Genomic DNA, 142,026 nt, shown 5'->3' with positions numbered 1-142,026 from the left:
TGCAGGTATGTTATAATCTAAGATTATGGATTTATGAAAGTCATCCTTATAATGTTTACAAATGCTTACTTGAGCTAGTATGAACATTCTATTATAAAGTTTGTACAAAGAATTTCATTTTCCAAACCCATCAGATCTAAAATTAGGTTATAGGTTTAATCTACCTCAGTTAATAATTTTATGAGAAACCACATAATCCCTCACAATAAGGACATTTATTTAGAGGAAAGTAATCCATTAAGCCAGAAGAATTAGAAGGTTTCTAGAATAACCAAGGAGATTTAGTTTACCTCAGGTTTCCTCAGTCAACAGAGATAGCTAGTTTGGAGATTCCTTGAATATCTCCAGGACATTAAATAATTAGTCATGCTTTTCTCTAAGCAGTTAAGTAAAGGTCCAGGAGGTTATCGAAGATATTTCTACTAGAAGAGCAAGTCTTTTGCTCTTCTTCCCAGAGCCTTAATGATGAACAGATTTTTGGTGCTGAGTTTTGAATAAGAAGTTCTCAGTTTCCCGTTTCACTCAGGTATGATAAGGCAGAGAATTTCAGGAATAAAGGAGCATCAGTAGAAATGCATGAGGTCAGGAAATGGAGTGTTATATATAAGTGAAGAAGAGTAAAGAGGCCATGATTACCAAATAAGTGGAGAAGAGTGAATGATACAAATATAGGGCCAACACAGGAATCATACTGTAGGCAGGATATTGTTAATATGGAGAATATCCAGAGGATAGAAAGAAAGAAGAGAAGGGGCTTAAAGTTTATGTTACATGTTCATCATTTGAAGAAATTAGGATGTTTATCTCAGAGAAAACAAGACAGGTGGCAGGCAGGGAGGAATATTCCATAATTTCTTTAAGTATTTGAAGGACCAGGCCTTAAACCCAATCCAATCTGATTCTAATTATCTACCAATGGGTCCTAGGCCAAGTCCCATTTGGTCATTGGGTCCTGATGGATTCAGATTGAATGTAAATAGCAATTATTTCTGCTTTGGCCATAAACCCAAGGGTCCTCCCTTCACAGATTCATTCATTTATTCATTTATTTATTTATATTTTTTGGACTAGATGAAAGAGGAGATTCTTTGCCTCAATTGCGACCTCACCTAAATCACGGAATAGACATGGCCCTAGTCAAACTGAGATCTGTTGAAGACCTTAGCTTAAATAGTCCATGCTCTCCCAATTGCATCCAGGGTCATCTCTAGTGGTCCTGATTTAAATCTAGCTTTGGATTCATATGGCTCTGGAGGGGAAAGTGAGGCAGGTGACTTGCACAGTCTTCCTCACTTAGCTCCAATTCACCTGCATGTCATAGCATCTCCTCCCTGAGGTCATGGTACTCTTCAAGAACAAAAGACCACCACAACATAGAAGACAGTAGATTTATTCTGCTTGGCCTTCCAGGGAAGAGCTTTTGTATTGGATGGAAGTTATAAGCAAGCAAATTTATGTTTGAGGTAAAGAAAAACTTGCTACTATGAGAACTATTCTTTTTTCATTAATTTCTCTGAAATTCTTGACCTTTTGTTCTTCCAGATGAATTTTATTTTTTTTTCTAGCTCTATAAAGTAATTTTTAGAAAAGAGAAATCTTTCAAGGATTCCTGTGTTGTTTTCAATTGCCCTCTATGGTTCAAGAAATTGATAAAAAGCAACATGGGCAGTAGGAGACAAATCTCTTTTTGAGTGTATCTGTTTTTGCCTTGAGCTGTGTTATGCTGTGAGTGAGACTTTGAGCTGATTGGGCACATTATGGCTGATTAGAGGAGATTGACAGCTCTTGACAATTCTCTAGCTTAAGGGTGCTGCTCATCACCAAAAGAGCATAACACCTATTAAATATGTCTATTTAACATAAGCATATTAAATAGAAGTATATTAATAGGTATAATAAATATACTTATAATGCCTATTAAAAGTGGAACTGCTTTATTGACTTGAAAATGGAAAAGGAGTCACTTTGTCCAGCAGAACAGTAAGGAATAGAGAGAAAAAAGCTAGAAAGAAGCAGCATCATGTGTTATATAATGTCTCTAAAGGGATCAAAAACATCTGTACAGAACCAAGAATTATACAGGGCATATGAATTTCCCTACTTACATGCCAATAAGTATGTGTCCACTATTCCCCATATATACTTCATTTATTTAAAAGAGTATGACCCAGATTCCTTGGTGTAGACTTATGTTTTGGTTTGCCTTCTATTGAGTAAATTTTGTATTGATTCTTGCTTTTGCTTCAGCATTTAGCAAATGTTTTGTGTTTAATAGTTAATACTGTCACATCGACTGATTTTATGTGAATGAGAAATCCATCATTTGGATCTATGGTCCTAAGTAATAGGAGTATATATTGCCATATCAAGGTTTTGTCTAGGACCACGAGAAAGAGTAACAATTTGTAGCACTATATTGTACCCTTCCTCTGGAACTCCAGATCTTCTAGAATGAGTGCAAGATGAGTTAATCAATCACACAATGCCTTAGCTACATGTAGAATAAGTCTTTTCTGAGGTCTTGGTGGAAACTCACCCTATAACTTTAGAGCAATAACATTCATTATACACACCTATGAACTTTTCAACTAAATCTGTAGTCTGGTTATATTTTAGTGAAAAAGTACTGCTTTAAGCAGCTAAAATATTTTGTTAAGATAGTCTTACATTTAAGTCTACTTCACCTATCTTTTTCCCCCCGGGGCAATTGGGGTTAAGTGACTTGCCCAGGGTCACACAGCTAGAAGTGTTAAGTATCTGAGACCAGATTTGAAATCAGGTCCTCCTGACTTCAGGGCTGGTATCACCCATCATTATAAATAAACCACAAACCACAAACCACAAAACACATCTAACCAATTTATGTATATGATGTTCTATTAAGGAATGTAGCAAAGGGATAGATTTACTTTTGACTAACATTAAATCGTTAGAGATTAGATATCTTAAACATTTCAAAAATTACAAAAGAAGACTAATATTTCCTGCTACTTACATAGAGTTTACAATATATTACTTTCTCTTAAACTATTTTAACCAAAGTATGTATGTAGTAGGGCAGCAAAAATTCACCCTGGCAGATTTCTAGATGGGTGGAGAAAAGAAATATCATTGGATCCTTGTACTTTATAGAATAATAAATGTATGCAATTTGCTTATGTTTAATTTCTGCATAAATTTGTCTACAGTACTAAATTTTAATGACCTTTTTATTTCGTTATAAATTCTTAATCAACTTATTTCATGTTTGTACAAGATGTTCAGCTTGTACTATTTTTGGAATAGCTGAATGATCAATGATGTTTTTATTACAAATCACAGAATAGGAGATGTGGCAGGGAGCTTAGTAGCCATTTAGTTTAACCCATACAAGGAAGCATCTCTATTATAATATATACAATGAGTGATTCTTTAGAATCTGCTTGAAGATCATTTAAATATGAAGCTTTTAAAAAATTAATGAAGTACTGATAGGGATTAATTAAATCCAAAATTAAAGAAAAAACATTGGATTCTAGTAAAAAGGATAGTATTCTGGTCCATCTTAATTCTGTGATTCAAGACCTGATAGAATATAACTATGTGTGTACATATGTATGTGTATATATGTATAATATGTGTGTATATTTTTGTATATGAATCTTTCTAGTCTTCTTCCATACTAATACTAGATAATGCATATGGGCTATGGAATTCTAAGATAATATCATTGACAAACAGGCTCTTCAGATAATTTCTGGAGTCTTCCATGTCAAAAAATAAGTAGGGTAGCATTTTTCAGATAATGAAACTCTTTGAAACATGAAAGCTGAGCTGGTTGATATTGGGGCAAGGACTGAAGTGGACATTTTAACTTATCTACCATGACTAAGCTATTTATTTTCCTCTGGATGTGTATTATAAAAGCAAAAATGCCATAGAAATGGGAAATATTAGGCCCAGAAGGGATATTAAAGGATAACTAATTGATTCATAGAATTCTAGCAGAAAGAATCACAAATTCAATTCCCTCATATATATTACTATCAAGCCTCAAGATTATAATACCCCGAGAGATAATTTTATAAATTTCCTAGAAGCAAGATCAGAAATTTTCCCTGATCCATTTGATGAACTTATGAGGAAATGAACTTTTATTTGAGACTTCAAATGCATCTTCTTGAAGATAGAATGAACATGCCTCAGCATCTTATGGAAAATAGATCTCAGTAATTAAGTATTATCTGGTTGCCTCATACTGCTGTGGTTTAATACCTTTTGTGCTGGACTTACTTTGAAAAGAAAATTATTTGCAGAGTTGACCTCAGCTGTGGGATTCTAAGAGAATAGAAGAGGTAAAAAGCACACTTGGGGTCTAGAGGTAAGAGGGTATTCCATTGCCACCCCAAATACCCCTAATGGTGGCCTTCTAGCAAGAAGCACAGAATACTTGCATTTTCCCTTATACAGCCAAAGCAAACACTTGCTGCTTGCTGAGTTCTTTGATCCTGAGTATCTTAACCAAGCTCTGGTGAAAGAGTGATAGTGACACACAGAATCTCAACTTTGTAGAAACCACAAAGAAGGTGTCCACATTGTCCAAGTGGTGGGAGTTTTTGTTTGCTTGTTTTAATCTTGATTTCAGGAGAAGTTTCAAGAATCACTGAACTTTAGCTTTCTGTAGTCAACAAGCCTTTATTAAGTATTTACTATGTGCTCACTGTGCTAAATATTAGGAATAAAAGAAAAATAACATATGTTCTCTGCTCTCAAAGAGCTCACATTCTGATGAGAGAAACAGCAAGCAAACTATATATAATTAAGCTATATAAACTTTAACTGGAAGATAATTTCAAAGGGAAGAATCTAGTGCAGGAAGGATTTGAACTGAGATCTGAAGGCAGCTGGAGGGCATAAGGAAAAAAGGAAAGAATTCCAAGAATGATAGAAAGTTAGAGAAAAGACACAAAATTGGAAAATGAGATATCATGTGTGAGAAAGAGCAAGAAGATTCCTAATTCTGGATTATAGAGTACATAAAGACGAGTAAAGTGAAAGAGGATTGGAAAGGTAGGAAGGGACCAGGATGTAAAGAGTTGTAAATGTTAAACAGAAGATTTTATGCAAAGATCACTTTGGCGCTAAGTAAAGGATGGACTGGAGTGGAGAGAGATTTGAGGCAGACTTGTATTCGGCCATTGCAAGAATACAAGATTGAGCTAATGAAAGCTTTCATCAGTGGGGTGGACTGTGTAAGTGGAGAGAAGGGGACATAGACTGAAAATGTCTTTAAGATAGAAATGAAAAGATGGCAACAGAATGATTATGTGGAATGAATGCAAGAAAAGAGTCAAGGATGAAAATGAAATTGAAAGCATGAATGAATAGGAACCTGATAGTACTCTCAAGATTAATATGGAAATTTGAAAGAAGGAAAGGTTTGTATAGAGAGGTAATGAGTTATCTTTCAGGGTTCTGGTTAATACAATGCTGAAAATTAGACTTTTAGCAAAAGAAGAGATTTCTTGAACATCACCAGCCTTAACATGACTTTATTAGAACCAAGTTCAAGAATTTTGGACCTCATGTTGTAGAAGGAAAAAACTATTCCTCTACAATACCACCTTCTTGGAGAAAAGAGTAGAGTATGGATATGGCCCCAAGAACTGAAGCAGTAAAAGAACTGAAATCACTATATGGAAGAGCAAAAAACTTTAATTTACCTGTGGCTATTATTGAGTTATATCACGTAAGTCAAACCCCAGGGGAAACACTCTGACTTTCTAGCAAGCCTAATTTCATTTTCCTTCTATGGAATATCCAAGCTCTTATCATGGTATCAAAGGCCTGAATGCCTGTGTCTTGAGGATGAAAGAATTATCTGGAAAGCTGATGGAATTATCTACTTGAAATCTCGAGTTGGATTTCATTTTGAGAGTGATCCTGTAAACTTTTTTTGTGTGTTTTCAGCATTTTTTTATTTAATGGAATCAACCTGACTCCAATATGCATTTATTACATTGCATTCTTGTATATGATTTGAGAAATTTTTTTATTTGTACTTGTAGAGACCCACACTTAAGCTATATTAAGATTTCACAGAAGGAACTCTGGCTAGGAGCAAAGCAACTTAAAAGTATTTGATTTAGGATGTTTAAATCTGGCCGATGCAACCCTAAAGCTTGGGGGCTACTGGTTATGTAATTTTTCTATGAAAATAAAAAATGATAGAAGAAGCTATAATATGAAATTTAAGAGCATAAGGTAATTTTATTTTTAATTCATATTAATTGAGTGTAAATAAGGTAACTGTGATGAACTGGGTGAATAATAGGAAGAATCACAATTGATCTTCCCCGCCTGCTCTACAAAACCTTCAAAAAGATCTAGAACATTGACCAGAGAGAGTCTTGCACTGGAAATTCAAGATAAAAATTGCTATGGTTTGTTCAGCCCATGTCAGCATAGAGAAACTAAGAGGATGAGATAGTCCTGTTTCACTCCACTGGAGATTAGGCAAGCATAAGAGCATCATCACCTATCCAGAATCTGTGCAAACATACCATCATGCTCAATAGTGATGCACTGCTTTGGGCAACCAAATCTTGCCATGATCAAGTCATCACAACTGACAGTATCAAAGCCCTTGCTCAGATTGACAAATGTTGTGTTCAGACCTACATTCTGCTCCTGACAGTTCTCCTGATTTGTTGTCAGGCAGCAAACACTATATTGAACATTCCTCGTCCCTTTCTGAAACTACACTGGTTCTCAGGTAGATTGCCACCTTCCAGGTGAAGGATCAACCTATTAAAGCTGCATCTTGCTGGCAATGACTGAGAGAGACCACCCGCTGTGATTGAAACCTGATAATCTATTTTCTTTTCTTTTATAGAGATGGATAATGGAGGTATCCTTGAACTTCTGGGGGATGACCTTCTCTTGCCACATAACCTGGTTTTTATATGAATAATGGATCCCCTGTCTTATAAATCTCAGTTAGAATAGAATCAGCACCAGGCAGCTTGCCACATGAGAGGAGTCTAATGTCATTCAAAACCTCTTTTTCATTTGGAGGTTCAGATAGAGAGGGATTGACTTCAACCTGAGGTAAATGGTCAATAGTTTCTAATTGATGGCAGTCTTTATAGAATGCTATGGAAGTGTTCAGCCCATCTCCCCAGTATCCTGTCCTTATCACTAATCAATGTAGTTTTTATCAATGCTGAGTAGTTGAGAGATACCATAGGTCTTTGACCCATAAATAGCCTCCTTGTGTCATTGTTGTTCAGTTGTGTCCAAATTTCTGTGATTCCATTTTGGAGTTTCTTGAAGTATTTGCCATTTCCTTCTCTAGTTCATTTTACAGATGAGAAACTGAGGCAAACAGAGTTAAATGACTTATCCAGTGTCACATGGTTAATTAGTGCCTGAGGACAGATTTGAACTCAGGAAGATGAGTCTTTCTCATTCCAAATCCAGTGAAATAACAATCACTGTGGCAGACATAAAAATGCATCATTTAATCACTTCTTTGTTGTTATTGGGTTATTTGTCTGTCATGTCCAACTCTTCTTGACCCCATTTGGGGTTTACTTGGCAAAGTTACTAGACTGGTTTGCCATTTCCTTCTCCAGCTCACTTTACAGACGAGGAAACTGAGGCTAACAGGGTATCATAATAACCTTCAAGACAGCATAAAAGCACTTTAGATTGTTAGAATTGTTAGAATTCTATTTTAGTTATTGTTATTTATTGTTATTATTAATATAGTTATTATTGTTAGTAATATAGTTAGTTATAGTTAGTATTGTTAGTAATATAGTTAGTTAGTAATATAGTTAGTTATTGTTAGAATAAAACTAAATTTCTTCTGCCTTCTTATTGAGCCAAGAATTCTGAATCTGTCTAAGCTTTACTTGCACTTTACTTTTGAAGGAATTAAATGCTACTTTCTAAGAGGTAGATGAACTAACCTGCTGATAAACTCTGTGAAGTTCTCATTTTTTATTTATTTAGCAGCTTCTGAATTTCTTATTAAATTCTGACTTTTTCATTCAACCAAGCTTAATATTTGTGAGTGTTCTGGTCCAGATGAGTTAAATTCAATGCTGTGCACTAGATTTCTGAGCAGCTTTGCTCATTCCTGCTCTCCTGTTGCCAACTATGTGGTGGCTCAGCTTTCCCTCCACATTCACCATCAACTATTCACATAAAAAGAACTGCTTTAATTTGTTGACATTAAGGCTTCTAGTAGTCATCTTGCCTTGGAGATACTACTTTTGTTGAATGCAAATATTCACCTTGGAGAGGATAAATTTATGCTGAATCCAGCATTCTGCATCAAATTTTCCCTTCCTCATTCTCACATCCTATGTTTCTTACAATGGCATGGTCAATTAAATGCCAAAGTTTGCTGAGAGGGGTACATACATGAAGTTTTATTGTGTTTGGGTAAATAGAAGATAGTGTTGGTGATGATGCAAAGGTCATAATTGAAACTGCTATTGCTTTTCTGACTGTTCTTTCCAAGGACTTCCTGACAAGATGGATAGTTTTGTCTACTCCTGCATTAAAGTTGTTTGGGCTTATAAGTTTTTCTTTTTGGGGCATATTGAAGATGAATGTTAGCAGGTCTTCAGAAAATTTTTCTTTGACCCCGTCAAGGCTCATTAAGGTGGAAGCATGTGTACTGATGGTGATATGGCACTTTTCTGCAAGTGGCAGTTGCATAGTCGTAAGCCTGTTTGCTCCTTTTGGGAAGCATGCAAATTTCCTGATTAGATTAGTTTTGATTGTGATATTCATGGCATGTCCCCATCAATACATCCACTCCAGAAAACCATGAATCTAGCTCTGACTTCTGTAAGCTGGCCTTCATTTGCCAGCCTTGTTCCACTCAGGACTGCTTTTCAGATGTTATATCTGCTATTATATCTGAGTTCTCTCACAACAAGACATGTTTGTCTTTCAGGTCTATTGGATTTTACATATTCCAAAAATGTGCAAACATTTCATGGAATCATCTTTATAAAAGTTCTGGCCACAGGGTAGGATACCTGCCTACTATGATAAGCAGACAGGATTAGGTTGGGTGAGAAAGCAATTTTTAGGGCATCTTTTCTAATCTCTTCTTCTCACTAGGAGGTGAGCTCCTAAAAAAAAGGACATCCAGGGGCTGCTGAATCCCACTGCTGCCTCATTCCAGTGAGAAGGTACCTCAGACCAGGTACCTATAGGCAAGGATGTGACTACAGTTCTCAGTGTATCAAAGTGTTGCAACTTTGTCACCTGCCTGTCACCACAGGACTTTGAGGGTATAATAAATTGGATTTAAATGAAGCAGGATTGTGCAAAGCCTTTATTTTCACTCCCTCTTCCAGAGACATTGAAGTTTAGTGGCAAGATAAAAGTCAAGATAACTGGCAATAGTCCAGTAGGCAGTGGATCACTTTGGCCTCTTTGATGTCCAACCAAGCTCTAAGTGCTGCATAGTGCCTTCTCAAGTCACCTTCTTGGCCATTGGAACAAATTGTTCCAATTCCCTGGGGCAAACTTCACATGCTTGGGGTAGACACTGAAGGTTTGAGACTCCTTGGTTACCTTCAAGCAGATTTAGCTGAAACATTTTACTGGTGTGTGATTGCTATACATTTTACAGTTTCTTAGAGTCACAGGTGAGACTTGGGTGGCAAGTGGACACCAAAAGTAGGAAGTGCCTTTGAAAAGGGGTTGGCAGCCCTCACACTAGAGATACTAATCTTCCCAAAACATCCATGTACCCTAGTAAAAGCAGTAGAAAATTTTGAACTCAAAATTTTAAAATAAAATATTTTTATAATAAATATGAAATTAAAATATTTTAAATGAATGAATGATCATAAGGGACTAACAACAATAAATTGATTACATTCTAATATTGCAAAAGGGGGGGAAAGAACAAGAATTTATTAAGCAGGTATTGTGTACTGTATACGCTATAAATATTATCTCACTTGATCTTCATAACAACCCTTTGAGGTAAGTGCTATTGTGAGTCCCATTTTACAATTGAGGAAACTAAGGCAAAAAGAGATTGTGACTTGCCCAGTCAGATAGTTAGTGTCTGAGGCTAGATTTGAGTGTGGATCTTCCTTACTCCATACTGTGCCACCTTGCTGTCCCTGAGATGAAAGGATACATTGGTGAATGTATGTATGTTGGGGATTGAGTATAGAATCATGAAATTGTAGAATTGTAAGCTTAGAACTAGAAAGGCCTTTAGTGGCCATCAGTTCTAGCCCCTTCATTTCGCTAACGAGGAAATAGGCCCCAAAAGATGAAATGATTTGTTTTCTTGTTTACAACTTCACGAACAGACTGTCCTAAGTCACTAATGATTACTTAACTGGTATCTCCAATGGCTGTTGCTCAACTTCATTCTTCTTGACCTCTTCATTGCTTTTGACTGGTTTTAGTTCTCTTCTAGATATTATCTCTTTTCTAAGTTTTTGTGTCACTATTTTTTTCTGATTTTCTTCCTACTTGTCTTAAGATTCCTGTTTCCTTTGCTTGTCCTTTGTCCAGACTATATCCACTAATGTAAATGTCCTTCAAGGCTTTGCCTGGGAGATCTCTTCTATTTTCCCTTTATGTACTCTCATTTGTTAAACTCATCTCACTTGGATTCAATTGTCTTAAATCTATGCATGGAATCATCTATATAGATGATTCCCAGATCTCTCACTTTTCCTCTCCTTTCCCTCCCTCTGCTTCCCCTTTTCTCTCCTTCTCTCTTTCCCTCCCCTTTTCTTTCCCTCTCCTCCCCTTCCTTCTTCCTTGCCTTCTCTTTTTTCTCTTTTCCTTTCTTTCTCCTTCTCTCTGTCTGCCTTCTTTCCCTCCCTCCTTTTTTCCTCTCTCCTTTTCTCCCTTCTCCCTGTCTTTGTCTTTTTTTAAAGCTTTTTTATTTTCTATATATATATATATATACATATATATATATATATATAGTTAGATAGATAGATAGTTTTCAGTATTCACCCTTGAAAAACCTTGTGTTCCAATTTCCCCCTCCCTTTCCTCTACTTCCTCCCCTAGATGTCAAGTAATGCAATATATGTTAAACGTGAAATTCTTCTATACATATTTCTACAATTATCATGCTGCAAAAGAAAAATCAGATCAAAAAGAAAAAAAATAAGAAGGAAAACAATATGCAAGAAAACAATCACAAAACGTGAAAATTCTATGTTGTGATCCACACTTAGTCCCTACAGTCCTCTTTCTGTGTGTAGATGGCTCTTATCATCACAAGATCATTGGAAATGGCCTCAATCATTTCATTGTTTGAAAGAGCCACATCTATCAGAATTAACCATTGTATAATCTTGTTATTGCTGTGTACAGTGTTCTCCTGGTTCTATTAATTTCACTTATTATCAATTCATAATATCAATTATTATCAATTCTCTCTGAAATCATCCTGCTGATCATTTCTTATAAAACAATAATATTCCATAACCTTCATATATCATAATTTATTCAGCCATTCTCCAACTTATCTATTCCGTTTCCAGTTTCTTGCCACCACAAAAAGGAATGCTACAAACATTTTTGCACATGTGGGTCTTTCCCCCTTTTTATGATCTCTCTCTCTCTCTCTTTCTTTCTCTCTCTCTCTGTCTCTGTCTCTCTGTCTCTTTGTCTGTCTCTGTCTCTCTTTTTCTGTCTGTCTCTCTCTCTCTGTCTATCTCTGTCTCTCTCTCTTTCTGTCTCTCTCTGTCTCTCTCTGTCTGTCTCTCTCTCTCTGACTCTCTCTCTCTGACTCTCTCTCTCTGTCTGTCTGTCTCTGTGTCTCTGACTCTCTCTCTCTCTCTCTCTCTCTCTCTCTCTCTCTCTCTCTTTCTCTCTCTCTGTCTCTGTCTTTCACCCTAATTTTTCTTCTGATCTTTAGTTTCATTACTAACTCCATCCTGGACATCTTAGAATACTTGTCTTATAGACACTTCAAACTTAAGATGTCTAAAATGGAAATTATTATTTTCCCTTCAAGCCCCTCTTCTTCTAGACTTCCCAACTATCAGGCAGCAAATTTCCTAGATAAGAATTTCTAGGGATGAAAGGATTAAATCATTGAACCATAGCTTCTGATATGGATGGCAAGGAGGGTAGTTTTAGGAATGAAAGAAAAAGCTGTCAAAATGTAATTAAAACTGTGCAGATATACAGAATAGTTACCAATTAGCCTAGGTAGGAATACTAACAGAGAGTTTCAGCTCTAAATTGTCTGGCTGGTGCTAAGGAGGAATGGCATCTGAAGTAAATCCTCAAAGATTCTCTCAAGTCAATCTGCTAACAAGAATTTTTTAAGTGTTTAATATTTAATACCTATTGTAGGTATTAGGGAAACAAAGGAAGGGAAATAATTCCTGCCACCAAGAAGATAATATTCCAAACATGAAAGAAAAATTGTACATAGATAGATAGACAGATATCATGGATAGATGGATGGATGGATAGATATAGACACTTACATAGCTAAATAGATAGATGGATAGATGAATGTTAGATCTTTCCAAGAAATGTTGGTAAACAGGCAGCATGCTATACTGACCCTGGCAACAGAATGACCTAGGTTAAAGTTTTGCCTCTGACTCATTGACTGTGTGCAGTAAAATGTATAATTTAACTTCTCAGTGCTCTCTAAGAATATAAGCAGAAAACCACAAATAACAACTTTCTTTTTCCCACTCACCAAAAAAATCAAAAAAATAAATGACAATGGTACAAATGGAACATTTCAATCCTAAAGGCATCATAAAATGTCATTTTTTTTCTATTGGACATTTTCCTTTTTTTTGGCTATCATTTTGTTTCATTGACATCTATGACTACAGTATCTCAAGAAAACTCCTAAGAAAGGAGGGATGGTATCCACAGAGATAACACTGAACCAGAGTGCAGGTATGCTCAGAAACTCATGACAAAAGAATGCTAGATACAGAGGTTAGGGAAGCTGGAGACTTCAAGCCAGAGAGGTTTTGCATGTAAATTAAGCATTAATTAATTAATTAAGCAGTACCTATATTTATTTGTCTAACCACGTGGGGGTGCTCTGGAGTAAGGTCAAGCGCCCTTGTGCTCTAGAGACTGACAGCTTCTGCTAAAACTGGTGTCAGAACAATTGATTCTTACAATTCATTCATTGAGCATTTATTAAGCACCTACCACATGCCATGGATTGTACTAGGCAAACACAAACACAAAGAATGAAGTGATTGCAATTCTCTTGGAGGTAACATTTTATGGGGGAAAATGGTGTGTATGTATGTGTATGTATAAAAGTGAATATGAGGTAGTTGGAGAACGTGAGATAGAAGATTTGGGAGAAGCAGGAAAGGCTTCAGATGGAAGATAATGGTTGAATTGTATCTTGAAGGAAGGAGGGATTCTGTGAGGATGAAAGAAGTGCATCCCTATGTCCCGAGGCTTTTGATTGGTAAGTATTCCTCTTAACTTTCCTAACATTTTCTTTCTGGACATCTCTATGCCATTCAGGTTACATCATCCATATTCTAAACATATCCTCCTCCTTTTCACCTGTTGGCAGAGAAGTGATGAGCTAGAGGGGTAGAATGAGATACATTCTCAGACACAGCCATTGTGTGGATTTGTTTTGAGTAACTATGCTTATTTATTGCAAGGCAGGGTTTTTATGTTTGAATGCAGGTGTGGAGTTTGTGGGTAGGTGAGAACAGAGGGAGTAATGATATTGATACTAAAATTAAAAAGAAATAAAGGTGTCATTGAACCGTTAAAATATATATGGAAGAGAGTAAAAGGAAGTTCAGAAAGCAGTGGTGGAACTTTGATGTTATAAGTCAAACTGTAGAAAACTAGGAATTTTTATAGCAGATTTCTTCGATAAAGGCCTCATTTCTTAAATATATAAATATACATTTAAATGTACATTATATATGCACACATACATAAATACAGACACATATTATCTGTTGCCATTAGTTGTTTTGGCTGTGTCTGATTTTTTGTGACCCCATTTGGGCTAGAGTGGTTTGTAATTTCCTTCTCCAGCTCATTTTACAAATGAAAAACTGAGGCAAATATGGTTAAGTTGACTTGTCTAGGTTTACATAGCTAGTAAGTATCTGAAGCTGGATTTGAACTCAGGAAGATGAATCTTCCTGACTCCAGACTTTATCCATTGTGATATCTAGCTATATCTAACTGCAGATATGTATATATTATATCTTTCATGTATAATATATGATATATACTACACATATATAATATGTAATAATATATGATACAATCTCATGAGAGCCTCACACTTCCCCATTTTATAGATGTGTAAACTGAGATCTGTTCCACAGAAATCTCTTCACCCTAGAAACTCACACTTCGAACATCGAAAGTATCCTCCAATCCCTCAGCCTTTTTCATTGATTGGGTAGTTTCTCCTAGAACCTTCATTTTGAGAAAAGTCACAGACCAATTTTATCTTTATTCCTCTTCAAGCTGCACTGGCTCTCTAGATTTTCTCCATCAAGGCCCTGGTTGAATACCTTTTCCCTTCCTTTCTCCCCCCTTTTCAGCTTCTTTCTAGATATTATTCTCTCCCTTCCTCCCATTAGAATTGTAAGTTTCTTGAAGGAAGGAAGTATCTTTCTTTCTGCTTGTAATTAATTGTATACTAGTGCTTGGCACAATTCCTAACACACATTAGATGCTTAATAAATGGTTATAGACTTGATCTTTAATTAATGATATCTTTGATGTTATATAGACTATTTTCTTCATTTGTGAGGAAAGTGGATGAAAAATACACATTGCTCACATTACAGCATGTAGTTAAAACAATCATTTGAGTAGAACAGTGGATAGAACAGTGAACTTGAAGTCAAGAAAATTTGAGTTTAAAACTGTGTGATCCTGGGTAAGTCACTTACTCTATTTCATTTTCTATATCTATAAAATGGGGATAATAATAGCACCTACAGGGTTGTGAGGACAAAATGATATGATATTTGTAAAGTTCTATATAAATCTTAAAATGATATAAAATGTTTGTACATACATGCATATAATATATAGATAATATAGAAATACCTTCACTCACAGAGTGGGTTTCCCAAATGAAGCTACTCCTGCTTCAAGATACCGTTTCAGTCCATGTCTACTCAAAACCATAGGTCAAACCTCTCACCAATATGTTTACCTTTACTAGTCAGCCAGAGGGCATATTCAATTGAAAATAAAAGCATTTAATGAAACAGCAGAATTTGGAAAGTGACAATAGATTATTTCCCCCATAAAATCCTTCCACAAATACATTTACCATTACTAGAAAGAATAGACGCGTGTGGGGCAGATTAGTGGATAGACAAACACATAGCTAAAGTGCACTTGTGGACATATAGAAAATCCAGGTGGTCAGGGTGCATGATGGGACTCATGCCTCTGGCACTGTGGGACTGTTTATAATTGAGCTAGTCTTTCTAGGCCTGTTCCCCATTGATCTTCACTTGACTCATTATCTTTGGCAGATGCTATTCCACAGAGCACATAGTTACTCTTGGCTCCTGTTACTATACACAACAGTGGCTCATGGAAAGGTATCAAATACATCATCAAGGACCTATATCACTAGAAAAAGGACGTGGGGAAAATTATATCATGGGAGTGGGAAATTAGCAAAAAGATAGTACAAGGATTGTACAAGTACCTATGAACTAGAAGAAAGTCTCATTTGAGTGGATAGTAGAATATTTAAAAGATGAAATGATCATTGAGACAAATCAAGAACTTGTGAGCTGCTCCTGATATTGGAAGAGTAAAAGTTAGCTGTAGTAAATGTCTAAGATGATTGAAAGTTCTCATTTTCTAAACTCTATGTATTTTCTCTTTCTGTCCAGGTGGTTTTAAACTGTGGATCACAACCCCATATGGAGTTGCGTACCTGAATGTGGGGATTGTGACTGATTTGGCAAAAGTAAAAGGTATCAGATATTTCACCAAGATTTAACTCTTTATGTAAAAATAAATAAACCACATCTGTCTCATCATTTATCTTTAATAAATGGTAAAATTGTGTATAACAAAGAATTGCTTTAAAACAAATTTATAATTTGTTATCAGCAATTGTTTAATTTGTATACCTATTATATATATAATTATTTGTATATTTATATTCATATTATATAAATATATAAATGTTTACATATTTGTATATACCCAAGGTCATGTAAAACTTTCTCCAGTGAAAAGGGGTCATGAATGAAAAAAGTTTAAGCCTTTGTTTATAGATTCAACACACAATGACAAAGACTGTGTTATATACACCAACAGAAGTAGGATCCATATTGATGAAATCCCATTGGAGAGCCATGTTGAAGAACTCAGTTTTACCAGTATTTCAAGCCTGGATTAATTCCCAATCCATTGGCCTTCAAGAGAAAGGGTTCCTTTCTTGTTTGGGCCCTGGCTCTATTAGATTCCTTCAAGAATCCACTCCTCTGTATAGATAACCATTTAGATAATGGTTTGTTCTTTGTTCTCACCCTTTTCCCTGTGTTTTTGTTGAGATCAGGAAAACCAAAACAAAAATTCTTCATATCCATTTGTTGAAATATTTTCTTCTTTTTTTATTAAAAGCTTTTATTTACAAAACATATGCATGGGTAAATTTTCAACACTGACCCTTGCAAATTTTCTGTTCCAAATTTTCTCCTCCTTTCCCCTATCCCCCTCCCTAGATGTCAGATAGTCCAATACATGTTAAATATGTTAAAATATATGTTAAATACAATAGAAATATTTTCTTCTTTTAAGGCCCAGTTCAGGAGATTATTCCTCTGTGCATCCTTCTCTGATTCTTATAAATGAAAGTGATCAGAGACTCCGAATTTACAGTTGGAAGACTCTTTGGTTTTACAGACTAGCTCTATCATCATATAGATGTTTTTCCTTGAATTTTCCAGGAGCACTTTGCCAAGATCTTTGTCTTTATCACTGATTTTTGTTGTATTTATCTATGCACCTGCCTTATCATCTTTCCTCCTGTCATTATCCTCACTTAGAATATAAATTCTTAGGGAATACAGTGTTTTGTATCTTAATAGTCTTAGTACAGATTTCACAGATAGTAAGTAGGCTATTTTGCTATTTTGAACTGAGACAAGATTGGATGTCTGGCTGAAGGCATCCAATAACTGTAACCACATATCTCCTTATGGCTTAGGTCAGCAAGTTATAAAGTCCACTTGCCTATCCCACCAGTTCCCCTATGGGGAATGGGTAATTGTGATGCGTTGTGGTCTTGGCTTGGTACATGAACTTTCTCTTGCTATTTTATGGACTGGGAGACTTCCTGGCTTTTTGTCTATTTTCTATTGAGTGACTTTCTATTGATTAGTCAGCTACCACATTCCCCTCAGAGATGCTAAGGCTTTCTCTCCTGGCTAGGGTTCCTAGCCCTAGTAAATGGAGTAAACTCCATCATCCTAATTGTATTTGTTCCTCAATCAATCATTTCCTAAGTGTCTACTCTGTGTCAGGAATCGGGGATACAAACACACACACACACACACACACACACACACATACACATTTCCTTCAGTGTTCTTGTATGTTGAAGCCATAGCTAATAATGGGCTTTTTTCAATGGTTCTCTGGAATTCCAAAACAGAAGTCACTCGGGCAGCTAGAATTCTTGGCATAGATCAGTAAATAAGAGACAAAGTACAGGATCATAGAATATCAAAATCCAAAGGGATTCCAACGACAATCTGGTCCAACCCATTTCTGAAAAAGGATTCTTACTAGAGAACTAATAAGAATATAGTAAGTAAAGAACTTACTAGTAAGAAGTAAAGAACTCTAGTTCTAGAATCTAGTAAGTAAAGATCTTACTAGAGAACATTCAACATGTCATCCAGTCTTTGCTTGAATTCTTTCTGTAAGGAGGAACATGTTAGTTCCCAAAAGAGTCGGACTATTTCACTTCTGGACAGCTCTAATTGTCAGGAAGCTTTTCCTGATGCCCAGCCTGGTTTCAGTTCTTTGCAATAACATTTCATTACTCTTAGTTCTGTTCACTAGTGTCAAATAGTACAGATCTCATTACTCTTCCAAATAATAGCCTTTCAAGTATCTTCCCTTGAGGATTCTCTTGAAATATTCTGAGATCCTTCAATTGATCCTTATGTGGCATGACCTTCCACTTTCCAAATTGGTTGTTCTATTGAAGCTCTCCAGTTATACCAATTGTTACTTAGTTGATTAGTCATATCCAATTCTTCATGACCCTGTTTGAAGTTTTCTTGGCAAAAATACTGGAGTGGCTTGACATTTTCTTCTCCAGGAAACTATGCATGCCTTAGTAAAACTAAAGATGACATTTGATTTTTGGTCATGAGATAATTCTATTGACACATATTGATCTTGCAGTCCACCAAAACATCCAGCTCTTCTCTGTCCCTATCCCTTGCCCACTACCTTCAAATTTCATCCTATTATGACTTTCTTTGCAGTATTCCAAACCATCAAGATCTTATTGGATATTGACTGTCTTCTAATGTGTTAGTTATATATATCTCTCAGCTTTGGGTCATCTACAAAACTTTGGTAAATATTTTGTCTATGACTTTTTCTAAGCCACTCATAAAAATGTGAAGCATCAAAAGGTCAAGTACAGATCTCTGGGGCATTTCATGAAGACCTCTTTCCATGAACTAGTCTGGCTATTTAAGTAGTACTGAATATATCTGACTGTACTATTGTCTAACTGATGTCTTTCCATTACATGAATCCTGTAGCATTATTTAGGGTGGCACCACAATCATGCATTAGTAATCAAACTGCTAATCATAGGTGAAAGAAAACTGGATTTGTACATTTGAATCTGGGTTCAAATACAGATTCTACATACTGGGAATTCTAACTTTCTTCATTTTCATCTAGTCTCCTTAGCTTCCTTCAAGTTCCAGTTTGTATAAGAAATCTTTCCTGATTCCTTTTTATTGGTAGTGAGCCTCATTAACAATATTAGAGGAATAGAGCTTGAATTAAGTGTGTGCTGGTAAATATTTAATAATTAGACTTTACTCCCCCAAAAGGTACACAAGATACACTTTTAAATTTAACCTGCATCATTAATATATTCTCTATCACTTCCTTAAGTACAGACAATTAACAAACTTGATTTATAGCATAATCTTTTAGAATCTGGTGGGAGCTGACTCTAACACACAATTAGACGCAATTCCTAAAGTCCTTCCTAGTTTTAGTTTTATGATTCTGTCATCTGTTTTTCTTTTCTTTAGATGGCTAAGTAGAACAGTGGATTGAGTATTGGACTTGAATTCAGCAAGACGGGGAGACTTTTCAAGTTCCTTCCAGAGACTTTATGGTGACTATAAGGGTCCTATGCAACATATAAGGACCATAGGAATTCAGAGAAGGAAAACATTATTGAGGGCCAAAGTGGTCGGAAATCTCTTCACAAAGGCCTTGAAAGAAATGCATATTTATAATGCCCAGCGCAAGTGCTTTAGTCTCAGATAAACAGCATGCCAATTGGAGTGCGTTTTGAAGGAGGCTGGAAGTTATCTATCACATTCTCCTGCCAAGATGGTCTAACCATTAAGGGATCTGGAACACAGCCAATCAGCATTAAAGTGAGTTACTGAACTGACTGGCTTGCTGGCAAGTGTGAAGGATGGGAAATAGCTGGAGAACCCAATATCTGCCAAATGATGGGAGAATAGCAGCACATGTTCCTAAATTCAGTGGTCCCTAAAGCACTGTCAGTGGGACTACTGTCTGGCTCAGAGCTTTCTCCTCACCCTCCCCAAAAGAACCCAATCACGAAAGATTCTCCTCCTTCCTCCTGCCTAAGGCTACTTTTTCCTGATTTTTTTTTGCCATTTGGATTTCCTTCTATATGAAGTTACTATTGATGTGGTCTCTGGTGTGTCTCTTAGTTGCTTTGCGGCTCTGTCCCTCGGTGGTGTTATGGTCTATGTCTTGGTGCTCCGTTCCCTGGTGGCTTTCTATGGCTCTGTCTCTGGTATGTCTCTCTGAGGGTCTTTGTCCCTGGGTTTCTCCCGGTGGCTCCCCCCTCTGTATTCTAGACTTCCCTGTGTCTGACTCTGTTTCTTGGTGTATCTGTCCCTCAGTGTCTCTGTTCTCGGTGACTCCGTCCCTTGGTGTTTTCTGTAACTGTCCCTTAGTGTCACTGTATTCTCTGTCTTGGCGGGTCTGGCTTTGGGGTCTGCGGCTCTGTTCTCTATGCCTCCTTGATCTGGGTTCTCTGTCTCTCTATCTCTTGGCGGCTCTGAACTCTCCAGTCTCTCCTTGGTGTGTGGCTTTGTCCCTTAATGTCTCTCCAAAGTCTTCCCGAGCCTCTCGCGGAGTTCGGTCCCTAAGGGGTTGGTTTCGGGGCTAGGGCATCCGCCTCCAGCCCCTACAGAGGAAGACTTCTTACTAAGCCAGACCCTCCCAGAATTCACGCCCCGCAGGCGGTGCTCCTCCTTAGAGCCCCTCCTTGGCACACCCAGAGGAAGGCTTAGGCGGCGATTTCCTCATTTGTTGGCTAGAATTGCTGTCAATCTGGAAGAAAGGCAGGCAGCTCGAGCCTCCTGCAGGCCTTCGGCGCAGGTCCCTCTGGGAGGTGTAGTCTCAAAGGCGGCCCCACCCCCCGGGACTCAAATTCCCAGCGTGCCCGGCGAGAACCTAGTGGTCACTTCCGCCCGGCGGTCGCCTCTAGTGAAGCTCTAGGGGGGCGGCAGGGGTGAGGTGAATGCGAGCTGCGGGGGGAGGGGAGGCTCGCGCCCATCCTAGGGTAGAGGGTGGGCCGGAGACGCCCTGCTCGGGAGCCCCTGGGCAGAGGTAGGATTGCCGGAGTGCGGAGAGGACGTGAGGAAAGGGGGAGGGGGGCGTGACATCCTGAGGGAGGACGCGGGAGGGTCCGTGAGAGGGGAGGGAAGCGAAGGGTTGTGACAGCGGGGGAGGTGCAGGGAGCGGAATGGGTGGGGGGAGACCCCGGAGTCGAAAGGAACTGAGGAGCCTGACGTGCCGAAGAGGATGAGGTGGGAGGGGGCAGAGGAAGGACCGAGGGGCCGTGGCTTCCTGGGAGAGGGAGGCTGTGAGATGCTGAGGGAGGACGGTGTCCCGGGGGATCTGACATTCTGGGGCAGCGTAGGAGGGGCGAAGGGTGGGGAGGGGGAGGTCTGTGAAATGGGAAGGACTGGAGGAGAAGAGGTCAGGGAAGGGACGGAGGGGGACCCGACGAATGAGAGTAAAAAAGCAGGGAGTAGAGGGGGGAAGGAGAAGGAGGGAGGAGCAACGAGATAGTGGACAGCTAATAAATAGATGGTCTGGGTCAGAGAGGAACTGAAAGATCGGAAAAGGATGGAAAAATGTGTGTGTGTCTGTGTGTCTGTATGTATTTGTGTCTGTCTGTATGTAAGTAGCATCAGGTGAGGAGCCTCCTTTACTCCTTCTGTGTGTATGTGTCTAGATGTCTGTGTGTGACTGTGATAATGGGGGGGGTAAAGAAGGGAAGAATAATGGGAGCAGGCAGGGGGGACAGGGGCTTGACAAAGGGGCAGGAGAGAGGGTCAGAGGGAACACGAAGAGTAGATTAGAAGAGATGGATCAGAGGTAGGATGGGGGGGCAAGCTGAGACAAAGCTGTATTGAGAGACAGGCAAAAGAAAGAGAAAAGAACAGTAAAGTGGAGAGAGTGAGAGGGCTAAGGAAGAATGGGACTTAGAGGGACACAGAAGAATCAGAAGGGGAAATAGAGGAATGGAGATGAATAGGTGGAGAGAAGGGGCTAATGTGGAGACAAGGGGTAGTGAGAGCCTTAGGATTTCGGATATAAAGAGGTTTTAGACAAGGCTAGAGTCATGGGCCAAAGAAGTCGGGGAAGAGGAATATGATAGGGAGTCAGTCCTAGGGCCTCAATGTCAAGGATCAGATAATAATTGTAAAAGCACAGTGCCCGACACATACTAGGCACCAAATAAATGCTTGCTTTTTCCTCTTATTCTTTGAAGAAGTGCAGGGACTCTTTAGATAATGACATATAGCAAAGTTTCTTAAACTGTGGGTCTTATAATTAATTGTAGGGGGTCATGAAATTATAGTTTATTATCAGTAAATGTTTGATTTATATACTTATTTTAGATTTCTCTATACTTGTGGTCATATGAAAATTTCTCAGGTGAAAAGGGATCACAAGTAGAAAAAGTTTAAGAAGTTTTGATATATAACATATGGACAAGTGTGTTCAGGTTTGTCTCTCCCTTATCCTGTATGTTTGTGTATATATACCTGATTGGATGAGTGCCCATTGAAGAAATCAAAAGGCTTTTTGATTATGCCATATTAAGTTTAAGATTTGTTAGAGTACAGCCAAATCCCATGGGTTGGCTCTGGACAAGAGAAATACATCCTTGTCTTTTATGAACCATTAGTTAAATGAAGAAAAGTGATAGCTCTTATACTAGCACTTGGTCATCTTTAATCCAAAGAATGATTGAGTAGGCAAATTCAATCTAGAGATTCTTGGAGGGAATTTAAGTAACACTTTCAGATCTTGGTAACCAGCCTCCGATACTTTAGTACTATCACTCTCTTCAGGAGATTTAGGGCCAATGAGGAACTTGTGGAAGTGGAGGCTTTTTTAGTTCAGATTTTTATGGCCCATAACATCTGGAATTTGTGGAACTGGACTAGCTTTTGACATGGATTTGAGTTGAGCAGTGGTTTGGCTGATTACATTTGACTGTTTCATTGCTATCAGAATTCTTTTGATAAAGGGGGAGAAAAGGCCATGATTATTTTCTAGTAATGAAAGATTTGTGATTTCTGCTTCATAACTGAATTGGGTGAAGAGCTTTCATGCACCAAATCTGCCATGTAATCTATGATTCCTGCTTCCTAAGACCACAGAAATCTATACTGCCCAGTCCCTTTGCTGCAACATCACTGGTTGGCTATGATTCTGTACTTGCTAAGTATGGTCCATTGGGAAACAGCATGTCAAAATGTCACTGTCAGAATGCTAAAAGTTTTGACATGTTAATCTGAGCTCAGTTTTTGTGGGATTAATTTTATGCTGCAGTAAAATTCCCTCTGTCGCTTTGGAAGGCAGAGTTCACCCTGGACATCTATGCCTCACCTGCTGATAGCTTTTCTTACTGTATGTAGCATGATTGAAAACACTGTACTTCCTCATGAATAAATTCTGTTTTCAGACTCATACAAATCCTTCTGCTCTCTTTTGAAAAGAGGCCTGCCACTGCCCTTTCTGGGTTTGGTGTCAGACTATGATCTAGCTTCCTCGTTTGTGGATGAGGGGGCCTCACATATAAAGCATTCCTGGTGAAAGAAAGATTGGCTCGCAGGCACATGGGAGCGACTTTTGACTGTCATTGAGGAAAGAAAGGTGGACTATATAGAAAACTTTTATTCTTTGAATGCCAGGTTAGATGAGGCAGAGTAAGGCTGCTTGATCTTTTCTGTTCACATCCTTTATGTCTCTGTTCCCAGGGACCAGGGGGAGAAACCCCTCTTACAGGTGTCCACCTGGAAGTGATAAGGCAAACAAGAAGACTGAAAAGTAGGAGATCTACCTAGGTTGGAACTCACCACACTCTACCATGGCCACCACCCTTGAGTCCCCAGTTCAGTCTCCAATAGAGCAGGAGGGACTCCTCATAGTGAAATTAGAAGAAGATTCTTCCTGGAAACAAGAATCTTCTCTTTGGGGAGATGAACTTGATCTTGAGATCTCTCGTCAGCGCTTCCGGCAATTTCAATATCAGGAGGAATCTGGACCCCACCAAGCTTTTAGCCAGCTCTGGGAGCTTTGTTGTCGGTGGTTGAGGCCAGAAGTACGTATGAAAGAGCAGATCTTAGAGCTTCTGGTGCTGGAACAGTTCCTGAATATCTTACCCAGAGAGATCCAAAGTTGGGTTCGAGAACATCACCCAGAGAGTGGTGAGGAGGCTGTTGCTTTGGTGGAGGATTGGCATGAAAATCCTAGGAGATCACGACAGCAGGTAAGGAAAAAGAATGAAGTGATTTTGTTAAATGCAGTAATTGGCTTGGTTAAAAAAAATTTTTTTTTGGTGGGGGTAGGGAGTCCAGGCCTCTGATTTCATTGGTGTAAGTAGCATCAGTTGAGGAACCTCCTTCAATCAATGCAGATTGGCAAATATTTGACAATCTACACATTTAGAGGGCTGTTTGGGGGCATAGAAAGATGAAGAGATTTGCTCAGAGTCACACAATCTGTATTTGTCAAAGAAGAGACTTGAACCCTGGTCATTCTATGAGAACAAGTGTCTAACCTCTATAACAACCACCTTGCTGCTTCTCAGGTAAAAGGACAATGGTTCTGTTATTCTTACTGGTTCATTCTCTGCCAGGTGCACCTCTCTAGTTTCCTTACTCTCCTATTTTCTTAGTCTCTCATTTTTTTGGCCTGCCTCTTTCCAGTTTTTGTTTCTTATATTTCTTCATTTCACTTCGATATCACAATAAAAAAGTATTACAATTCTAATGCCCTTGACTACTTAGCTCATAGTCCACATCAGCTGACCAAAATTTTCGACTTGAGTTTATAATCTTTCAAAATTCTCTTTTAGTAGAGAAACTTCAGGAACAAAATTAAGACCATTGGACACAAATTTCCCAGGAAACTCCATTTTTACAATGAAAGTCAGTGGAGAAAAAAATAGAATTCTAATTGCAGAAATACATTTTATGTCTCCTGGAATGCATTTAATTTAGCGGATGCCAGCACTGTAAATGGTCTGGTCACAAGTCTGATGGAAGTTGCAGTCTATTTTAGGAAGTTTGAAAGATAGAATATTTCTTTTATTCCTGATCATATGATTTACACAGTTACACATGCTAACATATACATATATATTTACACAGTTGCTAAAATTAACAATTGCAATATTGGACTCTAAAGGACAGAGTACCAGATCATGTAATACTCCGTGAGCTGTGGAAGAAAAGGAAGTAGCAATTTCTGATTCTTGGCATATAGGGTTAAGTCCTTAAATGAGTTGTACTAGTACTTGCTTTCTCTATCACCCATTTATTTCCTCCCTCCAGGAGGAATTTCCCTTTCCTACCAATAAGCATGCTGAAAAGCCTTGTCCTGCCACCACGTGCAGAGTTCACTAAGAGCTTTATTTTTCCATAGTTGTTGCCTGGATATTAACAATTATTTCTCTTTTCAAATTCTCTGAAAGAACTTTTCCATTGAAGGACATACTTCTCCCTTCAGATCTGGGGGGTATATGGCCCTTAGGTAAGAACTGAAGTTCTGATTCTAATGATTTTTGCTCCTTCCCTCCTGGCTGATAATTTGTTTCTTCTTTGATACAGTTACAACAGATCATGTATCATAGGAATGTCTATAGCTCTCAGTGTATATTTAGAGATACTTTGTTATTCTAGTTCACCTGTGTATCAGAAGAAAGTGAACCTTGATAGGGGCTCCTGAGCCCCCTCCTCTCATTTTTAAACTTTTATAATCATATAATCCATAATAGCATTAACAACATTCTTCAAAATTCTGTGACACAAACACTTATGATGATCATACTAAATCTTATTTTCTGATTGGTTATACTTAATGATCATTAGCCTTTGTTAATTTCTAATAGGTGTTCATGTTATAATAGCCAGCATTTATTTAGTTTCTTTAAGGTTTGCAAAATACTTTGTGTATTTTCTCATTTTATTCTCACTACAACCCCATTTTTACAGATGCGAAAATTGAGATAGAAATTAAGTGTCCCAGAGTCACACAACTAGAATCTGATGTAGAATCTGAACTCACATATTCTTGATTCTTAAGCCTAGCACTCTGTCCATTATACTATCTGTTTTTCTAATGACCACCAGAATGCCTTTGGCCTTTCTTCTTACCCAGTAGTAAAGCTGAGGATTTCCATGTTTTCTTGCTTATGCTTCCTTGGAATAACCTGGTCTTGGAGTCTCTTGGACCCAATTCACACTTAATTCCTCTTGTATTAACACAGACACAGAATCTCTGAGATGGAAGAAGCTTCTACTTTTGAGACATAGTTTTGGTCAACCTTCACCTGAATAGGAATCATTTCTATAAAAATCAGACAAGTGGTCATCCAGAGCCTCCTTGAGAACTTTTGAGGCAGCCCATTCCACTGTAGGAGTGTTCATTTTCCCTATTAGGACGTTTTCTTTTGCACCGTGTCAAGTCTCTTGAGCTGGGGCATGCACTTGGAAATAGATACTGGGGGGGTGGAGGATAGGGGTAAGAGTGATGTTTTGTTGAGCCAGGCAAGGAAAATATTATTTAACTCTAAGTTAAAACTTATGAAAATTTGAACATCAAGTAGAGTATCAGCTTCTTCAAAGCAGACTTCTTGGAAGGTTGCAGACATTTCAGTGAGGCTGTTGCTCAGAACATTCAGAAGTTGGCCTTCTGAAATGATCCATGACACAGTTTTTTAAGGATAGGGACATAGAATTAAAGTTAGAAGGTCCTTAGGGGTCATCCAGCCCAAGCACCTCATTTTACAGAAAAAGAAACTGAGGCTTAGAGAAGTGCAGTGATTGATCATAGGACTCAGGATACTCAGGACTTGATATATCACACAGGTGTCTTTGAGGCACAAAAACCTGAGCCCAGGTCCTCTGAGGCCAAATGTAGCAAGGTTTTAACATGAGTAGACAACCCTCCTAGTGTCCTCTGTCTTGGGCAGTTTTTGTCCTTTGAAGTTTTGTCCTGAATTGGATGTTTGGTATTTAGACCTCCGATTTAGAGCTAGTTTAGTCTGTAAATAGTCTGTATATCTGTAAATGATGTGGCTTGGGCTCAAAGGCAGCATGAGACAGTAAAGAGAACACAGAAGCTGAGTCAGAAGATCTGTTTATTGGCTGGCTTTAATTCTGGTGACTTGGAGAAGATCAGCATCCACATCTGTAAAACAGGAATGATGTTTCTACTTCCTGCCCCACTAAGAATGCTCTGAGGAAAATATTGTGTAGTATGAAAAGCTGTTTGGGATGGTAAAACCAAGGAGCTGAATTTTTGGTGTCTTGAAGATAACTTCCAAAGATGATTCCAGAAATGTTCTGAACAAAGGCTGCATGGTTGCCGTAAGTGAATTGGGATAGACAGTAATTCAGAGGACTGAGGAGACCATTGAATTTCATGGAATCTCAGAGTTAAATCCTAGAACCTGGGTTCAAATCCTTTACTACTTATTATTAGCTTATCATTTGTTGTGGAATAATCCCCTTAGACTCAGAGTGATCTGGAGTATGCCCCTTAACCTTTCTAGACTGGTGTTACTGAATGTATAAAAAGAGAATGCGGGGCTAGATGGGCTCTAAGCCCCTTTCAGCTTTAGATGACTATAACATATAGTAATATACAAATCCTGCTGAGTTTTGTTTTGTTTTTAAACTTCAGACTTAGGATATTTAGCCATGTTCCATATAAACTGATTTTGGCTTGAATCAGAAATATTAGCACTACTTGCTTGGGGTTATACTCCCAAGCAGAGATTTGTTAAATGATGATAATTAGAAATTTTCCTACAGATTACTACCAATGCACATGGAAAGGAAGTGGCCTCGAAGGAGTCTAAGCCTTTGGGAACAGGGAAGGATTCAGAGATAGCGCCCATGGACTGCCAGTTTAAGGGACAAACCCAGAAAAAGCTGCTGCAGGATTCCTGCCTGGGGCTGCCTGAGCAGTGCCAGCTCAAGGAGGAACCAAGGCCTCTTAAAGAGAATGGTGAGAACTATGGCATTGTGGAAAAGGAGAACTCTACCTAAGGAGTTTGGATATCAGCAAGTGGGTGGTAACATTTTAAATATACATATATAAATATGTATAGATATATACACATATACATATATATGCATTTTTATGTTTTGTATGATTATACATGTATAACCCTTATCAACTTGCTTGCCTTCTCAATGAGGGAGGAAAGAAAAAAGGGGCAGGAGAGAATTTGGAATTCAAAATTGTAAAAAGAAAAAATTAAAGTCAAAAATTGTTTTTGCATGTAATTGGAAAAATAACATTTTAAAATTAAAAAAAATTTCAATTATATGTAAAAGAGTTTAACTTTTTTTTTTAATTTTGAGTTCCATATTCTCTTCTTCCCCCTCTTTCCTGCCCTTTCATTGAGAAGGCAAACAATTTGATATAAGTTATACTTATGCAGTTGTGCAATACATATTTTCATATTAGTCATGTTGTGAAGAAAACAAGGATCAAAAAGAAAGGAAGAAATGAAAGAAAGAAAAAAAAAAACCCAAACCTACACATCCAAGAAAAGTAAAGGAAGTTAAAAAAAAAAGTAAAAAAATTGGTTTGCATTTAAATTTCCATCAGTTCTGTCTCTGATGGTAGATTGCATTTTTAAACATTCATTCTTTGGAATTGTCTTGAAGTACTGTATTGCTGAGAATAGCTAATTCACAGTTGATAATCCTTACAATATTGCTTTTACTGTATGCATGGTCTCCTGGTTCTGCTTACTTCATTTTTTATTAGTTCATGTAGTTTTTTCTGAAAGCATTCTTCTTGTCATTTCTTATAGCACAATAGTATTCCATCATAGTCATATCACAACTTTTTCATTCATTCCCCAATTGATGCATTTTTTCTTAATTTTCTGTTTTTTCCCCACCACAAAAATAATTGCAATAAATATTTTTGTATGAATAGATCCTTTTTCCTTTTCAAAAAATTTCTTTGGGATATAGATCTAAAAGTAATATTTCTGGTTCAAAGAATATGCAGTTTTTTTTTTTCATCTCTTTGGCATATTCCAAATTATTTTCCAGAATGATTGGATCAGTTCACAAACCATGCATCAATGTCCCTATTTTTTTTTTTTTTACATCCCTCCAATATTTGTCATTGTTCTTTTCTTTCATATTAGCCATTCTGATAAATGTGAAGTAGTACCTTAGAGTTGTTTTATTTTACATTTCTCTAATCAGTAGTGATTTGTAGAGATTTTTCAAATGAGTATAAATAGGTTTGATTTCTTCTTCAGAAAACTGCCTGTTAATATCTTTTAACCATTTAATCAATTGGGGAATAACTTGTATTTTTATAAGTTCTCTATATATTGTGAGAAATGAAGCCTTTATCAGAAAAAAATTGTTGTAAAATTATTTTCCCCAGTGTTCTGCTTTTTTTCTAATCTTAATTGTGATGGTTTTCTTTGTGCAAAATCTTTTAAATTAATGTAATCCAAATCATCCATTTTATATCCCATAATAGTGAGTGGTAACATTGTAGAAGTTTTAATAGATATAAACACTTAGTTAAGCCATTGGATACCAGTGTACTCTGGATCTTGAGTATACCTGTCATGTTCGTTGCTTTGTCTCAAATTAATATTGGATTCAGGATTTTTCCTCTCTCTCTATCTATTTTTTTCAGTTCTCAAATTGTATCTGAAGCTATACTACAGTAAGTTCCCATTCATTTGTCTAAGGTTCCTTTGTTAGTCATCAACAAGATGGGTATATGCTCTCACAAAGTTATTTGCCAGCCCTCAAACATAGGAGCAGCAACAGATATTAGGAAAAGTTGGTCATTGTGTTTTGAAGATGTGTAGATTGTGGGCACTTGAGAAAGCAACTGATCCTTATATATTTTTATTCTTCTCTTTAGCTGTCCTTGCTCCCCGGGTTCCTGCTCTGCCTAAGATGGGTAGTGTTGGTGACTGGGAGATGGCAGCTGCGTCCCAGGTAAGTTGTAGTTTGTTCTTTCTTCTCTTGAGATCGGATCTATTCTCATATTGGGTTCCAGTGCTCTTCCTTCCCCCACACCTCTTCTTTTCTTTGTAGGGCAGTTACCTATCTTAGGTTCATGTTGGAGAGTCTTGCCTATGCTACAGAATGAGACTTCTTAAGCTTTTCCACTTGTGACTCCTTTTCATCCAAGAAATTTTTATATGACCCTGGACATATAGGCATATAAATCAAACATTTAGTGATAACGAATCATAATTTCATGACCTTTACATTCAGTTATGAGACTGAATCGTAGTTTAAGTATTTGGGTGGTATAGATCACTTTCCCCATCCTTTGGTCTACTTTCTCTTTCACATTGCCTCTTTTGGCACAGACCCCATCCTTGGGAAACCTTAAGTTCCTTTTGTGATTTTTCTTGATCTGTGGTGATTTGTAGAGATTTTTCAAATGAGTATAAATAGGTTTGATTTCTTCTTCAGAAAACTGCCTGTTAATATCTTTTAACCATTTAATCAATTGGGGAATAACTTGTATTTTTATAAGTTCTCTATATATTGTGAGAAATGAAGCCTTTATCAGAAAAAAATTGTTGTAAAATTATTTTCCCCAGTGTTCTGCTTTTTTTCTAATCTTAATTGTGATGGTTTTCTTTGTGCAAAATCTTTTAAATTAATGTAATCCAAATCATCCATTTTATATCCCATAATAGTGAGTGGTAACATTGTAGAAGTTTTAATAGATATAAACACTTAGTTAAGCCATTGGATACCAGTGTACTCTGGATCTTGAGTATACCTGTCATGTTCGTTGCTTTGTCTCAAATTAATATTGGATTCAGGATTTTTCCTCTCTCTCTATCTATTTTTTCAGTTCTCAAATTGTATCTGAAGCTATACTACAGTAAGTTCCCATTCATTTGTCTAAGGTTCCTTTGTTAGTCATCAACAAGATGGGTATATGCTCTCACAAAGTTATTTGCCAGCCCTCAAACATAGGAGCAGCAACAGATATTAGGAAAAGTTGGTCATTGTGTTTTGAAGATGTGTAGATTGTGGGCACTTGAGAAAGCAACTGATCCTTATATATTTTTATTCTTCTCTTTAGCTGTCCTTGCTCCCCGGGTTCCTGCTCTGCCTAAGATGGGTAGTGTTGGTGACTGGGAGATGGCAGCTGCGTCCCAGGTAAGTTGTAGTTTGTTCTTTCTTCTCTTGAGATCGGATCTACTCTCATATTGGGTTCCAGTGCTCTTCCTTCCCACACCTCTTCTTTTCTTTGTAGGGCAGTTACCTATCTTAGGTTCATGTTGGAGAGTCTTGCCTATGCTACAGAATGAGACTTCTTAAGCTTTTCCACTTGTGACTCCTTTTCATCCAAGAAATTTTTATATGACCCTGGACATATAGGCATATAAATCAAACATTTAGTGATAACGAATCATAATTTCATGACCTTTACATTCAGTTATGAGACTGAATCGTAGTTTAAGTATTTGGGTGGTATAGATCACTTTCCCCATCCTTTGGTCTACTTTCTCTTTCACATTGCCTCTTTTGGCACAGACCCCATCCTTGGGAAACCTTAAGTTCCTTTTGTGATTTTTCTTGATCTGTGGTGTGAAGACTGAGTTAGCACTCTGGATGCCTTAGAATCAGCCAGAGTCAGGATAAACAAAAGTCCTTGGTCTTTATTCTTGGTCTTTAGGGGTAGAAGAGAACAGGCTAGACACAGGATTTCCATGACCTTCCTTCTCTTCGTCCACTGTCAAAGTGACTCTGGCTTGTCTTACTTCACCCCCTAATCCCTTTCCACAGTTCTCTGTATACACCAAAAAATTGAACCAGCACAAAGTAGTAGGAAAGGCCATTTTCCAAGCATATGCTAATAGAGTATTGTCCAATCCATAATTAGCCTTAAGTGCTTGGTTGTCCGAACCTGTCAACTCAGAGTTTCAGCCCTTTACACTGTGGACCTTAGCTCTCTTTGTTATGCCAACTGGGCAGAGCAATTTTCTATGCGTTATAGCTCCTGACTGGGGGCTGTTGGGTTATTCCAGGTAACAGATGAAGATGCATCATTGTACTTCTCTGCAATCAATGGGAACCCTTCTCAGAAGACTGTCTGCAAGAATACCACAAGAGAGAGTTATGGAAATGAGCTTTCACTGGGTAAGGACTGAGTTCTTTTGTAATTGAGAAGCCATATAATTCTAGTGCATTTTGTTCTCTGATAGTTCTTTGGGTGGCCATTGTATGAAATCCAGGGCCTGTGTTGATGAGGATTGTGACCCCACCATATTCCTTCCAAAGGAGAGGTTCATATCTAACATTGTTGCAAAGTGCCCATTTTTGGGATTGCCTTAGATCAATGAATCACTGAGAAGAACCAAATCTGTCATACTTGGTCATCACACATTCTTGCTGTTACTGTGTACAATGTATTCCTGGTTCTGCTTTTTTTGCTCAGCATCAGTTCATATAAAATTTCTAAAATCAGTTTGTTCATCATTCTGTATAGAACAATAATATTCCATTACTTTTATATACCATAACTTATTCAGTCATTCCCCAACTGGTGGGCATGTATCCATTTTCAATTCTTTGCCATCACACAAAGAGCTGCTACAAATTTTTTTTTGCATGTATGGGTCCTTTTTCCTGTTTTATGATTTTTTTGGGATACAGATTCAGTCATCACATTTTGATAGCTCTTTGGGCATAGTTTCAAATTGCTCTTCAGAATGGTTGAATCATTTCACAACTCCACCAATAATATATCAGTGTCCCAGTTTTTCCATATCCCCTCCAACATTTATCATTATCTTTTCCTGTCATCTTAGCCAATCTGAAAGATATGAGGTTGTACTTCAGAGTTGCTCTAATTTGCATTTCTCTAATCCATAGTGATTTAAAGCATTTTTTCATATGGCTATGGATGACTTTAATTTCTTCATCTAAAAATTGTCTGTTCACATCCTTTGACTTTATCAGTTGGGGAATGACTACAAGAAACTCTTGAGAGACATTGTCACTTTCCTTGCAGAAAACCAGGCATTTGCTTAAGTTACCAAGTTAATATATTATCAGTTATCCAAGCTATCTGGTTTGGATTAAATAAAGATCAGTGATATAGAAAAAAGGATCCAGAAATATGACCAGTCATTGCAATCCTTCCAGAAAAAGGAAATGAGTTTATTAGTCTGGCATCATTTGATCTTAAATGAACTCTTGGTATCACCTCTTCTCTTTCCAAGTGCTTCTAAGTCATTCTTTAATAATATTTCATATCATTTTCAGATTAGTATGCTCTCTAAGTCTTTAAGATTCCAGGAGCAGACTTGCTCAATTGAGATATTAACCAGTAAGTTAATGTCTTTCTTTGTTTACATGGTGTCAGTTTATCGAATTGAGGTTTCTTGCTTTTTTCTTTTTCCTAGCCCAGGTGACTATTCTCCAAGAGTTTGTCACAAGAAACTATTTAACCCAACCCTCACTTAAGAATCCTCTCTACTTTCTTTCTTTGCACTTTTTCAAACCTTCACCTAGATGTCCTCTCTTTCTTTTTCAGTTTCTCTGGTTTGGGCCATTCTGAACTCCAGACATGACTCTCCATCTGCTTATTCTGCCAGCACCTCCCACCATCTTATTCTCTTTTGTACCAAGTTCACTTTTTTTCTTCTCTATTTAACTGGGGGTCCATGTGTCATTCAGATTTCTCAGTGCAAAATCTTAATGCATCGTTGACTATATTATATTTAAGTAATGTCTCTCTTTGTCACTGTGCCATATTTCTTCAGATTTCTTGAGAGCAAGGAGGATCTTGGGTTATCTCATCTCCTCTTGTCTCATTTTATCTATATCTTCACTAATCCAGTGCATTATTCTATTTGAGGGCACTAGACTGGGGTTCTTAACTTGAGACATATTTGGCAGCTTTAGCGCAGTGCCAGCAAGATAGTAAAGTATAAAAAATATACTTTAAATATTTATCAATTGACTATGAATTTCTTAAATTTTTTTTTTTTACTACATTCCAATATAATTTGTTTCCTCTTAAAATCCCATGTACTTAATGCATTTAAAAACTTTCTGAGAAAGATTAGTCCACAGGCTTCACCAGACTGCTGAAGGGATTCAGAACACAAAAATGATTAAGAGCCCCTGGACTAGAGGCAAGAATAATCTAAAAATAATTTCCATTTTGCCTTGAGACGTGTTAATTGCCCCTGGACTAGAGGCAAGAATAATCTAAAAATAATTTCCATTTTGCCTTGAGACATGTTAATGTTTGAATAAAGAGGCATCTGGAGGGGCTGCTAAGTGATTTTTAAGGATTTTTCTAGTTAGTTCTAAGCCTTCTGCATCCTAATCTAAATTTTGCTTCCCATTGCCTCATGTTTATTTTTGGTGGTGATAGGAGGCTGCCTGGGTCCTCTGCCTTCCTCCTCCCGCCTGACCTTCTCCATCTCTTTTCCTAAGCAGCTTAATAGTACAGCAAATAGAATGCTGGGCCTGGAATTTGAAAGACTTGAGTTCAAATCTAGCTTTTAATATTAGTTCTGTGACCTTGGATAAATCACTTTATCTTTGCCTTAATTTCTTCAGTTGTAAAATGGGGATAATAATAGTAGTTACATCAGGGTTGTTGAGAATATATAAAATAAGCTATGTATGTATTACAGTTGTTAAAGTACTGCATACATATTATCATCATCATCATCTTTTCTAATGTATGGTTTGTGTTACTTAATAGGCAGATTCAGCTTTCTGACTAATTTACAGTTTAGCTTTACTAAAAGTTTTTGTATTAGGTGTTGGGGTTGCCAGGGATTTTCTCCATGCTTTTCTGTAAGAGGAATGAATTGACTGGGAGCCAAGTTGTAATTAGGAGATGCACCAGGGAGGTGCCTAGAGTGCTCTGGAGAGCCAAACTGTGGTTTGTCCAAAAAACTTAATGAAAAAATCCCTACAGAGCTACCTAAGTTCAGTTACTTCATTAACTATGGGCCACATTGATTGAAGAGGGATCATATCAAGAATTTGTAAAATTCTCATGCAGAAGGAATTATCAGGCTTAATAATATTTTCCTGTTAGAAGTTTCCTGACCAGTCCAAAGGCTTTTTTCTTGATCCTATAAAAGTCTGGTCCTTCCTGGCAGCTTCTTTCCTTCAGTGTTGACTACACCCTTGGCTAAGCATTAAATAAGCCTCTGGGCTACATGGTGTCACCTGGGATTGCTGCTTATTTTATGTTGCCTGCCTGCCTAGATGAGGTCCCCATCCCTGCCAGGCTGGATTCTCTCAGTCTGCCTGGGCTTTGGCTCATGAAAACTGGCCCAGGAACAACACTTTTTTTTTTTTTTTTTTTAAAGAGAGGAGGAGGCTCAAAAGATTGTTGCTGTTCAGGCCTGTGGTTTCATCATTGTAGGGAACTCCTATGATAAGGAAACTCCCTCCACCAGGAAATAAGGGACAACAACAAGCATTAAGCACTTTTTAATGTGCCAGGCACTGTGCTAAGCATTTTGCAATTATCATCTTATTTGATCTGTCCCAAAGCAGGTCAACTTCTTTTGTACAATTTCTGTTTAGAAAAATACCCTGGAGGGATGTGCTCAAGGTTACCAGATGATACAGAGGGGAAACCTGAACACAGACCTTCTTGACTCTGGGACTTCTCACTATTCTTTATGCCATACTGGCTCTCTTTAAAAAAAGTTAGGAGATGAAAACGCAAACAAACAGACAAAAAATCTGAAAATGAGCTATACACATTTTCATTTTAAAAATTGAGTGTTTTTTAAAAAAAAATAAGTAAAACTATTTTAAGGTTTTGTTACATTCCAGTGAGAATTGCCACACTTTGTTCACTTTGTGATATACAGAATATATTACAGTAATTAATTATCTCATTTGAGATTCATAACAACCCAGCGAAAAGTGGGTACTATTATTATCCCCTTTTCACAGTTGAGGAAACAGAAGCAAATAGAAAGTAAGTGATGTACCCGGGGTTCCACAGTTTTTAAGTGGCTGAGAATGTTTGAATTTAGATCTTCCTGACCCCAGGCTCAGCATTCTCTCCAATTTGTCATCAGCTGCCTCAAGAGGGATATGACATATTTATTCATAACTAGAATATAAAACTAAGCATATGTGTATTGTTTTTCGGTTGTTTCAATCATGTCCAATCCTTCATGACCCCATTTGTTTTGTGTGTGTGTGTGTGTGTGTTTTTTGGCAAAGATGCTGGAGAATCATGATTTGCCATTTTCTTCTCCAGCTGATTTTTCACATGAGGAAACTGAGATAAATGGAGTTAAATGCCTTGCCCATGGTCACAAATCTAGTAAGTGTCTGACACCAGAATTGAAATTAGAAAGATGAATTTTCCTGATTGCAGGCCTATGGCTTTATCCCCTGTATTCTCTCACTGCCTGATATGTGTATTAGGTAGAAAAATGTGCTCCACTGTGTCAAAGGGAAGAGGTTTCTGCTGACTGGGGCAGAGGACACTTGGAGAAGATTTTTCTTATTACTGCTGGGTGTGTAATGAAACAAAATTCGTAAATTTTTGCCCATTTCTCCAAGGAGAATCTGATAGCTATCTTTTTTTGTTATGTGCACTTGTCTGTCTTTTTTCCAGTATGTTTTGTTATGGTGAGAACATCAATGAGCCTGTAGTTCAGTTCCTTCAGTGGTGTGCTAAGTTGTTAACTGTTAGTAATTATAGATTAAGGGGACCATAAATTGTGAGTGGTCTGAGAACTGGAAGATTTTAAAGACTCCTTTTCTGTCACCATCCCTGCAAAAAGACACAGGATGCAAAACCCTTATTTAAATTTTTGCCCATTTTATGGGTCGCTATGGCCAAACCACCCTTCACCCTCATCATTTGGTAGCCAATCCTCTTGTTGTGGAGTCTCAAACTCTGCAGTTCATAGGAATGAAGTGGAATATTTAAAAATTTTCATCTTCATGGCTTATTAATAGATAAAACTGTAAGGTATTTTTTTGGTTTTAGGGAGCTTGTGAAAAAATCCCTAAGACATCTAGGACACTATGAATCAAGGAAGTCTGAGATCCTTCTCTATGAGTCTTAGACAAGACAAGCTAATCCTTGACCTGCAGATGTAGAGGCCTTTAATCAGATACCTTCTCTTGGGATCGAACTCATCAGAGCTTTTGCTGGAGCAGGGTTTATGCTGGCAGAAGCATAAAGGAACACTTTTACTCTTGATGTGCATATGATTAAAGAATTCATTCTGGGATCTGGAGCTTATGGAACTACATTTTTGCTTCCCTTCCCCCAAAACTGTTCCTCTTTATTAAGCAGATCTTTTCTTTGCTTAACTCTATTTCTTTTAAAAAAATGTTTTTATTAATGCATTTTTGTTTTTAACTATTGTCACCTTATAGGGATCCCTTCTTTTCCATGATTTCCTTCCTAATAAGAGAAAAAAAAGTTAAGAAAACCATTTGATATAGTAATCATGTTATCCAGAGTGTGTGAAACATCCCATATCCAGAGGTTACCACCTCTGTACCAAGAGAAAGGCAGTGTATTCACATATTAGTTATCTGCAATTGATATTGGTCATCATAGTTCTGAATTGTGTTGCCATCATTTATAGTATCATTGTGTATATTTTTCTTAAAGTTCTACTTTCTTTATTTTGTGTCAATTCATACAAGTCTTTCTACATTTGTCATATTTGTCCCTTGTAACAGAATAAAAATCCTTCCATTTGTCTACCATATCTGGTTTAACAATTTCTCAGTTAATGGGCACTTCTCTTATTTTTACATTTTTATCTTGCTTCAAAAATACTATTATGAGAATTTTTGGTCTTTACAAGAATTTTCTTTTTACCATTGACCTCTTTCCATTTCCCACCTTCTTCTGAAGACTTTATCTTATCATTCATATATATATATATATATATATATATTTAAATTTGGCTGCCTCTTTTAATTAGAAGCATCCAAGAAGCTTTTGTTAAGGCCCACTGGGTGCCAGATATTATTTTGGATGCTGGGGATATCAACTCAAAAACAAAACAGTTCCTGCCTTCAAGGAACTTCTATTCTGTTGAGATAGAATGATCTCTTTTAATTGTCTAGTTAATTTCTCTTGTTCTAACTTCTGTAATCCTAAATGTAGCCTCATTTAGACTCCTGGATCTCCCCTGACAGCATGCTTCTTAAAATTAACAAATCTGTTATTAGGGGTCCCCAAAATATCTGTTCCTTGTATATTGCAAAATGAAATATCATCAAACTTTGGTTAGCCATATATTCAAGAAGTAGAAGTTTCAGATAAATGGAATTTTATTTATCTCCATGACTCTGTCTTTTCAACTCTTGTTGAAAATATTTCAGAAATATGTATCTACTTTTTTCCTAGGAAAGTTGAGGAATGTACTTATAATAGAACCTTTCTTTTCTAACTAAATATCTTGGAGGACTTCAGAGTGATTCTTTGAGACATGAGTCATTACTATTGGGGTGGATAACAACCATGGGGTTAGTTGTGTCAGGCATTGGGCTAAGTGTGATGAAGCAAAGAAAGGCAGAAGGCAATCCCTGCTCTCAGGGAGCTCACAGTGTGTTAGAGGAGAAGATCTGAGAACAATTATGTAAAAACAAGCTATAAACAAGATAAATAGGAAATAATCAATAGAGGGAAGGTACTAGAATTAGGAGGTGCTGGGAAAGGCTTCCTGTAGAAAGTGGGAGTTGAGCTGAGACTTGGAGCAAACCAGGGCATCCAGGAGGTGGAAGATACCTCATTTTTTTTTTTTTTACCAGATTTCCAATAAAACTTTGTCTTTTTTGGTTTAAAAAGAATGCACTTAACATTTCTGCTTTTCTGCATTTTCACAACTCTGGTTGTGAGTTTTTTATGCTCTCACACATGATTAGTTTTTGTGTTGATGTATTAAATAGCTGAGAAAATGATATACTCTTTCCTATTTCCATTTAGTTTTCTCCAAAGTTCTATCATATTTAACTTTTCTAAATTCTATTCATATTCTTAACTTCTTTTTTCTTTATTTTTGTTTAAATTCACCTAGTTTTAGGAGATTTGAGGTCACCCATTGATATAGAATTTGAATTATATCTATCTATCCTTACATAGATAGATATATAATTTATATTACTTCATTGTCTACAGTATGTCTACAGTCTTTTTAAAAAGTGAAATGCTCAGAAAAAGAATGTGTAATTGAAAGTTCCAGCTAAGCAGTTACTAAGTTTAATTAACAAAATTTAAAGAATCATACAATTTTAGAGTTGGAAGGGACTTCAGAGTTGAGGATAGTTAGGCTCAGAGAGGCTCTTGACCTTCCCAAGATCATGCAACTAATTAGTGGCAGAACCAGCTTTGGGCCCTGAGGATTCCAGATTAAGAGCTGGCGGAGATGTCAAAAACCCTCAGCTCTACAGGAAACTGTGAAACTAAGGGAGGTTGCCTTGGTAAGGGTCAGGCCAAGGAGTGCCCAGGCAGGATTCAGACCCAGATTGTCCTGACTTGAGACCCTGTACTGGTCCTGGTTGCCCCTCCTTGTCTTCCAGCTTCTGGCCCAGGGTTCTGTCTCCTGCTTCACATGGAGATTTTGCTACAGTTGTTCTAAGGAACTTTTCTTTTCCTCATTCCCCTGAGGCCAAATGTGCTCTTGCTTGCCTTGGCAGTGTGGTTAACATGGAGATGTGACCTGGGTTTGAATCCTTCCTCTGATCCATTCTGGCTCTGTGACCTTGGGAAGATCACTTAACTTCTCAGCCTCATTTTTCTCTTTGTCACAAAGGATACTGTGAACCAGGAATTGTCTAACATGGTTTTTGTGAGGTTTAAATGAAAACATATATAAACCTTAAAGCACTTTGATACATGTCACCTATTTTCATCAACATCACCATCGTCATTATTCCAATGGGGTCATATTCTAGTTGCTTTTTTCAGGGAAAGGGACTAAACTTTGGGAAAGTTTAGGAACCTACACAAACCATCATTTCTCCTTTTTGCCTCCCTGTGAACTGGATTTCCAGTTTTGAAGTCTAGCAGCATCTCCTGGCCAGAGCAAGGAAGAGAGCCATGTGTACCAAACCTTCTGCACTCTGGGAAAAGAGAGAACCCTGCAGATCATAGTACACGTGAAGAACAAGTGAGACTAGGGCAAACATCCTCTGTGAAGGAAGGAAAATCCTGGGAAGAACAGGAACAGTGGGATATGGAGGACATGAGGGTTACTGGAGTGCACTGGGGCTATGAGGAAACAAAGACTTTCCTTGCAATCCTTGGTGAGTCTCCATTTTCTGAAAAACTTCGGACCTGCCATCAGAACCGCCCTGTGTACCGGGCCATCTCTGAGAGATTGAGAGAACGGGGTTTCCTGCGAACCCTAGAGCAATGCCGGTATAGGATCAAAAATCTTTTAAGAAATTATAGGAAAGCTAAGAGCAGCCATCCCCCTGGCACTTGCCCTTTCTATGAGGAATTGGACACTCTGGTGAAGGCTCGGACTGCTGTCAGAGCCACAGGCATCTCAGAGAAGGCTTCAAGCCTCCCCAGGTTGGGGGATAGTGATGCTGAGACAGAAGAGCAGGAAGAAAGGAACTGGGAACATGAGACAACTACTGAGGCTACCACAGCTGAAGACTGTAAAAGGAATGAGATGGTCATTGGAGAGCCAATCCAGCGACCCAAGATGTCTAGTGGCTCAGCCTTTTTCCAAAGTCGTGTTGGTAAGAATCTGTTAGGGTCCTGGTACCTATCCTTACCCTCAATTTCTTCATCTGCTGTCCTGTCTCCCCCCTTGTGGTCCCTCCCAAATTAACTCATATACATTCAGAACAAAGGGTGTGGGGTGGCAAAGCAAGAGTAATGATGAGTCAGTGAAATCTGAGGTGTTAAAATTGGAGACCTTTAGAGCTGAAAGGGACCCTAAAGATTATCTTTCAGATTGCACACTGAGGTTAAAGACCATGTTTTATCTAAATGGTTTTTTTTCCCCCACCACCTTGTATGGTTCTCTACACACATTATATAGTAATATAAATGTTTCATAAATGTTTTTTGAATTGGATTTAGGATTGACACTTCATTTTATACTTGTGGGAACTGAGGCTTTGAGAAGTTGTCACTGGTTCAACATTGCCTAACTATAATTAATATCTTCTAGAAGTTTAGAATAAAAAAATCAACATGGATTTAAACAACAATAAACATATACAGTGTAGACTAGTATTCTTCAACCTGATGACCCTGGAGTGCCATGAATAAAAGTACTGAAGAGGCTTTTTGGATCAGTAAGCTAAATTCTCCCAACATAGATAGTATGCTGGAGCAATGGGATCAGGTACCATTCAATTCAGTGAACATTTATTAAATGCACATGTATTTGTATATGTATGTATATAATATATGTAAAATACATACATGCATGTATGTAGATATAAATACACACATCTATATATGATGCTGTTTCTGGCTCATATATATATGTGTGCATGTATTTGTCAGGTACTGTACTAGGAATAGAAGTACAAAGAATGAAGCAATTGCTACTTAAAGTATACATTCTGCTAGGGAAATTTACAGCATATGTATATTTGACCTGCTTCTCTGGGGTCCCAAATTCTGATCTTAGAAGGGCTCCTTTAATTGGGGGAAGCAGGTCTGAGGGGGCAACAGTTTTGACCTCATTGCCATTGATGCTCCTTTAGTGGAAGAATCATTGGGCTTGGATCCTGGGCTTGACTGTATTGCTGGCTGTTGGACCTTGGAATGGTTATAGCATCCTTCTTGGCTTCAGTTTCCTCATCTTTAAAATGGAATCTTAGAACTGGAAGGGATCTTGAAGGGAAGCTAGTCTGAAGCACCCCTTCTGAAGCATGAATTCCCTTTGCAACTTTCTTGACAAGTAATCATCTTACCCCTAGTGAAAGACCTTTTATAGAGTAGAATGCATTTATTGGTTAATTTCTCAGGTCCCATCCCAACTCTAAAGTGCTAATTCTTTTGTCTTTCCCTCGTTGTCTCACTTTCTTCAAATTTCTCATATGTTCAACTGGCCTTTATCCCTAGGCCACCAGGAACCAACCAGAATGACCCTTTGTTAATTTAAGAGCTCTAAAACCTTCTCTTCTGGTAGCAGGTGTGCACTGGAGCTATGAAGAAACCAAGATTTTCCTTGCCATTCTTGGTGAATCTCCATTCTCCAAAAAACTTCAGACCTGTCACCAGAATAGCCAAGTATATCGTGCCATTGCTGAGCGTCTGCGCCAACGGGGTTTCCTCCGGACACTAGAACAGTGTCGCTACAGGTTCAAAAACCTCCTACGAAGTTACCGGAAAGCTAAAAGCAGTCAGCCCCCAGGGGTTTGCCCCTTTTATGAAGAACTGGACACTCTCATGCGTGCACGAGCAGTTCTCAGAAATGCCCACCTCTCAGAAAGGCCAGGAAGGATAGATGCTGAAGAACTGGACCAAAGGACTTGGAGACAGGAGGAGGAGGAGGAAGAGGAGGAAGAAGAGGAGGAGGAGGAGGAAGAGGAGGAAGCAATCAAAGAGGATGAGGGCAGTGATGTGCCAGCCCAGCATTTTAAAACCCTTGATACTGCAGCTCCATTTAAAAGCTGCATTGGTAAGCTCCCCATCCATTGGGCAGACATGTGACTTGGCCTAATGGAAATAGCATTAGCTTGAGAATCTAAAGCTTAGAAGCCTCATTCCAGCTATGCTAATCACTATGACTTTGAGCTCTTGTCACTGCCTCCATCTCCCCAAATGTTAAATAAGTGTGCTTTCTGCCTTAGAAAAAGCCCTTCCCTGTAACTGTTGGGAGACGAGACAGCAAGCTGTAGAGGATAGCATCCCAGACATAGAAAGAGTCATGGTCAGATTCCATTTCAGATACTTTCTAGTCATGGAATCCAGACTGAATCACTTTAAGTTTCTGTGTGTCTGTTTTCTTATCTATAAAATGAGGGAATTGAACTTAATGTCCTCTTTTGTCCCTTCTCTCTCTAAATCCATGATCCTGTAATCTCTAGGCCCTCAGACTTTTCCTGTTTTCTCAGTCCATTATTCCTGTAATCATCTTTTCCATACAATCAGTCCTCTCAGCAGTGTAGTCCCCTCTCCCCTTCAGTTATATGTTCCATTGTTCTTCCTCTGTTCCTGCCCTGATGCCTCTCATTGTAGTCTCACCTTCACCATCTGTCTTCTTTCCTTTTCCCAAGCTGCTGACCATTCTCAAAGGAAGTCTTGAAGCTGTGCAAGAAATGATTATAAATTTCTCCCATCTAACCTCAGCCGTCTCACTGTGTGGCACACCTTTTATTCATTTCTAATGAACTTTCCACCATACTCCCAAGGAGAGCAGTTCAAAGCCTTTGTTTTAGCCCCCAACTCCACCCTACTTCCCTTTGTCTTAGCCACTGACATTGTCTTCTATTTTACAGAGAAATTTTAAGGCCATCTGTCATAGGCAACCTGTTCTCCTTTCCACCTTAAAACTTTTGTAGTTATTCATCTTGTACTCTTTTCCTTCACTTATCCATAAATTTCACTCATACTCAATTCCATCCTTTCTCATGTTTCCCCCACATCCATTCACTATCCCTATATTTTGACTTTTTCTCCTGTACTTAAAATGAACCTCAGATCTCTCCTGAGAGAGATGTGTCTGACTATATATATATATATATATGTGTGTGTGTGTGTGTGTGTGTGTGTGTGCGCACGCGCGCATATATTTGTCAGGTACTGTGCTAGGAACAGAAGTACAAAGAATGAAGCAATTGCTACTTAAAGTATACATTCTGCTAGGGAAATTTACAGCATATGTATCTTTGACCTGCTTCTCTGGGGTCTTCCCATTCAGTCAAATACTCTCTAAAGTTGTCCTGTTTTTTTACTGCTAAATGTATAGAAGTCTTAACTCTTCTGTCTGTACTTCCTCTTAAAATTCCACAATCTTGCTTCTATCCCTAATGAAAATACTCTTTTCAAAGTCACCAATGACCTTTAATTGCCAGTCTTGGTGTCCTTTTCTTGGCCGTAATTCTCTTATACCATTCAGCAGCACTTGATCTTATTGACTCCTTGATATTATTTCTTTCTTCCTCAGTTTTTAGAATGCTGTTTGTTTTTCTCCTAGAACTTTTCCCTTTAGGGCTGCATCTTCTTTGTCTCTTCTGACTCATCTTTATTATTCCTTAACTCTCTCCACAAGCTCTTGGGAGCTCATTCACTCTCATGACTTTAATAGGGAAATCATCTCTGCTGATGATTCCCAAGTCCACAAGTCCAGTTCTTATAGTTTTCCTGAGCTTCATTCCGATATTTTCAGCTGCCTGAATCATGCCTCTTTCACCTAGTAAGACACCAGCCAGTCAGAGAACAAGAGCCTTCAGGGTTCTGACGGTCATGACTTTTATTAACCTAAATTAGCAAATGTGATCATAGAATTAAGAGGGCATTTAAGAGTTTTTTTTCAAAAGGAATTGGTTGGATCCTGGAATGGAACTTGTGCTAATACCTTTCCAGAGGGCCCCATGCTTAGCAGTTTTCTAGGCATTTTCCTTCTGATCTGTGTAGACTAATCATTGGCAAAGAGGCTGAGATTTAGCTGAGGAAAGTTCTTCGATTAGATCTCCTTATGAATGATATCTCTTAGTCTCTTAAGCAAAGTTATTTCCTCATTCCCTGGCCTAGTATGATTTTCCAAGTTCAGCCAAGGAGCAAATTCAGGCTGATTTAGAAATTTGAATACACAGAAGAACAGTTTATCAAAAACTATACAAAAGACATAGAAGACATAATCTTTGTCCCTGAAGTGCTTAAAAATTTGTTTTTGAAAATGAACTTTTACATGTTTATCTGAAAATTTTTATTGACCTTTTATTTTTTATAAAATGTATATTTTCTTTTTCTTTTTTTTTTTTACCTCAATAGTATTTTATTTTTCCAAATACACATAAAGATAATTTTCAGTATTCATTTTTGTAAGAATCTTTTTGTGTGTGTGTTCCAAATTTTTTCTCTCTTCCCTCCCTTATTTACTTTCTCCCCAAGACACCAAACAGTCTGATAGGTTAAACATGTATAATCCTTTTAAACATTCCATATTTGTCATGTTACATCACTTACATATCACCATATACCCTTACTCTTTCCTACTCTCATAGAGTTATCTCTTATGACAAAGAAAAAAAGAGAGGAGAAAAATAATTTAGCAAAACTAAAAGGTACATAACCCAAGTTTGGCATTATATAGGCAATGTTGTACACCTGTAGTCCTCAGTGAGTGAGGACTCACAAAGCCTTACTCTTTAAAGAAGGGAGGTTACAATTAAACTAACATCTCTAGTTTAATTTTAATTTTTTCCTTCTTCATGTATTTCCTTATAGCTCCCTATTTCTTTATTCACTATCATAATACATTTCTATTCCTTCTTTTCAGGTCTGGACCTGAAGTGTGAGAATGAAGAACAGAATTTAAAGCAGGATGTTTCTAAGGAGCTGCATAAGACATCATCAAAACATTTTGAAGAAGATGGTCACCAGTCTGTTTGGGGAAAAGACAGTGAAGATGAATATGAATCATCAAGACAGTATGAAAGTTCTTCAGAGGAACAGTGGGAGAAATGTTCTGAAGAGGATTTAGAAAAACTAATAGATCATCAGGGACTGTACCTAGCAGAAAAACCCTACAAATGCAATACATGTGTGAAAAGTTTCAGTCGGAGCTCTCATTTTATTGCACATCAACGAATCCACACTGGTGAAAAACCCTACAAATGTCTCGAATGTGGGAAAAGCTTCAGTGACCGTTCTAACCTCAATACTCATCAGAGAATCCATACTGGAGAGAAACCTTACAAATGTCTTGAATGTGGAAAAAGTTTTAGTGATCATTCAAACCTAGTTACTCATCAGAGAATCCACACAGGAGAAAAACCTTATAAATGTAGTGAGTGTTGGAAAAGCTTCAACCAGAGTTCAAACCTTATTAAACATCAGAGAATCCACATGGGAGGAAATACTGATAGATTTAGTGAACATGGAATAAGCTTTGCTAACAATCCATCTTTGAGGGCACACTTGAAAAACCACATTGGGGAGAAGATCTCTGAGCAGCTTGAAGGAGAAAACAATTTCAGTATGAACTTAACTTGTTCTGGGCCCCAGGGAACTGACTCTGGAGAAAAACCCTTTGAATGTCATGAATGTGGAAGAAGCTTCAGTAAGAGCTCAGCCCTTACTAGTCACCAAAGAATTCATACAGGGGAGAAACCTTATGAATGTGCAGAATGTGGGAAAAGCTTCAGTAAAAGCTCAACCCTTACTAACCATCAAAGAGTCCACACAGGTGAAAAACCATATAAATGTGTTGATTGTGGGAAATGCTTCAGTGAACGTTCAAAGCTTATCACTCATCAGAGAGTTCACACGGGAGAGAAACCCTATAAATGTATGGAGTGTGGCAAAAACTTCCGTGATCGTTCCAACCTCATTACTCACCATAGAATTCACACAGGAGAGAAACCATATAGATGTGGTGAGTGTGGGAAATGTTTCAACCAGAGCTCAAGCCTTATTATACACCAGAGAATCCATACTGGAGAGAAACCCTACAAATGTACTGAGTGTGGAAAAGACTTCAACAATAGTTCGCACTTCAGTGCCCACCGGAGAACACACACTGGGCGTAAAGTTATATAGGAGAGAAAAAACAAGGCTTTTATTTTATTTTTCGAGCATCATATATTTGCTAGAAAAGTGCTTTTTAAAGCTTTAGGCTCAGTTCATCCCAGGGAAACAATACTGGTATAAAGGCAAACAACTTGGAGATGAATAGTTGAATATTAAAACACATTTCACAAAAACAATTTGCTTTTGTGTTGGGGGAAAACACAACAACTCACAAACATATTTCTTAGGCCAATCTTGCCTTGGCTAATGAAAAATGTTGGAGCTAAACAAGTAACTTTGCAATTAGACCAATGAATTATTGGTCTAATACAGACAAGCCATTATTAGTATGGGAACTTTCTCACCCATTTCAGGAATCATGTATAGAATTGAAGCAATAAAAAAAATTACTATATTATCATAGATTTCTGAATTTCAGCAAACCTAAAGCACTTAACTGAAAACATTTCAACCTCATATTACAACCTTACAAGACAAATATAAATTTTTTTCCTTCTATTTATAAATGGGAAAATAAATGATTAAAACAAATGTCTTGAATGTAGCTCAAACACAGTTAACACAACAGTGGAATACATAGAGGAGAAAAGCTTGTTAAATCTGATGAAAACATAGCTTTTAGTCTGAAGGGAAACAGCTCAGTAGGGAGATGAGTCTGGGGGGGACTCCTTTCCATGCTTGGTGCCATACTAGCAGACTCCTAGCTGAGTCATTATGGGGTGACTCAGGGGTTTTTTGTTTGTTTTTTAAACTGGTGGTGGTCGTGTTGTGTGAATTCAAATATTTCTTTAGAGTATGGGGGAAATGCTGATGGTGATATTACCTCATATTCTTCATGCCAACCTGTTTTGGAATTCTGCCCAGGAATGAAAATTATGCCTAATTATTTTACTTATCTTAATAAAGTAGAATTTAGTCGTTGTGATTGTCTTAAGATTATTAAGGCACAGATAAATAGTTGGTGGAGGATCACATTGATGTATTGTATGCAGATGGATTTCTCTATTCTTAATCTTCAACATTGCTGAGAGTCATTTCTTCACTATTAATGGAAATCTGTTGGAATCTTTGTGGTCTTGAACCATGTTGTAAATAAAGAAACTTATGTGATGGAAAATATGGAGTACCATCACCCAGAGTTTAGGGTGACTCAATTGTCTTACAAAATAACTGCTGATGGAACTGATAGGGAAAGGAAGCAGTCATTTATTAGATGACTAGCTTGAAATTCCCAGTGTATATTAAAAGGATTGTGAACCTCAGTCTTTTTTCTTGATTCCTAAGAAATGTCATTCTGAGACAATTTCTTATTCTTCTGGGGTCTCAAGGAAGGTTGGAATGTCCAGGGACTTTCACACAAGTACTGTTCCTAGAACATGGACAATGAGATGTCATTGCATACTTCTAGTGCCAGTGACTCACTTTGTCTTCAGTAGATGTTGGCGAGCTCTGGCAAGTTGAGATGTTTATACTGTGCCTTCAACTGTTCAGTATTTCACACAGGATAGGCTAGGGGTGCCAAGAATTCTGCTGCTAGAAGGCAAATAACTCCTAAAAGTTTAGAGCTTCATTGCCAGGTTTTGGAAAAATAGTTGACATATCTTTCAAATATTTCTTAAACCAACAGATTTTTTAAAAAAGAAGTTCAAACATTTTGCAGTAACAAAAGAAAATGATTATTTTCCACAGTGAATATGGTTGTTATTCCACACATCTTTAGAAGTTGGTAACAAATGAAATTTCAGAGGCTATTATTTGTTTTACTAAAAGAAAAAGCTTCATTTTTGCCTAACAGATTAAAGTAGTCAACTCCTACCCCGTGGCTACACATATTAACTGGGAAACAAAAAGAAAACTCCCATATAATTTTTGGAGAAAGTAAGGAGTTTCTTACTCTTAAAACAATCAGTTAGTTCTGGCCAAAAAGACAAAACATACAGTCATATTTTTCAGTGTCCTCTCAGGTAGATGATGTGGAAGCTGATGGAGGCACCACCCATAGCATGGGAAGAATGTTGAGTAGAGACTAATAGCCAAGAAAACTTCTAGCAACGTCTCTGACTCCTTTCTGTCTCCTTGTGCCTCTGCTTCCATCTTCCTGACAGAAAGACCATCCTAGAATAATTTTATTTCTGGTACCTATAGGAAATGGTATGCGAGTCCAAGATTTGAGATTGCTCTAATAGAATAGTTGTTAATGATTCCTTTCCCCATCAGCATTTCTCAGAGCCTTATTCCTTCCCAAATTTTGATTTGAGTGACTTCTGGTTACAAACATCTGTCAGCTCCTACCTTTGTGCCTTTTACTTCCTCACATAGGCAGGAGAAATGGCTCATTGTGCCCTTGCAGAGGAAGAACAACAATAATCTCGATGAATGCGGGCAATTTGGAAAGTGAATAGGTAAGAAGAATTCTTCTGGAACTGGGATTAGGATTTCTTGGCCATGGCTTACAATTTAAGAAAACCAGGCTCCTGGCCAGAGATGGCATGTACTTACCAAGGGCTATTAACAATGTGTTCATCTGCTTCCTTACAAATCTAATCAAAAAGTATTTTAAATTGAAAGGGGAAGGGGAAGAAGGGAAGATATAAGAATAATTGCAGTTGAGATCTCAGGAAGATAAGAGGAGAAAAAGTTCAGGAAAGGGATAAACAACCATCTCTACCTCATACCAGTCACACTGAACAGCAAAAACATAACCTCCTGGATTTCATCATGAAGCATTTCTCTACCCAAAGACCTTCCATGTGACTCACACCTGGGTTTTATTCTTCACACACATTAAAAAGCCCACCTGTTGTGTAGTTATCTGCAAGAAGCAGAGGAGGCAGCCAGGATTTTATGTAATTTACACAGTTTATGTAGCACCTGGGGTCCACAACTCAGTTATGTCCCCAAGGGTATAATGACCCTAGTTTCAAGGTATATCTTCTACAATTAGCTCACAAATCCCTATCTATGTATTTACCTATAGCAGTCAGCCAGCAGATACTAATTAAAAGCAAAACATTTAATGAAATGGCATTGTAAAATAAATAGCCGTAAAACATTTTCCCTATAAACCTAGAGCACTCTCCTAAAAAAAGTATCAGAAAAATAAATGCTGTGGTTTGAATCATTTCCATTTCTGTTTTTGTAATCCCCAGTACATTTGTTGGATTAAATTGAATCATACAGATTGGAAAAGTAGGAATTGGGATTTACTAGATATGGTAGAGGAGAAGGATATAGGCAGGGAGAAGCTAATGAGTTAAAAAGGTCTCAAGGTTCCAGAAAGAATGTTGATGTCATCAGTCTTTGTTGGAGTGGGGTTCTATCTTATGGAGGCTAGAGGGACTTTTGACTGTGGAAGAAAAAATGAAGAACTTCTAGCTTGATGGTTACTTAGTCCCATCTCCTGATGTTGCAGATGAGGAAAAGGCGGCTTATAAAAGTTTGGTGACTTGTCAAAGTTTTCACAGATTAGGGTCAGAGGGAGTCTTTGAACCTAGGCTCTCTGACTCCAGTGTTCCACATCACATCATTCTGCATGAATGATGTAAAAGCCTGTCAGAAATTTTAAGACACTGTTGCAATTTACAAGTACTGCCAATGTTGCCTTGGAGAGATGTGAGCTTTATTTGAGAAGAAAATTCCAGATAGTATAGCTGTAAAAATACTGTAGAAATCTGGCTATTATGTAAGACTGATTTCCTCTCCTCAAACATACTTGGAATCACCAGATCATAGATTCAGAACTGGAAGAGATCTTAGAAGTCAAGAGATGGAGGCTTGCCAACCAAAGCATCAGCATTTTTACAATTTTCTCACAATCATAGAATGCTATCTAAATTCTTAACCCTATAATTGATATCATTAGAACCACGCAGAGCAATAAATTCAATTTTATTAATATAACAAAAGGAACAGGCAGTACATTCACCATAGTCTAAGGCATTCTTTAAAGTTAATATGAAGAAAGGGAAATAAATTTCACTTTCTACATTTCCCATAGCTAGGCATAAGATGTTTCTTCATACATTCAGACCAAACCCTGAAGTTCCATTTATTAACCTACATTTGTCCTTACAATTCCAGTGTTGAAAACTCCAAGCAAAAGGACTTAGAAGCAATGTGGGGGAAAGAAAGAGAGAGACAGACAGACAGAGACAGAGAGAGAGAGGGAAGGAGAGGGGGAGGGAGAAAGGGAGAGGAAGAGAGAAAGGGGAAGAGGAGGAAAAGGAAGAGAGACCTGCACATAATTCTTACCCAGTTCTTTCACATTTTATATGTGCTCATTCATATGAGTGAAAAATACTCAGAATTATCAAATCATCTCTAATGACTTCCCCCTGAAACTAGATACTCTGAATTCCAAAGTTTAATGGTTCCATCCCAGTGAGAGTGAAATACTTTTCTGAGATGGAGGCAATGAAAAACTCAAGGTAAGAGGAAAGACGATTTCAGATTTAGAGGTATTGAGTGTACAAGGTTCCCTTTCTGGGAGAAAGTACAAAAAACCAAACCATGTTGTTTGGGAAGATCAGGACTACTCTTCCCCCATTTTGTCAATGGTAAAATTGAGGCACATGGGAAGGGTGAACTGCATGCAGTGAAGTAAAGGCACAGCTGGGAAGGGGACTTAGATATTCCCAATTTAAAATCCCAAACTGGTGAATCTAGCTTCTGACACAAGAATCTCTTCCAAAATGAAAAGAAAAACCAAGTTACAATCACTGGGTATTGGGAATGAAAGGACCTTATTATCCAACTCTGACATTTATAGATGTATAGGCCTCAAAGGAGGAAATGATCAGCCTACGATCACATAATTGGTTATGGCAGAACTGGAATTTGAACCCAGTGCTCTTCCCTCTCCATCAGAGCTCAGTACTCTTCCTGAACAAAACCAGGGCAGATCAGAAGCAGTCATCCTGTTGGGAGGTCTCCCCAAACCTAGTACCTTTACAGAACTCTTCCCCCACAGGTTTCCTGATGTAGAGTTGATCCTGGGCTGCAGTGGAAGCTTTTCCCTCATGTGCACTCTCTGGTGTTTGTGGAGGGCGGCACCCTTACTGAAGCTCTTCCCACACTCAGGGCACTCATGAGGCTTCTCACCCGTGTGGGTCCGCCAGTGGGCACTGAAATGTGAGCTGTTGTTGAAGCTTTTTCCACAGTCACTACACCTGTAGGGCTTCTCCCCTGTGTGAATCCGCTGGTGCACAACTAGACTGGGGCTGAGCCTGAAGCTCTTGCCACACACTTCACACTGGTAGGGCTTCTCTCCTGTGTGGATTCTCCGGTGTGCAGTTAGGCCGGCTCCATCACTGAAGCTCTTTCCACATTCTAGACACTTATAGGGCTTCTCTCCTGTATGGATTCTCAGGTGGGTGTTGAGGTGTGACCGCCAACTGAAACTTTTTCCACATTCAAGACACTTATAGGGTTTTTCTCCTGTATGTATTCTCTGGTGTGTGATCAGGTGTGACCGCCAACTGAAACTTTTCTCACATTCAAGGCATTTATATGGCTTTCCTTCTTCAGAGCATCCTTTTTGCCCTCTTGGATTTTTAAAATCCTCTTTGGAAGTCAGTTTTCCTTGTCTTTCTCCTAATTGTCTCTCCCGTGGATTCTCTGGTTTGTACTCATTTTCACAGTTTTTCCCCCAGTTAAGAAGCTGAGTTCCATCTCCTTCTGAATCTTGGGGTTGCCTTTTTTCAGAAATGTCCTCTTTCTGAGTCTTTTCCTTGCTCTCACTCTGGATCCTCAACTCTGAGGAAAACAATAACAAAAATGGATGATTTCAACTAACCCAAAAAGTTATGGAAGACTATAGGAGAAGGGGAAGTTGACATCCAATTACACATTTCAGCTAGATTCATAAAACCCATTTTTTAGGTTTTATGAATATATATGCAAATAAGGATTTGATATTAAAGTAGCCATTTTGCACATGAGGACATAAATTTATGGAAAAAGGTATGCTCAAAACCATGTAGTTTCAGGCTTTTCTCACTAGTCTCTTCCTTCTATGCACTGCTCTTTCTCCAAACCTTACTCATATTTTTCTAGCCCAAAGAGCCGAATTACCCCTTTACAATTCCATCCTTTGAGTTATTGACTGATACAATACTTCCAAGATTGTCAGGTGCATACTTATTTGAGCTTTACAATAATTCTGGGAGGTCGGCACTATAGACATTATTATCCTCATTTTCCAGCTGAAAGTTCAGGGCACTTAAGTGACTTGCTGAGAGTTTAGCATTCTAGCCACCATGCTGCAACTTTTTTGTTCATCAAATCTCCCTGCCGAACATTCGAGGTCTCATTCACTTTCTTCTTCTTTGAATTCTCATAGCATTTTTATTAGATAACATACAAGTTATCACTTTAGCTATAGACATGGAATTAGGGAAGTTTTTTTTTTTTTTTAACCTGGAATGTAAAGGTGAACTTGAGGAACCAGCTGGTCATTTAACTAGATAATGGCAGATCTAGGACCTTGGTCTTATCCTCCCAATTATATTTTCTATTGCTTCATATTTTCTAGTTTTCCTCAACTAGGCTGTTAGTTCCTTGAGAGAAGGGATCATTTTATATATCTTTTCATAGAATCCTACTCAAAATGCTAAAAAAAATAGTAAACCAAAAAAAAAAATATGTACATTGATTAATTTAGTTAATCAATTTTAACATATGGATGGAAGTGAACCCAAATCTCTGACCTTCTTGTCTCATGCACTTGTTACTGAACTAGATAGCTCCCCCCCTGGACAAGGCCCATGGGTTGTAGGGAGAAAATGAGAAGGGGAAGGCCATATTCCAATGTAAAATGAGACATCTTACCAGCTGAGAGTTGGAATAGAGCACGGACCCCAGGACTCTTGGCTTCTCTGTTAGTTGCTTCATCACTGTCACAGTCTTCCAGCATCTCTTCACTGTGCCAACTACCCGGCTCCCGCTCTGCAAGGTCGGCACTGCTGCCTGCCTGCCCGGGCTGCTGTGCCTCTTTCTTTACTACTACGGTGTGGGCGTTCACCAGAGCATCCATGTCCTTGTAGAACGCACAGGTCTCTGGGGCATGCTTGCTCCCTGCCTTCCTGTAGCTTGTCTGGAGGCTATTGAACTTGGTCCGACACTGCTCCAGAGTCCGCAGGAAGCCCCTCTCACGCAAGCGCTCAGCGATGGCCCGGTACACCTGCCGGTTGGGATGGCGAGTCCGGAGCTTTTCATAAAACTGAGATTCACTAAGAATTGCCAGGAAAGCCTTGGTTTCCTCATAGCCCCAGTGCACGCCTGACATAGGAAGAAAGAATTTAAAGGAAAAGTTTCACTAAGGGGAAACATACAGGACTAAAGTTTTTCCTGGAGCTCTGTACCCTGTTTAGGACCTTTTAATTTTCTCCCTGTGTTTTGGTCACCTCTGTGACCTGATCTAATCTCTTAGGTGGGAAGCTACTTAAAGGCATACAGGGTTATTTTACCATCCATACCAGAGGGACACGGCCCAGCAGGTTCGATGAATGAACCATTGATTAAATGACTTCGGTAACAGCAACTACAAAGTGCCCAAACTACCAGGTAAGTAGGGTTTTTGGGACATGACTGGTATCTCATCAAGTTGTTCTATAGATTGAAACAAGAGTCCAAAGGTCACTGCCTGGCACTTAGTAAATGTGCACTGAGAGGCTCACCCAGGCTCTATGTCCATGAGGGGCTTCTCCACCAATGGGAAGCTTCCTTCCCAAGGAAGTTAGCCAGCTGTTTATATTAGGAAGGGACAAAGAAGAAAAATGGAGTGTGTGGCTGTCGAACCCCATCTGGCATGCTCTGGATTCTCTGCGCCCTTTGATATATGTTCCATTTTTTCCTTATCTTGGTTTTCTTTTTTTAACAGCTCACAATGATGTCTCTGAGGTAAAGATCTGTCACACTGCCCAGTGAAGATCCAGTTCTACAAGTCAGGAGTGATAATTAGACTTCCTCTGTCTAAGCAAATCAAAAGAATTAAACTACCTTTTGGAGATAAACCTTTCACAGCTGTATATTATAACCCCACCCAATTATAGATTTAAAAAAAAGCGGTCTAGGCAGAAACTCATTTACACATAAAGCCAAGGTAGGGGGCTCTGCCAGCTCTTCAAGTGGGGGTACAATTTAATGGCAGACAGTTAAGCTATTCCAGCAAAGGCTTAATGAATACCCAGTACTCTCTTACAGCAGCTCCAACAACTGCAAGGGTTCTGGTCCAGGTCAAAAGTGAATACCATTTATTTTCCTGATGATGCTCTCTTTCCACCTTTGTGTCTGGGGTGGATCTGATGGTTTCTATGGTTTGCTCTGAAAATCCCAGCCCTGCAAAGAACTTGAAATTGTGGGGATGTGCATCAAATGAGGAATGGCTTAACAAGTTATATGAACGTAATGTTCTATAAGAAATGATGAACAGGCAGATTTCAGAAAAACCTGGAAAGACTTATATGAACTGATGCTTAGTGAAGTAAGAAGAACCAGGGAAATATTGTACGCAGTAACAACAACATTGGGTGTGATGATGAACTATGACAGACCTTAGCTCTTCTCAGCAATGCAATGATATAAGACAATTCCAAAAGACTTGTGATAGAAAATGCTGTCCATATCTAGAGAAAGAACTATGGAGTCTGAATGTAGATTGAAACACCCTATTTTCACTTTTGTTGTTTTTTTTTTTTCCTTTTGGTTTTCCCTTTTGTTCTGATTCTTTTTTCTTTTTACAACATGACCAATGTGGAACTATTTAACATGATTTCACATATTTACAATCTATGTCAGATTGCTGACTATCTTGAGGGGAGAGAGAAGATAGGGAGAGAGAAAAATCTGGAACTCAAAATCTTATAAAAATGAATGTTGAAAACTATTTTTACATGTAATAGGAAAAAAATACTATTAAGTGCAATTAAAAAAAAGAAAATAAAATTCCAGCCCTGAGTAGAAATTTTACCCTAATACTGAACCACCCTAAACAGTGGTATCATATTGAAAGGGGAACCTGTTATGCTACTAGTTCAGTTCCCCCAAAGTAAGAAAAGATCAGAGGAGTAATAATAATACATAATAATGAATAATTATGCTTATTATTAAAGAGAGGAGCTCTTTGGTCAGTTCTGCCTACTGAACTGAGGTCCCTGATTTCTACAATGTTCCCACACCAGGAGTGCAGAATCTCACAGTAAGAAGAGACAGGACAGGCTATCTAACCCTATCTTTATTTTAACAAAAGTTTCCTCTACCCTGTATCTGATAAGTGATTATTTAATTTTTGCCCGAAAACCTCCAGAGAAGGGAAACACATAAACCCAAGGAGCAGCTCATTCCACTTTTGGAAAGTTCATTGCCAGAAGTTTCTCCTTATATCAAGCCTAAATCTGCCTTTTGGAAACATTATCTACCCCCTTGGGACCAAGCAGAGCAAGTATAATCTCTTTTACATGTAACAGTCCTTTAAGGACTTAAACACAGATGCCATATTTGTCCTGGCTTGTCTTCTCTGTGCTAAATATATCCAGTTTTTCAATCAGTTCTTCTATAGCATGAAATTTTAGACCCTTCACTGTCCTGGTTGCCTTTTTCTATACACGTTTCACCTCATCAGTGTGCTTCCTGAAAGTTGGTGCCCAGAAATGAAAAAAATGCAGTCTTGACAGATGGGACTTTGCTATCCAAGTACTGGACATCATACTTTCTTTAATTTGGTTTAAGAATGCATTTTTCCAGCTACCATAAAATAATCTTTATGCACATTTAACTTGTAACCCAATGGAACCCCTCCGATCCTTGTTAGATAAATGACAATTTAGCCATTCATTCCCCATCTCATACATACTCAAGAGGCTGATTTTTGGAATCTTACATAGAAATTTAAATTTGTTTTCATGTTACTAGATTTGACCTAATTTTCTAACCTATTAAAAAGCTTTCAAAATCCTGTCATCCAGCTTATTTGTTACTTATACAGTCTCTGCTTTCTTTAGTCCTTCCTTATAAACATCTAATAGTTTTCCCTTAACTTTGTAAAATTTCTCCAAATAAAAGGGCAATTCACTGTTTCCAATAGGATTAGAACATGCTAATACTCTATGCCTTAGATCATTTTTCATTTCTTTTTAGAGGCGGTACCAAGGCCTCCTTACCTGTTCGATTCTGGAAAAGGGATGTGGCCCTGAGATCTTTGGGCTCCTGGGCGAACACCTGGAGGCCCATTTCTTTCTTTTCAGAGTCTTTGGCTGTGGCCACCTTTCCAGGGTTTCCTTGTTCCCAGCTCTCTGGCTCCTGTCCCTGGGAGTCAGAGTCTCCATTCATACTCCCTAGGGGACAGACGATCTCCTTCATGGCATAAGTTGGTTCAATGGCAGTTTGGGAATGCGTCAAGGCTGCTATTTCTTTGTAGAAGGGGCAGGTCCCTGGGGGGTGGCTGGTTCTTGCTTTCCGGTAGCTAGTCTGGAGATTTTTGAATCTATATCGACACTGCTCTAGCGTCCGGAGAAAGCCATGTTCCTGCAGCCTCTCGGCAATGGCACGGTAAACTTGGCTGTTTCTGTGACAGGTCCGCAGTTTTTCAGAAAATGAAGCCTCGCTGAGAATTGCCAGAAAAACCTTGGTTTCTTCATAGCTCCAGTGTACACCTGCATATTTCTCATCCTCTGCATTGCCCCGTTCTTGGTTCCCCCAGCCTTTTATTTCTTTCTTTGCCGAAGCCTCACAAGGTTTTCCTTGATCCTTATTGGGGTGGGAATCTTTGCTGCTTTCTCTTTCCTCCGATCTATGGAGATCTGAATTCCAAGAAGCTTTCCCTGACTCCTCTTGATGGGCCACTTTGGATTTAGGATCTGGAGGGGCCAACAGGGAAGGAAATAAATAGCAGACATTATTACTGGTATTGGTAACTGATTCAATAAGAAAAAAAAAATTTCTAAGTGTCTTACTATGTGTAAGATTGCCTGCCCAGAGAATATCTGGGTTTTTTTTTTTTTTTAACTTTGTCCTTGCTGATTTAACAGTTTAGGGAAAATGAAAAGATAACTGTTCATGGATAGATGGAAACTCAGAACAATTTATAGTCTGGACTATGCAAAGACTATGGTTTCCCTGGAGGAGAACCCTATAAATTCTGTTTGTGTTGAGCATGAAAAGGCCCAGGCCATGGGTTGGTGCAGAGGGGGTTTAGGGGTCTCCCTTCTAAGGGCTTGTATTCCTCTCCCCAGCCTAAATTCTACCCATCCTTCAAGACTCTTCAAAAGGCTCCTGAACCTTGGTTATTCAAAGTGACACTTAGCTCTCCCCTTCCCTCCCCTCACTTCTCCCATGTTCCCTTAGCATATACTGTTTTTGTTACATAGAGTGATATAGACTAGATTTAAGGCAATCTTTATGCTCTTTCTTAGAACCTTATCTCACCCTACTCACATTTCTCTCCTTTATGCTAATTTACACTCCAATTTATCCCTCAAACATATCCCAGGATTACCTATCTCCATTCCTTTGTTTATTCTGCTCCCTACTCCACTCTTTTCTGACATATGATTTATTCTTCAAATGACATCTCTGAAATCTTTCCCGATTTTCCCAGTTCAAAGCAATTTATCCTTATATTTTATGCTTCTTTTATATATTTATCATCTCCTACATTTTATTGTTATTTGTAAAAAGTTGGGAAAACATGGATGAAAATCATATAGAATGGCTGGGCAATAGGATGGATTGTGATATGCATCAATGGAGAGCGCACCTACATCGATGCAATTACAGAGCCTCTGGAGTATTAAATTTATTGATCTACCAAAAGATACTTACAGACTCTTCTGGGGTATCATAGTCGCTAGCATACTGGTTAAAAAGATCTGAGTTCAAATCCTACTGCAGATACTTACTGGTTATATGGCTTTGGACAAATCACTTAACCTCTGTCTGGCTCCGTTTCCTTATATATAATGGGCAAAACAATAGAACTTACCTTACAGGTTTGTTATAAGATAAATATAATAAACATATAAATGCTAGCTGTTATTACTTTTATCATCTCCTCATCTCTCAGGTACACTTTGTATAGGACATCTAAATATTCCCATTTCTCCAAACAGGAGACTTTGCTGGGGCTGCAAACTTCCTGATAACAATGACCCTATTGTGCAAAATCATTAGAATTAGAGAATCAGAAAGGACTATTGAGGTCCATCATTCTACAGAAGAAACTAAGATCCAGAGAAACAAAAGGAATTTCCAGAAAGTCAGTTTATAGCAGACCAGGAACTAGACCTGGTTTCTTGATTCCCAAGCCAGTGTTCTATGCATTACATTATTATCCAGAATAATCTCATTTCCTGGTTAACAAAACTAACACACACACACACACACACACACACACACACACACACACACACAGAGTAATCCGAGCTGACTCTGGGTAAGGAGTATGGCTAATTGAAGTAAATATGCAGGATATCTGTACTGTCAGTGGAACCATGTGGAAAGTGGTGGGCAAAGAAGCCTGCCTGGAAACTAGTTTTCATATTCATTGGGGCAAGAACTATCTAGTGACTCTTTTTTTTTCTTTTGTTTTTTCTTTTCAATAATGTTTAATTTTCAAAATATATGTAAAAATCATTTCAACCTTCATTTTTATAAGACTTTGTCTTCTAAATTTTCTTCTTCCCCCTCCCCCACCCAAGAGAGCAAAGAATCTGATATCGATTATATATGTGAAATTCTTTTAAATATAATTCCATATTTGTATTGACTCTTTTTGTATCCCCAGTGATTGGCTTGGCCCATGGTAAGTGTTTTTTTTTTTTTTTTTTCTCCCTGAGGCAATTGGGGTTAAGTGACTTGCCCAGGGTCACACAGCCAGGAAGTGTTGAGTGTCTGAGGCCAGATCTGAACTCAGATCCTCCTGACTAAAGGGCTAGTGCTCTATCTACTGCACTACCTAACTGCCCCAGTAGGTACTTTAAAAATGTTTACTGATTGATAAGTCAGCACCTAAAGACCTCACAATAACATCCATACTTTTTTCTCCCACTGGCACATTGTCTTTTGTCGTAATTCCAAGAATCTGAGAATTCTAGAACTGGAGGATATGTAAAAACTGGGGCCAGGGAAATACAGTGATTTGCCCATTGACCCAGCAAGTTGAGAACTCAGGCTTTTCATAATATTTTCATCTTTTCTTATTTGTGATTTTTCTCCTTTTTGGCTTGATTTTTCTTACATAACATTTGTTTAAAAGCATTGCCCATATTTAACCTATATCAGATTGTTTGCTGTTTTGGGGAATGGGGAAGTAAAGAAGGAAGAGAGAAAATTTTAGTATACAAAGTCTTAGAAAAATTAATGTTGAAAATTATCTCCTTGTATTTGGAAAAATAAAACTACTAAAAGTAAAAAAAAAAAGAACTCAGGCTTCTATTTTAAAAATTATTAATTTTTTTTTTAGAACTCAGGCTTCTTAATACCTCATATGCTCTCCACCCAACCATGCCATCTTAACAAATGCTTCCTTTTTCCTTTCTCCTTTATGACTGTACTCAATGTTCCCTTAATGAAGTTAAATCATAGAGGAGTTATGGTTGGAACGGGGAATAGGAACTATCTCATATTTTATGCTCTGATTCTAAAACTTAAGAGAAGGGTTAGATCCAAGAAGAGAAGACACATACAAAGCTTTATGCATAAACAATCAGCTTGACTCTAAGGTCTTATTTTTTGCAGTGTGAAATCCTAGGGATGGGCTCTACAGGAAGTTTTTGTCAAAGTCTCACCATCTACCAATGGACAAGATGGAAAGTCAGGTTGATTTGTAATTTACTTAACAATTAGAACAAAAGAATGTGGATTAAGGGGCAGCTAAGTGGATAGAGCACCAGCCCTGAAGTCAGGAAGACCTGAGTTCAAATCTGCCCTCAGACACTTCACACTTCCTGACTATGTGACCCTGGGCAAGTCATTTAACCCCAGTTGCCTCAGGGAAAAAAAGAATCAATCAGTGCTAAGCAGGAATAGGATTTCTGGGATCTTGCTTGAGGGTTTTGTCTTTTGGTTAACACCTTTTATCAATGATTTAGATAAAGGTATAAATGGTTGTAGATGACAGGATATAGGAAGACATAACTATACATTGACAAAATCAGATTCCCAAAGGTTCTGAAAAATAATCTGGGAAAATGGTTTAATCTAATAAAATTATATGCATTCCTGTCGTATTTCAAGTCTTTGGATAAAAATGGTCAAATGAACAAATTGAGATTGAAGAGGGGGCTTGACAGTTCAAGTTACAAAAGACTCGAAGGTTTGATAAAAGTTTTCAGGCTTATTGCCATTCAATGACATGTAGTATGTTTTCAGTCTAAGTAGTAGCTAATATAATCAAAAATACATGTGATATTAGGATCCAACCTATAATATTAATGAAAATAGGATGAAGAATATTAATAAGCTTGAACTTGTACATAAGGACCAACATGAAAGTCATCAACCAGGAAATAGAAGATCAGAAAGAGATGTGGGCTGTTCATAAAGTTAGAGAGGGTGATGGGATATCCTGAGAGAGAACTGCACCATCTTCATGGATTATTAAAAGACCCAGAGAAGGGACTCTTGTATATTAGGTACATCTTTGATAGATGAAGAATCACAAAGGATGAGAAGGTATTGATATGTGGTATTATATACCATCAGAGATAAGACTCAAATCAATAAAATTATGAGATTTAGCAACATAAATAGAAAGCTTCTAGGTTGAGGAAGAAGAAAGTCAGGAAGGAATTCATGTTTGAGTAAAGGTAGGATTGATTGAATGATCTTTGAATTTGCTTCCAAGTCCAGTATTCTATGATTCTATACTGATCACACCACATCTGTGACATTTACATGTTATACTGGTGATTAGGTTGAAGGAATCAGAGATGTTTCACTTGGAGAAGACCTGAGATTGAGATGAGGAAATGGGGGAAAAGAGGCAGACTTATTTTGTTTGGTTCCAGAGGGACCACATCAAGTTACAGAGAACCGTAATTTGGCTTAATAGAAGGAAAACAAATTATTAACTGTTAAAACGGTTTAAGAATGGAGCAAATTGTTTAGGGAAGTAGTAAGGTTCTATTCCTAAAAGGCATTCAAGCAGAGGATGAATGATCTTGGTGATATTGTGGAGCAGACTTATGCTTTGGACAGGATCTGGCCTTAAGGATCCCTTCTTGATCTAAGACTTTATGTTTCTACCACAACTTTTAGACAAACCAGTGAACACATGTTGATAAAATATGTACTACAGCCAAGATAATTAGGTGAACAAAAGACTGATTATCTGATTGGATTCAGGAAAGAGGCCATTTTCACAGTATTCCCTTGGTGGATGACCGAGGCAATATCTGACCAAATAGCAGCCATAGATAATCTGGCTCAGGCCAGTATGATAAGCTAAATCATCAGGAAACACTTGTTTATCCAGAATGCTTAGGGAATAGAGGTCTTTTAAAGTACTGAATAATTGAGTTATATGCCACATGTAGGTCAATGCAATTAATGAATTAGAATTTAATAAAACACGCCTAATAACACCAAAAATATAATTGACTTCATAGAAAACTTTGGAGTTTGCAAAGCACATTTATATATACATTCACTCATCTGATCACCACAACAACACCTGGAGTAAGGTGGATACTCCAGGGAATATTATCTCCATTTTTACTAGAAACTAGAGTTAGGAGAAGGTAAATGACCTATCTGTGCTTATTCAATGGATATGCATCAGATGCTGCAAGTGAAACAAAGTTCTCCTGACTGCAAGTCTGGCATTCTGCTCTCTATCTTTATTGCCCCATACAATAATGACTATGGCAAAATCTCTTTGAATGCTCAGGATCTTGAAATACCTCTTGAACATAATTATGCACATTGATTATTACTGGACAGAACCATTAAATAATAAATTCAGTCCTTTGTGTACATCTGATAATTTGAATTTTGGAGGGATGGAGTCAAGATGATGGAAAGCAGACATGACTTTCTGTGACCTCCTCTGACCTCTCAAACCAACAGTAGATTAAGCCTCTGAACTGCTTTTGGAGGGACAGAACTCACAAATATTTGGAGTACAACACATTTCCAGAAGAAGAAACCATGGAAGAACTTCAGAACAGGTCTGTTTCAAATGGGCAAGGGAATAGTCTGATGAGCCCAGACCAAGCATAGGGAGCCTGGGGCAAGGAGCTGGAGCAGAGAGCCAAAGTGTTGCTTGTCTGCGCACTAGGGGATCTTCTGTGAGGCTCTTAGGCTACTCTTTTCTGGTTGCAAGTAAAAAGCAAACTGTAAGCTCCTGAGACCCAGAAGAACATGGGACCTGGCCACGATTATCTAGCACTGGAAGTCAGTCAGCAGAACTGCCCCAAGGGAAACTAAAGCAGCTGCTGCTCAAAGCAGACCTCAACCTTTTTAAAATGAGCAAAAAAGCAAAAAGAACTCTCACCACAGCCAGCTTTTATGGAGAGAGAGAACAGATCTCAAATCCTGAAGTTCCTAAAGGCAAATCAACTCCAGATGAAGCCCCAAAGAGAGATATGAGCTGGTCTCCATTTCACAAAGTTTTCTTGGAAGATTTCAAAAAGGATCTTAAAAGAAAGTTAGAAGAAAATGGGGAAAGGAAATGAAATCTTTGCAAGAGGGGATGGAAAGGGAAAAACAAATTATCTGAAGAAAACTCCTTAAAAAATAATTTGATGAAATGGGAAAAGCATATAACTCCCTACAAAACAGACTTGGTGAAATGGAAAAAACATATAACTTCTTACAAAATTGATATGAAAAAGATACCAATTCAATGAAAAAAAGAATTTGTGAAATGGATAATTTGAATTTTGGGTAGATAGGAATTGACTTTAGCAAAGAAACTTTTTGTTACATTGTCAATGTTTATTTCAGGGATATTACTGTGTTCTTTCCTTTATCTTTTGCTCTCAATAATCTCAAATCAATGATACTTCCATGAAGAATTTGGCTATTGACACTTATTTTCTTTGAGTAATCTGGCCATGAATAAGTAAACAATACATTCCTATAACTCCCTGTGAGGGAGGGAAATGACAAGAACTATTACCAAATAGGGACCACTAAAACACAAAGAAAGTGTCACAACATGACAGGCAAAAAGAAACAAACTCCTCTTTGTGCTGATGCCTGACAGAAGGCATTTTTATGAGATCCTTACTGTAGCAGCTAGAGAATGGATCTTGGGTGCTTGGCACCTTGTCCTGATGGGTCAATTCCTTGTTGATCATTTCATCCCCATCACAGTCCTCTCTCCCCTCCTCATGCTCCCTGTTCTCTGGTTCTTCAGTTTCAACCTTGCTGTTCCTTTGTTGAGATAGATCCCAGGTTTCTCCCAAGTTGTCAGGACAAGAAGTAGAGATATGGGTACTCAGCAGGTGTCCATCTTTCCAAAGAAGGCACAGGACTCAGGGAATCTGCCAATCTTTGCTTTTCGATAACTCATCTGGAGGTTTCTGAAGCGAGAGCAACATTGCTCCAATGTCCGCAGGAAATCTTGGTCCCGCAGTCATTCAGTTACTGCTCTATATACTTGGCGGTTTCGACAATGGGATTGGAGTTTTTTTGAGAACTGAGGTTCACCAAGGATTGAAAGAAATGTCATGGTTTCCTCATAGCTCCAGAGGACTCCAGAAACTTTCATGTCTGTTCCATTACACTGTCTCTGCTCCTCCTCCCAGCTTTTGACTTTTTTCCTGGCAAATGCTGAGCCAGAACTTATTTGTTCTCCACTTGTGTGGAAATCTCTTTGTCTCTCTGTTACTTTAGAGCCCTGGAGATTTGGGTCCCATGGATCCCTTCCTTGCTCTAATGGCAAAGATCCCTTGGTCTCGAGAACTGGAAACTCTGCTGGTAAGAAAGCAAATGAGGCATGACAATATATGATCGTTATAAAGTGGCTCTTGGAGTTCAGTGGGATATGAGAGGGAGATTCCTAGGGAATGACCAAGAGACCATAATGGGATCTTCAAATCACTGGGAGAGGAGAATAAGAAAACTTAGTTAATTTGATCACAGTAAGAGTTTCATAGATTTGTATGAGCTCAGAGCCTCACCCTGGGGAGAAGCTATAATCAGAATACTCAGGCCAGAAAGGATTGTGGGAATGATTAAATGACCACATTTTATAGATGAGGAAACTAGGAACCAGAAAGATTCACTAACTTTGCATAAGGTCACAAAGCTGGCCTTTGGCAGAGACAAAACTAAAAATTAGCTTAAGAAAATATGCTAGGTAGGGAATGATTTATCAGGAGTTAAAAAATTGATTTAAGTTATAAGAATAAGTCCAAAGATATCTTTAAGAAATTCAAGTCTTGTGTCAGTTAGATGGTGTAGTGGATAGAACACCAGCCCTGAAATCAGGAGGACCTGAGTACATTAGACTTCAGTCATTTAACACTTCCTACTATGTGAACCAGTGCAAGCCACTTAATCCCCAAATGCCTCAAAAAATTTAATTCACGTCTTTTGTTCATCAGAGAATTCCTTTCAAGAGCAGGGGAATACACAAACTCTTAACTTACAAAGCACAAAGAAAGCTAATCAATTATAAAAAGCTTTATGGAATAATTACTTGCTTAAACACAGGGGATCACAAGCAATTCAAGGAATTATAGAAAGTCAAAACTGGAAGAGTACTTAAAGCTCATTTGGTCCAAAAGTTTCATTTTATAAATAAGGAAATTAAACTTAGAAAGAACTGACTTATCCTTGGTTACACTGCTAAGAAGCAGCAGATCTGGGGTATAGATCCAAGTTTCTAGCCCTCCCCCTCTGCTATTTTGATCTCCATTACTGGTTCCAGGGGAGGCAAAGTTACATCATTTCACCATTTGAGTTGGACAAGGTTGTCAAGATTCTCTGATAGAAAGAGTCAATCTAGTTAGAAGCAGTTCAGAGCAGGTATTTCTTACTTCTAGTTGGCAGTTTTGTCTTATAGAGATGCACATTTCAACCTCTTTAAACCCAAACAGATGGTCTTTATCCATGGTTATGGACCAAAGAATACAATGACAAGTGGTTAACTTTCTAATGATGAGTCTACCTACCATGTGAGCCTCAGACAGCAGGTACCTAATGTAGCACCTAGTCTATACATGAAACCAACCAGAATTTGTATTCTACTGGTAGTTTTCAAAAGTCTAGAACTCTGTCTACAGCACTGTGAGACAGGATTTTAATAGAGAAGGAACAGTTGGGCACCAACAAAATAAGCTTTCATTACAATTTCACTAGGTAGAATTAAAGAATATGTTGAGTTCAAAACTATTTTACTTTGCTCTTTTTTTCTCATTTTTTTGTCTTGTATCTGTGCCTACTGTAAGACACTTTAAAAAAAAGGAAATTGGGACCAAACAGAAAAGGAAGGACTTGAAGTATGAAAACTCAGAAGTCTGTGAAATGTACCTTTAAGAAGAATTTAAACAGGGGAAACAGAGTGATTTTAAGGGCAAACAACAAGCTTGAAGGGTATTTGGAGAGCCTTTCCAGTCTATTACAGACATCATTGAAGAACAAAAGCCACTCACTTTAACCCTTCACAAGGCACTGGGCTCAGTGACGTGGACACCCTCAGAAGTCTTGTAGACACCTGAAAACTCCTCCTCAAACAAGTTCTTACCCAGTAAAGGCTCATTCCTACAATTGTCTTCCTTGATGTCCTCCTGGAAGTCCGGAACAGGATTTCCATGGCCTGGGGCTTTCTGTGAGAGATATAAGGGCATATCCTTAAGTGTCACTGATCCATACAACGCTAGTCAGGACTCAGAATTCACAGGCATTTCATTTTCCCTGATTAAACAACAGGAAGCGCTTGAGGTCCAAAGGGAGGAATTCAGGAAAAATAATCAGGAAGATCAAGTATGGGCTTTTTGTCTAGGGAAACAGAATTACACTTGGAGGAATCTTAAGAATGAGTGAACAGGAGAACTGTGAAGGGTGGGTCTAGTCTCCAAAGTACAAACATTTCAGGGGAAAAAAGGCAAATCACAGTTTACCTGGGATTCAGCTACCATCTTGCAGTTACCAATGTTCCTCATTTTAGGAAGGGCAGCAACCCGAGAAGTTAGGCTGTCTAAGAAGAAAAAGGAGCTATTTAAGTTCCAGTTATTTTTTTACAGATGGTCACATTTGTGTGTGTGTGTGTATGTGTGTATGTGTGTGTGTGTGTGTGTGTGTGTGTGTGTGTATTTTTTTTGGACACATCAATTCTAAGCATCTGCTGCTTTGTATCCAATTAAGACTATCCTTGCAGCTAATATGGATATGACTCTACTTGGTCTTATTGTTCTTTGGTTTCAATGACTTTATGTGCTTGACCAAAACTGACATGCTCTATGCATCAGATAGTTATCCCGCTCTGGAGCTCACTGCTTCCCAAAGTCTGGTTGTGCTGGTTCTCTCCATGAAAATTGAAAGGGAGAGTCCATCTTCAGAGTGCCAGGACAAAAAAAGCCAATCATCTATGAGGGGTAATCAGCAGCAAAGGTTGCCTCCTCTTGCATGATGCTATTTAGCAGAAAAGCTAGACTCCCCTTTAGCACTTCCTCCCCAGTCCCATCACTTCTCCAAACCATGGATCCTTCTTCCTACCATAGGCTCCTCCCCAGCCATTTTAGATTACATTCTCTGCTTCTCACCACTCTTGTGCAGGGGCTTGGGCTCCTCCATAGGGCTCAGTTGCTCCAGTGGTCTCCAGTAGAGGCTCTGTATTCCCTTCTCCTGGGATGTTCCCTCTGGCTTGATCTCTGCTGGACCTAACTGGAAGCTTTATGACTCCTGTGCTGTACCCAAGGATGCTGGTAATTCAGATAGCACTTCCTGTCCCTGTATACAAAAGATGACTTGGTAGTAACACCCTTCCCATTAAGGAATCTCTTGTGGTCAGGGGATTCTTGGTAAAATCAAAGTGAAAACTCCAATAAGGAGACAGAAGAGTAATTAAAGTGGCAATGATGCTGGATGTAATCACCTGCCCAGCACTTTACAGCTGACATATACCACTTTACCTGTTGTTACCTCATTCAATATCCACAATGGTCCTGGAAGATAGGCAGTGACAATTTTTGTTCCCATTCCACAGATGAGGATACCAAGGCTCGGGGATGCTAAATGCCTTGCCTAGGGTTGCACTATGGCTAAGTAGCAGAACTGGTACTCAAACCCAGATCTTCAGACCTCAAGTCTAAGGATCTGTCCACTGCACCACACTGCCTCTATGATCGAATCTATTTCATTCTGAGGAGAGCAATTTGTCCTCTATAGCTTTTAAAAACAGAGAAGCCAGGCCTAGGATAGGCAAGTGCCCTAAAATCAAGTTTTTCCTGCCCAGTAATAAGGTAATTAAAAATCCTTATTAAATCATTCCCAATGGGAATTTTTCTCCTGGGATTTGGAAGCAGGGCTAAAGTCAATCCATTTTGGACACACTGGTGAGGTTGCTCTTTAATAATTAACAGCTTTATGGATGTTGAGTCAGGTTGAGAAGACAAATATGACTTTCTAGGAAAAGCACCTCAAAATCTGAAAATGTCATCATAAACATCCCTTTAATAAGATATATTTCAATAAAAGACTATCCCTAATAAGTATGTAGAACCCAAACAAAATTTCGTGTACCAGCTCACATCAAAATTACAGAAAGAGGGAATATTTCTTTAATATTACCATTTTTTGTAATATCCTCATCACTTTTTAATGCTTTCGTCTCCTGAGACACACAGTGACCCCACATTATCATCCTTCCTTTCCATGTTTTATCCCCACTACTGGAGCAACCTATTGGACTACCAAATGTCAATTAAACTGAACTTTAAAAAAAATCCTTATTAAGCACTTACTCTGTGAACAGGGTGTCATGAGAGAGGAGAAAAATGATATACATTCAGCTGGGACAGTCAGGGAAGACCTGAAGGTGTAAGATCAGAAGTGGGTGTTGAAGAATGGCTATTTGGATAGTTAGAGGGGAAGTCTTAGGTATTCCGGGCTGGGTCTTTTAAAGCACGATTAAGGGGACATTACATTGACCATTTTGGTTGGAGTATAAGACATATGTAAAGAAGCCCAAGAAAAGTAGCCTGGGGCTTGACTGTGAGGGGTCTTGAAGCAGGAAGCTTATGACCTTATCATGCTGGCAAGAGCTGGGGGGGGAGAAGTTACTGCTTGGCTATGGCATGGAATCTTAAACAATTTTGATGATGCAGATCTCTCCCAAGAAGGCATTTCATGTATAGATCTTGACTACAACTGGTACCCAAGGCACTGTTACATGTCATAGGCTCGGTGAGACCCCATTTCTTCCCCTCATAAGGCCAGTCTAGAAATGCTCTGAAGGTGGTCAGAACTGAGAATCTGTCCTGGAGGGCCCAAGATTAACCTTTGTTGAGAACACACTACAGACAACAGGATTACTACAGAGCTGTTTTGGATACTTTGGTTTCTGCAATGGTGGGACTAGAGGAGATAAAATGAAACAGATCCAAACTTGCCGATCAAGGGGATGGCTTAGACAGAAAAGAAGCAACAACTCATTAACCCTTTGGGGAACCTTCTAGAGTTGGCTCTTCCCGTTGCCACCAGCACCATTGTCTCATAATCTTAAGATTGAACATGCCTCCTGGAATGTCACTTTCAAATAAGGATAATCTAGAGTTGCTCTGAGTCCTTTTATACACCTTGGTCTATATTTGTAACTATAGGAAACTAAGCAAGGGGATAAGACCAAATCTGCTAATCTAGTAACTCTTAAGACATATATGAGATTTCTTTTGAATTCAGGCATATGTCATTTATATGAAGTATAATATAAATTAAGGACTCAATTATTCTTACATACCATTCAGATATACAGAGGACCCAAAGTGTGTCCTTCCAAGAAATCTGAAACCCTTCTTTCAGAAGGAATAGCAAAGGCTGGGATCTCACTGATCTCTACAGCATAAAATACCCAAATTCATTTTGGCTGAGACAACTCTAAAAGAACAAAGTGTATGTTGATTATTAAAAATCTGTAGCTCAGAACTTTCCAATAGGCAAGGAGGGAAAGATAAGAATGGGAAAAAGTCAGAAATCACAGATATAACACTGAAAGAGTCCCTAAAGGCCATCTAATTCAAGCCACTCACTCTATACCTAATAGATGTTTAAGAACATTCATTTTACAGAGAAAGGGAATGAGGCCTACTTAGAAGAACCAGAGTTTGAATTAAAATTTAGCTTAGTTTTATTTTTTTTTCTTTCTTTTTTTGCTGAGGCAATTGGGGGTAAGTGACTTGCCCAGAAAGGGACCTGTATGTGCCAAAATGTTTGTAGCAGCCCTGTTTGTAGTGGCTAGAAACTGGAAAATGAATGGATGCCCATCAATTGGAGAATGGCTGGGTAAATTGTGGTATATGAACGTTATGGAATATTATTGTTCTGTAAGAAATGACCAACAGGATGAATATAGAGAGGCTTGGAGAGACCTACATGGACTGATGCTAAGTGAGATGAGCAGAACCAGGAGATCATTATACACTTCGACAACGATATTGTATGAGGATGTATTCTGATGGAAGTGGATTTCTATGACAAAGAGACCTAACTGAGTTTCAATGGATAAATGATGGACAGAAACAGCTACACCCAAAGAAGGAACACTGGGAAACGAATGTGAACTATTTGCATTTTTTATTTTCTTCCCAAGTTATTTTTACCTTCTGAATCCAATTCTCCCTGTGCAACAGGAGAACTGTTCGGTTCTGCAAATATGTATTGTATCTAGGATATACTGCAACATATTTAACATATATAGGACTGCTTGCCATCTTGGGGGGGGGTGGAGGGAGGGAGGGGAAAAAACGAAACATAAGCAAGTGCAAGGGATAATGTTGTAAAAAATTACCCTGGCATGGATTCTGTCAATACAAAGTTATTATTAAATAAAATAAAATTAAAATTTAAAAAAAAAAAGTGACTTGCCCAGGGTCACACAGCTAGGGAGTGTTAAGTGTCTGAGGCCAGACTTGAACTCGGATCCTCCTGAGTTTTCATATAAATCTAGCCCTAATTAAATACCTATGAGGTATGAGGCACAAAGGTAAGTAGAGCTTGTGGGAAGGGACTTCATTGAGATTTCCATTAGGATGGTAGCTCTGGCAGAATATGGGATACAGTATGAGTTAAAAGAGTATTAAAATTACTGCTAGGGGACCCTTGTGCTATCACTTATCAAAAAATACAATTCTAAGTGTGAGAATAGCACTCTTCTTGGTGCTACATTTAGCAGTCCCTGACATGAAAGTGACCACTTAGATATATTGATATCTAAGGTAGTTTATAAGAGAAGTCTGGGCAAGAAATTGGATTCCTATGAAGTGAGGCCTTGGCATTCTGCTTTCCATGTCAGACAATTCAAGATAAGAAATTATGGTCTGAGGGATACATGAGTGATGAGAGTTTAAGGATCCATGGATACCCATGGCTCTTTAGGTGCAAAAATGATTTCCATTAGCAATAAATGTAATATTATCCTATACAAGATTATCCTATACACTTTTCAAATGAATGGAGAAATGATATACCTTTGATGAACTGTGATACATTAAACAATATGTGTGTGACTGTGCTTATGCAAATATGGAATTCTCTCCTCAGAATTTCCTGGAACAGATGATTAAAAAGCATTCCCATGAATTAAGGCCCCCATATTTTCACTACTTTCTACCAAGAAATAGCTTCCTTCCCCAACACTTTTTCCCCTTCTCCAAATCCTATTCTAACCCTTCAAGATCTAAGTGAAGTTCCACCTCCTCCAGGGAATCTTTCCTAATTATGTATTAGCCTCTTGTTCTTATCTTCAGATTCTTAGTCTGTTTCCAGTCACTACAAAATGCTTTAGCAGTTAACTGACATCTAACGGTTTCATGTTTTGTCTTGTTTTGCCAATCTAATATTAACTTCCTTGAGGATAGGTATTTCCTCTTAGACTTTTTCTGTATCTCTCACAATGTTTAGTGAGTGCATAATAAATATCTTTTAACTGATTAGTTCAATAGTATTTGTTTTTGTTTTCTCTAATCTGGTGCAGGAAGTCTGGTTAAAGGTATTACATCACCTAGACCCCAAACGAAGAGTACTGAAGATATGTATATATCCAAATAAAAAGCCAGGAGCTCATGTGTGGCCTAATTCAGGGAACCAAATAATTTCTCAAGAGAACAGTTAGTTTCTCTATTTAACGTTAGTCTGTGACTATTCTGTTACCAGGATTTTTTAATTAAAATATTTTAAATATTAATATCATTAAAATTATTATTAATAAATTAAAGGAAACTTTAATTCAAAAGCAAATTGTGTCTAAGCCCCATCCAGTATAACTTTGACCCTTCAAATTCAGAGGAAAAAGTAACAGATTTCAAGTTGTTGGGCTGAGGTCATCCACAACATTTGGGTCATGACTATAGAAAATACTATGGGCACAGAGAATACATACTTACACAATGATTCAAACTAAAGGCACCTTCATGAAACAGAAAAGAAGGCTGAACTGAAGTTTTGAGAGAGAAAAGGAGAGAGCGAGAGAGAGAGGGAGAAGGAAAATACTAAGATTTTCTATTGCACAATTGCATTCTTGCCTAAAAATACTACTTGAATTTATTTTCTAATTATTGCTGTATCTTCTCTCATTTTATATTCAAAACAACCCTCTGAGGACAGACTCAGCATCTTCATTACAGTTAAAGAAACTGAGCACAGAGAGATGGAGTACTTTGCCCAGCTGGCTCGAGTTGTGCTGGGATTGGCACCCACATCTCCCACCTCCCAGAGCAATGCTCTGTTCATTACATCGTGCTGCTCTCACCCGCTGAGCTGATCTCTTGGGCTCATTCTGCCAAGCCTTCACTAGGGTCACCACTCCTCGGTGTTCTTGGGATGATGGTCCCACATCCAGGTCTGTAGCATCTCTGGCAAAATATTCAGGAACTGCTCCAGGACCAGGAGCGCCAGAATCTGTTCCTTTGTCTGTTTCTCTGGCTTCAGCCACAAAGAGCAGAGCTCTTGGAGTCGGAAGAGCACTTCCTGAGGCTGAGTGGACTCTTCGTACTGGAACTGCCGGAATTGCTGGCAGGAGGCTTCACAGTCAAGGTCATATCCTCAGAGATTAGGGTCCTGATCCAAGAAGGAATCCTCCTCCAGTTTTACTAACAGGAACTCCTCTTGATATGATGGGACAAGAATAGCAGACATTGTTTGTTTGTTTGTTTGTGGGGATCAATCTTGCAGGCATGAATCCTAGGGCTCACATCTCTGTGTGTCTGAAAAAATTTACTTGGAGCTGCTCCTGGAAGACATGGTTGGGGAGGAGGGGGAAGGACGCAGTGGGGAGGAGCAAGAGAGAGAGAGAGGGCTGAGTAGGAGAAAAACCAGAAAAACAGAAACCTAATTACCAGGTCCCTCAAGAATTTGTCTGTATTTGGTACAAATTATTTGCCCTGTATTTATTACATTTGTAGCAAATGAACACATAGTAATATACTTTAATAAAACATAGAATATTTGAAAATAATTTGAAAACAGATTCAATATTATTTAAAGTATCAGAGACTAGTAGGATGGAATATACAGCATATCTATGTAAATACAGTTGTTGTTCAGTTGTTTTTCAGTCATGTCTGATGGTTTTTGATCCCATTTTAAGGGTTTTCTTGGCAGAGACTAGAATGGTTTGCCATTTTCTTCTCCAGCACATTTGATACATGAGGAAACTGAAGCAAACAATTAATTTGTCCAGGATCACACACCTAGAACTATATATACATATATATATATTTCTGAAATTGTGTGCTGAAAAAAAGGTATTTGAGAAGAACTGCCCTACTTTGCTGTTCTCTGCATGTGATATTCCATCCTCCCCTCATGTGTCACTGCACAGACTATCCCTCATGTCCAGAATATTCTCTTTCATCCTGGAATACTTTACTCTTTTAAAGATCAGCTTACATGCTGCCTCTTTCAAGATATCTTTCCTGATTTTTCCAATTCTTAATGCTTCCCCACTGGATGAAACAAATCATTTTGTATTTAACTGTCTATGTACATGTTGTTTCTCACCTGGAGAATATAAGTTTTTTTGAGATATTAAATGAAACAGAGACTGTGTCAGCAGTGCCTGGCACACAGCAGGTGTTTTAATAAATGCTTATTGAAGTGACTTGGTGAGTGAGTTCCAAAGGTGCCTTCATTCATCTCTTCTTGGAAGATTTGACTTTCTTGCCCTATGAAGCTGAAAAGCTATGAACCATAAGAATAGTCCAGTCTATTCAGTTATCCTGAGTATATATAAGAAAAATACATCTTAAGTAGTTAGGAGGTATGAACAGTTCTCAAAAGAAGCATAGTGAATTAGTAACAGCTATATATGAAGAATTGCTCCGAGTCAGTAAGAGAGAGGCAAATCGAAACAACTTTGAGGTTTGACCTCATACCCAGCAAATTGGCAAAAAGAACAAAAGGTGGACATTGTCACTGCTGGAGGAATTATGAAAAAGTAGGGCCACTAATATATTGCTGGTAGGGCTGTGATTGGTCCAACTATTCTGGAAAGCAATTTGAGATTATACTAAGAAAGTAATTAAACTATCTAATTTCACTAAAAATTGAACCTTTGCCAACGCTCACTGAAAGACATACCCCCAAAATGTCAAATGTACCAAAACATTTATAACAGCTCTTTTTGTAGTATTAAAGAACAGAAGATGCTCATCAATTGGTGAAAAGCTAAACAAGTTCTGGCAGATGAATGTAATGGAATATTAATAGATGTAAGAAATGATGATTTAAAAATACAGAGCTTAGGAAAACTCAAATGGATTGATACAAAAGGAAGAAAAGCCAGTAATACAATATTACCAGTGATTATAATAACATAAAAAGAAATAATTATGATTAAACTTGACCCCAAAGAAATGTCTGAATGTACCTTCTCCTAGACACAGCCTAGGAATGTATCTTAGTTAATGTGATTAATAGTTTTGTTGTCCTTTTATCCCTCCTCTATTAGGCGATTTAGGGGATAGAAAGCTAGACCTCAGATACTTGCTAGCTTCATGACCCTGGGCAAGTCATTACAATCTCTGCCTCAGTTTCCTTATCTGTAAAAATAGTGATAATAATAGCACCTACCTCTCTTTTCAAAGGAGAGAATATTTTTAAAGCATTTAGCTTAGTGCCTGGCCCAGAGCAAATGGTTTATAAATGCTAGCCATTATTATTATTATAAGATGGCTTTCTGGGAGGGAAAAAGAGTATTATATTGGGAAATGAAGGTAATATAAAAACAAATAATACCAATACTAAAAGATTATTTAAAGTATCACAGGGATAATAGAGGCCTATAGTTTCTATCCTCAAAGCACTTGTGATTTAGTAGGGGGTGATAAAACAGAGACAAACACACACTGCATAAGCACAAGTAAACTAACAGCAATAGTAATTCATGTTTCTGTAGCTCTTTAACATTTGCAAGACACTCTCCTCACAACAACCCTCTGAGGGTAGATAGTGCCATTATCATCCCTGTATACACAACAGATATGAACTATACATGGCACACAAATAGATATACATAGCAACTCTGTCTGTAGAGACATGATTGCAAGTGTGGGAAGTAAGTGCAGAGAGTATAGGAGTAATTGGAGTCAGGTCATTAAACTGGAGAGAAGGTCTCAGGAAAGAAGCTGAATGTGGACAAGAGTTAGCTTGGATACGCTAGGCAGAGAGAGTCAGAAGCAAAAGGAAAGGAAAAAAATTGAATACTCTAAATCAAGGGCTTGTAGTAAGTAAGAGCATTAAATTAACAGAGGGGCCTTTAAGTTCCAGGATGTATTAGGTATTCTAATTTTCTCTAAGGAGCAACTGAACATTGCAGGAAAATTTTAATGTGACGGTGACATATTAAACTATGATAAAGAGAATCCTTACAGGAAAGAGTGAGAGCTGGGACAATTGGGAGACAGATTTTTCAAGTAATAATATAAGCAGTTGACATTTATAGAGCACTTTAAGGAGTACAAAGTGCTTTGTGCACATTCTGTCATCTGACCTTCACAACAGTCCCATGAGGTAAATGCTGTATTATCCCCATTTTACAGAGGAAAAACCAAGATTCCATTGCCCAGGATTCAGACAGAAATAGCATGTGGAAGTGTGGTAGAAAGTAGAAGGAATATAGCACTTTGGTTGAGAGCTATATTTCATTTAAAAATCTTTCATATTTCATTTTACATGAAATGAAAAAGTTACATAACCAGAATTTAATTTACAAAAATAAACAGAAGAACAAGGTGACAGACTAGTGTGAGGGTCAAAGGTTTGAGTAAGGATAAAGATAATGCTTGATTGAAGAGTTGGAGTAAAAGGGGGTAAAACAGGGAGAAGAGAAAGAGACATAATGAAGTATGTTGGCAGATCCATCTTCTGAACCACCCACCAGAGAGGAGAAAACTGCAGTCTCTTTGTTGGACATAAAACAATCTTCATTTTATATCTGCAGAACAGAAAAATTCAATTCAAATTGCTTCAACAAAAAACTAATCAAGTGATTCCTGGTGTTAAGCATTATATTCTAAATTGGAAGAAATACAAAGATAAGACACGAACCATATTCTCTTCAAGATTCCAATCTATATTGTATAGTATAAGCAGCACTAATATTAAATAACACCATAATTAGATAAGATAGGTACAAGCAAAATGCTGTGTGAGGTTTAATGGAGGAAAAGGCATTGCCTACAGGGGTGAGAAAAATTAAAGAATGCCTTCTGAAGGAAGTGGCATTAGACTTTAAAGGAGAACTAAAAATCCAAGAGGCAAAGGGGGTTCTGGAAGACAAGTCCCAGCAAAGGTTTGGAGGCAAGAATGGACAGGGCATGAGAGTATTTAGTTTGGCATCCTGGGAACATGGGAAATTGTTAAAATCCTTACAAGCTGTTAAGTCATTAGAATTGATAGAGACAATAATTATCTAATTTAGCATGGTTCAGTATGATTGATTTGATCTTACAAGGATCTTACAGATAGAAACAATGCTTGTGTTCACACCTTTAGAGAGCTCATATAAGCAAGAAGCTCTTAGGGCCAAAGGGCACTCTGGGAGATACAGAAACCCACAAGCCCACTCTTGGAGGTGGAGTCAGATTCATTCCATCTTCCACCTTTATGCTGGCTGGAGGCTGAAGAAAGCAGAGGCAAAGGACAAGCTGCAAGAGCTCTTGGAACCAAGCAGAGAGATAGGCGTCTAAGAAAGCTACTAGGCCCAAGACTTGGAAGGAAAAATAAACGTTTAGATTTTATCATCTGGCTGTATTTGGAGTGATTAAGACTCTGAACTGAAACTAAGGCTGCCTCCAGAAAACCTCCCCAAGAAACCTGCTCCCAGAGAACCATCATATATTAAACAAAAGAAGAGAACCCCTCCAAATCATTATTGATTAGAGAAATGCAAATTAAGACAACTCTGAGATACTACTATACACCTGTCAGATTGGCTAAGATGACAGGAAAAAATAATGATGAATGTTGGAGGGGATGCGGGAAAACTGGGACACTAATGCATTGTTGGTGGAGTTGTGAACGAATCCAACCATTCTGGAGAGCAATCTGGAATTATGCCCAAAAAATTATCAAATTGTGCATTCCCTTTGATCCAGCAGTGTTTCTATTGGGCTTATATCCCAAAGAAATACTAAAGAAGGGAAAGGGACCTGTATGTGCCAAAATGTTTGTGGCAGCCCTATTTGTAGTGGCTAGAAACTGGAAAATGAATGGATGCCCATCAGTTGGAGAATGGCTGGGTAAATTGTGGTATATGAATGTTATGGAATATTATTGTTCTGTAAGAAATGACCAGCAGGATGAATACAGAGAGGCTTGGAGAGACTTCCATGAACTGATGCTAAGTGAAATGAGCAGAACCAGGAGATCATTATACACTTCGACAACGATATTGTATGAGGATGTATTCTGATGGAAGTGGATTTCTTTGACAAAGAGACCTAACAGAGTTTCAATTGATAAATGACGGACAAAAGCAGCTACACCCAAAGAAAGAACACTGGGAAACGAATGTGAACTATCTGCATTTTTGTTTTTCTTCCCAGGTTATTTATACCTTCTGAATCCAATTCTCCCTATGCAACAAGAGAACTGTTCGGTTCTGCAAACATATATTGTATCTAGGATATACTGCAACATATCCAACATATAAAGGACTGCTTGCCATCTAGGGGAGGGGGTGGAGGGAGGGAGGGGAAAAAAATTGGAACAGAAACGAGTGCAAAGGATAATGTTGTAAAAAAAAAAATTACCCTGGCATGGATTCTGTCAATATAATTATTAAATAAAAATTAAAAAAAAGACACTGAAAAAAAAAAAAAGAAGAAGAAGAGAACACCACAGAAAATGGTATGAAATAAGATGGTGCCAGAGAATGGGTGTTTTTGAATGTCAGGATATGAAGTCTAAACCTGATCCGCTAGGACATAAGTAGGTTTTGGAGCACCAAAATGATATGATCAGATTTATGCATTAGTATAGAAATGGCATGAAAACTACACTGGTAATAGGGAAGGGAGGAAGTCATAAAGAGGAGTAGGTAAAAAGAGAAGAAACAAAAATTGTTTGATCTGAAAAAGAAAAGACTTGGGGAGCCCAGGATAAGTGCTTTCAAACATACTTGTTCTACTTGGATTTCAGAATCAAAATAGGATCTAAGGAGTGTGAATGGGAGAGAGGTTGATTTCAGTTAGATAAAAGGAAAAACTGTCCTATAATCAAAGTTACCCCAAAGGGAAATGAGCTGTGATAAAAAACTCAATGAACACACTTCCAGTGGACAATAGAGCATCACTTGGTGGGGAAAGTTATTCAGGAGTGGTTTAGAAGAGATGATTTCCAAAGTCCCTTCAGATCTAAAATTATATATTCTATGATCCCTTAGAAGCTAATAGCTGAGGGGTAATGAGGAATTCTATGATAAAGTTCTGGTAGTGGAAATAAGGAGGGAGGGATAAAGAGATAATGAAGAAGTAGCATCAACAGGATTTGGCAAGTAGCTGATTAGATGGAGATAAGAGACTAGAACTGTGATTTGTTAGCTTTAGAGAACTCCTGGTTAAGAAACTCCCAAGTACCAGTTCAGGCTGGCACTTTTTCTGCATCTTTTAGTTTTAGAGACTGCCTAAAGCACTAAGAGGTTTGAATGACCTGTCTAAAGTTAAAGAGCCAATATAGCAGAAACGGCACTAGAATCCATGATCTTTCTACTCCTAAAGTCAGTTCTTATCTACTGATATGAAGTCAACTCTGTAATTAGATATTAGACATCTGATATTAGATGCTGATATTAGAACACTAAGGTTTTGTATTTGGGGGTCTAGGTAAACTGTGGAATCATTGACAGAAATAATGAAACAAGAAGTAATTACAATTTTGAGGGTAAAGATGAGAAGCAGTTGGACTCTACATAGTTTGAGATACCAGGAGGAGATGGAGATTTTATCTAGGCAGTTTCAGATGTAGCTGTAGAATTCACACAGCTGGAGATAAAAATTTAGAAGTCCTTTTCATAGATCTGATAATTGAAGCCTTGATAGCTAATTAGGTTACCAAGGGAATGTAGAAAGAAAAGAACCAAGAGTGGAAATTCGGGAAATATTAAAGGATAGAGAACGATAAATCAGCAGGGATTGGGAAGTAGCAGTGTGAAAAGCTAAAGGAGGAAAGAATATCTATTAGGAAGGAAGTAGTGAACAAAGTTAAATGCTTCAGAGAGTCAAAGATAATGATTGAAAAAAATCACTGAATTTGGTATTTAGGTCACTAGTGACCTTCAGAAGCGTGGAGACAGAAACCAGACTGCAAGAAGCTCAGAATAGAATGGGCATAAGAAAAAAAAGAGTTAGAATTTTTTTTTTTTTCACTCAGAAAGCTTGGTCTGGGAGGAAGAAGAAATGGGTGTTAATAGCTGAATTCATTAGAAGGGTTAATGAAACATTGTTTTTAAGAACTGGAAGCCCTGAACATGATTGTTTGTTGAATGAATAGAAGGGAAGGGGCCAGTGAAGGGAAGATTCAATGTGAAACAAAGGAGAGAGGGAAGGAGGGAAAGTCATAGAGAATGAAGGAGGCAGGAAGGGAAGAAAGAAGAGAGAATTGAAGAAATAAAGGGGAAAAAAAAGAAGAAAGGAGGAATGGAAGGAAGAAAGAAAAAAATAAAAAAGGAAAGAAAGTTAAGAAGAAAGAAAGAGAAAGGGAATGTTAGTTGACACAAGGTCCTGGAAGAGATAAAGAGCATGAAATTGGCATAGTAGGCAGAGAGCCTGACCACAAATAAATTGTAGCATTCTAGGTAACTCCCTAAGGCTATGTTACAAACTAAAAAGGAATAAGGGTTACTTTTGAGAGAAAGAGAATGTGTTATGATGCTAAGATTTAAAGAATGAATGAGGGAATTCTGGGAACATGGCTTTAGTCCATTCAATAAAGTAGAAGGTTGTCGTGTATATGTATATGTGTGTGTGTGTTAAGGTTCTATCTTTTAAATTTATAGAGGGCGAAATCATGAGCTCAGTAATCAGAAAGGGATCCGGGCAGGACTCTCCCTTTATTTAGATATTTTGTATTAGTATCTATACAAAAGCTTTTCGCTACTCCTTGCCGATCCACTCATTCGTTTAATAAGCCTTTCTTAAAAGCCTTCCGTGGGAAGAAGCTGAGACCTAGTGCTGACAGGAAAAAGTCTCAATTCACAGATGAAGAAAATGAAATACGGAAATAGGAAAAGGTTTGGGAAGGTCGCACGGATAAAAAGCCGAAATTCAACAAGCACTGGCTGAAGGCGACTAGGAGGGGCAGTGGGCAGAGCACTGGGGGCAAGATCACCAGTTCAGATCGGACCTTGGAAGCTTGACCCGGGATAAGCACCCAATCTGTCTATTTCTCAACGGTAAAATAGAGACAATAACGGCCGACTCCCAGGATAGTGGGACCAAATAGCATTTATCAGGAGCTATATCCATGCTATCTATTAGCATTTGTTAAGGGCTTTTGGACCGTGCTGAAGATAAAGGACAAAGGGGGGAAAAGAATTCGAATCGCGATCCTCAAACTCCGGATCCAGTTCTCCTCCCACAACATTAAGAGCCAGGAGAAAAGTGGATAAGGGGGGTAAAGTGTCATCTATGGGCCCTGGATTTGGGAGTCGGAGGACCCGGGTTCGAGTTCCCTCCACGCGAGGCATAACTTGGGTGACAGACCACTTCGCCTCTCTGGGACTCAGTTTCCTCGACGGTAAATGGGGGGAGGGTTGGCTCAGATGGCCTTTGCGGTCCCTTCCGGGTCTGAGCACTGAAGGTGCAGTCGGAGTTCCTATCAACCTCAGTCTTCCCAGCTGTAAAATGGGCCGCTTCGGGGTCTGCTCCGATTCCCGGGCCTCGCGCACCTCTCCGTCCAAAGCGGCAGCGGCGGTCCAGGACATTCGTCCCGGACTAAAGAGCCCCCGCCCCGACCCCAACTCACCAGCCCAGACCCAGCGGTCTGTCCAGATCCCCAGTTAGCTTGTTGACTTCGCTCAGCTCGCCAGACGGAAGCCCCCGAGGGCTCCATGCGCGGGGAACACTGGGACTCCAGGTCCTTGTGCTGCTTCTCCCCCCGGAGATGGGTGATATCTGAACTACAACTCCCAGGGTCCCTCGCGTCCAGTTTGGGGCCTGACTTGCGCCAAATGATAACAACCGCGGTCTACCAGTGGAGAGAATTCGCCAACTGTCTGTCAAGCTCACCAATCGTAGGCAAGCTGTTTAGTTATTGGTTGAGGAGAGGGCGGGGCGAGGGAGTCAGATGCTTAAACTACTGCATCTCCTGGGAACCCTCATCCACGTCGTGCAGTAACTGGGATTTTCCTGAAGGATACTCGTTCCACTCTTTGGAATCCCCTTCTTGTTTTCTTGTTGGATGTTTTCCTCACCCCTTCCAGATTCTGAACTTAAATTGGACTCTATATATCCCCGCTCATTTTTTGCTTCTAGTCCTGCCCTTTGGGACCAAAGGGAACAAGTTGACTCCTCTTTCCGTGACCAGTTTTTATATTGTTAAAGACTTGTATCTTCTACCCACTGCTCTCCGGGCTAGATGAGTCAAGTCAACAATTTTTTTTTAAAGAAAAGTAAATGTGTTTATTAATAATAGCTAATTCCTATCTTTAAGATTTACAAATCACTCGACTATCTCATTGGATTTATTTTTTTATTTTAAAAATTATTTTTAACATTAAAAAAAATTAAGTTTCAAATTCTCTTCCTTCCATTCCTCCTTTCTTTACTCATGGAGAAGACAAGCAATGATATCAGTTACACATTTGAAGTCAGGCAAAACATATTTCTATGTTAGCTACGTTTTTTTAAAAAGCAAGAAAAATAAAGTGAAAATTATACTTCAATTTGCACATAGGGTTCATTAATTTTCACTGGAGGTGGTCAGAGTATCCAAGTCTTTTACTGTTGATTATCATGACAATATTGCTGTAACTGAACATAATGATCTGATTCTTCTCACTTTGCATTAATTCATTTAAGTCCTGCCATGTTTTTCTGAAACTATCCCCTTGTCATTTTTACTCTTATACAATTATATGTCACAGGTTGTTCAGTTATTAGCCAACTAATGAACATCCATTTGATTTCCCATTCTTTGCTAACACAAATGGAACTGCTATAAATATTTTTGTGTAGATAGGTTCTTTTAAAAATCTCTTTTGGATGTAGTCATAGTAGTGGTATTGCTGGGTCAAAAGGTATGCATAGTTTTATAGCCCTTTGGGCATAATTCCAAGTTGTATTTCAGAATTGTTGGACCAATTCACAACTCAGCCAATAATCTATTAGTATATTTATTTAAACATGTATTTATTAAGCACTTACTATGAGCCAGGGGGAGTAAGGCATGTTTAGGGAAGACTAGAACCTCTGGTGTGAGGGCTGCCAAGCTTGGGCTACTTTCCACTTTTGGAGTCCATCTGATTTACTCAACTCTCACCTGTGACTCTAAGAAGCTTAGTATGCACAGTGGCCATATCTGAATAAACTGTTTTAGCAAACTTGCTAAACCAAGTTGAAGGTAACTTAAACCTGTTGGTAAGTTGGAGAGGTTTCTACCCAAGTAGAGAAGACTCTCTGCTTCCCACCAACAGAATGGTAGATGAAAACAATTTGTCCCAATGGGCCATGGAAGTGACTGAAGCAGGTACTGTAGAACTCTTAGAGCTTGGTCAGAACAATTAAGATGCCAAAGTCATCCATTGCTTCTAGGACCATCAGTAGTTGTTCCGACATTTGTCTTGTCATTGGACTTCAGTAATTCTGGAAGAGAAATTAAAGCTCAGAACTTTGTGCAATTTTGCCTCATTTAAATCCAGTTTATGCCCGAGTCAAAAAACATCACCCATTTACCTATCTCAAAGTCCTGTGGTGACTGGCAAGTGATGAAGCAGCAGGTACAGATACACTAGGAGTTGTAGTCACACCCATACACGAAGGTGGCCCAGGCCGTAGAACCAGTCTCACTGGGCTGAAGCAGCAGTGGGAGCTCCCTGGGTATTTGAGCAGCTTTTTTTTAAAAAATAATTTTTTATTAAATTTTTTTGGAGCAGTTTTTGAAAGGATTACACAGCTTTCTACCTTGAATGAGGAAGGGACTAGAAAAGGTATGTTTAAAATTGTCTGCTTCATCTAATCCTTGCCTTATTACCATGGCAGGTGGAGAGCACACTGTGTTATCGAAACACAAAAAATTGTACAAAAACGTTTGCAAAGATGAATTCTACTCACCATTGGTGTATTGAATGTGTGCATGCTTATGGACAACATGAAATCTAGAAGACTTGAAAGACAAACAGCTCTTGTTTCTTTTTTTTTTTTTTTAAATTAATTAATTAATTTATTTTTAATAATTTTTTATTGATAGAACGCATGCCAGGGTAATTTTTACAGCATTATCCCTTGCATTCATTTCTGTTCCGATTTTTCCCCTCCCTCCCTCCACCCCTTCCCCGAGATGGCAAGAGTCCTTTACATGTTGAATGGGTTGCAGTATATCCTAGATACAATATATGTGTGCAGAACCAAACAGTTTTCTTGTTGCACAGGGAGAATTGGATTCAGAAGGTATAAATAACCCGGGAGGAAAAACATAAATGCAAGCAGTTTATATTCATTTCCAGAAATAGCTCTTGTTTCAAGAGAACTAAGTAGGTATACATCCAAACAGCAGCCCTGAGTGAAACAAGGATGAAAAATAGAGATCAGCTTACCAAAGTTGACATTAGATGCATGTTTTTCTGGAGTGGTCACAGATATGGGGTGCACCATGAAGCTGGCATAAATTTCACAACCAAAACTAATCTAGTCAACCAGCTTGTATATCTCCCAAAAAGAGCAAAAGGCAAACTCATGACAATATGATTGCCACTTGCAGGAAAACCCTGTGTCACCATTATTGCTGCCTATGTTCCCATCCATGATGAACTTTGACAAGATCAAAGAAAAATTTTATGAAAATCTAGATATTTTCATCATCAATATGCTAAAAAAGGAAAAGCTTATAATTCTGGATCACTTGAATGTAAAAATAGGCATAGACTACCAGGGATAGCAGACAGTCCTGGGGAGGAATGGAGTTGAAAACAGCAAGAGCAATGGTTACTTATTACTGAAGATTTGTGCGTTTTATGACCTTCTCATCACCAACACTGTCTTCCATTTACCTAATTGCACTTTGTGAATGCATCTTTGCCGAAAACTTTGCAAACTTTGATATTTAATAGACTATGCCATTATAAGGAGAAAAAACTGACAGGATGTGAAAATGTCTAAAGTGATATGTGGTACAGCTTTCTGGATTGTCACAGACTTATCCTCTTCAAGTTAAATATTTATTTTCAACAAAAGCAGCAGCCCCAGGGCAAGATGATCACCAGAGAAGATGTCAACAGATTATAGCACTTTTCCCTGCATGAACAGTTTGTTGTTAACTTGGAGAGAAAGCTGAACTAATACATGGTTGGCAATAGTGGAGCAGACAAGAAAGAGGCAGTTTTTTTAGAGATTTTGTGCAGAGTATCACATTTGCTCACCTGGGCCAGAACACTTGCAAACTTTAGGATTGGTTTGATGAAAATGATGGAGAAATTCAAAAGCTGCTAAATGAAAAAATGAAAACTTCATAAGGTTTATCAGCAGGATAGTTCATTCATTTCTAAGAAGTCAGAATTTAACTCAAAATCAAAATCAAGCAAATGAAACTTAGAGATATGTAGGACTTTTGACTCAAAATAAGGCAAATGAAGTTCAGTTTTACACTAAAAGTAATAATCCAAAACATTTTTATCATGTCCTGAAGGCTTTTTATAGGTCAAAGATTTATGGTATATCTCAACTACTCATCACTATTGGGGCCACATTAATTAATGATAAAGACATGGTCCTAGAGAGATGGGCTAAATACTTCCATAGTTTTTAACAGACATCAACAACTGCTGAAGCAATTGACTACAAATATCAGACTGATTGAAGTCAATCCCTCTCCAGCTGAAATTCCAGCTGAAGAGGTTTTGAATGCCATTAGACTCCATCCCGTGGCAAAATGTTTGGTGAGATCTACAACACCTGGAGTTAATTGCTCAGTCAGAAGCTGACTGAAATTTTCTGGGGTATATTTTCTATGGTTATCCCCCAATAGTTCAAGGATTCCTCTAGTGTTCATCTCTATAAAGGTAAAGGATATAAGTGGTCTTGTGACAATGACAGGGAGGTGTCTCAGTCATTGCTGGTAAGATTGTTGCCATGTCGGGACAGCTAATTGGTACAGTAGATAGAGCACCATCCCTGAAGACCAGATGATGTGATTTCAAAGCTGGCCTCAGATATTTAACACTTCTTAGCTGTGTGACCCTGGACAAGTCACTTAACCCCAATTGTCACAGCAAAAAAAAAAAAATAATAATAAGATTCTTGCTGTGTCTTCCATGATAGACTGTTCCTTCATCTGAAAGATGGTTATCTACCAGAAAGTCAGTACGACTTCAGAAAGGGTCAAAAATTAGTTTGTAAGGTGTTTGCTGCCTGACTTCAGGAGAAATACCAAGAGAAGAGTGGCAGTCTGTACACAATATTTATTGATCTGACCAAGGACTTTGATAGCATCAGTTGTGAGGACTTATGGAAAATTATTAGAAAATTAGGTTTCCTGGAGAAATTTATCAGTGTTGTATATCAGTTTCATGATGGCATACTTGCTTGGGTTCTGGATAATAGTTGATGCTTTCATGCTTTCTCAGTCACTAATGAAGCTTTTTAATATAATGTTTTCAGATGTCTTTAATGAGGATGAAAACTGTCAGATTCACACTGACAATAAATTATTTAACTTGAAAGGGCTTTAAAGGAAGTCTAAAGTGGAGAGAGAACTGGCGTGTGACATTTTGTTCATAAATAATTGTGCTTTCAATCCAGTCTGTGAGGCTGAGATGAAGTAAAGTGTGGACTGATTCTCTGCTGCTTGTGCTAATTTTGGCCTGACAATTAACACTAAGAAAACACAGGTTTTTCATGAGCCGGTATCACACCATCCATATGTGAAGCCATCAATTCCAGCAAAAAGAGAAATGAGTTCTCTTACTTTGGCAGTAATACTTTCCAGGGATGTATACATAGATGATGAGGCTGAAGTAGATATTGCCAGAGCTAGCTCAGTGTTTAGGAAACTCCAAAGGATAGTGAGGAAGAAGGAGATATGAGGCTGACTACCCAAATGAAGAGCTACAGATTTGTTGTGCTGACCTCCCTGCCCATGCCAGGAAACTGAGTTGTTTCCATTTGAATTGTCTTAGGAAGATTCTGAAGACCATCTGGGAGAATAAGGTGCCAGACCCTGATGCCCTTTCTTGGGCTAAACTGCCAAGCAGAAAGTGGAACCACAATGGGCTGGTCACTTTGTTCAAATGCTAAACAGACCTTAATCTAAAAGACTATTTTATGAAGAACTCACACAAAGCAAGTGCTCACATGAAAGTCAGAAAAAAATACAAGGACAGTCTCAAAGTCTCTCTGAAAAACTATGGAATCAATTACATGACATGGGAGACACTGGCACCATACAGTAGGTGTGACTGCCTCAAAAAAAGGTATTGTGCTCTGTGAGCAAAACAGAATTGCAGTATCGCAAAAGAAATGTGAGAGGTGCAGATGTAGAGACATTTGCACCCCAAATGTTCACGTGAACTATTTGTGCCCAACTTCTGGTAGAACCTTCCGAGTTCATATTGCTCTGATCAGCCCCAGTTTGATACACTGAAACTCGACTCCAAAGTAGTGATGTCATTTTAGTCTTTTGAAGAATGAAAGGACAATGACTAAATGGAGATAAGAGATCTGAGAGGTCATCTTATTTCACAGATGAAGAAATTGAGACTAAAGATGTTAAATGACTTATTGAACATTAATACAGGTTAACAGCAGCAGAGCCAGTACCCCAAACTAGCGCCCCTGACTATAATCACCATTCTGCTGCATCATGTAGCCTTCTTATATCCCCAGTCAGTCCGTACTCTTCTCACCATCAAATCACTGAATCAGAAGCTGGAGGAAATTATAGAGGAGATTTTGCAGCCAAGTGGCACAGTGGACAGAGAGCTGGTTCTGCTGTCAGAAGACTCAAATACAAATTTATCTTTATACAACTAGTCATGTGACTTTAATTTAATTGCTACATACCTCAGTTTGATCAACTGTCAAAGGAGGATAATAATAGTACCTACCTGCCAGGTTATTGTGACAATCAAATAATTTTTCTAATTGCACTTAGTATAATGCTTGGCACATAGTAGGCATTAAATAAATGCTATTTGGCCTAACAATTAACCCTAAGAAAACACAGATTTTTCATGAACCATCCATATGTGGAACCATCAGTTGTAGTAAAAAGAGAAATAAGTTCTCTTACTTTAGCAGTAATAATTTCCAGGGATGCATACATAGATGATGAGGCTAAATTAGGTGTTGCCAGAGCTAGCTCTGTGTTTAGGAGGCTCCAAAGGAAAGTGAGGGAGGTGATGACACTGACATTATTATTATTCCCTATCTGTAAAGGGAGATCCCTCACAATGTATAATTCTCTATGCATTTACACAAACTCTTCCTTGTTCTTGGTTTACATTTCCAAATTTTCTGTCTCTCGAAATTTGTCTTCTTTCAAGACTTAGTTCAGGTACTAACTTCTGTCAGTACTTCACTGGAGGTGATATGAGGAATGGAATAGGAGGATCAGTTTTGGAGAAGTCTTCTTTTCTCCTGAGATATGAAGAGAGGATGAGTAAAAGTAAAATTGAGTTGGGAAGAAGGAAAGTTTTACCCAGATATGAGAAAGTAATAGTTAAAGTCAACTATTGAGGATTAGGAAAGAGGGAGGGTAAAGACAAGATTATGGTTTTGAGAATGGGAAAAAGCTGAAATATCCACTGTTAAAAATGTAATAGGGAGTTGATAAGAAATGAATTGAAACTCAGCAAAAAAAAAAAAAAATGGCTTAGGAGCAGAGGGCCAAGCTGAATTTTGATAACACACATTTGTAGTGGCCCAATAATTAGCAATTTTTGGCAATACAAATAGGATTATTGTGAATAATTCTTATAAATATTGTCATTGCCTTCAGTGACAATGAATATTTCAAGACAAAAATTATTAAATGAGATGTTTGTAACATCTTTAGCTCAGTGCCTGGCATAGACTAAGTGCCAAATTAATGCTTATTCCTTTCCTTTCTCCTATTTCATTGGAATGAATTTGTCTTTTTCTGCCCTGGCATCTAATCTTCACTACACACATTTCTAGGCACATAATAAAAAATGGAAAGCACATTGGATTGGGGGTCAGGAAATTTGGATTTTAGTCTTGCTTCTGTTACCAATGACTTGGGATAATTTCTTTCTTTGGAACCCCCATATCCTCATTTCTAAAATGTCTTAGATGATCCTACATCAATACTTAATTAAAATAATTTTAAAAGTGTGGATAGTACCATGCACCGACCAAGAGATACAATTCTCAGTGCTTTATGCTTAATCCTTTCATATCTAACTCTTTAAGAGTTGCCATGGTTGAAAAAAAAAATCATCATCAGGTGACCAGTCCCCTGCTGGTAAGTATCAATTTAAGTACACTGACCTTGGATGACAGACAAACAGTCCATCCTACCCAGTCTGGTCTCAAAAACTTTTCATTTGGATTCTGGATGACTCATAGCCATCCCAAACTTAATAAATCCGCAGTAGAACTCATTAGCTATCCATCCATCCAACCACTTTCCAGTTTTTGTCAAAGGTCATTACCATCCTTCCCTTTATCCAGGTTTATAACCTTGGAGTTCCAGATTATGGAAACAGATAGATAGAGGCCTTGGAAATGGTTATCTAATGGTCTGGACAAGCCTAATCGTGTCACTCCTTCCTCAAAAACTTTTTTCCCATCCCTGCTGCCTCAAGGAAAAAAGATATCAGCCTGGCATTCAAGGCCACCACAATCTGGCTCTCACCCACATTTTCAACTTTATTTCATATTACACCACTTTATGAACTCGATTTTCCAGCTAAACTAGGGGACCCGCTTTTCCTAGGACTTCATCTTCCATCTCCATACATTCATATATGTTGGTTCTAAGGAGAGGAAAGCACTCATCCTCAAATTTGCTTTCAGGACTCAACTTCCTTCAAGGATTATTATTCAGATTCCATCTCCTCTGTGAATCCTTCCCAGCCTCTATAGGTTAATGTTCTTTTCTTCAAATTCCAATATATTATATGCTTGTATATACATTAAAACTTTTCAGTTGAATGTAAACTTCTTGATGGGCTGGGACTTCTGTGTTTTTGTCTTTCTATGTCCAGCCTCTAGGCATAATGCTTTGAACATAGGCACTTGGAGAGACCACAGGAGCTGGACTAAAGAGGGTCTGGAATCAAAGGGAAGCTCTGCCACTTTCTCCCTGAGTGACCTTGGACAAGGGGGCTCATTCCCCTCTCTGGACCTTTTTTCTCATGGGAGGTAATGGAACTTAACAGTTGCAAGGTACCTTCAAGTTCTAATTTTGTGAAACATTCACATGTCATCTACTAACTTGACTAATTGTCCAGTACACTTTACTTTTCTGCAACCTTTTTCTTTTCTGCAAAGTGAACTATTAAATTAGAATGCCCTTTAAGGTCCCAGCCAATTCTGAAGCACAAAAACTTAAATGAAGATAGGTCTGCTGTGGAGTATGATCTTGTTCAATATGAGAAAATCCCCTTAAGAGAAAACTTTTATGAATGTAATAGTGATGAGAAATTTCATGCTCAAAATTCAGGGTTCAAACTCACTCAATATTGAGATTTTCCTGGAGAGAGTCACTCCTCAAAAAAAAAAAAAATAGGTATCAAAAAAAAGTTCTTGTTCATTATAAGAACAAAAACCTGACATTTAATAAAATGCTTTACCTCAGTTATTTCATTTCATCCTCAACAATAATGCTGTGAGGTAGATCCCTATAAGTAACTCCATTTCTCAGGCAGGTAAACTCAAGGCAGAGAAAGTTCATTCTCTGAAGAAAGCACAACAATGGCGCAAAGAACAATCTGGAGAAATATGTTAACAAAACAACTTTGTTTAATTCATCAGCCCCAAGGCTTTCCTCATTTCTTCCCTTTTTCCTTCCCCTAATCACACCCCCCATTTTACTTTCATGAATTCAACTTCCTCATGGAGTTCAGAGGCCATGTCATCTAAGACTGACATGACCTCTTGTTGCTGCACAAAACTGTCCTGTGCCACCTGTAGGAGTTTTTCTACGTTGGAGTTAAGTTTGTCCAAATAGTGTTGCATAGGGGACAAGGAGCCCTGGGCAACTTCATCGACAAGGTGACGTTTCTCCGCCATTTCGGCAGCAATGATGTTCACTGAGGTCCATTTGGAGGTCTGAATGTAGGGGTCTAGTTGACTTTGATCCTTTTGGACTATGGCTTCCTTTGGTGGTCCCATGTTTTTCTGGGATTGGGGGTAGTCTGTTTTTTCCTCAGGCTCTGTAGAAGATATCAATTATCATGACATTTCAGTAATATCAAAAAGAATGACAAGTCCTCCACCTTCCCCCCCTTCAATCTATTATAAGGAACTAGAGTGAGCAAACTTGGGGATGAGGGACCAAGCTACACCAAACCCTTTCTAGTTCCTGAGCTGTAATTTTTTTCCCCCTGAGGTAATTGGGGTTAAGTGACTTACCCAGGGTCATACAGCTAGGGCGTGTTAAGTGATTGAGGCCAAATTTGAACTCAGGTCTTCTTGACTCCAGAGCTGGTGCTCTATCCACTTCACTACCTATCTGCCCCCTGAGCTATAATTCTTTAAAAAGGTTCCTCTTAATGTTTACCCAACATGATTTCTTTTCTGATACATCCCAGATCTTAGGAAGCACATATCCAGAATTTTGTGAGCATTTCTGGTTACCATATTATGAAAAAAACATTGGTAAGACGGGGAATATCTTGAGGAGGACAAGTAGAATGGGTAATCATTCTTGAGTCTATATTATAGGAGGATCATTTGAAGGAACTGGGAATATTTAGCTTGAAGAAGAGAAACTTCTCTGAGTATTTCATATATTCTATAGTTATTTTAAATGTAATTTCTCTTTTACCTTTCTCTAAATAAACAAACACCTCTCAAAAGAAGAAAATCAGATTATCTATAGTCATATAAATATACTCCAAATGGGGGGTGGTCAGAACCAAGATGGCAGAATAAATGCAGGGCTTCACCTGAACTCTCCCAAATTTTTCTCTAAACAATTTTAATATCATACCTCAAAATGAATTCTGGACTGGCAGAATTAACAAAGGGATTGAATAAAATAAATTTTCTATCCTAAGACAACTTAGATGATGAACAGGAAAGTCTGGGATGAGAGTGAATCATAGTCCAGAGCAACCACTTCTGGCAAGTCAGCAGAAGGCTGGAGCTGCATCACAAATCAGCAGCAGGAACCTGAACCCCCAAACCAGGCATCCAGTAATAGACCATAATAGGTACAAGCCAGTAGGAGGCCTCAGTGGCTAATGAATGGGTAGAAATGGCTTCTCAAATTCTCAGATCACTGATGGCAAAGGGTTCAAATATGGTCAGGAGGAAATTGCAGGAGACCCTTTGCTGGCACCAATTGCAAGATTCTGCAAGTAAGGAATATTATTGTTCTGTAAGAAATGATCAGCAGGATGAATACAGAGAGGACTGGCGAGACTTACATGAACTGATGCTAAGTGAAATGAGCAGAACCAGGAGATCATTATACACTTCGACAACGATATTGTATGAGGACATATTTTGATGGAAGTGGATTTCTTTGACAAAGAGACCTAAGTTTCAATTGATAAATGACGGACATAAGCAGCTACACCCAAAGAACGAACACTGGGAAACAAATGTGAACTATATGCATTTTAGTTTTTCTTCCCAGGTTATTTACACCTTCTGAATCCAATTCTCCCTATGCAACAAGAGAACTGTTCGGTTCTGCAAACATATATTGTATTTAGGATATACTGCAACATATCCAACATATAAAGGACTGCTTGCCATCTAGGGGAGGGGGTGGAGGGAGGGAGGGGGAAAAAAATCGGAAAAGAAACGAGTGCAAGGGATAATGTTGTCATTATAAAGTAATCATTAAATTAAAAAAAAAAGATTCTGCAAGTAAGAGGTCATGGGTAATTTTGGAGAGAACAGTGTCAATTCACTGATGAGGTAAGAAGCCAGTCTTCAGAGAGTTTATAAGAAAATGAAAGGAAAGAAAGAGTTTTGTCTCAAATTATGTCATAAAAGGGAAGAACCATAAAGGACAATAGATAGTAAGGAATAGAGGGAACAACTAAGCTTTTTGAGAATTGAGGAGACATAGGCATATTTATAGATAGTAGAAAATTAGCCAGTAGACACAGAGAGATTGAAGATTAATGAGAGGGTGGGAAAGATGGGGGGGGGGCAATTTGCTGGATAAGATGGAAGGCAATGAGATCACTTGAATAGAGTAGTGCCTGGAAAGGAAGTTGGTCACCTTCATCATGTGATTCAGGAATGAAGGAAGAAATGGTAGCATGAAAAGGAGAGAAGAAGGAGCTCTCAGCAAATAGTCACAATTTTTTATAACATATAAGGCAGTTTTCAAGCTGAAAGGATGCAGCTGAAGAGGAGAAACCATGGAATGTATGCGGAGAGACGAAAAGGTTTGGAATAGCCACTATGGTGAGTGACCTAGTAAATTAGAGACATGTCAGAAGAATGCAGCAAGGGCCAGTCAGCTTGGTCCCCAGATTTGTTCAGCAGCATGTGCATTGGAGCGAAAGCAAGGAATGATGGGAGTGATATAAGGGTGACATTTGGCAGGGCAAGGGGTCAGTCAAGCTGGGGAAGAAAGGAGTGCAGCTAGTACAGAAGTGCTGCCCTGGAATGGAACTCAATCAAGGGATTGGAGATCAAGGTGAGGAGAAAGAAGAGGGCTTGAGGTTATAAAGGCAGAGGGAGAGATGGAATGATTGTGATCAGATAACTTAATTTCAGGCTCCATAAACATGAAAGTGATGGCAAGACCGAGGTTATTGCCATCTTTGTGATTTGGGATGGAAGAGTAGGTCAAAGAAATGAGTAAGTTGAAAAACTTTGATGATGGCATTTGAGAGATTATCACTATCTATGTTGAAATTCTCTAGTAGGAGGGCAGCAGGGGGGAAGCTGAGAAAGACTGTTTGCCAGGCACTTGGACTCATTGAGGAAAGAAGGGAAGTGACCTGGAGACTGGTGGGTAAAACCTACTAGAATTGTGATTGAGTGGTTGATATGGATTGAATGAATCTCAGAGGAAGAGAAGTTATTGAGTGATAGTAGTTGAGGGTGAACTTGGAAGTGGCACTGGGGAAAAAGATGTATTCCAGGTCTCCCTCTTTGACTCATGATTCAAGGGGAAATGAGCAAAAGTACAGCCAGTGCTGATGAAGGAGATCAGGGAGGTGATGTCAGGAGGGAGCTGGCTCTCATTGTGAGGCAAAAAGTGGGAAAAGGTAGAAAAGGACGAGATTTAAGGTAAAGGTAGATCTGTAATCTATGGATCAGGCATTCCAGAGAGCGGAGGGCAACCGAAGAAGCAGGAAACTATAGAGTGGGACATTAGGGGAAGTCCATGCAGAGACTGAAAAGAAGGCTTTAGGCAGTGGGGAAAATGAAAAGAGGCTTCAATCATAACAGCACAGTATTCAGAATCACTGGGGAGAAGTTAGATCCTAGTATTAGCCTATACTTTACAGAGGAGAAAAACTTAGACTCAGTCTTTTCAGAGAATTTGGATAAGATGAAATCAGTCAAGTATTATTTTTAATCTTTTAAAATTGGGAAGGTAACAAAGGATTTTGGGCTACTCACAGTTATCAACAAGAACATGGATTACCTTTATCTTGTTATTCCATAATGGCTATGCCAAAAAAGTTGAAATATACCCTGAAAGTAACTCATAAAAGGAATAAAAATCCCCAGGATCAACTTATATAGTGAGTTTTCCCTTAATGGAGTGTGGGAGGTGTGTGTATGTGGGTATGTGTGTGAAGTAATGATGGTAATTTGCTTTTACACATTCTATGGTATACTTCTTTAAAAATACCTTTAAAAATTAAAATAAATTTTTATAAATGATATATACATATATTTAAAATGTGACCTACATTTTTCAGTGTATATCTCCCACCTTTAATTCCCAGAGAGATGTCTTACAATGAGACAGCTTATAACAAAGAATAAAAGAGGGGGGAAAATAGTTCAGCAAAACTAATTGAGATATTAAAAATATTGTTTTATATTATATGCAATGACTCATACTCATGGGCCCTCCAACTTTACAAGAAAGTGGGTGGGTTGAGGAATCTACACTAGACTTTTATATGAAACTGGCACCTCTAGCACTGTAGGATATAGCTGTCTTTTTGCTAATTGAATCACTACTTAAAAGGCAAGGTCTTTTTTTTTTTAACTTATTTTGGTCTCTCTTAAAATAACTTTTTAATTGTTTGTCCTTTCACAAAAAACTCATCTTCACAATCCACAAGCAATGGTTGTAGCCAAGATGATGGAGGGGAAGAACTTATTTGTGTCAAGCACAAATGGCATATACTTAGAGGGATACTTTAGAGGCAAAAGAGGTCATACTTCTGCTCTTAAGTTTCTCAGGATTGAAAACATCCACATTCCTCAGAACAACAAGCTACGCTTTTCTTCAACTTTTACTTGGTGTTTTACTTGTGACAAAATTCTGGGCTGATATAATAACTATTTAAAAATTAGCTTGAAAAGACTCAGGTAGTTCCCTTTTTTCTTTAAGCAAGTCATTTGGTCTATATAATTTATCAGTGTCAGACAGGAGGAAGGTATAAATTTTATAAGGCCAACTCTGGGAGTGATAAGAGAAAAACTCTGTTATTTCAATCAGCAACAAAAAAGATTTACTGTCTTCAGGCAAATCTGTGGTTCTAAAATTTCTTTCCTGATGGGAACTAAAGGAGGAGGAAAACAGTCAAGAAAATGACATTGGCCATACATAAATCAGAATCCCAGTGTCCAAGTCAGTAGAACCTTAACGACAATCTCCTCAAAAAAGGAACAATTTCTTCTAATCTCTATTAGCAGTTATCTTCCTTATCTTCCTTAAATCATTCCTATCATGCATTTGTTTAGCATCTGCTTGAATACCAACCATGGTGATAAACCTGTCAAGGCTGTATATTACAATTTTGGATGGTTCTGTTAGGATGATCTTTATTACATTTCAATACAATCCAAAAAGCATTTACTAAGTGTCTACTATGGGCAAGGCACTAGAAAAATAGAGGCAATGAAAAACAGCTTATGTTCTGTGGGTATGTGTTTGTGTGCAGATATCCAAACAAAGAGAGAGAGAGAGAGAGAGAAAGAGAGAGAGAGAGAATAAATAATACATGAGCTGGGCCTTAGGGATTCAAAGAAGTAAAAAACAGGAGAGGATATGCATCCCAAGCATAGAAGACCCATGCAAAAGCATGGAGAGAGACGAAATGCCAAGTTTGGGGAACAGCAAGTAAGCCAGTTTGGCTGGAATCCAGAGTGCATGAAGAGATCTAATATGCAATTGTTCTGCAAAAATATCTGCATATTCATATGATAAGGAACATTAAGTGTCAAACTTACTATTTCATGCATTCCAGAAGCAATAGGGAGCCATTAATGGTTTTTGAGCAGGGGAGTGACATGATTCAATTTTTGCTTTAAGGAGATTATTCTGACATCTATGTGGTTAGTTAGGATAGAATGGAATGGGGAAAGCTTATAGAGATTACAGAATCACAGAATTTGAAAGCTGAAAGAGACCTCAGAAGCCTGTTAGTACAATCATATACTACCTATTTAAAAGACAGCACAATTTCAATTATAAACTTGTGGCAATAATAAAGCCAAAAGGGGATAAAATAGTGACAGTGGAAAAAAGGGATAGGTTGTAAGGAATGTAATTGATAAGAAATGTTATTTGACAAGATGGCAAAAATTAAGTCAGAATCTCTCTGTAACTTCTATTCTTTGTTCCTACTTTCCATGAGGCAAGTAGAATAAGATTCTCTCTGTCAATAATCCTTCATATTCTTGAAGAGAGTTAATTAATTAGAGAATTGAATAGGGGCAAGCTAGGTAGCACAGTGGATGGGACACTGGGCCTGAACTCAGGAAGACCCATCCTTCAAAGTCATCCTTATAGACTAGCTATGTGAACTTGAATAAGTTATTTAGCCTCTGCCTGCATCAGTTTCTTCAACTGTAAAAGGAGCTTAATAATATCATCTGCCTCAGGATTGTTGTAAGGATCAAATGAATAATATTTGTAAATATTATAAACATAATAAGTACTATATAAATTCCAATTATTATTATTATTTTACTATTATTATTATTAATTGTGTTTTTTGTCTTTTCTTCTTCAAACCAAACATCCTTAAATTTAGGTCAGAAAATTTCAAGCTCTCCAGATTTTCCACAAACAAGACAAAATTGAGCCTCAGCATGAATGAAGAGCAGAAAAATAAATAAAAAAGTTGGAGTAGAACAAAGATTGGAAGAAAGAATCCAGGATAGAGATTTGACTCCTGTGAAGAATAAATACCTACAGGCTAGCTCCACTGAACTAGCAAGCAGTGATTTGCTGGGATTAGCTGGGTTGGGAGGTAGCCTCTGTGCCAGCCATAAGAGTTTTCACTTCCCAGACAGAAATAAGGTGTGTAAGTTTGCTGAGATACTTAGCAAGTATCTAAGTATCTTCGAACTTAGAATACTAAGAAGAAGGAACAAGCACATGCTCTGGTGAGTGCAAAAAATGGGGGCATGGATGCTGTCAGCTTTTGGCACTTACAGGAGGATGAAGTTCTTGATTTGGGGTTCCAGGACACAGGGAAAACTGAATGAGGACCTGAGACAAAACGCACCATACCTCATGTCCCAGGACTAGAAGTGATTATACCAACAGTTGCTACAAATAAAAAAAAAAAGAGCAGGCAAAGGAGAAATAATTCAATCATAGAAAGTTACTATGGGAATAGAGGAGACTGCTGTTCACATTCAGACAATATCGAAGCAAAAAACAACAACAAACAACTTCTATCCCAAAGAAGAACATTAAATGGTCACCTGCCTCAAAAGGATTCATAGAAGAATTTTAAAAAAGATTTTAAAAATCAAATAAGAAAGATTTGAGGAAAAATATGAAAAAGACAACCCAAGAAAAACACAAAGATTATGGAAAAAAGTCAACCAACTAGGAAAGGAGACCCAGAGTTTTAAGGAAGAAAATGACTCTTTACAAATTAGAATTGGACAAGGGGAAGCCAGTAAAGTTATGAGATCAAGAAGTAATAAGACAAAATAAAAAGAATGAAAAACATAGAAGAGAATGTGAACAACTAGATAGCTGTAGAATGGGACATTAGAGGAATTCCTTGCAGGATATGAAAATAAGGGATTGGGGGAATTGGAATAGGTTTTAGTGATTTCAGCAGTGTTCAGAATCACTGAGAAGAAGATCCATGAAGTAGGCAGAGCCAAGTATTAACCTTTACTTTACAGAGGAGAAAAATTCAGACCCAGTCTTTTCAAAGAATTTGGATAGAATGAAACACGTCAAATATTTAATCTTTTAAGAATTTGGTAAAAAAAACAATAGATCAAGAAGGAAAAAAATAAGAATAATTGGACTATCTGAAAGCTATGATTAAAGAATCTTGATAAAATAATACAAGAAATAATTAAAGAAAGTTGTCCAGAAGTATCAGAATAAAAGGAGAAAGTAGAAACAGAAAAATCCCCTGAACACCACCTGAAAGAGCTCCTACAAGGAAAACCTATTTGAACATCATGGCCAAATTCTGAAACCCCCAGATCAAGAAGAAAATGTGAGCAATAAGGAAAGAATTCAAATTAGGTGAAGCTACAATTAGAATCACACAAGACCAACCACAGGTCTTGAAACATTATATATTGAAGAGCAAAAGACTAGGAATTTGCCAAAATTATCATACCCAGCAAAATTAAGCATAATTCTGAATGAAAAAAGATATTCAATAAATTACCAGAATTTCAGGATTTTGTTGCAAAAATACCTCGACTTATTAGAAAATTTTATATATAAGATCCACGAGAAATATAAGGTAAACATCAAAGACTAATTTCAAGAGACTCAATAAGAACAAACTTTCTATTTTATATCTGGAAATGTAAACTATATATCTAAGATTGTCATTAGTAATTGAGGAGTTAGAAAGGAAGATTGGGGTAGAACTAAGTATACTGTGATTCTAAGAAGAAAAACTATGTAAGGAATGGCAAAAAGTAATTAGATTATACAAATAAGTTCAGGATGAAAAACTGATGCAGAAGAATTAGATGGAGGAGGAGGGCTATAAATCTGGAATCTATACTCTCATCGAGAATGTGTTAAAGAGGGAATAATACATATATCTTGAAGGGTATGTCTTCTAAATTTATAAAGAAATAAGAGGAGTAGAAAATAGAATAAGAGAGTCCAGAAGGGGTACAGTAGATTAATGGAAATGTGATAAAAGGAGAAGAAAAGGGTGGGAAAGAGGATAAGGGAGGAATCCTTGGAGGCAGGATAGATTAAGTAATAGCAAGGCAAGGTAGTGGGTAGAAGTAAGGCATGTTTGAAAAGCTCAGGTCTATCACTGTCCATTCACTAAGATTCTAATTCTTATCATTAGCATACATAGGAAGGCTTGGTTTGTCATAATCCCACTCAAATCAGGAAAAGAATCCTTTGCTCCAGTGAGAGAGCTGAATAGACAATCCACTTCTCTGTTATTTCCATCCTTTGGTGCTATAGTTGTGTGTCATTTAATCCTATCCAAGAGCGTGATCCAGAAGGAAATATCAAATAAGTTTGGGGGAGGGCAAGATTCATTGAGGGAGTGGGAAATGCCAATTATCCACATAGAGAATAGCAGAAAACTACTGAATGGAGCAAGGAAAAGGCAGACCTTTGGATAAGATAATCTCAAAGATATACTCATTTTAGAAAGCACAAAGAATGGGAATATGTTGGCATGATACATAAGGGTATACATATGCATATAAATAAAGATGTGCACAGAGACAGTCAGAGTGGTGTAATGATAAAAGGCCATCCTGAAGCCCAATGAGCTAAAAGTGATTGTTCCAGGTCCACATACAATATAGGTCCACTACAAATGTCATTACCGATTCAGAGTTCCTCCTATTACACCATGCATTGTCTCTGAAAAGATGTGAGCAATTTGATTTGTATTATACTTTTATTGTTCAGTCATTTCAATTGTCTGACTGTGACTCCAACTTAGGGTTTTCTTGGCAAAGGTACTGGAGTGGTTTATCATTTCCCTCTTAGGTTCATTTTCTAGATAAGAAAACCGAAGCAAACAAGATTAGGTGACTTGCCTAGGTTCACATAATTAGGACCAAAGGATAGAAATTACAAAGTAGATTTTTATATCAAGAAAAAGATTAACAATTGGAGTCATCATGAAGAGAATTTCTTTGTTTGATAGAGTGATCCCCTTATCTGGAGAGGTCTTCAAGAAAAAGCTTGGATGGCTTTTTGTCAAGAATGTGTCATTCTTTAGCAGAAGCAGAACTAAAAAATTTCTAAGGTTTCTTCCAGCTCTGGGATTCTATGTTTTTACTGTTCTGACTAGTGAATAGAGTAAGCTTACATGGGTAAATGGTTATGCAATGGTGATCACAACCCAATTCATTTCAGCACATCCTGGCGGGGGTATTAAATCCAAACTCCTCTCATAGGTGGGAGCTTACTATAGGACAAAAAACAAATTTCCCCACATCTCCTAATTTTTACAAGCTCACATCTGACCTGATTTTTCCACAACATCAGATAAGAATAGTTACTTTGCAAGAGAATGTTCCCAACCTCTTGGGGGCTCCTGCTCCATATAAAATGGACCCATCTCTATTTTAAAACAATACTGTGAATGAGAGAGTTTTTCTGGTTAATATCTTCAAAACTGGTCCCCTTAGAAGTTAAGACAGAAGAACAGGAAGAGTCCTTAAACTGAAATACAAGTGAGAAGAAAGCTTTAGGTCACAAGGTAAGAACAAGTAGAGAGACGAGGTGATAGAGATTAATCCGTGTCCCATCTCTTTTTGTTGTTTAGTTGTTTCAGTTATGCCCAACTTGGGCATGTGACCCCACTTGGAATATTCTTGCTAAGATATTGGAGTGATTTGCCATTTTTTCTCCAGATCATTTTACAGATGAGGAAACTGAGGCAAACAGAGTTAAGTGACTTATCCAGGGTTGCCCAGCTAGTGTTTAAGACTGAATTTGAACTCATGAGGCTGACTTTTCCTGATTCCAAGTCCAGTGCTCTGTTCACTGTACCACTTAGCTGTGCTTCCTATCAGTTATCCTTCACTTAAGAAGAGCATCATGGTATTATGGAACCAGCACTGAAAGGGATCCTGAGAGGCAATTTAACTTAATCCCTTATGGAAGCCTGACTCTTTTATAGAACCTTGGTTGTTGTGTCCTACCAGGTACAGCTACATTTCCAGAAGAATTTGAATGCCTTTGCTGGTCAGGGGGCAGGAGCTACTTTGTCTCAGGGTTATGCACTGTGTGACAGTCAATAATGGTGGTCCTTTTTCTAAAATTGAGTCTTTAAGGTAATTCTTAATCACATAGATTCTCTTATGTTCCATAAGACCTTAAATAAGAATTTTCCCACTATCAAGACAATAGAAAGTTCTGTGAAGGCAGGTACTGTTTCATATTTGTTTTTATATTCTTAGCACTTAAGACAGTCCCTAGTACAAAGTAGACTAGATATTTCAATAAAAGTTAGATTTTCATGAACCTTGTGCATCTGTTCATGTAAGAAAAAAAGATTTGGGGCTCAGAGCATTTCCCAAAGGCCTGCAAACTTTGCCAAATTTTAAATAAATAAAAAATAAAATAACATTCTGAATAAATAAATAATAAATATTGAATAATAAAAATAGACTGGATATTTTAAAAGGGAGTTTCAGTGATCACCTGTAAGGATTTGTGTGTTCTTGGGGTTTTGTGGAACATTCTTCTCTGATTTTTTGTGTTTCACTTCAGGTTTGTGACGACGACGATGAATCTTATTTTTCATCTTTCCTATAGGATAGTAACAGAAATCAGATCTTGTTCTCTTGTTCTCTTTATGCTAAAGAAGCAGAAGAAATACTGAGTTTTACCCAGTCCCACAATCATAGGCTGGAGTCAGGAGATCATGTGATGGCTTCTCCCGTCTTCCACTTCAAGGTGACCCTGTCTCAACTTCCCAACTGAGGATACTGGAATCTCTCAGACTTCCCAAGAACTGATTGGTATCTAACACAATGATGGAAAAATTCATGTCATCCTTAATTAAAACTATTACCGAGTGGGGGAACCCTAGGAATGTGTTTACTGTTTTGTGTCTTCTGTCTCACCTCCAAAGAGGTCAGCCATAGTATCGGTCTCCTTGGGGTCAAGGTGGTCTAAGACCCATGGCTCTGTTCCTTGCTCAATTGGTGTGATCAAGGCCAGGGTGAGTCCTGGGATTCCTGTTCATAAGATGGGGAAAAAAAAAAGAAAAAAGAAATAAGCATCTGTTATCTCCACATTGGTATATTTGTTATAGGAGACAGGTTTGATTTTTTTCTCTTGGGCTTTCTCCCATCATTTTAAGAATATCATCATAACTTTATTTTTGTTCCTCATTCTGTCAAAACCAAGATCAGAGCATATGATCATATAGCTTGTTACAATGAATTACTTCCTACAAAATACACAAGCTTCCCTCATGGGAAATAGATGAGGCATTGAAAGTCATTCAGTCTCTGCCTAGGATAAGGATAATTTCTTAGTTCTTCTTACTGGGGTTGGATATTTGATCTACTTGGATTTTCTGAATTCTAGATTCTTACTTGCCTTTAATCCCTTTTCACCCTGTTGAGCTTCTGGCTCCCACACACTGCCTTTGGCTTTACTTGGTTCACAATAAATTGCTGACTCTCTATTCTCTCGCTATGATCTCATAGTTCCCAGATTTTAAGTCCCCAAGGCAACATAGTGACAGCATGGTCTAGTGGGAGATCATGGGATCCCAAAACCTTTCAGGATGTGGGGTTTCTGAGAGGTCAAAATTATTTTCATAGTAATATTAAGATGCTTTAATTCCTAATATAGTTAATCAATCTCTCTTACTCTTCATATATATAGGTGGATAGATAAGTGATATAGATAGCTATAGCTATAGATATAGGTATAACTTGCATAAACCAATGATCTTTGGAGGAGAGTTAAGAATATAGAAGGGAACTAAGACCTAAAAGTTTGAGAACTGCTGGTCAAATGGATATTGGTCTAATGGCCTCAGAGTCAGTATCATCTGGGTTCAAGTGTCACCTTTGACACACAGCGACCGTCTAACCTTGAACATATCACCTATCTTTTCTGCCTGGGATGTACTTCTTGCTCAGCTTCATTTTGTAAAATCTTTAACTTATAGCAAAACTCAGCTTATATGGTAGCATACAGGAAGCTCATGCCCATCTTTCTAGTCACTAATGCCCTCCCTTGGATGATTACTTATCACATATTATGTATCCACACACACATATATATATACACATTTGTATACATATATGTATATACGTATGTATTTATATATGTATATACACATATAGTATTTAATTTCTCGTGTACACATTATTGCCCCTCTCCAGTAGAATGGAAATTCTAATACAGATCTTGATTCTGACTGACATTTTTGGGTCACTAAAAGAGAGGAACATTACATATATACCATGAATGGTATAGCACCTTCCAAAATCTATAAAGAAATAAGAGGGGAAGGATAGGTGGATGAGAAAGCGAAGGGCGAGGAAAGAAGACAAGGGAGGGATTCTTGGGTGGGGGAAGGTTAAGTAATAGCAAGCAAGCTATGGAGCAGAATCTAATTAAAGAATCAGCAGGAATAAGAATTTTGTAATGTGCAAAAATGTTTGTGGCAGCTCTTTTTGTAGTGGCAAGAAACTGGAAACTGAATGGATGCCCATCAGTTGGGGAATGGCTGAATAAGTTATGGTACATGAATGTTATGGAATATTATTGTTCTATAAGAAATGACCAAAAAGATGATTTCAGAAAGGCCTGGAGAGACTTACATGAACTGATGCTGAGTGAAATGAGCAGGACCAGGAGATCATTATACATGACAATAGCAAGATTAGACAATGATTAATTCTAATGGATGAGGCTCTCTTCAACAATGACTTGATTCAGGGCAGTTCCAATGGTCATCCGCACTCAGAGAGAGGACTATGGAACTGAGTGTGGATCACAATATGGTATTTTCACTCTTTGTTGTTGTTTGTTGCATTTTGTTTTCTTTCTAATTTTTTTCTTTGTTGATCTGATTTTTCTTGTGCAGCATGATATTTGTGATATATAGAAGAATTATACATGTTTAACATATATTGGATTACTTACCATCTAGGGGAGGGGTAAGGAGAAAGAGAGGGAAAAAATTTAGAACACAAGATTTTGTAAGGGTGAATGTTGAAAGTTATCCATGTATATATTTTGAAAATAAAAAGCTTTAATTAAAAAAAAGTGTGCATATGTGGTATTTGGGTATATGTGTGTGACTGTATGTGCAATGTTTGGGCTAGCTTTCTGGAGGTCCTTGGTTTCAGCCCGAGTCCTTGGTCTTAGTGGAGAAGTGATCAAGGCAGGACAGCCACCATGAGGCTGGTCAAAGATGGAATGTCTCATTTCCTGTCCTTCTCAGCCTTTAAACATCCTATTACAATTACAACATTACAGCATATTGAATATGTGTGAACTAGAGAACAATTACATCACCATGCTAAGTACTAAGTATCTATGTAAACTAGAGATTTATTATCTCATCAATTCGACTTAGTTAACACCTTGTTAATAAGCATCCCTGTTTCGGAGTTCTGGTCCTCTACAGTGTGTATGTATGTATGTATGTATCTATCTACCTACATATATTTACATAAATATATCTTTTCTTAATGGGAGCTTGCTTGGGAGTAGTAGTGGGGATGAAACGGAAAAAAGGAATAAAGTAAATAAGGTGTGCAGCAGAGAACCGAAGAATAATTTACAAGGAAGTAAAGAAAAAAATGGACATTTACGAATATAATTTCTTCCATATATATATAATATGCATGCATATATATATATATATATTTTTTCTTGATCTGGTAATTTTGAATCCTCCCTGGTGTTCTTTTGGACATATGACAATGTTCTCTTTTGCTTTCCTTTATTTTGTTTTGTATTTCTTTTCTGTTTTTCTTTTTTTTTTCTCTGTTTTTTTTCAAATAAATTAAAAAAAAGTATTGCCACAGAACTGGAAGATCAGATGAGATAATGGATATAATGCTCCAACAAAGTCCCATGAAAAAGTTAGTGATTAAAATCTATTATCTAACTATTTGAAGACAAGAAAACATTGAGACTTAGGGAAGTTTAAAGGAAAAATGTACTTCAAACAAACTTTGAAAAACTGGCATTTTTAAACCCTAAAGAAGCCATATTTTTTAAACTCATCTACTAACTCTTACAGGTTTTATTGATAAATTCAATAGCTTTTAATTCCATATTCCATGTCCTTTTAACTACTTTTTCCCCTTTTCCTCAGTGATCTCATCCATTTCTATGGAATCAATAACCATTTCTATGCAACATTTTTCAAATCATATATATCCATCTGTATATTTCGTTATTGAATTCTATCTAGTCCCATTATCTCCAACTGCCTTCTAGATAGCATCCTCTTCATGTTCTGTTGTTGCCTTAAAACCAACATACATAAAACTGAGCTAACTTTCTTCCTTAAACTCATCTTGTATTCCATTTTCTATTTCTGGTCTTTTAAATTCCTACTTCATCAACAAAACTGTCAATGTAATTTCCTGAAAGCACAGATCTGACCATGTCACTTTCTTTTTCGAACGTCATCAATGGCTTCCTATGGAACAATAAATATAAATACCTTAACTCAGCATTTAAGAACTTCTACATCCTGAGTTTTTTATAGCCTTATTTCACATTGATGACCTTAATATACTTCAGGATTCAGCAGTACTGGACTAGCCATTATTTCTTGTACTGATATATATTTGCCAATGTGGGATTTGTATTTTTTTAAATCACATTTATTGCTGTTAACTCTTAATGCAATCTTGTATCATTGAAGCCAACATCTCTCACATAAAGCTTTCTCTGGTCTCCCCAGCTTTTAGTGATTCACCACCCTGCTCACCCAAATTACTATTTTATATCCACAAATAAGCATAAGATAGGATATAAACTAAAGAGAAGAAAGGGGAACTGAGGCAAAATTTTCTAAGACTATTAGAGAAGGGGGGAAATTAGGGAAGGTTTCATAAAAAAAGCACCTAATTACCATGGAGTCTATGCTCTGTAGTCACATGTACAGAGGGTCAGTTATCCTGGGGTTTCTCATTAATAAATCCCCTCTCTGGCTCATTTTGTTGTCTTTATCCAGATAATTATTGCATATATTTTGCATATGTTTTCTACATACTTCTTTTGCATATATTACTTGGTCTCCTTGCCATTCCATGAACAAGACACTTTATCTTATGGTTCTGGGCATTTTTTTTTGGACCACCCTCCATGCTTGTTACACTCTTCCTCCTCATCTCTACCTTTTGGCTTCCCTGGCTTTCTTTAAGTCTCACCGTGTACAAGAAGAGTTCCACAGGCAAGTAGGTGGTGCATTGTATAAAGTAAATGGGTCTAGAGCCAGGAGTTCTAATAAAGCCTCAGATATTTATTAGTTATATAACTTTTGAGCAAGTCTCAAACTCTGCCTCAGTTTCCTTTACTGTAAGATGTAAATAATAAGAGCATTTCTCATAGGATTGTTGTGAAGACCAAATGAGATATTGTAAAGTTCCTAGCACAATGCTTGGCACTTAGTAGGTACTCAGTAAATATTTATTTTCCCTACCCTTCTAATGCCTCTTAATTCTAGTGTCTTCTCTGTTAATTAATTTATTCTGAAGAGGTGTTTGCTTGTTGAGATTCTGATCTCTGAGGGCAGGAATTCTCTTTTGCCTTTCTTTGTATCCTCAGTATTTAGTACAGTGTCTAGCACATAGAAGGTGCTTAATAGGTGCTTATTGATAGATTGATTCCTATGTTTTCCCTTATAGAATATAGGAAGTGTTAGAAGGCAGGACTGTTTCATTTTTGCCTTTGTATTTCCAATGCTCAACACAAAGCCTAGCACATAACTGGCACAGACTAAATGCATATTGATCAATTTGCATTTACACAAGTTATTTCCTGCAATTAGAATGAGTATCCCTGTTTTTCTCTAGGTTGCAAAATTTTTACTATTCTTTCATCTCAGACATGTCTGATAGAAAAAGGCTATTATTCTGCCTACGGAGCTCACATTTTAATAGTGCAACAACATGCAAACAACTGTACAGCTCGGAAAGATTTGGATGAACTTCTCTAGGGCAAAGCAAGCAGAGCCCCACGCAAATGGAAAGAACCATCAAAACCAAAACAAAAGGAAATTTTGCAGAATTCTATGGACCAATCACAGCTCCAAAGACGACTGTCCCATCCCACACCTTTGCAGAGGTAGGAAGAAGGTCCACAAATGTTTCATGTTGCATATATTTTCAGACTTTTTCAATGATCAGTTATAATAACCTCTTTCTTTATCTTAAAATTATTATGTGATATGAGAAGGGTCACTAAGAGAGGAGAAGAGAAAAGAAAATCTAGGTTGATGTGACATAACGAGAGTAATAAAAACTTACTTTGAAAAAATCAATTCTGTACCTGTGCTGTTAGTCTCAGAGTGCAGGCAGAGGCAATTTACTCCCCACCTGCGGACCCCCTGTGTCTAGCATTTTGGAGAACAAGGGCAAGAGCTGAGAAGGCTGGGTAATAGAACGGGGTGCTTTGAAAGGTAGTGAGTTGCGCAACCCTGGAGGTATTCAAGCAGTTTAGATGCTGACGCCTCGTGGGATGCTAAAGACGGGATTCTAGTTCTGCTACGGGTTAGGCGGGACCGCTGGAGATAAAGAGACCCTCGCTTGGCCTCTTAACTCAGCCCTTCTCTTCTAGCTCTCATCCTCCTCTCCCTGCTAAATCTGGGATCGGGCCCGTCACTCAATGTTGCCATGGCGCCCGACTAAGCATCCCCCAGACCTGCTCCCTCGGAGGCAACGCTGCTTCCCTCGGGAGACCAGCTGGTCCTCTCCCTCAGGCTTCGCGGTCATTGGTTGTGGAAGCCGTCATTGCAAGGCATTATGGGAAGGGTAGTTTCAGGTTGCCATCTCAGAGAGGGAAGGAGAGCAGGAGCGGACCACAAATCCCAAGATCACCCTCCGGGACTCTTTGACAAAGTTGGGCAGGGACCATAAGAAAACCTTTTTCTTCTTGCGCAAGATGAAATTGCTGTCCGGGGTTGTTCTTGGGGCGGTGGTGATGTCTCCTCGCCCGCCCCACGGTTTAGAGATTGAAGAGAGGGCGTTGGAATGGATAGAACGTTGGATCTGATTCAAATCCCAACCCTGAGACCCAGCGTCGGGGTGACCTTTGCTGGAGACATCTTCCTGGGCTGTATAGCGACACTCACTGGCAGAGTGAGCGCTCACAGATGAGAGCCCAGATCCAGCGGAAACTATAAAATGGATTGAATTGCCCTGGATGGCGCCTAGAGCAGCCAGGAATATGATTCAAATGAAGCCTCAGACACTTAGCTAAGTGATACCCAACAAGTAGTTTCCTCTGTAAAAATATGGTAATAATATGTAAAAATATGGTAATAATAAAACGAGAGCATATTGCTTAAGCACTTTGCAAACCTTTTTAAAGCATTACGTAAATGATAATTATTATTAGATTGGGAGCTGGAAGGAAAGGTCATCTAGTCTAAACTCATTTTACATAGACGGAAACTAGATTTGTCCAAAATTTTTTCAGGACTGCCTGTTCACTGCTCTTCCCGTAAGTCAATGAGCATTTGTTAAGGACCTCCCTAAGTACTCTGCGCCAGCCACTGGATCAAGCTAAACGACGCACAGAACGAGATGATGGTCTGTGAGAGGCTTGGCAAAGCTTAAAGCGCTATAAATGCGAACTGTTATTAATTAAAATTCATAAATCATAATGTTATCTCAGATACTGTATCCTCCTTAGCACCAGGATGGCTGAGTCCCTTTAGGACTCATGACAGAATCCCATTACAGTAGTTGGAAACTGTCTCCTTCCATGACTTGACCTGCAAACTTCTCCTTCCTCTATCTCCCCACCAAATCAGGCTTTTGTTAAGCACCGAGGATACACTGGAAATACAAGTAAAAATATATAGCCCCTCCTTCAAGAAAATTATCTTCCAGGGAACAAAACATAAGAGCTCAAAGAAGATGGGAACTTGGAGGTGAAGCCTCGGGAATGAGAAGCAGAACAAAGAAAGGGCTGAAGAACGACTGGCCTTGACCTTTCCTTAGCACGGAGATTCACCAGGAGGAGAAGGGACCAGTGGGGCTGCGGGATGTTCTGGGGTGTCAGGGCTTCAGGACTGAGGGAACAGTCAAGGTGTGAAGGCAGCCTAGGCAGGGTGTAGTTAGAAGGCCCGGATTAATAACACTTTTCCTAATGGAATAGACACTGAGTAGTGACATAGATGCTGATTCAAATTCCATTTCTGCTGTGTGATCTCTAACTAATCCTTTGCTTTTTCTGGATGGTCTCTCTGCACATCAGTAAAATAAAAGGGCTGCCCATCAATTGGAGAATGGCTGAATAAACTGTGGTACATGAATGTTATGGAATATTACTGTTCTGTAAGGAATGATCAGCAGGATGATTTCAGAAAGGCCTGGAGAGACTTACATGAACTGATGCTAAGTTAAGTGAGCAGAACCAGGAGATCATTATATACAGCAACTACAATACTGTATGATGATCCATTCTGATGGACGTGGCCACCATCAGCAGTGAGATGAACCAAATCAGTTCCAATGGAGCAGTAATGAACTGAACCAGCTACGCCCAGCGAAAGAACTCTGGGAGATGATTAAGAACCATTGCATTGAATTCCCAATCCCTATATTTTTCCCCGCCTGCATTTTGGATTTCCTTCACAGGCTAATTGTACACTATTTCAGAGTCCGATTCTTCTTGTACAGCAAAATAATGGTTTGGTCATGTATACTTATTGTGTATTTAATTTATACTCTAATATATTTAACATGTGTTGGTCATTCTGCCATCTAGGGGAGGGAGTGGGGGGAAGGAGGGGAAAAGTTGGAACAAGAGGTTTGGCAATTGTCAATGCTGTAAAATTACCCATGCATATAACTTGTAAATAAAAAGCTATTAAAATTTTAAAAAATGTGTATAAAAAATGAAAGGGCTGAGATACATGATTTCTCAAGTCTAAGCTCTAAATTTATGATCCTGTGATCTCCTATTGCAATCCATAATGCTGAGAGATGAAAGGATAGGACATCGGTGTCAAATAGAAATGGGAAGTACTAAACTATACAAAGCAGCGAGGTGGTGCAGTAGATAAGGAATCAAAAACATCAGAGTTTAAATGTAACCTCAAGATATTTATTAATTGTATGATCACGGGGCAAATCACTTAAACCCTTCCTGCAAAAAGACTTGAGAAGGAAATAGTTTGCTATTTCATCAATATCTTTGCCAAGTTAAAACCTCATGGACAGTTGGTTCCGGGGGGTCACAAAGAGTTGGACACAACTGAATAACAATAAAGCCATATAAAGTTCCCTGGGGTTGCATATTGACCTAGAAAATAATATATTAACATTACCTATGTTTTTATGTAGTTAAATGACGATGTGAATTGAGTACTGGGTCTGGACTCAGGAAGACATGAGTTCCAGCCTCAGATATTAATAATCTGTGTGATCCCAAGCAAGTCACTTAACTTCTTTTTGCCTCATTTTCCTCTTCTGTAAAATGGGGATAATAACAGCACCTACCTCCCACCATCATTTTGAATTTTGAATAAGATAATTATAGCAAAGTGCTTAGCACACTTTCTGGCACATAGTAAATGATATGTAAATGTTAGCTAGCATTAGCTGTTATTTTATTGTATCTCTTTTTTTGTTAAATATTTCCCACTTATAAATAGAGTTAACTGGTCATCATCAAATCCCTGGTGGAAGTGAGGAGTAGGATTGGAGAGATCAAATTTGCTCAACATTCTTTAGAACACTTCTTGAATAAGCCTTTCAGAAAAGGAGCATATTGGGAAATTAATTTACATCTTTTATTTCCTACTGTGTTCTTTCTGCTTCCCAGAGAGCCATTCTTACAATAAAAAGGAAATAAAGAGAAAGAATAAATTCTATGAAATTACCCAACATCTTGAAAAAAGTATCATGTTATAGTGCACTTTTTACATTTACAATCCTTCATGTCTTCAAAGAAATTGTGAAAGGGCTTTTTTCATATCTCTTCTTTCTGGGCTCATTATTATTTTCTGATATTCACTTGTGGTTGTTTTATGGTATTTTTTCTAATTATCTTCTTTTAGTCATTGTGTATATTGTTTTCCTGATTCTACTTCACTTTGCTTTAGTTTATATAGGTTTTATGTTTTCAAAACATATTTATAGTTTTTACATATTCATTGTGTTCATTTTTTTTACACAGTACTTAGTTCATTATACTTATACCACAATTTATTTTAGCTACTTTCCAATCAACAGGCATTTATTTACTTTGTTTTCAGTTCTTTGAAACTATAAAAAGTACTGCTATAAGTATTTTGGTATAAATGAGACCTCTCATTTTGTCACAGACTTCCTTGAATATATGCTTTATAGTGGAATCTCTGGGTCAAAGGATATGGATATTTTAGCCACTTTCTTTGCATAATTACACATTATTTTCTGGAATGATTTTTTTTTTTGAGGCAATTGGGGTTAAATGACTTGCCCAGGGTTATACAGCTAGGAAGTGTTAAGTGTCTGAGGTCAAATTTGAACTCAGATCCTCCTGACTTCAGGGCTGGTGCTCGATCCACTGCACCTTGGAATGAGTTTTTTTTAAATTTTTTTTTATTATAATTTTTTATTGACAGAACCCATGCTGAGCAATTATTTTTACTATATTATCCCTTGCACTCACTTCTGTTCCGACTTTTCCCTTCCCTCCCTTCACCCCCTCCCCCAGATGAAAAACAGTCCTATACATGTTAAATATGTCACAATATATCCTAGATAGAATATATGTGTGCATAACCGAACACATTCTTGTTGCACAGGAAGAATTGGATTCAGAAGGTAAAAATATGGGCGGCAAAACAAAAATGCAAATAGTTTACATTCATTTCCCAGCGTACCTTCTCTGGGTGTAGCTGCTTCTGTCCATCATTGATCAATTGAAACTGATTTCTTTGTCGAAGAAATCCACTTCCATCAGAATACATCCTCATACAGTATCATTGTTGAAGTATATAATAATCTCCTGGTTCTGCTCATTTCACTTAGCATCAGTTCATGTAAGTCTCTCCAGGCCTCTCTGTATTCATCCTGCTGGTCATTTCTTACAGAACAATAATATTCCATAACGTTCATATACCACAATTTACTCAACCATTCTCCAATTGATGGGCATCCTTTCATTTTCCAGCTTCTAGCCACTACAAACAAGGCTGCCACAAACATTTTGGCACATACAGGTCCCTTTCCTTTCTTTAGTATCTCTTTGGGGTATAAGCCCAGTAGAAACACTGCTGGATCAAAGGGTATGCACAATTTGATAACTTTTTGAGCATAGTTCCAAATTGCTCTCCAGAATGACTGGATGTGTTCACAATTCCACCAACAATGTATCAGTGTCCCAGTTTTCCCACATCCCCTCCAACATTCCACATTATCTTTCCCTGTCATTCTAGCCAATCTGACAGGTATATAGTGGTATCTCAGAGTTGTCTTAATTTGCATTTCTCTGATAATGACTTGGAGCATATTTTCATATGGCTAGAAATAGTTTCAATTTCTTCATCTGAGAATTATCTGTTCATAGTCTTTGACCATTTATCAATTGGGGAATGGCTTGATTTCTTATAAATTAGAGTCAATTCTCTATATATTTTGGAAATGAGGCCTTTATCAGAACCTTTGGCTGTAAAAATGTTTTCCCAGTTTATTGTTTCCCTTCTAATCTTGTCTGTATTAATTTTGTTTGTACAAAACCTTTTCAATTTGATATAATCAAAATTTTGTATTTTGTAATCAATAATGATCTCTAGTTCTTCTTTGGTCATAAATTCCTTCCTCTTCCATAGGTCTGAGAGGTAAACTATCCTATGCTCTTCCAATTTATTTATAATCTCATTCTTTATGCCTAGGTCATGAGTCCATTTTGACCTTATCTTGGTGTACGGTGTTAAGTGTGGGTCAATGCCTAGTTTCTGCCACACTAATTTCCAATTTTCTCAGCAATTTTTGTCAAATAATGAATTCTTATCCTCAAAACTGGGGTCTTTGGGTTTGTCAAACACTAAATTATTAAAGTTATTGGCTGTTTTGTCCTTTGAACCTACCCTATTCCATTGATCAACTAGTCTATTTCTTAGCCAATACCAACTGGTTTTGGTAACCGCTGCTTTATAATATAATTTTAGATCTGGTACAGCTAGGCCACCTTCATTTGATTTTTTTTTATTAATTTCCTTAAAATTCTTGACCTTTTGTTTTTCCATATGAACTTTATTGTTATTTTTTCTAGGTCATTAAAATAGTTTTTTGGGAGTCTGGTATGGTGTTAAATAAATAGAATAGTTTAGGTAGTCATCTTTATTGTATTTGCTCACCCAATCCAAGAGCATTTAATATTTAATTGGTTAGATCAGACTTAATTTGTGTGGAAAGTGTTTTGTAGTTTTGCTCATAACGTTTCTGATTTTTGGAATGAGTTTTTAAGCCACTTCTCAATTATATGAACAGTATGTTGACATAGCTTTCTTTCTACAATCTCTGCAACATTGACTCTTCCTATATTTTGTTATCTTTTTTCTTTTTCTTTTTTTGTTGAGGAAGTGAAACTTCAGTGATGCTTTGACTTTCATTTCTTTTATTATTAGTGATTAGGAGCATTCATCTATAGATTTAAAAAAACATAGTTTGCTATATTTCTTTTGAATACTCTTCATAAACTGGAAAGATTTATTTGAACTGATACAAAGTGAAATGAACACAACTAGAAGAAGATTGTTCATGGTAATAGCATTGTAACAATGATCAAATGTGAAGACTTTGCTGCTCTCATCAATACAATGATCTAAGACAATTCCAAAGTTCTTATGATGAAAAATGTCATCTCCTGAGAATTAAAGAACTCTGAGTGCATATTGCAACATGTATTTTTAAAAATTTCTCCTTGCTTTATTTTGATAACATGGCTAATATATAAATATATTTTTTATAACTTTGGATATTTATGACTATCATATTGATTGCTTTCTTAATAGATGGGAGAGAAGGAAAGAATTTGGAACTCAAAAAAATTTTAAATAAATTTTATAAATAAATAAATCAGAAATCAAAACAAACAAAAAAGCTGTTCATAACATTTGATTTCTTATCATTAGAGAATAGCTTTGGATATAAGATTTCTGTCACTTTATAAATTTTGAATGTCAGACTTTTAAAAATACATTTGAGAAACATTTCTCCTTATCTCACAAGTAATACAATAGTATTAAAAAAAGATTTTCATGATTAAATTTCAACATAATTGGTTTAATTTGTAAGCTTATATATTTTATGTATATAAAACATAACTTTGAGAATCATTCTGCCAGTCTGCCAAAGGAGCCCATCACATACAAAAAATTCAAGAACCCTTGCCCTAGTTGGAGGAATAGACTTGATTAAAAGAGTGAAGCTGAAGTAAAATAAAAGAAGGTTAAAATATAGGTTTAATGCCTAAGGACTTTTCTGGCTGACTGGCTAGTTATAGCTGCAGGTCTGAATCACAGAAAGGCTAAGATATATTTTGAAGCTATGAGTTAAAAGAGATGAGATTTCTATGGGAAAAAGATTGCAACATAGCTGCAATTCAGTGGTGACACCCAGAAATTGTCAAAAGAGGAGACCTAGTAGAGTATTCGAGTGAACAATTTAATGCAAATATTATGGCAGGCTCAAGGAGAATGCAACATGTTACTAATTGGGGGATTTTGCAGAAGTAGCATAAAGGATTAGTACCACAGAAATGTTTATTCGGAAAAAGAGTAATAAGCTAATCATATAAAGAAAGAGAGCTAAAGCAAGAATTCTTTGGGCCATACCTCTCTATTTCACTAGGAAATGAAAAAATGGTAAGCACCTGTGGAGTTACTCTGCCCTCTAGCTTTATGGGTGGATCCTCTGTGGAGCATTTCTGGAAGAACATGGCCATGGAAGAACATATGTGTGTGTGTGTACATATATGTATATAATTTCACATCACCACCCACCTACCTATCCAACACACATATCTATATACACACATATATACATCTATATGCATAGAAATACACATATATATGTATTTGCACATATGTAGAAATGCATCTAAAACAATATTAACATAGCTAACATAATGTAGATTTCTGTCTTGATTGAATCTTTAAGTTTAACTTTGAGATTATTGATCACTAACCCTACTTTTTTCCCTAAAAAAATTCTACTTCTGATTCTTGTTATTGTGCTTGTGTAGAACTTTTGTTTCCTATCCCTGCTAACTCTTCTACTTTAGTTCTGCTCCTTAACTTGCCTTGCTATTACTTAACCTTTCCCTACCCCTGGATCCCTCCATTATATTCTCCTCTTACTTTTTCTCTCCTTCTTTATCCAATTACCATTAATCTACAGATCTTATTCCACTCCCATTAATTTAAATACCCTTTTGTGCCCTACCTTATCCTATGCCACCCTTTACCTCCCAAGATATCACTTTCCTATTTATCTACACACCTTATCTCACTGCCATAAATCTATACACTATAGTATAGTGATGTATAATATAAATCTATATACCCCACTCTTATCTTATTCCCTCTTCCCTCATTTCTTTATAGATTTTTGAGTGTGCTATACCTTTGATGGTGTTTATATATATATAATTTTTTTTCAGAACTACCAGTCTTCCTCCTCCTCTGATGCCTTTGTATCAGTTCTTTCTCTGTGCTCATTTATATCGCATAGTTACTTTTTTTTTTTTTTTTACCTTTTTCTTGACAGTTTTCCTTTTTAGAGTCAGCTTTGTCCCAATCCTTCTTTTGAACTACCCAATTACTGATGTCAATCTTAAACATACATTTTACATTTCCATGTCAAAAACATAAGTAATTTGGCTTTGCTGAGTCCCTTGAAATTAATCTTTGAAGTTAGCTCTTATATGTTAAATTTTCTATTGAGTTCAGGTTTGGTTGAGACAAAATTCTGAAAATCTGCAATTTCATTTAATGTCCATTTTTCCACTCAATATTATGGTTAGTTTTTGCTGGATATGATGTTTTTGACCACAGGCCTAATTCTTTTGATTGTTTTTTTTCTTTTGATTGTTAATAAATATTATTGTAGGACCTGCAGTCTTTTATTGTAGCTGCTCAAAAATCCAGAACAATTCTAATAGTAGCTCCAGTATAATTGTACTGTTTCTTTTTTGTATTTTGTAGAATTTTCTCTTTTGCCTGGGGTTTTTGAAATTTGGCAATAATATTTCTATGTGTTTTTCATGCAGATCTTTTTCGTGGTGAGTGGTGGACTTTTTTCTATTTATACTTTCTCCTTGTGTTTTAACACTCCATGACAGTTTTCTTTGGTTATTTCTTGCATTATTGTGTCAATTGTGTTATTTTTTCTTTTGGTCACAGCTTTCAGGTAGTCCAATTATTTTTATATTTTCTTTTCTTGATCTATTCTCCAAATTTGTTGTTTTTCTTAAGTTTCATGTTCTGTTATATATATTTTTTCATTCTTTATATTTTGTTTTATTATTTCTGGGTCTTTTATAGCTTTACTGGTTTTCCCTTGCTCAATTCTAATTTTCAAAGAATTATTTTCTTTTTAAAGATTCCATATCATCTTTTCTAGTTGGTTAACTTTTTTTTTTAATCTTCTTGTTTTTCTTGTATGATTCCTTTTGTTTTATTTTGTTTTTCCCCCAGTCTCTCTCATTTGATTTTTGAAGTCTTTTTTTGAATTCTTCTATAATTTTTTTTTCTGGGCAGGTAGTTATTTAACTCTTTGGGATAGAAGAACTTTTTTTTTTTTTTTTTTTTTTTTTTTTACTTCACTGTTCTGCTCTGAAGATGAACCCCAGTCTTCCCTATTCCCATAGTAAGTTTCTATGGTTGGGTTCTTTCTTCTTTGCCTATTAATTTTTTTTGGGGGGGGAAAGAGAATTATTAGTGTAAGCAAATCTAATCTTGGATTAGAGGAGATATTGCCTTTAGTTTCACTTCGGCTCTCCCTTCTGACCTGAGACTCCAAACCAATAATCACTTTCCTACAAGTGTCCACAGCCAGCAGTGTCTCTGTTTCACTGTTTCTGCTCACACAGGGTAGCATCTCTGCAGCACAGCTAGGCCTGGTGTTCTCAATCTGCTGAGGTGCCTTCAGTCTTCCTGCACTTAGATCCCAGATTTCCCAAGCTGTCAAGAAGGTGAAAGTTCCTGTGATTATGGCTGAGATTATTTCCAAATTTAGCTAGCCCCAGGCTTCTCCTTTGCTGTTTCTGAGGAACTAGTCTGAAGGATTTTACACTTCACACTGATTAAATCCCAGTCCTGGGGTCTTTATTTGGGTCTTCTCTGGTTGTCTCAGAGTCTTGCCCCAAGTCTTATTTGTTTTTCACCTGTCTATGTTTGCTGTGAGGTGCAACTTTGTTCTGTTTGTAAGGGAAATCTGAAATTTTCTGACATGCTCTGCTAACTTCCCATAATCCTCCCCTTCCCTCAGCCCAAATCTCAACTCTGTCACTTCTTACCTGTATGACTTGGAACAAGTCATTTAAATTTTCTGGTCCTCAATTTTCTTATGTGAGCTACGAGTACAAAAACCACAATGATAGATTGAGGCACATTTTCTCTGAGTAGGATGACTATTTATTAAAAGGGTGCTGAACATATTAATAAAGAGGTCAATGATTTGTCTTGATTTATGCCCAAACCCTCATTTTTGAGGGTTTTGGAAGGCAACCCATTTTTATAAGATTAGAACAAAGAACCAACCAAGATAGGTGATATGATGGGAATGAGGAGAACATAACTGGTTATAGATCTGAGGCTAGAGGAACAATATGATTTGTTGAAAGTTGAGAATTAAGAGGCTAGCAACAACCTCATTCTTCCTTCCTGTTTCTAAGAAGTACTCATTTTTTTGAATCTATGTACAAAGTTAAAAGATAGTAGATGAGACTTATTTGAATAGCAAACCGTTCTTGAAGGATAGCTTAGTGGTGTAAAGATACTAAAAATAACTCTGTGGTGTCCACCTTATTTTCTCAAGGATAACAGATTTCCTTGAGTTAATAATAGAACTGTGATTAAGAAGAAACATAGATTTAAATTCAGAGACAAAGAACTATGATTTAGGTAGTTATAGATCAAAATCAGTTGTAAATAGGATCAATTAAAGATGAAACAGTCAATTTAATTTTCTTAATTCTTTTATGTATGAGATACTTATATGTCACTTATCTATAAGCTAATCCTATAAGATCTTTAACATAGTCATTACAAGTAGGATGCACTAACACAAGTTTTCTGGTGTAAAGTTGGAACAGGCTTAACATAGCAAATTATACAAAGTCTAAAAAGAATAAGATGACAGAAAACAATAAAAGGCTGTTCCTTGAAGCCATAGGAACTAAGAAGAATGATTCTATGAGGAATCAAATTAGGTAAGTAGTCGTGAACAATTTTCTTGTCTGATTATTGTAAGAGTAACAAGTTAGTAATGTAAGAACAATAAGATGAATTAAATATAGCATAAGCCATGGTAAGAATATCTAAAACTATGGTCTAAATTTAGATGGGAGATTTACATATTTCAAGGTGACTAAAAAAACTCAATAAACATAGATGTGGTACAACAAAAACCTAAGTAGTATGATAATGTTCATCAATATTAACTAACATCAAGTCGTCTTATATTCTAGTAATCCATTCCCAATGTCCATTTAATCAGCACATTTTATTTCGGATTCTAGTCTAGTCTCCCATATGACTACCTGATCTTCTGGAAATGTCTTGGACATTCTGGAATAGATTTTCTTCTCAGCATAGCTCTGAAGGGGAACTCCTTTTCAGAAAATTTGCTTCTCTGGTTCCATTTCCTTGCATATTCTCGGGTTTTCCTGTTAAAATCTACAAAACAGATCTCAATATAATAATATACTCTTTTAAATGTTACTTCTCAAATAACTTGTCCATATGATGAAAATCAGCTCAAACTTTGTGGTTCTGATCTTATTAACAATAAATCTATAAGAAGAATACTAAATTAGGATCCCGTAGTTCACCTGAAACTTCAGAGAATTTCAGTTCTTGAATGACTCTTTGCTGTTATTGTCAATAATGGGCTGAAGGAAGAATCTTAGAGAAAGAATCTTAAAAAAATAAACCAAAACAAACTATGGGGGGTATGACTTATAAAAGAAGCTCTTTTGGTTAAAGATTTAATATTTATCAATGTAGACATGTAAGGGTTAAGAGGGCTTTTCTAAATAGGTATTAACTTTATTATCATTTAACTTCCTGAAATGTAAGTTAGCAAACACTTATGTTGAAATATTTAATAAAATCAAATAACTGAGAAATCAAAAACTAAATATTTTAAAATATCACAGAAGGCAGAATGGGATCTGACATAAAATGAATCCTCCTTGTGACAATAAAAATAGTCCATCTAGGGTTGTGTCATGTAGAATAGCTGAGAGAGGTGGGATTGTAGTTGGGGCTTATAGGGTGATAGGGTTTGTACTAGGATCAGGTGAGCAGATATAGGAGGACCTCAGAAAGATGATACTAACTTAGAGAGTAGGATGGAGATGGTGGTTTAGATTTTCTTTTCTATTCTTTTCCTTTGTTTGCACTGTCTCTCCCTTTCTCTCTTTCTCTCCCTCTGTCTTGCTCCCTCCCTCCCTCTCATATGTATTATGATGCTTCTATGTTTGTCTGTACCTTTTTCAAACTATCTAGGGTAGGGAACATAGATATAGCATTTCATCCTTGGCAGGCATTGATTAATAAAAACAGAATTAGTCATTTCAGCATCACATGGTTTGAGTGGATCTATTCTCAAATTCCACCTAATACTTTGATATAATCTATCATAAAAATGGATAGGAGTCTCATTTTCTCTTTCATACATTGAAATCTATTCTAATTAATTCACACCCCAATGGGGAGTCTAATGTTATTTATAGAAACATTTCTAATCGCAAGACACACACCAATTTGCAATTTTCTTTCTAAATTGCTTAGTGCTAAACTTGCAAAACTTTCAAGCATTTAATTAGAAGATCTAATCAAGCTTATTTACTTTCTGGTTGTTCCCTGATTTACACAAACTTTTCTCCTTTATGGAAACTAGGAAAGATTTAATAATAAGCAAGTAATTTTTTTAGGTTCTAGGTCTATTTAAAATGTAAACTGTAACATTTTTCCTTCATTTTGAAACTTCAGTGATACTATTTCCAAATGAGCTTCTTTCTGATCAGTCAAGAGTTTTCTCTCCTAGTTGTAAAAAAAAAAATCTGTTGCTCAGCAAAGAGTAGTTAAGAGACTTGAGTGTTATTTTCTCTGAAACTTTTATGATCATGTTCTCAATTTCCTTAAAATAAACTCCAAAGTATGTTAACTCCAAACACACTAGGAACCTTTTAGCATTTATTGAACCACTCAAAATATTATTTGGAAATTCACAGAAAAGAAATTATATTTCATCCATAAGTTTAGTCTCAAATTAGCTTAAAACACCATAATACAGAACTCTCTTATCTGTATTTCTTTTCTATCTTCCAACTAGGTCAGAGTTAAAAGACAGAATGAGATTTTTTCAAGAAAAAATTTTTCTTTTAATTCTTGGTCTTGAGGAAAAAAAGTTATTTTGACTTTTAGTTAGTATTTATTTTCCATCCATTAAATGTAAGAATTTTTTTAACCTTCGTTTTTAAAACTTTGAGTTCCAAATTCTCTCCCTCCCTCCTTCCTTCCCTTTTCCAATGAGAAGGCAAACAATTCAATAGTCGTACAAAACATTTCCATAATCATATTGTAAAAGAAAGCAAAAATTCCCTCTTTACTTTGCCCCAAAAAAACTTTAAGGAAAAAAGTGTACTTCAATCTCTATTTAGACACCACAAATTTTTTCTCTGGGAATTGATAGCATTTTTCATTTTAAATCCTTCAAAGTGATCTTAGATCATTGTATTGCTGAGGATAGCTAAGGTGTTCACAGCTGATCATCTTACTATTTAGCTGTTACTTTGTTCACTGAAAATTTCACCTTGTATCAGCTCATATAAATCTTTCCAAGTTTTCCTGAAAACATTTTGTTCATCATTTCTTAAAGCACAATGGCATTTCATCAAAATCACTTATCACAATTTATTCAGTAATTCCCCAAGGGATCGGCATCCTCTCAATTTCCACTTCTTTGCTCCCAGAAAAGAGCTGCTGCAAATATTTTTGTCCATGTAAATCCTCTCCATTAAAAAAAACAAAACAAAACAAATTCTTTTGAATACTTATTTAGTGCTGGTATTGCTAGGTCAAAGGGTATGCATAGTTTTATAACCCTTTGGGCATGGTTCCAAATTGCTCTACAGAATGACTGGATCAGTTCATAACTCCACCATAAATGCATTAATGGCTTGTTTTTTTCCACATTCCCTTCACCATTTATCATTTTCCTTTTCTGTCCTATTAATAATCTAATAGGCATGAAGTAGTACCTCAGAACTGTTTTAATTTGCATTTCTCCAATCCATAATAAAGTTTTTTTTTCATGTGGTTATAGATAGCTTTGATTACTTCATCTGAAAACTGCTCATATCTTTTGATCATTTATCATTTGGGGAATGGCTCTTATTTGGTTTGACTTTTAAAAGAAACACAGAAGCACTTACTGGCAAAGACTTCCTCATCCCCTACTAGAGTTTTACAAGGGCTAAGTTTCAGGCAGTTAAAGCTCCATTTTTCTAGGCTCTCAGCCGAAGCACACATTTGAATGCCACAGAGAAGCACACATTGGCCAATACAAGACTGAGAGCAAGTGGTTTTCTGTTCTCAGTTTTGCTATAGACCCACAGAAACAACTGTGAGATGGCGGTTACAATCTCTGCTCACATTAGGTGGAGGCTTAAATGACTTTCTGTATTTGAAGAAGTTAAAGGAATCTTTTACAAATCTCTCATGTAAAAAGTGACAGTGTTTTGCTGTTCTCAATTTGGTCACTAGATGTCACCAGAGACATTTTCTCCTACACCCCCCGCCACTGATTTTTTTTCCCGTTTACTCCTGCCGGGGCCAACAACTGGTTCAGTAGGCAATACCCTCCTACTCAGATCTCTAGGAAGGGGAAATATAGCAATTATTTTTCAAAGTCTCACAAAACCCTGAACTAAATTTAAAAAAATGACACAAGGAAGTCTGAGCTTCCACTCAGGCACAGGCTTGCCAAGGAGAGCGTGCAATCCTGGATGTTGTGGAAAGAAAGTCTCTCCCTGGAGCTCAGAGTCATCCTTAGAGGCAGGAAGGGGAGACATATCTCCAAGGGAGCACAACACTCATTTACCCGCTGGGTTATCTGCATTTTTGATTCTTTGGGGACCGTGGAAGTCTGTGATTTCCAACTCTGCTTGGTTTTGACTCCATGGAACATGATGCTCCCACACTGGGTACTCCCATAATGCTCTTCTCCTCCTTTTTCTCAATCTTTTGTGTGTGGTATTCCTCCATTGGATTGTAAATTCCGTGGCGGGGCAGGAAATCTCTCTTTTTTTTTTCTTATTTGTATCCCTAGTACCTAGGGATTTATAGTCCAATGTCATTATCAGAAGAATAAGAGCATTAAAAAATGGGCTTTTGTTTCAAGGGATTATTAGGATTTGAAAAGTATATCTATAGTTTTCCAATCTGACCCACTCTCTTCGTTATTTTTAAATCTATTCATTTTATATTTGTAGTGCCTATCCAAAAACCTTTAGGTACAGACTAATTCAAAAGGCTTGGAGATAGCCCCTCACATTACTGACCTGGGGAATTTGGTACTTGAAAAGTCTAATTGCCTTACCATGAATGAAAGGGAGTTGGAGCTCCTGATGGTAACTGAGATTTGTAGGAGTGGGAGAACATGAAAATCAAGAGGAGATTTCGAGGCAATGCGGGGAGGGAAGGTAATTAGAGAAGGATCTAGAATAATGAATTGCAAAATTAGGGATGTGGTGAGGGCACGTATGTTATCAAAGGCAGCGTCTTCTTTTTGGCCCCTGAAATAATTGATATCATTTTGGGAGGCACAATAGAAAGGGGGAGTATATGGGGTAAGCTCTACAAGGTAATAGCAGAAAGCACCTAGAGGAGAGAGCCTAGAATGGATGCTTTGGAAGCTTTGATAACATGAAGAATATAGAGAAAGAACAGATATCAGACAATTAGAGGGGCCATGAATCAGAGAATTAAGATCTGGCATAGACAGAAAGCAATAATGAAGAGGAGAGAAATCTCTTTTTGGAAGGGTTACATCTTTCTCCCCACTCCAATTAATAGGACTATTTGAAGAGAAGTTGAGAAAGTAGTAATCTATTTGACTGAGAGGAAAAAAGAGGAGGAAGATAACATACACATTTCTAGAAAAAAATAGGAGAAAAAAGGAATAAGCAAAATTCCAAAAAGAAAAGTGTAACAAATAAGAGGAGCCGACCTGAAAAGAAAGAGAGCCAACAAAAACAAAGTCTTCCACCTTCCTTTTAAAAAATATAGAATAACAAAGGGAAAGGGAATTTGTTTATAGCAGAAGAGGGAAAGAAAAAAAAAAACCTTAGAAAAACTCTAATAGTAAAGGCAAATGAAGGGAAACATAAGCCTAGCTTTTATAACTTTAATTGGAAATGGATTAAACCATCCAATAAAATAAAAAAGAGCAATAGATTGCATAAGAAAACAAAACCTACAATCTATTATAATTATATAATAATAATATTATATAATTATAATTATATAAGAAACACATTTAAAAAACAAAAACATAGACAAAACAAATATGAAGGGACAGAATGAAATGCATGGTCATCAGGGGATTCTAAAAAAGCAGGAATTGCAATCATACCATCTAAAAAAGAAAAAATAAAAAATTTAAGAGATGAATAAGAAAACTATAATATGCTGAAAGAAGTCATAAAAAGAAAATCAACATATAACCTTAAATAAAGATAAATGTTCCAATTTCCTTAGCATTTAAATTCATAAAGGAAATATTGAAGCTATAAGAAAATATTGATAGTTCCATAGAAAGACACAATAATGACAGAAGACTAAAGTTTCTTTCAGTTTTGGATAATTTTAATAGAAAGATAAATTAAATGGATAATATGAAATTGAATAAATTACTGGAGAAACTAGAGTTAAAAGGTGTCTTGCATCTTTTAAATGAGTTAACAAAAATACATATTTCTCAGCTCTACTTAGAATTAAAAAAAAGTCTGATCATGTACTAAGGTACAGAAATATTATTAACAAATGTAAAAAAGCAAAAATGATTTAACTTTCTTTATTGGCTAAAATGCAATAAAAATAGAAATTGATTCAGGGTCCGCAAGCTAAAGATACAGATTCAAATGGAGACTTCACAATGAAATCTTAAATAATGAAATGATAAAAGGACAAATCATAGAAATAATTACAACATATAAGAAAATTATAATGATGAAACAACATATCAAAATTTCTGAATGCAGCTAAAGAAATCCTCAAGGGGAAAATAATGTCATTATATCTTAACAAAGTAAAAAGAGGATTTGTGAAGTGAATATACATTTAAAAAATTAGAAAGCTAACAAACAAATATAGAATAAGTTCAGGAGAAAGATATTAAAAATTAGAGTAAAAATAGATATATACTTGAAAAAAAATTCCATAGAAGTCATAAAGCTAAAATCTGGTTCTCGAAAAGAACAATAAAATTAATAAATCCTTAGCCAATTTGATTAAAAAGAAGAATGCAGAGGAAGCTAGGTGGCACAATAGATAGAACACCAGCCCTCAAGTCGGGAAGACCTAAGTTCAAATCTGACCTCAGATACTTAATACTTCCTAGCTGTGTGATCCTGGGCAAGTCTCTTAACCCTAATTGCCTCAGCAAAAAACAAAAACAGAAACAAAAACAAACAAGAAGAAAACAGAAAATAAAATCACTGAAATAGTGAGGGAGCAAGGTAAAATCACAGCAAACCAGAAGAAATAAAAAGAGAGGCCAAACTGTAATGTGTTAATATGTTAACAAAATTTAAAACATCAAAAGAAAAGAAATATATCTTCAAAAGTATAAAATATCCAAACTATAAAAGGCTTGATAGCAATCTTAAATAACAAATACATTTCAGAAAAAAATTATTTTTTAAAATAAATGTCAGAAAAGGGGGAAAATGTCTTGGTTCTGATGGATTTACAGACGTTTGTCAAACTTAAAGAAAAGTTTATACTTCACAAATTATTCACAAACCTTGAGAAATAAAATAGCCTACCATAATCTTTTTTTCATGAGACAAATATAGTCACAAATATAGTCATAAGACAACCAGACAAAGATGAAAGATAGGGAAAAAAATCATAGACCAATGTCATTAATGAACATCGACTGAAAAATTTTAAACAAAATCATGTCAGATAACAACAATTTATCCAAGATATCATACAATACAACTAAGTGGAATATATACCAGGAATGCAAGGATGGATTCAATATTAAGAAAATAATCAACATAATGAATAATATTAAAATCACAAACATCCCAAACCACATGGTCATCTAAATGCCTTTGACATTCTTTTATGCTAACAACTCTTATAAAGTATAGACATAGAAGAATCTTTAAAAAAAATATATTTAAAACCAAAAGCAAGCATGCTATAGAATCTTTTCTAGTAAATACAAAAGTGAATCAAGGATGTCAATTCTTTCTACAGTTATTTGATATAGTTCTAGAAATGCTAGCAATAGAAACAAGACAGCAGAAGGAAATTAAGGCAAAAAGATAAGTAAAGAGGTGCTAACATTATTCTTGATGATATCATAATTTATTTAGAAAATCCTGGGGACTCAGCAAAGATACTAATTGAGACAATTAAAAATTTTAGCAAAGTTACAGATTATTAAACAAGTACTCAAAAAAAATTAACAGCATCTTGATATAATGAGAAAATGTAAGAAGTAATAATAGAAAGGAAAATCCCATTCTAAGTAACTGCAACATACTTAAATTACCTAGGAATCAAACCCCGCCAACAAAATAAAACAGCTATATTGATTCAATTCAAGAAATAATGACTTAAATAGCTGGAGGAATATTCAATGTTCATGTTTTATATAGGCTATGCCAATATAAGAAAATGATAATAATATAAAAATTTACATATTTCATGCTATAACAATCAGATTAACAAGGAAATGCTTTGCAGAATTTGATAAAATCATAATAAAATTCATTTGAAAAATAAAAGATCTAGAATATTAGGGGAAATGATGAAAAAAAAGTAGGGACAGAGTGGGAATAGCACTTCTACACCTCAAACTATATATTACAAAGTAACAATTATCACAGTCATATAATACTGGTTAAAGAATAGGGAATAATCAGAGCCAAGAAAATAATATACACAGTAACTACAACAATGTAAATGGAAATGACAATACACCAAAAAAAAAAAAAAAAAAAAAAGATCGATCAGGACTTGATTGAAGAGATATGAAAGGATATTCCCCACCATCATGCCTTGCTAACCCATACCTTCAGGGAGATGGGAGGGCCACAGGTGTTACACATTGGATATATATTTTCAAACTCTTTCAATGTATTGATATGCTGTTCTAGTTTTTACTTCTCTCTATAAATATAAAATGCTACTTTTAATATGATATGGCTCTCTGTGAAGGGGAGAATGAGAAACACTTGGGAATAACTATGATGACATAAGAAACAGGAGACCAACAAAATCTCATAAAAATTTTAAAAAAGAAAATAGATAATTTCATCAAAGAAAATTACAATAGCAAAATAACATGTCAGAACTTCAGAGTGTGACTAAAGCCTCTCTGAGGGACAAATTTATATTACTAAATGTTTTCATATATATTTCTAAATGTTAGAAAAAAACAAATGAATTATACATGCAATTTAAAAATAAGTAACATGGGGAAATATTAATTGCTCATGGGTAGGCTTAGTCAATATAATAAAAATGCCACTTCTACCTAGGTTAATTTACTTATTTAGTTTCTTACTAATCAAACTACCAAAGAATTATTATTTTTTCTATATGTAAACATATTTATACAATTATCTTACTGCAAAAGAAAAATCACATCAAAAAGGAAAGAAAATGAATAAGAAAACAAAATGTAAGCAAACAGCAACAAAAAAAAGTGAAAATGTTATGTTGTGATCCACACTCAGTTCCCATAGTCTTTCTCTGGATGTAGATGGTTCTCATTATCACAAGATCATTGAAACTGGCCTCAATCATCTCATTGTTGGCAAGAATCATGTCCAATGTACAATGATCTCCTGGTTCTTCTCATTTCACTTAGCATCAGTTCATGTAAGTCTTTCCAGACTTCTCTAAAATCATCCTGATGATCATTTCTTATAGAACAATAATATGCCATAATATTCATCATAACTTAAAGAATGATTTTATAGAGCTAGAAAAATAGTAATAAAAATTTATATGGAAGAACAAAAGTTCAAGAATATCAAGGGAATTAATGAAAAAAATGTTAAGGAAGGTGTTCTAGCAATTTCAGATTTGAAACTATATTGCAAAGTAGTAATCATCAAAACTATCTTGTACTAGCTAAGAAATGAGAGTGGCAGATCAGTGAAACAGATTAAGTAAACACTAGAAAGAGAGAAAATGAAGTTCAGCAAGAGTAATGAACACATTCAACAGTTTTATGCTCATAGTTCACTTACTTCTATAAGGAAGAGAGGGAGGTGAATTTTCTATCTCTTTTTTTGGGGTCACGTTCATAATAACACAATGTTCGGTTTTGATTTCATTTTTGTCTTTTCTATTTACATTCTTATAACTATTGAACATATTGTTTTCTAGTTTTTTTTTTTTACTCCACTTTGTAGCATCAGTTTATTTGATTCTTCCCATGTTCTTTGTATTCATAATAGTCCTCATTTCTTAAAACATCTATTATATTCACATGTTATAATTTGTTTAGCTATTCCCAAATCAATGGACTTTGCTTTCATTTCTTTTCAATTACAAAAGTGTTGCAATCAGGACCATATTTTGGCCTATATGGGACCTTTCTTTCCATTAGTGATTTTTTTAATGATATGTATATATGTGTATTTCTGTAGGTACATGCTTAGCAAAAAGATCTCTGGGTCAATGTATTTGCTATTTTAGTCATTTTCTTAAGATAGTTATGATTATTATGAAGTTTTTTTAAATATCAAGTCTAAATATGCCTTTTTAAAACTCTCCTCTCCCCTACCCTACCACTATTATTCATGGTTCTTCTCTCTGCAGCTAACAAAACAAGTCAAATACTCTTAGGTGGTGAACCTTCAAATACTTGAAAATAATGTTCATATCTTTTCAAAAGTTTAGATAAGATATGATTTCAGAACTCAAAGAGATTACAAAATATTAGAAAGATAACATACCAATGCCCATAGAACATAAAAACACATGATAAGGGCATTAGAGAATTATAAAAGCACTTTGCAAAGTCTGATGAAGAAGGCCAAACAGTGTACCATGGTTTCATGGATGAGATGGTGACATTTGAGTGGGTTCTAAAGACTGAGAAGGAATTCAACAGTTAACAGAGGAAGAGAGGATGTTCTAGGGAACCATAGCCGAATCTAATCACCTCCTTGATAATTCTGGAATCATTCTTAAGTCATTAGAGGGATTCCTTCTTAATTATAACTTTCAGAAAGGCTCCTTTCACATCCTTGTTTCTTAAGCTGTAGATGATAGGGTTGAGAAAGGCGGAGACCACATTATAGAATAGGGCTAGCTTTTTGTCATGCTCAGGAGAAGACTTGGACCCAAACCTCATGTACATGACCATTGCTGGCCCATAGAATATTGTGACAACAGTGAGGTGGGAGGCACAGGTAGAGAAGGACTTAAGCCTTCCCTGAGTAGAACGCATCCTCAGAATGGCAGCAAAGATGCGGGTGTATGAGGCGAGGATCAAAAACAATGGGACCAGCAGCAAGATGAAACCCAGGATAAAATTTACCTGGTCATTGAGAGATGTGTCTGCACAGGCTAGCTTTAGAACTGCAGGGACCTCACAGAAGAAATGATTGATTTCATTGGGACCACAGTAAGGCAGGTGCATGGCGAAGACAGTGTAGATCAGAGCCCCAAGAAGACCAATAGACCAACATGTGGAAGCCATAACGACACAGGTGAGACGGCTCATGATGAGAGTGTAATGGAGGGGATGGCAGATGGCGACATAGCGGTCATAAGCCATGATGGCGCAGAGGACACCTTCAGTAATACCAAATGCTAGGAAGATATACATCTGAGCCACACACCCAATGTAGGAGATAGTCTTCTTCGAGCGGATCAGATGTGCTAGCATCTGGGGAACAGTGGTGGTGACATAGCTCATGTCCAGCACGGAGAGGACACTGAGGAAGAAGTACATGGGTGTGTGAAGACGAGGGTCCTGGTAGATCAGGGTGATGATGAGCCCGTTGCCCAATAGGATGCTGAGATAGAGAAGGAGGAAGAAGGTGAAGAGAATCAACCTGTTCTGAGGATCATTAGAGAAGCCCAAAAGGATGAATTCGGACACACAGCTGTAGTTTCCCCAGATGAACTCCTGCATCATGACTCACCTGTCAAGGAGAAACATAACTGAGACCATAGTATCATAGATTGAGACTTAGAAGAAATCTTAAAGGTTATCTTGTCCAGCTCCCTCAGCAAACTGAGACCCAGAGAGATTAAATGACTTTCCCAACATCAAACAGGGAGTGGTGGGCTTGGGGTTTGAACTCAGTTTCCATGATATCAAGCTCAGTACTCTTTTCACTAGAGCATACCATCATTCAAAGTCCTTCTAGGACACCAGGTACTCCTGCTAGGGAGGAGGGAAGGAAAATCAAGATCAGGTTCTAGGGTTATGGAGAGTTAAGGGCTACTTCTGGAGTTGTAGAATACTGGAGAAGGCTATAGCATTCAGATGAAATAACTTAGAATATCAGTATGACCTTGAGGTTTCAGGGAATCTACTTCACATAAATGTTTCCCAAGTTCACTAAGAAATCATCATTGTCAGTGGCTGTGCTTTGTCATGAGGGGAAGATGCTTGCCCTGGTGCTTTGATAAGACTGAAAGGAATAATGAAAATTTCACTCAATAAAGAATAAAGAGACATGGATTCTGGTATTAACCTTTACTGTGACTTTATTCAAATTACTTTCACTTTCTAGGCTATGGACTCACCATCTATCAAATTCAAGAGTTGAATTGAATGGATATTTCTTCCATACTAATATTTAATATCTAGCTAATATTTTGTATTTTAAAGTTTGCCAAGCACATTACATTTATTATTATTTCCTTATAACAATCTTAGGACATAAGTGGTTTTAAAAATACCTATTAGTATGAATAGAAGGCTGGGAGAGTTTAAATAATTTGTACAGGTTGCACTCTACTAATTGTCTGAGGTAAGATTCAAACTCAGGTATTCTTGACTCTCAGCCCTATGTTTTATCAATAGAGTTCCTATATTTCTATGTGCAATATGTTCAACTTAAATTTACTGATTAAGGCTTATGGCTGCAGAGACAGAGGATGGATTTCTTACAAATGCAGTCACCAGCTGATTGTTTACCTCATTGTTGTGAAACCTGGACAATTTACAAGCACCATGTCAGGAAACTGAATTGCTTTCATTGAGTTGTCTTAGGAAGATTCTGAAGATCACCTGGCAGGATAAGATACCAGACACTTGAGGTCCTTTCTTGAACTAAACTGCTAACCATTCAAATTCTACTACAGAGAGAACAACTCCTTTGGGCTAACCACATTATTTGAATGCCAAACATATGCTTGCCAAAAAGACTATCTTATCGAGAACTCATATATGGCAAGTGTTCACAATGAGGTCAGAAAAAGAAATACAAGGATACTCTCAAAGTCTCTCTTAGGAACTGATTGACATGGGAGATATTGGCACAGGGCTGCCCAGCATGGCGTGCCCTCATCAGAGAAGGTGCTATACTCTATAAGCAAAGCAGAACTGAATTAGCTCAGAGGAAACATGAGATGCACAAAGTTAAATAATCTACTCCAAATGTTCATAGGGACTATTTGTGTCTGACCTGTGGCAGAGCTTTCTGAGCTCATATTGTCTGATCAGTCACTGTTTAACATAAAAATGTCATTTTGATCCAACAATTAGCTTACTTAAAATTATATGAAGGATGGCTCTCAAATAAGAGTTTCCTCATTTGTAAGATGGGGATGAAATATAACACCTACTTCACAGAGTTGATCAAAGTGCTTTAAAACTTTAAAGTGCTGTACAAACATCTCCTTAATTCCCACAGCTCAAATTATCACTCTCATACAGATGACTCCTTAGCCTATATTTCAAAACTTGACCTCTTTCTTGACTCCAGACCCAATTTTTAAAATTGCCTGTAATGCATCTCTTCCAGGTTCATTTAATAGCACAACTGTTCTTCCATAGGCAGTATTCCCATTACTCTCCATTCAAACCATACTTCTCAGCTCTGAATTTTTGCTCCAGTTCATTCCCCTGGTTTGGAATGTATTGGCCCTTTCTCTCTGCTTATCCAAATCCTCCTAGTCTTCAAAGTCCAGTTCTCACCTCTTCTCCCATGAAGCCTTTCTGAACTACCCTCTCCTCCACTTTCTGACCACCTGAGAGACTGCTTGCTTCAACTTTTTAGTTGTTCCTGAGCAACTTCTTTCCACAGTGTCTCTCTTCAACTCTTTTCCCATCCTCTGAAAAACTAGTACTTCACTTCTGGATCCCCCTATTCTGATGCTTTTATATGTGTTCCAAAGCCTTAGCATAGGGTACAGAACATGTTAAGAACTTTATTAAAGTTCATACATATTCTCTCTCCCTCTGTCTATCTCTGTCTCTTTATCTCTCTTTGTCTCACTGTCTCTCTCATTATCTATCTCTAATAGATAGTGATCTTTCACTATTAAATATGTCTATAACCTAATTCAGTCAATCTATCAATGTTTCCCTACTTTTATGATCATGATTTAACTCTATCTACCATCTACTATTTATTGCTATCATGTACCAGTCTATCATCTGTTTATCTCTATAATCTACTATTTACCTGTATAATTATCCTTTTATCATCTATTAATTGCTATCAGCTTATTTTTATGGTGTTTTTCTCTATATCCTATCTACTATTTATCTCTATCTATTTAACTACCCATCTGTCATCTGTTTATCTCTGTAATATCTATCTACTGACCTACCTACCTATCTACCTACCTACATATTTCCTTGTGGTATTAGCTATTTCAGGTGGGCTTTTCTCTTCTCAGTTTCTCTGAGGGCAGGGCTTATCTTTCGTCTCCTTCAATATCCAATCCAAAGCTGGTTATAAAGGGTTTCATGAGGTTGAGGCACTGAAGAGAGAAAAGTGAGAAAAGGATATTAATTCTGATCAGGAGAAAATTGTATCCTCTTTCTGGATGTGTACAATGTCTGAGGCTTTTCCCCCACTAAATCTCTCAAACTCAGGGGATGAAGGGAAAAACATTTATTATACACTCACATTGCCAGTCATTGTGCTGTACAAACATTTTATTTGATCTTCATGATAATTGTGAGAGATAAACTCTATTATGCCATTTTATAGTTGAGGAAACTGAGGCAGAAAGCAGTTAAATGACTTCCTCAGTCATAGAACTAGTAAGTGAAGCTTAATTTGAACCCAGGTCTTCCTTATTGCAAGACCAATACTTTACTGACTGTGTCATCAAGGTGACGTTAGTTATCCCTTCCCTTCCCAACATACACATACCCTCTTGAGTATTTAAAGGATGTCTACTTATAGTTCATGATATATCTATGGACTAGTCCAAATGTCTTCTTGCTCACAACCACATATCCAATTTTCTGTCCATGCCCACAAGTATCTTTATATAATATCAAATTCAGGTCCTGGGTTCAAAGTCCAGTTGTGTTACTTGCCTGTGTGACTTTAGTGGTGGTGGGAAAATCACTTGACTTCTCTTGGTTTCTTCATCTGTAAAATGAGGAGTTGATTATATGGATTCTAAAATCTCTTTCCCAATGGCAACTATGATTCTAGTATCCACACTCTCTGACAAACTAGTATCCAAACTGCTGGCAGCCCTTTGTTCTCACTCTCAAGACTCTACAGGTAATTACGCTGAGCTGTCAATGTCCAAAATAGCTTCCTTTCCAGGTAATATAGAAACATATTAATAGAGTCCTTGGCTTTGGATTACCTGCTGAGAGTGGGACCCATCTCAAGGGCTAAGATCTCTCACATATGAGGTGCAAAGAGAGGTCTGGGGGAAGGGAAGAGGAATTACTTGGAGGGGAAGTGCCTCCAATCACACTCTCCTCCTGCCTCAGTGACCATGGCCATAAGAATCCTGGCCCCCTGAACCCCAACAGTGGAGAACAGGAGGAAAGGATCAGGAGGGACTGGGTTTCCCTCTCTCCTTTCTCTTAGTCGCCACCAACAGTTCAAGAGGAAATTCTCCTCATCACATTCTCTGCTTCCTTCCTTCCTTTCAGCAGTTCCAGTTCCCTACTTCTTGGTCTCTGATAATCAAGCAGAGCTGTGTGACCATTTCACCCTGTATCAACCCACTAACACTTTCTTATCTCTCTTTTTGTATCTGTCTGTCTCTTTCTCTGTGTTTCTATCTTTGTCTCTCCCTTTCTCCTTCCCTCCCACTCAACCCTCTTTTTTCCCCCTATCTTCCTCCATCATTAATTTCTTATTATCTATTTATTCATCTCTGTCATCTATATATCATTATTTATCTGTCTCTCTCTTCTTTCTTTCTCTTTTCTCTCTCTCTCTCTCTCTCTCTCTTTAATTTATTGTTTCAATTAATCTATATCTCTATTACTTCTTAATCTCTATTCATTCCAGGAATACCTCTGTTTTGAGTAGCACCAGGAGGAAGAAATGACAAGCCATCAGCCCGTTTCCAACAGGAGAATGGGCAGGGCTAAGGAAGGGCATTTCTTAGCCCCTAAAATCCAAGATTCGGTTAGTTATCTGTGATTAGACAACAAGCAGTCACAGAAAGAAGGTTTAGATATCAGAAGGCAAGTAGATAGTATCTTTGGTTTCATTTCTAAGTTTAAGGCCAGAGGGGAACAAGAAAGACACTTATTTCCCTTGTGCAAGTAATTGGTATGGGAAGAAGGACTCCTCCTGATGGACTGTGTCTAAACTATAGCTTCTAAAGGCCTAATAAAAAAAAAAATTCTGCTCATTTTTAGCACTCTGTACTCTTTCAAATGTCTTTCATTATTTTTTCCAACTATATGTAAAGATAGTTTTCAACATTAATTTCTGTAAAATTTTGAGTTCCAATTTTTTCTCCCTTTCTCTCTTCCTTCCTTACCCTCCAAGACAGCAAATAATCTGATTTAAACTATACATGAACAATCATATTAAACATATTTATATATTAGTCATGTTGCATCTTTCATTTATTTTTTAGCCCCATCTAAATAGATGAGAAAGCTGAGACCCAGGGAATCAAGTGAATCAGAGGAGCACACAGGGAGAGCTGAGGAAACCAGGACTAGAACCCAGTTCTTTCAATCTAGTGCTCCTTCCCAGGCTGCCACACCACTCCTTTACCCCGGCAGGGGTCCTCAAACTTTTTAAATAGGGGGCCAGTTCACTATTCCTCAGACTGTTGGAGGGCCAGATTATAATAAAAACAAAAACTTTGTTTTGTGGGCCTTTAAATAAAGAAACTTCATAGCCCTGGGTGAGGGGAATAAATGTCCTCAGCTGCCGCATCTGGCCGGTGGGCTGTAGTTTGAGGACTCCTGGATTATAAGATCAGAGAAGCTCAGAGCTAGAAAGTGCTTCCAAGGCCATCTAGCCCATCCCTTTTCTGGCTGGGTGGCTTTCACATATGATGGGGAGAAGGTGGCTTCAGACTCACCTCCTCTCTGGCCGTCAGTACTGCACACAAACACTAGATTGGGAGTCCTGGATTAAATTAAATATTGGGTTTGAGGCTAATCCATTGGGTGATACTGGGTACGTCTACTTTGTTCTCTGGATTTGTTCCCTTCTCTTCATTCTAGAAAATGGAGATAATAATTGCTACCCTGCTCTTTTTACAGAATTATTGAGAGCTCATCAAGATAAGAGAGGCAAATGCTTTGAAGACCCCAGAAAAAAAGCTATTCCTGGCTTCTGTGTCTCACCATGAATGTCAGGGAAGAGACTTCCTAGAGAGTAAATGGGTTCCAGTGGGAAGAGGATTTTATGAGGTACCTAATGAGTTTGAGTCATGTCCCATTTGGGAAGCTGGGTTAGCAGGAAACCCCCAAGAGCTCTGACTGCTGTTCCAGGGCTGATGGAAGGGTATGTCTGCCATTCTTTGCTCATTACCCACTCACCTGGGGATTTTTAACAGCTCTCTAGGCTGTAGCTGGTGCCCATCTGGCTGAACCCAACAATATCTCCTATAGTTAATAAGTGACTTAATGAATTTCTCTGTGCCTCTCTTAACCTCCTTCTTCCAACCCCCTAAAGTCACACAAAAAGATACTGGGTTTGAAGCTTTTTTCAGGAACTTCATTCTGATATGTACTAGAACAATATATGACCCTTGGCAAGTCTTTAGGCCTTAGTTTCCTCATCTGTAAAATGGAGATTATAAACTTTGTCCTCCTTTCCTCATACTATGGTTGTGAGAAAAATCCCTTTGTCAAATGGAAAGCACTATAAAAATGTGAATTATAAAGTTTGTATCAAGTTTTAAGTAGCCTATTTTAGGAAGAACAATGATAAGCTGAACAGCATGAAGCAGAAGGAAGCCAGGTCATCAAAGGGTTCCAAGTGATTCAGTAGGAGAGGAGTCTTAAGGTCAGCTTGGCCAGTCATCTGCTCCCTGAGACTGGGCTAACAGCCCTGCCCAATTTAAATGTCTAACTACAGAGAGACTATCTCCCTTTTTAGTTTACCTCCACAGAGGAGGTAAAGGAGTTACCAGCTGAGAAGAGTCAGTGAGGGTTAGGACAGTGGTGATGGTCTGGGAAAAAACCAAAAAGTGGAAGAATTGGAGGTGATGAAAAAAACTTTGGGGAGTTTGGAGAAAAACAAGGGAGAGATGGAATGACAAGAGGTTATGAGTTAAAAAAAAGGAGAATTCAGAGTTCATGAACATGGAAGTAGAACACTTGCCAGTCAGTAATGGCAAGGTCAAATATGAGACAATATGTTAATCATTGAGGAAGGCATTCAGGTAACTTGTCATCATAATTTGGGGGTCAGGAGTGGAAGTGGGGCAGATTAGTAATGGAAAGTTAGTGAGTCTGGACTTTGTCTTGGTATAGAAATTTGGTTTTAGAATATAGTTGTCAAGAAGGGCCAGGAGATCATTATATATTTCAACAACAATACTATATGATGACCAATTCTGATGGACCTGGCCATCCTCAGCAATAAGATGAACCAAACCAGTTCCAATGGAGCAATAATGAACTAACTAGCTACGCCCAGCAAAAAAACTCTGGGAGATGACTAAGAACTATTACATTGAATTCCCCATCCCTATATTTTTGCCTGCCTGCATTTTAGATTTTCTTCACAGGATAACTGTACAATATTTCAGAGTCCGATTCTTTTTGTACAGCAAAATAACGGTTTATCATGTATATTTATTGTGTATCTAATTTATACTTTAATATATTTAACATCTATTGGTCATCCTGCCATCTAGGGGAGGGAGAAGGAGGGGAAAAATTGTAACAAAAGGTTTTGCAATTGTCAATGCTGTAAAATTACCCATACATATAACTTGTAAATAAAAGGCTATTTAAAAAAATAGAATATAGTTGTCTGGGAAATGATAAGCAGGATGTTCTCAGAAAAAACTTGGAAAGACCTCCATGAACTCAAGCAAAATGAAATCTACTATATACAAAGTAATGTTCTGGGATGACCAGCTGTAATGACTTTGCTATTCTCCATAATACAATCATCCATGACTACTCTGAAGGACTAATGATGAAAAATCCTATTCATATCCAGAGAAGGAATTGATTGTGTCTAAATACAAATTGAAGCATTCTCTCTTTTGATTGTGTCTAAATACAGATTGAAGCATCCTCTCTCTTTCTATCTCTCTTTTGAACTTATTTTTTTCTTCAGAGTTTTTATTTTCATTACGGTGGGAGATCTGTGTTTTCTTTCATAACATGACTTTCATGGAAATGTTTTGCAAAACTTCGTATGTGGTTTCTTAATTGTGGATGAAGATATAGGAGAAAACCTAGAACTCAAAAATTTTAAAAACAAATGTAAATTTTTTTTTGTTTTGAATGTAACTGGAGGAAAATACTAAATAAATAAATTAACTAAAAAAAGAATATAATTGTCATAGGATATTGGGCAGTTATGGGTGGAGAAAACTCATCTAGAGAAAGTCAGGAGTACAATGTAAAGGGTGGCCTAAGCAAGGACCCTCACTTCTTTCCTTCTTCCTTTTAAAAAAAGAAAGTATATATTAAATTCAACACTTTAATGTCAAAGCTAATTGTTTGTTTCCATTTGAACATTTTTCTGTTTTCTTCTCTATGTTTTCAAATATTTTATAACTCTTATCTCTATTTTAATCAATACTATAGCTAGCTCCTCTTTTTTTCTTGAATCCCCCTAAATTTAAAAACAATCTTTCCTTGTAACAAATAAGTATAGTCATGTGAACCAAATTCACACATTGACTAAGACCAAAAATGCTTTTCTCATTCAATAGTTTGAGTCTATTACCTTTCTATCAGAGAGTGGATAACATAATTTACATAGTCCTGTGCAATCTTGGTTGGGCCTCACAATGATCACAATTCTTAAGTATTTCAAAGTTCCTTTTCTTTACAATTCTTATTGTATTAGTTGTTTTCTTTGTTCTCACTTCACTCTGCATTACTTCAGACAAATCTAAAGTTTCTCTGAATCCATCCCTTTTGTCATTTCTTATGGTACAATATTCCATTCATTATATACTATAATTTGTTCAGTCATTCCTCAAATTAGTTTCCAATTCTTGCTAAAAGAAAAAATATTGCCATGAATGTTTTTACACACATGGGTCTTTCCACTTTTTATTTGATCTCTTTGGAGTTAACAAGCTAATGTTTTATTGCTGCCTTAAAGTCTATGCACATTTGTGATTTGAGAGTATAGTTTCAAATTATTTTCTAGAATGGTTGGAATAAGATCTCCATCAATGATGTATGAATGTGCTTGTCCTCCAACAACCATTCTAATAATTATTATTTTTCTTCTTTTGGAGGGGTAGGTCATCTTTGATAATCTCAAAAGTAGAATCTTATAGTTGTTTTATTTTATACTTCTTATGGAGTGGGACCAAATCTCTTCATTTTGTCCAGGCTTGCCTAGACCAGTTACGGAGCCAATCGCAATGCTGATCAGCATGGAATTTTTGATCAGCTGGTTTGCTCTTTCTTAGGCTGCTCTTGACTCCCACAGACTGATCATGTTGTTACCAGGCTTAGTTTGGATTACTTATTGGGTTTATCTTGATAGCAGCTCAGACATCTTGAATTCAAGTGATCTACCCTCTTGAACTTCCCTCAAAAGCAGGGATTATAGGTATGGGCCACTGCCCTTGATCTGGAGCATTTTTTCAAGAAGGCTATTGATAGCAGATTTTTTTCCCTTGAGAATTTCCTTTTCTTATCTTTTGACCATTTACATAGTGGAGAATGGCTTTTGTTATTACAACTGATAATATATCTTGGAAACCTATATTTAATTTTCTGTGAAGATTTTTCTTCATTTTTTTCCCACATAATTTTAACTTTATTGATTATGTTTGTACAATTAATTTTAAGTTATGAAAATTGTCCACTTTATCTTCTTTGATTTTCTCTCTTCTTTTGTCAAGAAGTTTGCCCCTATAAAATAATATTTATAAAAGTGCTTCCATAGTGCCTGGCACTTAATAAATACTCGTTCCCTTTCCCTTTCCCTCCTCCTTCTCTTATACATAGCTGTGGAAGATATTTCTTTCCATGCTTCTCTAATATGTTTATGATGTCACCCTTAATGTCTAGGTCACATATCAATTTGAAGCTTATCATGATATATAATGTTACATATTATATATGGTCATAACTTCTTGGACATATTATTATGATCTTACAGGATTTTATTACAATTTTTTGAATCAATATTCATTAATGATATTGATCTATAGTTTTCTTCTCTTTATCATTTTCTGCTTTATATATTAAGACTACAATTATTTCATATGAGGAGTCTGATATAGAGCTTTCTTTTTCAAATTTTGAGAATAATTTGTGTAGCATTGGTACACAATATAAAAGTTTGATAGGCTTCTCCTTTGAATCCATCAATACTAGAAATTTTATTTTTCCTTTTGGTACTTTCTTTACAATTAGTTCAAAGAGTAATTATTGATTCCATGTTTCCTTGGAATAGGTTTTCCATGTAGTGATCAAAGGTTTGTCTCTGTATTGTTTACTATTTTTAAGTCAGATAAAGAGATATATGAAATTGTAAATGGCACAGAATTAGGAGAGATAAGTAGCATACTGAATGGCAGGATTCAACATGTCCTCGCAAAGATAGAAATTTTGGCTGAATCTGCTAAGATGAAAAGTAACAGGGGGAACTATAAACAAGCACCCAAGGAAATAGATTCTTTGGTTTATTCCTCACAATAGATAAGGGATTGACCTTATCTGGAATTCTAAGGATCACATTCTCATCAGCAAGAATTTAAAAAGGAATATTATTTATTAGAAAGTACAAATATGTATATGAACTATTAAAACTTTTTATAAGTCAGTAAAAGTGTTGCTACTTTGCTCTCAGTAATTTTAATTTGGTTAAGTATTGCTTTTCATTCTATCCATGACCCCAGTACTGCTGAATAATGTAAGAAAAACCTGTCCTGCTTCTCACCTGCCCCACCAAATCCCCACCACATTATTTCAGCTGCCCTCCCCACCCAAGCCCACAAAAATACACGACAGGGTAAAATTAAGGTACTTGTTTGACTCTTCATTAAAGGAATCTTTCCTTTAATTTTTTAAATCTATTTTCTTCTTTTCCTCTAGTACCTTCTAATGAGAGTAAAGAAAAAACAAAACCTAAAGGGATCTCTGTTTTACTTTTCTATTAAATAAAACTAATATAAACCATGAGAAAAAGCAAACCTCTAATATCCTATTACTTATAATCAAATTTTCCTAGCTGTTACTAAAAGTAGAGAGATTTCCAGCTAAGTATATTAGTGAATTTCCTGTATACTTTTTATAGATACATGTGCTATATTATTTGGGATTTTACAAATATTTGAATCAATATTCATTAATGATATTGATCTATAGTTTTCTTCTCTTTATCATTTTCTGCTTTATATATTAAGACTACAATTATTTCATATGAGGAGTCTGATATAGAGCTTTCTTTTTCAAATTTTGAAAATAATTTGTGTAGCATTGGTACACAATATAAAAGTTTGATAGGCTTCTCCTTTTAATCCATCAATACTAGAAATTTTATTTTTCCTTTTGGTACTTTCTTTACAATTAGTTCAAAGAGTAATTATTGATTCCATGTTTCCTTGGAATAGGTTTTCCATGTAGTGATCAAAGGTTTGTCTCTGTATTGTTTACTATTTTTAAGTCAGATAAAGAGATATATGAAATTGTAAATGGCACAGAATTAGGAGAGATAAGTAGCATACTGAATGGCAGGATTCAACATGTCCTCGCAAAGATAGAAATTTTGGCTGAATCTGCTAAGATGAAAAGTAACAGGGGGAACTATAAACAAGCACCCAAGGAAATAGATTCTTTGGTTTATTCCTCACAATAGATAAGGGATTGACCTTATCTGGAATTCTAAGGATCACATTCTCATCAGCAAGAATTTAAAAAGGAATATTATTTATTAGAAAGTACAAATATGTATATGAACTATTAAAACTTTTTATAAGTCAGTAAAAGTGTTGCTACTTTGCTCTCAGTAATTTTAATGTGGTTAAGTATTGCTTTTCATTCTATCCATGACCCCAGTACTGCTGAATAATGTAAGAAAAACCTGTCCTGCTTCTCACCTGCCCCACCAAATCCCCACCACATTATTTCAGCTGCCCTCCCCACCCAAGCCCACAAAAATACATGACAGGGTAAAATTAAGGTCTGTACTTGTTTGACTCTTCATTAAAGGAATCTTTCCTTTAATTTTTTAAATCTATTTTCTTCTTTTCCTCTAGTACCTTCTAATGAGAGTAAAGAAAAAACAAAACCTAAAGGGATCTCTGTTTTACTTTTCTATTAAATAAAACTAATATAAACCATGAGAAAAAGCAAACCTCTAATATCCTATTACTTATAATCAAATTTTACTAGCTGTTATTAAAAGTAGAGAGATTTCCAGCTAAGTATATTAGTGAATTTCCTGTATACTTTTTATAGATACATGTGCTATATTATTTGGGATTTTACAAATATTTGTAATAGATTAGGGAAATGTATATACATATAGATAAATCCATGTGTGTGGATATATATATTTATAACAAAAATAATAGCATTTACATAATGCTTTAAAATTGCAAAGGTCTTTATAAATATTACTTCATTTGATTGTCACAATAACCCTGAGAAGTTGATACTATTATTATTCCTTTCCCTCTGCCTCCTCCCTCCCTGTCACCCCCTCTTTTTCCCCCCCTCCCCCCTCCCCATGAAGAAACAGAGGTAAGAAGAGACTAAAAGATCTGCCCAGTGTCACAATGTCTGAGGCTGGTTTTGAACTTAGATCTTCCTGATTCCAAATATGAGACTGGTTTTGAACTCAACTCTTCCTGATTCCAAATCTAGCTCTCTATGCAATGTTTTTATATGTGTGTATTTATTAGAAAGTATAAATATGTATATGAACTATTAAAACTTTTTATAAGTCAGTAAAAGTGTTGCTACTTTGCTCTCAGTAATTTTAATTTGGTTAAGCATTGCTTTTCATTCTATCCATGACCCCAGTACTGCTGAGTAATGTAAGAAAAACCTGTCCTGCTTCTCACCTGCCCCACCAAATCCCCACCACATTATTTCAGCTGCCCTCCCCACTGTTTTTTTTTGTTTAAAAAACAAAAAGCATTGAATACTACTATCCTTCCAGTTAACCAGGTTC

General features: G+C 37.3%; 3 protein-coding genes and 1 long non-coding RNA gene across 9 annotated transcripts; 2 read left to right on the top strand and 2 right to left on the bottom strand.

Moving 5' to 3' along the window:
* Positions 1-20,774: 20,774 nt before the first annotated feature.
* On the top strand, positions 20,775-47,765 carry LOC127555558 (zinc finger and SCAN domain-containing protein 20-like). 4 transcript variants are annotated; one of them, XM_051987945.1, is made up of 8 exons: positions 20,775-20,865; positions 23,535-24,046; positions 27,597-27,792; positions 30,886-30,962; positions 31,835-31,946; positions 39,831-40,526; positions 41,936-42,427; positions 45,251-47,765. In XM_051987945.1, exons 2-8 carry the CDS (start codon positions 23,645-23,647, stop codon positions 46,510-46,512), a joined length of 3,237 nt encoding a protein of 1,078 aa, XP_051843905.1. In that variant the 5' UTR covers positions 20,775-20,865; positions 23,535-23,644; the 3' UTR covers positions 46,513-47,765. The 4 variants fall into 4 exon arrangements, with proteins under 4 accessions (XP_051843905.1, XP_051843907.1, XP_051843904.1 ...); XM_051987947.1 differs by lacking the exon at positions 30,886-30,962 and adding an exon at positions 29,698-29,774 and having other exon boundaries at positions 41,939-42,427; XM_051987944.1 differs by lacking the exon at positions 30,886-30,962 and adding an exon at positions 29,698-29,774.
* Positions 47,766-50,372: 2,607 nt separating this feature from the next.
* Positions 50,373-81,265, bottom strand: LOC127555559 (zinc finger and SCAN domain-containing protein 20-like). 3 transcript variants are annotated; one of them, XM_051987950.1, is made up of 9 exons: positions 81,127-81,265; positions 76,040-76,096; positions 72,413-72,892; positions 67,212-67,398; positions 66,570-66,646; positions 66,194-66,275; positions 56,661-57,356; positions 53,332-53,781; positions 50,373-52,257 (listed from the first exon to the last, which is right to left on the bottom strand). In XM_051987950.1, exons 4-9 carry the CDS (start codon positions 67,240-67,242, stop codon positions 51,299-51,301), a joined length of 2,295 nt encoding a protein of 764 aa, XP_051843910.1. In that variant the 5' UTR covers positions 67,243-67,398; positions 72,413-72,892; positions 76,040-76,096; positions 81,127-81,265; the 3' UTR covers positions 50,373-51,298. The 3 variants fall into 3 exon arrangements, with proteins under 3 accessions (XP_051843910.1, XP_051843909.1, XP_051843908.1); XM_051987949.1 differs by lacking the exon at positions 76,040-76,096; XM_051987948.1 differs by lacking the exons at positions 76,040-76,096; positions 81,127-81,265 and having other exon boundaries at positions 72,413-73,832.
* On the top strand, positions 53,795-56,452 carry LOC127555569 (uncharacterized). Its single transcript, XR_007952235.1, has 2 exons — positions 53,795-54,066; positions 54,383-56,452. It is a non-coding gene; the product is annotated as an uncharacterized LOC127555569 (long non-coding RNA).
* A 47,209-nt stretch (positions 81,266-128,474) lies between the features above and the next one.
* On the bottom strand, positions 128,475-129,419 carry LOC127557508 (olfactory receptor 2A12-like). Its single transcript, XM_051990822.1, has one exon. It carries the CDS (start codon positions 129,417-129,419, stop codon positions 128,475-128,477), a length of 945 nt encoding a protein of 314 aa, XP_051846782.1.
* Between the last annotated feature and the right edge of the window lie 12,607 nt (positions 129,420-142,026).

The sequence above is a fragment of the Antechinus flavipes genome, chromosome 3 (assembly GCF_016432865.1).
Source record: "Antechinus flavipes isolate AdamAnt ecotype Samford, QLD, Australia chromosome 3, AdamAnt_v2, whole genome shotgun sequence".
Lineage (NCBI taxonomy): Eukaryota > Metazoa > Chordata > Mammalia > Dasyuromorphia > Dasyuridae > Antechinus > Antechinus flavipes.
The sequence above is the reverse complement of the archived record's forward strand: the minus strand, read 5'-3'. Positions and strand labels throughout refer to the sequence as shown.

What these genes read in the sequence shown, in the direction of transcription:
- LOC127555558 (XM_051987945.1), top strand. Translation starts at nt 23,645, where the DNA reads ATGGCCACCACCCTTGAGTCCCCAGTTCAGTCTCCAATAGAGCAGGAG. An exon ending in CTAGGAGATCACGACAGCAG is followed by an intron (nt 24,047 to 27,596) that starts GTAAGGAAAAAG and finishes ATTTTCCTACAG; the next exon opens with ATTACTACCAATGCACATGG. An exon ending in TGGAAATGAGCTTTCACTGG is followed by an intron (nt 31,947 to 39,830) that starts GTAAGGACTGAG and finishes CTGGATTTCCAG; the next exon opens with TTTTGAAGTCTAGCAGCATC.
- LOC127555559 (XM_051987950.1), bottom strand. Translation starts at nt 67,242, where the DNA reads ATGGAGGAGCCCAAGCCCCTGCACAAGAGTG. An exon ending in CAAGCCCCTGCACAAGAGTG is followed by an intron (nt 66,647 to 67,211) that starts GTGAGAAGCAGA and finishes TTTTCTTCTTAG; the next exon opens with ACAGCCTAACTTCTCGGGTT. An exon ending in CCTTTTCCAGAATCGAACAG is followed by an intron (nt 53,782 to 56,660) that starts GTAAGGAGGCCT and finishes TTCCTATGTCAG; the next exon opens with GCGTGCACTGGGGCTATGAG.
- LOC127557508 (XM_051990822.1), bottom strand. Translation starts at nt 129,419, where the DNA reads ATGCAGGAGTTCATCTGGGGAAACTACAGCTGTGTGTCCGAATTCATC.